Below are 144,179 nucleotides of genomic sequence, written 5' to 3'. Positions count from 1 at the left end.
AAAGTCAGGCCGAAACAAATCGTTCCCAAATGAAAAGTAAAAGTCGTATTGACAAATTCTTTCACCGTGAGCGACAGCAGCTTCTAGTCTACTGAATTCTCAGTTTTCATGCCTGTGGAGTTTATTATATGGACATGGTACAGTGGAAGACACCATGCTCTTCTGATTTTCAAAACAACTTCTGAGCCATTTTAACATTAGAGGCTATGGAAGAGTTGGAGGGAGGAGGCTGTGCATTGGTGACATTTATGAAAGAACCATAACACTAGTACAATAGTAAACACATTGGATGAAAGAGGACAGCGATGGCTACATTTTGAGGGGTAAAATCATACCTGTAGAGCAAACGCTGCGGACACAGCAGCAAGTTTTAAAAAAGATTTTAAGATTAATTTTTTTGCTCCTCGTCACTCGTAGCAGTTGAGCTGCCTCACTCTAGCCCCAACATTTCCGTCCCATACACGATCCATTATAAACTCTGAAACGGGTTGAAAAAACATGATGAAACTTAAACTGGAACTGAAGAAAAATGTAATAATAGATATTGAAAAGATAAATAACAGTTGAATAGTTGAATGTCTTGTCTTCGTTTTAAAGTTTGAATTGGTGGCTCTAGTGTCAATGATATGGTGGAAGTAGATACAGTTTAAAGAGGATGAAGTTGCAATGAGAATTGAAGGGTCTCCCCATTGAAATCATTATAAATTTTTGTTGAAAAAAGTTGAATAAATTAAAAAATATAAATGTTAAAATGAGAAAAATAGAAGCAATGTTGTCCAAAAGAATAGGAATCTAACGGTGTTTGAATGGTTTTCTAAGTTGAACGGTTTTGAAGGAGTTGGCTTTCAAAAAACGTACGGAATAGATAATAATAATAAAATATAACTAGAAAGTGCATTTCTGAAGAAAACTGCAGTGTGAATGCTGAATCTGAATGTATGCACTGAAATGAATTAATTGCTGAATTTTGAGTTTAAAAATATTGAATGAGATTAAAAAACAAGCAAAAACAAACAAATTTAACCCTGAAAACAAAGGTGCTGAACTGCTAAAAGCTGAAGGTTACACAGAAGAAGGAGTTTGGAAAAAAACTGAAAATGGTTTTAAATGTAAATTTGAAAACCCTAAGAATGAGAAAGAACATTTAGAGTTCAGAAAACATTCCTGAATGAATATTAAGGTCACTATTCTTTGAATCACTGAATGACTCAAATGTGATCCCTCCACTTTGATCCACACAGTTTAAAAGTTTAAATGCCTGAGCTTTTGAAAGATACGGTGTTGGAAAGAGAACAATAATGGCGACAATTGAGGGTAAAATGATGGCTGTAACACTGTGGACACAAGCAGCAGTTTGAAAGAGAAGTGCTTAAGATGAATCTTGGCTACAGTGGCAGGCAGAGCTCGTTAAGCAGGCAGGTGTGAGCCTGGTTGCTATCAGTGACCGCACCCAATGGCCTCCATACACACGTACACAGACATGCGCCTCACTTTTGCTGCTTAAAATGAACAGAAAAGTCAGGCCGAAACAAATCGCTCCCAAATGAAAAGTAAAAGTCGTATTGACAAAATTCTTTCACCGTGAGCGACAGCAATGTCTAGTCTACCTAATTCTCATTTTCATGCCTGTGGAGCTTATTATCATGGACGTGGTGACAGTGGAAAGACACCATGCTCTTCTGATTTCAAACGAACCTTCTGAGGCCATTTTAACATTAGAGTCTATGAAGAGTTGGAGGGAGGAGGCTGTGCATTGGTGACATTTATGAAAGAAACCATAACACCTAGGACAATAGTAAACACATTGGATGAAAGAGGACAGCCATGGCTACGTTTTGAGGGTAAAATCATACCTGTAGAGCAAACGCTGCAGACACAGCAGCAGTTTTAAAAAAGATTTTAAGATTAATTTTTTTGCTCCTCTCACTCTAGCAGTTGAGCTGCCTCACTCTAGCCCCAACATTCCGTCCCATACCACCCATTATAAACTCTGAAATGGGTGAAAAAACATCATGAAACTTAAACTGGAACTGAAGAAAAAGTATAATAGATATTGAAAAGATAAATACAAGTTGAATAGTTGAATGTCTTGTCTTCGTTTTAAAGTTTGAATGGTGGCTCTATGTCAATGTATGTGGAAGTAGTAAGAGTTTAAAAATGAGTAAGTTGAATGAGGATTTGAAGGGTCTCCCCATTGAATACATTATAAATTTTTGTTGAATAAAGTTGAATAAAATTAAAAATATAAATGTTAAAAATATGAAAAATAGAAGCAGTGTTTGTCCAAAAGAATAGGAATCTAACGGTGTTTGAATGGTTTTTCTAAGCTTGAACGGTTTTGAAAGTTATAGGATTACAAAAACGTACGGAATAGATAAAATATAATAATAATAATAATAATAAAGATTCGAATAACAATACTGTGAATGCTTTTCAAGCATTCACACTAATAATAAAGATTAGAAGAACAATACTGTGAATGCTTTTCAAGCATTCACACTAACTAGAAAGTGCATTTTCTGAAGAAACTGCAGTGTGAATGCTTGAATCTGAATGTATGCACTGAAATGAATTAATTGCTGAATTTTGAGTTAAAAATATTGAATGAGATTAAAAAAAAAAAAACAAAAAAAAAAACGAATTTAACCTGAAACAAAGGTGCTGAACTGCTAAAAGCTGAAGGTTACACAGAAGAAGGAGTTGGAAAAAAACTGAAAATGTTTTAAATGTAAATTAGAAAACCCTAAGAAATGAGAAAAGAACATTTAGAGTCAGAAAACATCTGAATGAATATTAAAAGGTCATATTCTTTGAATCACTGAATGACTCAAATGTGATCCCTCCACTTTGATCCACACAGTTTAAAAAGTTTAAATGCCTGAGCTTTGAAAGATACGGTGTTGGAAAGAGAACAATAATGGCGACAATTTGAGGGTAAAATGATGGCTGTAACACTGTGGACACAGCAGCAGTTGAAAGAGAAGTGCTTAAGATGAATCTTGGTACAGTGGCAGGCAGAGCTCGTTAAGCAGGCAGGTGTGAGCCTGGTTGCTATAGTGACGCACCCAATGGCTCCATACACACGTACACAGACATGCGCCTCACTTTTTGCTGCTTAAAATGAACAGAAAAGTCAGGCCGAAACAAATCGCCCCAAATGAAAAGTAAAAGTCGTATTGACAAAATTCTTTCACCGTGAGCGGACAGCAATGTCTAGTCTACCTAATTCTCAGTTTTCATGCCTGTGGAGCTTATTATATGGACGTGGTGACAGTGGAAAGACACCATGCTCTTCTGATTTTCAAACGAACCTTCTGAGCCATTTTAACATTAGAGTCTATGGAAGAGTTGGAGGGAGGAGGCTGTGCATTGGTGACATTTATGAAAGAACCATAACACCTAGACAATAGTAAACACATTGGGATGAAAGAGGACAGCCATGGCTACGTTTTGAGGGTAAAATCATACCTGTAGAGCAAACGCTGCGGACACAGCAGGCAGTTTTAAAAAAGATTTTAAGATTAATTTTTTTTGCTCCTCTCACTCTAGCAGTTGAGCTGCCTCACTCTAGCCCCAACATTCCGTCGCCATACACACCCATTACTAAACTCTGAAATGGGTGAAAAAACATCATGAACACTTAAAACTGGAAACTGAAGGAAAAAGTATAATAGATATTGAAAAGATAAATACAAGTTGAATAGTTGAATGTCTTGTCTTCGTTTTAAAGTTTGAATGGTGGCTCTATGTCAATGTATGTGGAAGTAGTAAGAGTTTAAAAATGAGTAAGTTGAATGAGAATTTGAAGGTCTCCCCATTGAAATACATGGGAAATTTTTGTTGAATAAAGTTGAATAAAATTTAAAAATATAAATGTTAAAAATGAGAAAAATAGAAGCAGTCATGTCCAAATAATAGGAATCTAACGATGTTTGAATGGTTTTCTAAGTTGAACGGTTTTGAAGGAGTAGGCTTTCAAAACGTACGGAATAAGAAAATATAAACAATATCGTGGCGCACAGCATGACGTGAAAAAAGGCACATACCTTTGACGTTGCGTGATGAACTCTGTATTCCTCGTCCACACGTAAACGCAAAAAAGGAGTTTTAAAAAAATCTCAGTTTTCGGTGATTCCAAACGCCGTTTCCGTGTGGACGAAACAGCTGTGTTTTCAAAAATACCTGTGTAGGTGTGCACGTAGCATAAAAGAGTTAGTAGTTTATTTTCTTACTACCTGTAATTTATTGCAGATTACTTGTATTTGCTTAATTGTTTACTAAATGTTTGAGGTGTGAAATAAACCGCAATGGAGCAAAATATGGGTGTGTGTGGTTGGAGGATGTGTGCGTGCGTGGGTGCGCAACATTTTTCTTGTAAAACAAAGGGGGGCGCAGCAAAAAAAGTTTGAGAACCACTGGCATAAAGCATGATAGTCTAGTATCACATCATAGTCACAGTGACATGCTAGTGGTGTAGTAGAATGTTATGTAGGAAGTTCTGTATGAAAGCAAGATTCCCAAGGGCTTAGCATGGTTTTCTGTTGCGTTTGAGTGTGCGTGCTTACAGCAACACCTCAGAGGAGAGAACTTTTTAAATTAGTTAACTGACTTGCAACTTAACTTGTATCACTAGTGATCATTTTGGTGTCATATTTTGACTACAGTAAGAGATTATTTAAAAGTTTAGGTTCTTCTTTTCAGTGTATTAGCAACTCTTAAAAAAATGAAAATGCAAAGCCTGTTGATGTGATGTTCCACCCTGATCTTCATCGTAGAAATACTACCTCACCAGGCTTTCACTATGCCAACAGGTTGTCAAGGTTCTGGCTGAAAACACCTCCATGCATTGAGGTTCTGTGCTACAGAGCTGGTTGAGGTGTTTACAGATGTTTTTAATTTGTCCCTCACCCAGTCAGCTGTACCTACATGCTTCAGGTCCACCGCCGTAGTGCACCTCCCAAAGAAAAACAACATAACCGGTTTGAATGACTACTACTCCATCGCGCTCACTCCAACTGTAATTAAGTGTTTTGAGAGCATAGTCATAGTCGTTTTGAGAGGATAGTCATGTCCCATGTCAAAAAAGCCATCCCGGACACATTAGATCCTCGAATGCTGATTATAGACCGTTCAGCATTCAAGAAGCACCTTGAGGCGACCTTTGTTGTGATTTGAGGCTATATAAATAAAACTGAATTGAATTGAAACTTGAAAAGAACTTTTTCCACGATTAGGAAAGCTGCTTGCGCTTTCTTCTGCAGTGCCCAAGCGTGATAATTACAAATACCAACTGTGTAATTTTCCCAGTCTTTCCAGTTTGGGCATGTTTGTCCTGCTTTGTTACACCTACTCATTTTCGCATTTCAGCTGCAGCATTCAAAGTATGTTTCAATGTGTTATCATTCTGAGTCAGTGCTTCTCATTACTTTTAACCTTTTGACGTCATTAAACATACCATTCAACAGATCAAAAATATGTAATTCTTGTAGAAGAAGTAAGCACAGAGGTAAGAGGTAAAAAGGGGTGAATCCATTTAAGGTCTTTCAACAAAGCAGCACAGGAAATAATGTAACTGTAGTTTTAAAAAATGTATAAACCAGTTCTTCTCTGGATGAAACCTGCATGCTCAACAAGCCCTAACACAGTCCTGATCAGTTTTAGATTTGTTTTGTTTTTTACAGTAGTTTTCACTCCCAAAATGTACTTCTGCATGTCAGCCTCTCAAACATTTTTAGATGTGTTCCTTTGATAGTAGAAACTCCCTCATCAAGCTGACTGATTTCGAACCATTAATTTGCATTGCTGCAAGTAGAATATAAAGTCATTATTGAACACAGTGTTCTAGTTTGCCAAATGTAATAACACGAGTGACTATATTACAAATACCCATTTTCTGGTCTTTCCGGTTTTTTGTTTTTTGTTTTGTTGTTCTCTCTCTCTCTCTCTCTCTCTCTCTCTCTCTCTCTCTCTCTTTTCCATGTGCATGTTCTCACAAAGACTGCTGAACCCTGCCCTTAACTACAACCTTTCGGTGTGTGATCTTGAATCAATACGTGTACTTGTTTAAACCGAGGAATTCTGAGATGATGGCTGTCAACACACAGCCAAAAAAGGTGTGCTACTACTTTGTGGGGGATGAAGCACACAGGTGAATCATGCAAGGACATTTGTTTGCAGCTAAACTCCATGCCAGCTACAGAGCTAACTTGGCAGGGCATTTTTAAGGAGATTGTACAGTTGTAAATGTACCCATGGATATTGACCCTATAATATTATCTTCTAGGTTACTTGGGGGATTCTGTTGGTGTCCTGTAGTGTGATGAGAATATTAGGTAATACATTATAACACAGTTGTAACTAAGTGTATTTTCAATGTCATTTATATCAAATTTACATTGTAATTGTATTTAAAAGTATATTCACTAGAAAAAGTGGTTGACAAGTCAGGTTTTTACAGGGAAAAAAGAAATACTACCTCACCAGGCCTTCACTATACCTACAGGTTGTCAAAGTACAACAGTGGTGTAAAAGAGCTGCAAACCAAGTATGATACATTCTTGGTCCTTCAAATATAGCTGAACAGCACAACAGCAACTGTGCTTTATTTGTGGTTAACTTCTGCCACCTACAGTTTTTTATGAGCATTGCATGTGCATTTGGAGCAATGTAAATGTATTTACATCAAAGAACGTAACTCAGAACTGCAGTAATGCAAAAGCCTTTGTGGACTGGACAGAAGAGAGGCAAATGGGATACCTGAGGGGGCGTTGAACCATATAAGAGAGTGAGTATTAGTGATCAACAATACAGTATCGCACCCATTAAGTTTGCTCTTTAGCTAGACTTTAAGTCTAGCTGTAACAGGTCTAAAATTAAGATTTCGACTCACTTTCTATCTTCAGCCTTTGGATGTCAATATCTGTTGATCTGTTGTCACTATGTTTGAAATCTGCCAATATTTTCATTATAGCTTGCACTATTTGAACATGTTGTGTTTAAAACTACTCTTATAGCAACATATTTAATATACTGTGGTAACCAGGAAAAGGAAACAGCCAAGTTATCATTATCGTCACCAGTGAGTTGTAGAATTAGACTGCTGATTGAATAGAAGCACAAACATGACATCTAGTGGTGAACACAGTTAAAGTGCATGACACCATGTACTAAAAGGTCAATCGTCATTAGATTCCTCATGTTGTTTTCCTTACAAACACGCTGATCGTTTTTATTCTCTTGTACATGTATGAAATGCTGCAGCAGTGGTCTCCAAAGTAATTTATTTTGATTTTTTTTTAACAGGAATGTAAATTTTTATGTGAGGGGGGGAAAAAGGGGAGTCTTAAATGTTTTACTGCTCTTTAACATGACAGATAATGAAGTTTTCCCACAAAAGCACATATACAGTACTAAAATATTGTCCAACACAAGGATGGTGTGACAGAGCAACACTAAGCTGTATGAAAAACTCATGTTTTACAAACCACTGTACCCAATGCATCAGCTGATTTAACTGAGATATAGATATCCATATAGATAGATATCTATATATCTTGTTTGTTTGTTTGTTTGGTTTCTGTTTTTTTGTTTTTTCAGTAGAGATGGTCACTGCCCTCTTTTTAAGATTGGAGAACAGTAGGTGGACAGATCAATTTTGACTTCTAACAGCATGCTTTCAAAATACAGAGCCAATCAAATCAAACTGGAGATAGAAAACTAAAACAATGATCAAGATGTGTTCTGAAGTGAAATACTGAGCGGTTAGTATTAATGTAGCGACCATCCAGTTTCCCCTGAAAGAAAGGGCAAATCATAACATACCACTGTGCCACAATTAGGAATGGGTACCGGTATACGTATAGCATTTTGTTAAAAGCCGAGAAATGCACTGTATTTGATAGGTCTGTGCAGGTTCTCAGTCATCCAGGTCATCGTAGTAAAAGGAGCTTGCAAAGAAAAGCGTCTGGTGTTCTTTAAGTTGCTTGAAGACGTTTCACCTCTCATCCGAGAAGCTTCTTCAGTTCTAAGGTCAAATGGTGGAGAGTCCCAGATTTCTGGGACTCCCCACCATGTGACAGACGCTTTTCTTTGCAAGCTCCTTTGACACTGTATTTGATAGCTTGCTGCGAGACCTCACACCGAGCACATCTACTGCGGGTGTGGTGCCTGTTATCGGACCCGGAGTTAGCAACATCCCCCAAGAAACCGAAGACGAGAGTCCTGGCCCCTAGCCCTGCCCATGATTATATGGAAGTATGGTGATTATTTATATGATTATTTATATTGTTTATTATATAATTTTATGATATTCATAAAAAATTATGACTGTCGTAAACCTTTATTACTTCCTTTATTACTTCTTCTGTCATACAGCATTTGACGATGGGTCATAAATCACTGGTTTGATACAAAGTACCTATTATCCCTTCAATTGGATACTTCCAATAAGGTTAAAATCTGGGAATCTCCACCAGTTGCTCTTAGAACTGAAGAAGCTTCTCAGATGAGTGGTGAAACTCTTTTTTTTCTTTTGTCATTTTAAAGATATCTATATAAGTAATTGTATTTTACAATTCTTCAGCCAGTTAGAAATACGGGTTGCAAGGACAAAGAGTTGAGTAAACATAAAATAAAAAAGATAAGTATAAAACAAGGTTTTTTAAACTCATCTAATCTGTAGCTAAACTACGGAGGAATATTTGTGTTGGTTTTTTTTGGTGGAGGTAGCACACACTTGAATATACTGCTCTTACTATACCAGTAAACACAGGTGTCATAAAATAAACTAGGGATGGGCAGTTAAAACAACTTTAACATGGCCACAGTGGGACAAAGGTTTATTGTAATATGTTTTCATTATTTACCTTCCACCAGTTGAAATCTTCCTCCGAGGGTTTATGTTTCTGTGACATAAAAGGTTTAGGAGATTCACTAATGATGTCATTAAACCAAGGATCACTGTCTGTTAGACATTTGTGACAGGCACAAAGTCTTGACTCCTGATGACAGAAGGTATATCCAGATAAATTCCATAAAAGGATGGAGACCAAAACAATTGCTGTGATATTCAGTAGTGGGGAAATGTGCACTCTGAATTTTCCCCTTTTGAAATACATCTTGATGGAGTTCCAATCTGTGAACAAATACAATGTGAGTGAATGTGAAAATTAGCACTAAGCCTTTAAGAAAACAGTAACAGAAATGATAACTCTTTAATTAAAATTATTTATAGTTTGCAACATATTAAGAGCACTGCACTGGAAGGCAGAAAAATCAGATAAACATAGAAGGTTTAATGTCCTCTTGTATTTATGGTATTTGCACAGATAGCATTTACCAGCATAAACCAGCTGCTACTCCTGAGCACATCACGGTGTGTTGCCTAAAGTTGAATCAAATAGCATGACAGCCAACAGAAAGGAAAACACAGAACTTAAAATACTTTCAGAGTCTGTCGGTTTGTGTAATTGCATGAATTACTTGTGCCATTGTAGTATTAACTCTATTGCTGATGAATATATATATATATATATATATATATATATATATATATATATATATATATATATATATATATATATATATATATACATATATATATATATATATACATATATATATATATATATATATATATATATATATATATATATACACACACAAACACACACATATAGTGAGAGAAAAATACATTTGGGAAACTTAATGACTGGAGGTTCAGTACAGATTAGTGTGAGATGAGACAGAGTGTAAATTATAATGTGTCTTACCAGCAAAAAGATGAAACTACAAAAGCAGGAATATGAGTCAAGAAGAACCTGTATGATACATCTATCAAGCTATCTATGTAGCTATCAACAAAAGAGGAACTTTTCAAAAGGAGAGGGAGGGAGGGGTTATGGACTATGTGCAAACAATTATTGGGGTTGTGTCTGACTTGTGAATTGCCACACAACTGTTGCACACAATTTAAATGTTTTATGTAAACCCACAAAACATACACACACAAATATACATACATACGTATAAATATATAATCTATTAGCCTGTTACTCAGCAGTAATTAGCTGAAATTTGTGTCCACGCTTTGCACCATAACATTTTATGAATACTTCTTACTAGAGGATCTTTCTCATTAGCTGAAAAATAATTCCACCCTCATATATCAAATCAAATCAAATCAAATCAAATCACTTTTATTGTCACATCACATGTGCAGGTACATTGGTACAGCACATGTGAGTGAAATTCTTGTGTGCGAGCTTCACAAGCAACAGAGTTGTGCAAAATACAATAATGTAAACAAGCAAAATACAAGAATGGCTGCATCTGAAACTAATAAATATATGTACAATGTATAATAGTATATGCATTTCTGGATGTGTATACTAAATATTTTTCTACGTGTGTGTGTGTGTGTGTGTGTGTGTGTGTGTGTGTGTGTGTGTGTGTGTGTGTGTACACATATTTTACAAATTAAATAGAGTAAACAATAAATAGAATATATAAAATAAATAAAATAAAATATACAGAGTGAGACATGTGCAAAACAGTGGCGTTACTGTACAGTATGGAGTGCATAATGTTAAAGTTCCAGTAGTGAAGCTGAGGTGTCTATGAAGTGTTCAGCAGTCTGATGGCCTGATGGAAAAAGCTGTCTCTCAGTCTGCTGGTACGGGACCGGATGCTGCAGAACCTCCTTCCTGATGGAAGTAGTCTGAACAGTTTATGGCTGGGGTGACTGGAGTCCTTGATGATCCTCCCCGCTTTCCTCAGGCACCGCTTCCTGTAGATGTCTTGGAGGGAGGGAAGCTCACCTCCAATTATCCGTTCAGAGCACCGCACTACTCGCTGGAGAGCTTTGCAGTTGTAGGCGGTGCTGTTGCCATACCAGGTGGTGATGCATCCAGTGAGGATGCTCTCAATGGCACAGTGATAGAAGGTCCTGAGGATGCGGGGGCTCATGCCGAATCTTTTCAGTCTCCTGAGAAAGAAGAGGCGCTGCTGCGCCTTCTTCACTGTTTTGTTTGTGTGTACTGACCACGTAAGATCCTCAGCCAGATGTACACCAAGGAACCGGAAGCTGCTCACTCTCTCCACAGCAGCGCCGTTGATGGTGATGTGGGTGTGTACTTCTCTGCACCTCCGGAAGTCCACTATCAACTCCTTTGTCTTTGCGACGTTGAGGGTGAGATGGTTGTCTTGACACCAGTGGGTCAGGGCGCTGACCTCCTCCCAGTAAGCCGTCTCATCACTGTTGGTGATAAGACCCACCACTGTAGTGTCGTCCGCAAACTTCACAATGATGTTGGAGTTGTTAGTGGCTGTGCAGTCGTAGGTGTAGAGTGAGTACAGGAGAGGGCTCAGTACACACCCCTGTGGAGCACCAGTGTTCAGTGTGACGGGGGATGAGGTGATGCTGCCCAGTCTGACCACTTGGCGTCTGTCAGACAGGAAGCTAAGGATCCAGCTGCAGAGTGTTACAGGCATGGCCCTTTAAGGATGAGCCTGATGGGAAATGTGTGCGGGGCGGAGAGCAAAAAAAAAGAAGGAAAAAGGAAGAGTAACGGTTAACTACAGAAGAGACGAAGAGAAAGTAAATAAAAGGAATGTAATAACTCCCTTGACAGCCAGAGTTGTATCGGCGATGCCCGCTGTGAGCAGTGTTGGGGAGTAACGGAATACATGTACCGCCGTTACTTATTTAGAATACAAAATATGAGTAACTGTATTCCGTTACAGTTACTGTTTAAAAAGGTGGTATTCAGAATATAGTTACTTTGTTGAAATAAATGGATTACACTGCGGTACTTTCCTGTTTCATTTTGTCGCGGGTCAGGACTGTTTGGGTTTTGTTTGACAGCTACGTTCTTTCATTCCAGGCGGCAGCGTTACGGTTGCCATGGTTACAGGGCGACGCTCTCTCTCTCTTTCTGCGACTGTGTGTTTCCTGGGTGAGAGAGCGCCTTTTCGTTGTTGTTGTTGTGCTAAGCTTACAGGCAGAATGCTACAAGCATAGCTCTAAAGAATGTAGCATCATGGGCAGTATAGTCCGTGTTGCAGGGAGAATGCACTGCCATACACGTTATGTGTCTGTGAGCGCGAGGAGGGAGAAAAAGGCGAGTGGAAAGGTACGAGTTGTCGTCGAGGAAAAACGGGAGCTGGAAGCATGTAAATATAATAATAACCACTGCAGCCAAGAAGAGTGCCTGACGAGCCCAGTTGTAAGTAAGCTATTAAGACTCGACTGTACACCGTGTTCGTGTTTTCCTCCGAAAACAATAAGTTCCGTTGGAGCAGTCTTTCAACGCCTCTCTCTGTCTCTCGCAAGAAAAATTGACCCACACAACAAAGTAAAGTTATTTTTCGGCTATGAGCCGACAGGGACCCCGCCGTATTAGTCAGAGGTCCCTTTACTACAGTTCGGAGTCGCGGACCTTCAGTAATAGTAATAAATCACACAGCAATAGTACATTCACGTTGTTGTAAAAAGCACGATAATATATTAAGTAATCCAAAGTATTCAGAATACGTTACTCTCATTGAGTAACGTAACGGAATACGTTACAGAATACATTTTGGGGCATGTATTCTGTATTCTGTAACGGAATACATTTTAAAAGTAACCTTCCCAACACTGGCTGTGAGTAAACTGTTTCAGCCCACTGTACGCGGTGTTCGTACCTTGGAGGAGAAATAAAGGTTCGGTAAAGCAGTTTCCTACGTCTCCCTCGATCTTCTTGCTAGCGGAGTTGACCTGTATAGTAAGCTGTTGCCGGCTGCGAGTCAGTTACGGAACCTTCAAGTAACTGCCAGAGGTTTCCTTACTACGGTTCGGGGCCGCGGATCTGGCGCGGTAACAAGAGGGAGCTGCTCAGTCCTAGATCCTGCAGTTTCCTGTCCAGCTTCGAGGGAACGATGGTATTGAATGCTGAGCTGTAATCTACAAACAGCATTCTCACATACGTGTCTCTCTTCTCCAGGTGTGACAGGGCAGTGTGTAGTGTCAGGGCTATGGCATCATCAGTGGACCTGTTGTGGCGGTATGCGAACTGTAGAGGGTCCAGTGAGTCGGGTAGTGCAGAGCAGATGAAGTCCCTGACCAGCTTCTCGAAGCATTTGCTTACGATGGGGGTCAGGGCTACAGGTCGCCAGTCGTTCAATGAGGAGATGGTGGAGGATTTGGGTACAGGGACGATGGTGGCCATTTTGAAGCAGGCTGGGACTACAGACAGAGAGAGGGAAAGGTTGAAGATGTGCGTGAACACTCCAGCCAGCTGAGCCGCGCATGACCTGAGGACGCGGCCGGGAATCCCGTCCAGACCAGTAGCTTTGCGTGTGTTCACCTTCCTGAAGCACCTCCGCACATCCTCCTCAGACACAGTGTGCGCACTGACGTCATCCGCGGCGCGCACACTGTCCGGTCTCATGGTGTTCGCTGTGTCGAATCTAGCGTAGAATACGTTTAGATCCTCACACAGAGAGGCCGTGGTCTGCGGTGTGCTGGTTTTCCCTCTAAAGTCTGTGATCGTGTTTAGTCCCTGCCACATACTCCGAGAGTTGTCAAACTGTTGCTCCACCCTGTCCCTGTACTCACGTTTGGCTGCTTTGATCGTCTTCCGGAGTTGGTAATGTGCGTGTTTGTAGTCCGATGTGTTCGCGGAGGCAAAAGCGGTGCTCCGTGCCGCCAGTGCCGCGCGAACATCTCCGTTAATCCAGGGTTTTTGATTTGGGAAGGATTTAACTGTTCTGGATGGGACGACATCTTCCACGCATTTCCTGATAAATCCGCAGACTGAGTCTGTGTATTCATCAATGTCCCTAGCAGCCACGTGAAACATTTCCCAGTCTGCGTGATCAAAACAGTCCCGCAGCGCAGACTCCGATTGGTCCGTCCAACAGTGCACCGCCCTCCGGGTTGGAGCTTCCTGTTTCAGCTTCTGCCTGTAGGCGGGCAGGAGCAGGATGGAGCGGTGATCTGATTGGCCGAATGGGGCGTGGGGGAGGGCTTTGTACGCATCCCGGAAAGAGGTGTAGCAGTGGTGGAGTATCCGATCTCCACGGGTGTTAAAATGGATGTGTTGGTGGAGTTTGGGTGAGACTTTCTTCAGGTTTCTCCGGCTGTGATAAATGCTGCCTCTGGGTGTGCGGTTTCCTCGCTGCTGATCGCGCTGTACAGTTCCCTGAGTGCTCGGTCAGTGTCGGCTTGTGGGGGAATGTAAACAGCCGTAATAATCATTGCTGTAAATTCCCTCGGTAGCCAGAGTGGCCGGCACTTAATCATCAGGTACTCCAGGTCCGGTGAGCAGAAGGATTTGACCGGGTGCACGTTCGCATAATCACACCAGCTGTTGTTGATCATGAAACATACACCACCGCCTCTGCTTTTCCCAGTAAGATCCTGTGACCTGTCCGCGCGATGCACGGAGAACCCCGGTAGTTGTATTGCGGAGTCCGGTACCTTGTCCGATAGCCAGGTTTCTGTGAGGCAGATCACGCAGCAGTCCCGCATCTCTCGCTGGAATGAGATCCGTGCCCGAAGCTCGCACAGCTTGTTCTCCAGAGACTGCACATTAGCCAGTAATAAACTGGGTAACGGTGGTCTGTTAGTGCGCCGTCTCAGTCGAACCAGAACGCCAGATCTTCTCCCTCTGCGTCGGCGTTTGCGGCCTCCAGGGCCAGAGAACAAAGGCGTCTCAGGTGAGATGAATGGGGGGTCTGCAAACGGAGCGTCCGTGTTGCAAAACTTGAACTCCGGAAAGTTATAAGAAAGATCGTCTTTTATGTCCAGTAAGGTTTGTCGGTCGTACACAAGGAGACATGTGCTACTCGTGAAAAAATGAAGGAAAAGTAAAATTAAACACAGAAAAAAGCTGTTGCTTGGGGGAGCTCGCGACAAGGCTGCCATACTCGGCGCCATCTTGAAAAAAGAGATATGGTCATATCTCTAAAAAAAAACTCTAACTGAAAAAAAAAACCCTATAGAACATCGTGGGTTAAAAATATGCAAAAAACACTGAAAATTCAATGAGGCTAAAAGAACGCATATGACCAAGTCAAAAAGTAAGAGAAGCTGTATAAATAAAGCTACCACTTTCTGCCAAAACAGCTAAAAGTAAGTAGAGAATGTTATAAACAAACCATAGTCTTTAATCTAGAGCATAACAGATAAATATTCAATTACACTACTCGTAAAAAAGAAAAGAAAGACAAAGTTAGTACAAAAATAGTGATCCTTTGTCACACCTCAGCCACTGTCTTAAGTTGAAGCTTTCGAGATGAAAATATTTGCATAAAGTACACATTATGATATTTGCTGTTGGCTGATGCTGATCACTAGTGTGATAACTGTGTGAGTTATCTCAGGCTTGCAGAATATACATGATATTTAATGTTAATTTTATAGATATCAGAGGAGAATTTTATTGATATTTGTATATATATTTGACCATTTCAGCCCTTTGGTACTCCTTCCATTATAGCAGTTAGAGTAAATCATTTAAAGTGCCATTGAATTGGCCTTGGATGTGTACATTAATTCCATTTTTAATTTTAAACTTGAAAGAGTTTATACGTTTTGCAATAGGGTATTATTTTTGTCAATTCTACTTTGTTTACTTGTTGAGTCACTGGATATAAGCTGCTTAGGTGAGGTCTTTATTTTTACAATCATCATCAATCTAATGGCAGCAGCTGTGCTTTGAGGAAAAGAATGTTGACAGAGAAGGTGTGGACGCAACATGTCAGCACATGAACTGTCAGTGGTACAGATAAAAGGTGTGGTATAGAATAGAATAGAATTCAACTTTATTGTCATTGCACATGTCACAGGTACAGGGCAACGGAACGCAGTGTGCATCCATCCAGAAGTGCTTTAGTCATGATATAGATATATTACAATACATATTGTGTGCCGGGTGGCGGCCAGGAGCGGAGGCCCTGGCGGACTGACCCCCGGCTGCCAAGACTGGGAATAGGGACATGGAATATCACCTCTCTGGTGGGGAAGGAGCCTGAGTTAGTGCGGGAGGTTGAGAGGTACCGGCTAGATATAGTCGGGCTCACCTCTACACATGGCTTGGGCTCTGGAACCAGTCTCCTGGAGAGGGGCTGGACTCTGTCTCAGTCTGGAGTTGCCCCTGGTGAGAGGCGGCGGGCTGGGGTGGGGATCCTAATATCCCCTCGGCTTGCTGCCGGTACGTTGGGGTTTTTCCCGGTGGACGAGAGGGTTTGTTCCCTGCGCCTTAGGGTCGGAGAACGGGTCCTGACTGTCATCTGCGCTTATGCGCCGAGTGGCAGTTCAGAGTACCCAGCCTTCTTAGAGTCCCTGGGGGGGTGCTGGAGGGTGCTCCACCTGGAGACTCTGTTGTCCTGCTGGGAGACTTCAATGCTCACGTGGGTAACGACAGCGAGACCTGGAGGGGCGTGATTGGGAGGAACGGCCTCCCTGATCTGAACCCGAGCGGTGCTCTGTTATTGGACTTCTGTGCTAATCACAGTTTGGCCATAACGAACCCCCTGTTCGAACATAAGAGTGTCCATAAGTGCACGTGGCACCAGGACGCTCTAGGCCGTAGGTCGATGATCGATTTTGTAATCGTATCAGCAGATCTGCGACCATATGTTCTGGACACTCGGGTAAAGAGAGGGGCTGAGCTGTCAACTGATCACCACCTGGTGGTGAGTTGGATCAGGTGGCGGGGGAAGACGCTGGACAGACCTGGTGCACCTAAATGTGTAGTGAGGGTGTACTGGGAATGTCTAGCAGAGGCCCCAGTCCGCGAGATCTTCAACGCACACCTCCGGCAGAGCTTCAACAGCATTCCGAGGGAGACTGGGGACATTGAGTCCGAATGGACCATGTTCAGCGTCTCCATTGCCGAAGCTGCTGCATTGAGCTGCGGCCGCAAGGTGGTTGGTGCCTGCCGTGGTGGTAATCCCCGAACCAAATGGTGGACACCAGAGGTGAAGGGAGCCACTATGCTGAAGAAGGAGTCCTATCCGGCTTGGTTAGCCTGTGGGACTCCGGAGGCAGCCGACAGGTATCGACAGGCCAAGCGGAATGCGGCTCGGGCAGTGGCTGAAGCAAAAACTCGGGTGTGGGAGGAGTTCGGAGAGGCCATGGAAAAAGACTTTCGGACTGCCTCGAAGAGATTCTGGCAAACCGTCAGACGTCTCAGGAGGGGAAAGCGGTGCTCTACCTGCACTGTGTATAGTGCTGGCGGAGCGCTGCTGACGTCGACTGAGAAAATTGTCAGGCGGTGGAAGGAATACTTCGAGGACCTCCTTAATCCCACTGACACGTCTTCCGAGGAGGAAGCAGAGTCTGGGGATGAGGGGAATGACCCGCCAATTTCCGGGGGCGAGGTCACTGAGGCAGTTAAACAACTCCTTGGTGGCAGAGCCCCTGGTGTTGATGAGGTCCGCTCCGAGTTCCTGAAGGCTCTGGACCTTGTAGGGCTGTCCTGGTTGACACGCCTCTGCAATGTTGCGTGGAGATCAGGGGCAGTACCTGTGGACTGGCAGACCGGGGTGGTGGTCCCCATCTTTAAGAAAGGGGACCGGAGGGTGTGTTCCAACTACAGGGGGATCACACTCCTCAGCCTCCCTGGGAAAGTCTATGCCAGGGTGCTGGAAAGGAGAGTTCGTCCGTTAGTCGAACCTCGGATACAGGAGGAACAATGCGGTTTTCGTCCTGGTCGCGGAACACTGGACCAGCTCTTTATCCTCTCCAGGATACTTGAGGGTGCATGGGAGTTTGCCCAACCAGTCTACATGTGTTTTGTGGACTTGGAGAAGGCATTCGACCGTGTCCCTCGGGGTGTCCTGTGGGAGGTGTTGCGGGAGTATGGGGTGTCTGGCCCATTGCTACGGGCCATTCGATCCCTATACAACCGTTGCAAGAGCTTGGTTCGCATTGCCGGCAATAAGTCGGACTCGTTCCCGGTGGGTGATGGGCTCCGCCAGGGCTGCCCTTTGTCTCTGGTTCTGTTCATAATTTTTATGGACAGGATTTCTAGGCGCAGCCAAGTGGCGGAGGGCTTTCGCTTTGGTGGCCTCAGAATCTCATCTCTGATTTTTGCAGATGATGTGGTTCTGTTGGCTTCATCGGGTGAGGGCCTCCAGCTCGCACTGGAACGGTTCGCAGCCGAGTGTGAAGCAGCGGGAATGAGGATCAGCACCTCCAAATCTGAGGCCATGGTTCTCAGCCGGAAAAGGGTGGAGTGCCCACTCCGGGTCGGGGATGAGTTCCTGCCCCAAGTGGAGGAGTTCAAGTATCTCGGGGTCTTGTTCGCGAGTGATGGGAGAAGGGAGCCGGAGATCGACAGACGGATTGGGGCTGCAGCTGCAGTAATGCGGACGCTGCACCGGTCCGTCGTGGTGAAGAGGGAGCTGAGTGTAAAAGCGAAGCTCTCAATTTACCGGTCGATCTACGTCCCTACCCTCACCTATGGCCACGAGCTGTGGGTAGTGACCGAAAGAACGAGATCGCGGATACAAGCGGCAGAAATGAGCTTCCTCCAAAGGGTGGCTGGCCTCTCCCTTAGAGATAGGGTGAGAAGTTCGGCCATCCGGGAGGGGCTCAGAGTAGAGCAGCTGCTGCTCCACATCGAAAGGAGCCAGCTGAGGTGGTTCGGGCATCTGACAAGGATGCCCCCTGGGCGCCTCCTGGGTGAGGTGTTCCAGGCATGTCCCACCGGGAGGAGGCCCCGGGGCAGACCCAGGACACGCTGGAGAGATTATATCTCTCGGCTGGCCTGGGAACGCCTTGGTATTCCCCCGGATAAGCTGGAGGAGGTGGCTGGGGAGAGGGAGGTCTGGGCCTCTTTGCTTAGGCTGCTGCCCCCGCGACCCGGCCCTGGACAAAGCGGATGAAGATGGATGGATGGATGGACAATACATATTAGCAATAATATAGATATGTAAGTATATTACAGAAATGGGTCTATTACGGTATGTAATATGTACACGGTATGAAGTATGTTATGAATATGCTATAACTATAAGTATGTACAGGCTGTAGTAAGTACAAGCTATGCACAGGCAATGAACAGGATATAAATATGAAAAAACTATACAGAATATGAAGGAAATCCATATATGAGATATACAGCTATACAGAAATGGGAACTATGCAAGTTGTAAACAGTTATAGAATTAAAAATTATCGTATGATTATTTACACAGAACTATACAGTAGTGCAGTTAAGAGGCTATATAAAGTGCTAGTGGTTGTGAGTGGTGGTTCAGTCCATGTTATTATTGTGTGTTTGAGGGTACTGTTGTCCACTGTGTGTGTGTGTAGGTGGTTGTGGGTGTGTGTATGTCCAGTCAATGTGTTAACGTGGGTCAGATGTCAGGAGGCAGAGTTCTCAAAGACCGCTGAGGCCGGAAGTGTGAGGCTTGTGAAATGGGATGGTCTAGCCTCCGTCGCGCTGCCCGGGTTGCCTAGGAACCATGATAGCTGGAAACTTGTGGTTGACAGAAATGAAGGAGAACATATTTTGTTTGTTTGTTTGTTTGTTTATTTGTTTCTAAATGAGCTTTGTGTGATTTAATACAGTGGGGCAAAAAAGTATTTAGTCAGCCACCGATTGTGCAAGTTCCCCCACCTAAAATAATGACAGAGGTCAGTAATTTGCACCAGAGGTACACTTCAACTGTGAGAGACAGAATGTGAAAAATAAAAATAAAAATCCATGAATCCACATGGTAGGATTTGTAAAGAATTTATTCGTAAATCAGGGTGGAAAATAAGTATTTGGTCAATAAGAAAAATACAACTCAATACTTTGTAACATAACCTTTGTTGGCAATAACAGAGGTCAAACGTTTACTATAGGTCTTTACTAGGTTTGCACACACAGTAGCTGGTATTTTGGCCCATTCCTGCATGCAGATCTTCTCGAGAGCAGTGATGTTTTGGGGCTGTCGCCGAGCAACACGGACTTTCAACTCCCGCCACAGATTTTCTATGGGGTTGAGGTCTGGAGACTGGCTAGGCCACTCCGGGACTTTCAAATGCTTCTTACGGAGCCACTCCTTTGTTGCCCGGGCGGTGTGTTTTGGGCCAGAGTCGTCTCCATTTTTTGAGGCGACTGAGGTCCTTCAACATCTGCCAGAAAATGCTCAGGATTTTCTATGAGTCTGTTGTGGCCAGTGCAATCCTCTATGCTGTTGCATGCTGGGGGAGCAGGCTGAGGGTCGCAGATGCCAACAGACTTAATAAACTAATCCATAAGGCAAGCAATGTTGTGGGGATGGAGCTGGACTCCCTCAAGGTGGTGTCGGAGAGGCGGATGCTGTCCAAGATAAAGACAATGTTGGATAACACCTCCCACCCACTCCATGACATGCTGGTCAGTCACAGGAGCACGTTCAGTGAGAGACTGAGATTACCGAAAAGCACCACTGAACGACACAGGAAATCTTTCCTGCCTGTGGCCATCTCCCTGTACAACGCATCCACTTAACACACTGTTTGCTACTACAGCTACACATGTTTCTTTTCCAACTATTTATTTATGAGTGACTTATGTATGTATATATATATATATATGTATATATTATACTATTCTTAGTTAGTGTATTGTCCGTCTTGTCTTAATGTTGGTTTAAAATGGAGCACTGTAACAAAAAATAATTTCCCCCAGGGATCAATAAAGTATTCTGATTCTGATTCTGATATAACTCTACAAAAAGTAATTTCCAGAAACTTAAACAACAAAGTGAGACACAACTTAACTCACAAACTGACCTAATTACAAAGACACATGAGGGTAGCTTTTATAATGATTTGGCCAAACCATTTGAACACAATAGGGGGGAAAAAAAACAAAAAGCACACACTAATATTAACTAAGCACAGAATAACCTAACTAAACCTAAAACACCCCTGCTCCTGGTAAGCCCATGGTTGGTCCTCCTGAGCAGCCACGCCTTTTGCCCAGACAGGAAACAGCCACCGCCCAAACCCAGGTAACTCAAAGAAAGAGAAACATAATTAATATAACAAAACATTTTAGAAAAACCACACAATGTTACTATGTGCGCGCCTCATAATACCAGTGTTAGGTTTAACCAAATGATTAATGAATGTCCAAACAACTCACTGAAAAGCCTTCAGCTAATCCAAAATGCTGCAGCAAGAGTCCTGACAGGGACTAGAAAGAGAGAGCATATTTCTCCTGTTTTGGCTTCCCTTCATTGGCTTCCTGTTAAATCCAGAATTGAATTCAAAATCCTGCTCCTCACATACAAGGTCTTAAATAATCAGGCCTCATCTTATCTTAATGACCTTGTAGTACCATATCACCCTATTAGAGCACTTCGCTCTCGCTCTGCAGGCCTACTTGTTGTTCCTAGAGTATTTAAAAGTAGAATGGGAGGGAGAGCCTTCAGTTTTCAGGCCCCTCTTCTGTGGAACCAGCTTCCAGTTTGGATTCGGGAGACAGACACTATCTCTACTTTTAAGATTAGGCTTAAAACTTTCCTTTTTGCTAAAGCATATAGTTAGGGGCTGGACCAGGTGACCCTGAATCCTCCCTTAGTTATGCTGCAATAGACATAGGCTGCCGGGGGATTCCCATGATGCATTGAGTTTTTCCTTTCCAGTCACCTTTCTCACTCACTATGTATTAACATACCTCTCTGCATTGAATCATATCTGTTATTAACCTCTGTCTCTCTTCCACAGCATGTCTTTTATCCTGTCTTCCTTCTCTCACCCCAACCGGTCGCAGCAGATGGCCGCCCCTCCCTGAGCCTGGTTCTGCCGGAGGTTTCTTCCTGTTAAAAGGGAGTTTTTCATTCCCACTGTTGCCAAAGTGCTTGCTCATAGGGGGTCATATGATTGTTGGGTTTTTCTCTGTACCTATGAAGCGCCTTGAGGCGACTTATGTTGTGATTTGGCGCTATATAAATAAAATTGAATTGAATTGAATTGAATTGACTGTAAAACATGATTGTTGGGCTTCATATCTGTACTGAACATTCATATAAGATTAGCTAGTAAATAACAAATAGTTAATGTTGTTCATGAGACTAAAGTCAGTGTAAATATGATATGGCCAATATTATAGTTATTATATTAATCATTATTAGTTATTACAGCAGTGAGTTTGAACTCTCAAATCAAATCACTTCTATTGTCACATCACATGTGCAGGTACACTGGTACAGCACATGTGAGTGAACTCTGTGTCAAATACCGAGCTGCAGTAAAGATTCAAGTTGCAGCTATTTATATGTCCTATCACCTTCACTCAAAGACACTCAAGTATCTTTGACAGTGTAGATGTATTATATATAAGAGACAAATGTTGTTCCTTCAGTATGTTGGCATTACTAAATTTAGCTCAATGCTTACATACATGTGTAAAAAGGAAATGTACGAGCTGTGATAACTGTGTCTGATAGATTGAAGAGTAGACTGATATATTAAATATTCCTTTATTGGGTCAGAAAATCATACCATGTCATAACTGCTTTAAGTCATACAGAATAGATATCAGAGCCTTAAACAGGGTGACTCCTGCTAAATGGGTCAAACTGGACGGAAGGTATCCAAACACATAACATCCTTACAGAATATGATGTGACACTATAGATCAACTTACCGCAGAATGTATAAAGCATATAAACAATTACAGCAATATGATGCAACAAACACAGCAGTGCTACTAATCCAAAATACTCAAAGCTTCATAGAACTGAAACAAACATTTATTTTTACTGATTGTGAAGCACTATGGTCAACACTGTTGTTTTAATATGTGCAATATAAATAAATTTTGATTTGATTTGATTTATTTTTAGCTCCATTCTGCTGCTGATACATACTTTAGGTTTCTGAACATGAAACTTGTTGCTGCCTTTCATAGTGTGTAACTTGAAGGCCCTGAGTACTTTCTCCCACACTGAAAACACTGGGATGACAAAATTATTTGAACATTACCTAACAAGACTGATTCAGGACAGACAATTAGTTATGTTAAACTTTTCTAGCAGTCCTTCACACACAGGGAACAGTTTGTCTATTCTCTCCATCTGTCAGCTGCTGCTGGCTCTTCCTCCTCCTCTTCCTCACACACTGCTGAGTTTGTCCTGGTGGATCACTCTGGAAACTTGCAGTTGTCACACATGGAAATCAAATGTGTGATAAGCTGCAGGATTCAAACACAAGTGTAACTTATAAATACATGTTCATACTTTTATTCCACTATCAGAGAGAAAGAAAGAGAGAGAGAGAGAGAGAGAGAGAGAGAGAGAGAGAGAGAGAGAGTGCAGGACAGACAGACAGGTGACAGTCTCAGGTGTAGACACTGCTACAAAACAGCACAAGAGAAGGAGGATTTAGTGTTTGTGTTATTACGAGTGCTCAACAAGAAGAGTTCCCAGCTGGTACAGTCGACACATGTGCGACTCCTGTGATTAAAGCATCTTTCTTTCAGCTTAACGAGTGAACCGTCAGCTCGTTCAAACACACGTTAAAGTCCGTTTTGCTCGACACCACCGAACAGAGGCAGCAATATAACATAGCTAACATTAACTGTCCAGTGAATCCTGCTTGTGCCGTGATATTCAGGACTGCAAACTGTCACGGGGTGGAAAGGGACAAGTCATCTAAGTTTGTCTACTGTGCATGTTTTGCTGCGTTTTACCTTTTTAATGTTTTGATATTGTACACTGGTTTGTTTTTATGAGTTTTATTGCATGTTTTAATGGTATTTATTTGGTGACTTGTCCTGGAAAGACTCCGCCCCTACCTGATAATAAACTGATCACACCTGCGAGAGATCCGAGAGAGGCCAATAAGAGGGCCTGACAGACCACAGGAAGGAGTTGGACCGAGAGGCTTGAGAGACGGCCAGGAGTAAGTGGTGCCAGGCGGCGGCGGTGGCGCCTGCAAGCCGAAGGGGCTGGTGGAGCTTGGCGTTCAAGAGGAGGACGGACAGCACCAGCGACTAGGGACGCGGAGCGAACAGGCGGACGGCAGTAGTAACGAGAGCCCAGCTTGTGCACTGCGGGAGAGCAGAGGCGGCGAGACAGCTGGTGCCGATTTGCAGTTTTAAAGAAGCGGCGGGCGGAGTTGAGAGCTCTGCCCACCTGGGGTAAGTCTTCGACTTAGCCCCTTTTATTGAATGAAAATTGCCGAAAAGAATAGTGACTGCCGCTCCCTCCCTTTCTTCAGCGTACCAGGACGCGGAATGCGGGGAGGAAGGCAAGGACTCCGCTGGGTTTCCCTTTTACATCACTTCGCTGGACTTTGTTAGTTCTTTGTGACTTTTATATCGTGGCGGATGCCACTGGACTTTTAATGTTGTGTTTTATTGCTTTTTATTGTGTTACCCCTTTTAATTCATTTTACATTTTTAACTATTTAAATATAATAAATTATATTTTTAATCTTACAGTTTAAATTGTGTGCTTCCCTTGGCAGCTCCACTGCTCTGCCCGTTTTGAGGAAGGTTTCCTTCCTTTTAAAAACACAAAACATCTTGGAAATAAAATCAGCCTTTCCGCTCCGTTACAAAACCAAACAGCATTCACTGACTTTCAGCTTGTTGTGTTTGTGGATATATGCCTGACTTTAATTATCCATAAAATCATCACATTCTCTGTAAGATAAAGGTCAACTATTGAACTGCATATATTTTAAAGTATTTTAAAGCCAATTCCATTTTCCAACAATAGCGGCCACTTTTAAGTTTTAATATTACTCTTATTATTCTTTCTGGGTGACAAAAGAAACTTTTAACATATTTTCAGGCAAGAATGTAGTTGTGCAAACTTCAAGTATCTGCTTGGTTTATCAAGACATTGCATATTTGCAAAAGTGCTCCGACGTTTTCGGAGACGTCTGTTATCTACCAGCTCGATAGCTAGCCGGGAGCTTAAGGTCTACCTCACTCCAGTCTACCTGAAGGTCTACCCGACCTTCTGAGGACCCAGCCCACGTAGACCGCAAAGGATGGGTCCTCAGGAGGATGCAGCCTATGAATTTGGACACCCCTACCCTTCAAATTGGGACAGCCTTCATCACGTCACTGGGACGAAACCGGCCTTAAAATGCTTGATCTCGGGGGTCCGCTAGGGGGCGCGTTATGGAGTAGACGCGCAAACCACGAGATCTCATTTATCTGTTAAATTACTTTATGGTTCACCTATTGTGGCCCAATTCAGAGATTTCTTAAGCTCTATTAAGAAAGTCAGCATTGTTTTAGCTGTTGTTCTTTCCGTCTTTTTGCCTTATCTCTAAGTGAAATGCCTCCTAAGCAGTCTGCTAAAGGAGCGCAGGCCAGCTGCTCAGGGACCGCTAGCAAAACTACCGTTGACCCAGCGACACTGCTAGCTTTCCGCGACATTGTCAAAGAAGTGATTCAAGAGGAAAATGACAACCTACGGGACGAAATTAAACGAGCCATTTCGCCCATCCAAACCACTCTTGACGAATGTACTGAGAAGTTGGGCGAACACGAAGAAGGCTTCAATAATCTGGACAAGCGGCTAGAAGTTATGGAGACATGTTTCGCAGATCTGAGTAACCAATACAAGAAGTTGCTGCTGAAAACGGACGACTTGGAGAAGCGGAGAAGACGATGCAACTTGCGTATATTAGGAGTGCCGGAGGGAGCCGAACAAGGGAATCCCACTAAATTTGTTGCTGATCTGTTGCACGTTGTACTGGGTGGTCCCGGCGGTTTGGAGCAGGCTCCGATCCTGGACAGAGCTCACCGGGCGGCGGTTGCGTTGCCGACGGAGGGAGGACGACCGCAGCCGTTCATTGTTCGCATTCATTACTACCAGGAGAAGGAGCGGATACAGCGCTTAGCCAGACAGAAAGGCTGGCTGGAGTTTCAAGGGAAGCAGATCTTCATCTTTCCTGACTACAGCGCCGACCTGGCCAGACGCCGGGCTGCTTTCAGCGAGGTGAAGGGACTACTACGGAAAAAAGACGGAGTTCGCTATGGTCTTCTTTATCCTGCCCGGCTTCGGATCTCGTTTAATGGAGAAACACAGGTATTCGACTCTCCTAAAGCAGTGAAAGATTTCATTGACTCCAAGTTTGAGTCATCTCCCGAATGACATTTCATAAGAACCACCGGGACTTTCGTACCATCGTGACTATATTTTTGTCAATCAATAAACGGACGATCTTTGGTTTAGCTTAGTTTCATGTTCAATGTTCATTTAGAAATCTCAGATGTTGGTGAGTTTGCCCTTGTTTCCTGGGAGGTTAACTATATTCCAGTACTTGTCACTTAAAAGGGACTCCGGGGTCAGCTTTGATGAGAAGTGAAACAGGTCCGTTTTTCGGTTACGGGTAAATGCGACGTGGGAGTTTTTCTCTTTCCTTCTCTTAATTATTTTACTCTATTATGTTGGACTTTGTGACTTTCTAATTTGAATATATTTTGGACTACATGTGTGATTCATAGTTCAGATGCTTCTGCTCATGTGGGGCTGTGGTTATGAATAAGGTGAATAGGACTCTTAATAGAAGCTGGGGAGCTTTGGGAAATTGGTGTGTGTCGTTTGGGGACAACACTGAACACGGGGAGGTGGGTGGGAGGGACTTATCTACTTCTTTTTTTTCTTTTGTTTTTTTTCTTTTTTGTTGTATATTATTTGCTCAGATTATTGTTAACAACAACATTTCAGTGTGCACCCATGATAGGATTGGTATTTGCGTTTGGAACCGCCTTTTTCATCATGTACTTATATGGTGATGACTTCTGTTGATGACACTTCAACTGCTGTGAGTAATGGCTGCCATGTTAACTTTATTAGTGAAGGGATTGAACCGCCCAGTGAAACGAAATAAGGTACTCTCTCATCTTCTTTATCTTCAAGAAACACACCTTAAGCATACAGATCATGCCAGATTAAGACGAAATTGGGTTGGACAAATTTTTCATTCCAAATTCAATGGTAAAGCCAGAGGTGCAGCAATTTTGATTAATAAGAATACTCCGTTTATAGTCTCTCACACAATAGCTGACCCAAATGGTCGCTATATAGTTGTGACAGGGTCCCTGTTTAATACTTCACTTATTTTAGCAAACGTATATGCTCCGAATTGGAATGACTCAACTTTTTTCAATGACTTTCTTAATTCCCTTCCACAGATCAATACACACCAATTGATCCTTGGAGGGGACATGAATACTGTTATGGATCCAGTACTAGATCGCTCCTCAGATAAAAGACTTCCACTCCCTAAATCCTCATTAGTGTTACAGTCATATTTACAAACCTATGGGGCTGTTGATGCGTGGCGATTTCTCTACCCCTCCACTAAACAATATTCCTTTTTTTCTGCAGTGCATCAAACGTATTCTCATATAGACTACTTTTTTGTTGACAAAAAATTGCTTCCCAATATCAAGACTTGTAAATACAATAGCATAGTAATATCTGATCACAGTCCACTTGTTTTGGAACTCGGCTTCCCGGATGAACCCTTTGTGCACTCCTGGAGACTCAATCCTCTTTCTTTGTCAGATAAGGAGTTTGTGGAATATCTTTCCAAACAAATTGATATCTTTATAAGAACAAACATTACGCCTGGCATGGCCTATATTACGGTTTGGGAAAGCTTAAAAGCATTCTTACGGGGCCATATTATATCATACTGTTCATATACTAGAAAACAGAAACGGAAATGTCTTTCTGAATTGATACACCTTATTTCGCAATTGGATGAGCAACACTCTACAACCCCCTCTCCAGATTTGTATAAAAGACTAACGTTACAGACTGAATTTAATTTAATCTCAACCCAGCAGTCAGAGTCTATGATTCTTAAATCTAGAGGAAGATGGTATGAGCACGGAGAAAAAGCATCTAAAATTTTAGCACATCAGCTTCGTAAATCAGAAGCAACTCGTATAATCCCTGAAATTAGGACTGAATCTGGACATGTCACCACTACACCACAAAAAATAAATGAGAGTTTCAAAATATTCTATTCCAGTCTCTATTATTCTGAATCTTTAAACACGCCTGGACTGTTTGAGGCTTTTTTTGATGGAATGACAGTTCCGACTTTAACCCCGGCATTCAGAGACCAATTGGAGGAGCAAAATACAGTGGAAGAAATTAAATTGGCGATTAGCTCAATGCAGAATGGCAAATCCCCGGGTCCGGATGGGTATCCGGTTGAATTTTTCAAGACCTTTAAAGACAGTTTATCACCTTTATTACGAGACATGTTCATTGAGTCATTGGTTTCAAAATGTCTTCCCCTAACGCTTCGACAAGCGACCATCTCACTCCTATTGAAGCCAAATAAGGATCCATTAGAGTGTTCATCATATCGTCCTATATCACTCTTAAATGTAGATTTAAAAATACTGTCAAAAACACTTGCTCTCAGGCTAGAGCAATATCTACCATTGTTAATTTCTCCAGATCAGACAGGTTTGGTGAAGGGTAGGCATGGTTTTTTCAACCTGCGCAGGTTTTTAAACATATTACACACCAAGTCAACTACAACCCCTGAAATTGCCTTATTACTCGATGCTGAGAAGGCATTTGACCGGGTGGAGTGGGATTATCTGTTTTATACTCTACATAAATTTGGATTTGGCCCTAATTTCATTTCATGGATTCAGTTACTTTACTCCTCACCTATGGCACGTGTTAGAACAAATTCGTTATTCTCTTCTTATTTCCCACTTCTCCGTGGTACGAGACAAGGTTGTCCCTTATCCCCTCTTCTTTTTGCATTATCAATTGAACCACTGTCGATTAAACTGCGAGCTGACAGTTGCATTAAGGGCATCTTCAGAGGTGACCAGGAGCACAAAATATCCTTATATGCTGATGACCTCCTGCTGTATATGTCAGAGCCTTTATGCTCTCTTCCCTGTGCTCTTGCCATTTTTGAATGTTTTGGTAATATTTCAGGTTACAAGTTGAACCTGCATAAAGTGAACTTCTCTGTGTCAACTCTATAGCCAGAAAGATTTCATTTTCGGATTTTCAATTGAACGTTAAATCAGGGTATGTGACCTATCTGGGGGTTGAGGTTACCCACTCATACAAAGATCTTTATGAAAGAAACTTTGTCCTGCTGCTTAAAAATACTGAGACAGATCTTCAGAGATGGAACAATTTACCACTGTCATTAATTGGCCGCATCAATTCTATCAAAATGAACATACTACCCAAGTTCCTTTATTTATTTCAATGTATCCCATGCTACTTACCCAATAAGTATTTTATAACACTGAATAAGCATATCTCTGCATTTATTTGGAATGGCAAAAGTCCACGAATTCGTAAAGATTTCATGCAGAGGACTAAGCCAATGGGTGGATTAGCCTTGCCAAACTTTCAGTCTTATTATTGGGCAGCAAATATTCGTAATATGCTGTACTGGATGAGTAATGTTACTACAGAGACTCCAGCTTGGCTCCAAATTGAGTCATCCAATTGTGGCGAAATTTGCCTATCAGCTTTGTTGAGTTCAGCTCTCCCATTAGAACTATACACCTATAAACGTAACCCTTTGTTGTATGACTCGCTCAGAATCTGGGTGCAATGTAGGAAAAGGTTGGGGTTACACTTAATGTCAATTAAAGCACCTATCTGCTCAAATCATATGTTCCCACCCCCCATGATGGACTCGGCCTTTAAAATATGGGAAAGTAATGGCCTTAGAAATATCAAAGACCTTTTTGTAGATGGGATTTTTGCCTCATTCACGCAGCTCCTGAAGCAGTTTAATGTTCCTCGGCAACCTTTTTTCCGCTATTTACAAATTCGTCACTTTGTAAAGAGTCGATTTCCTTCATTTCCGGAACTACCTGAGGAAACTTCTTTGGATAAAATTATTAATATAAACGTTCATAAGAGAGGGGCGATTAAAGAAATCTATGCTATACTATTAAATCTTCAATCTCCTTCTCTCTTTCTCTCACAGTGGGAGAAAGAAATTGGGATGACTATAACAGATGAGCTCCGGCAATCTTTTCTCCAGAGGGTACACTCTTCTTCGATATGTGCCAGGCATGGGCTCCTTCGATTTAAGGTCCTACACCGATTACATATCTCCAAGGAAAAGTTAGCCAAGTTCTATCCAGGAGCTGACCCTCTGTGTAACAGATGTAAAGCAGAAACAGGTTCGCTCCTTCATACCTTTTGGACATGCCCCAATCTTCATAACTATTGGGTGTCTATATTTAACACTCTGTCAGAGATGTATAACGTTAAATATGATCCTTCTGCTCTAACGGCTATCTTTGGGGTGATACCTCAAGACATCACTTTGCCAAAATGCTATTCGAATTTTATTGCCTTTGCTTCACTTATCGCAAGGCGCCTTATACTTTTAAGATGGAAGCAGGAAGCTCCTCCCACACATGAACAGTGGCTTGCGGAGATCATGAGGTTTTTACATTTAGAAAAGATGAGATATACACTGGCAGGTTCAACCGCCAAATTTCTTAAGGCATGGCAGCCATTCCTGATGTACATGGAAACATTTAAAATGACCACCTTATCATGACCGGATGCCATATCTCTATATCACTATCATAGTTAACTGTACACTGAATGTCCCTTATACATTTTATTTTTATATTTGTTTGTTGTTGTTTGTTTGTTTTTTGTTGTTTTGTAGGGGTTTCTTTGGTTTGTTTGTTTGTTTTTTCCTTCTCTATTTCTATTATCTTTTGGGGTATTGTAACTACTGAACAGCAAACTACTGTATGTTCAATGTTTTGTTGTTAACATGCTGCTGTGACTGAAAATAAAATTTATAAAAAAAAAATTAAAAAAAATGCTTGATCTCCATTGCTTGATCCTTTGAGGAATTTCCTCTACTCTACCACATGGTATAGTCAATGTAATGTAACACAAGGACCCGTGCAGACAAAACAAGCAATCCCAGCCATAAACTGCTCATAAAGGAATTGAAAAGGTGAAAAGGAAAATAGCAAAAATGATTGTTTTAGATGCCAGACATCAAGTATAAGGTAATAAATGAAGCTTATGCGTAAGTTCAGTGAGGAAGATCTATGGCTACACATCTGTCCACTCCCAAATGCTGCTGGCTAAATCTAAGCTTTATCACTCTGTCAAGCTGTTTGTGTCATCACTGGTCCAATCACCTTCTCCCACACCTCTCCAGGCCAGCATTCATGGCAATACTTTAAATCTCACTGCACATTTGTCATTCTCCATTGCAGATGCCCTTGTGTAACCCATGTTCCCATCTCCATCTCTCTTCACTCCAGCTCCATGCAATCCACCTACATCTCATCGTACACCAACCCACCCAACCAACATCATCGTCAAGTATGCTGATGACACCACCGTGGTTGGGCTCATCTCTGATGGAGATGAGACAGCGTGCAGGGTGGAGGTAGAGAACTTGTCCCGCTGATGCTCAGAAATAACCTGAAGATGAACGTCCTTAAAAAAAACATAATGGTCCACTGTCTGGGCCGGGTGCATTCTGTCTCCACCTTCAGTTCTGGGCAACCCCCTCTCTGCTAATGTCACCCCAACCCACAACACCAACACCCTGGTAATGAAGGCCTAATAGCAGTTGCACTTCCTCTGTGACCTGATGAAGAATCATTTGTACCGGAAGCTGCTGCTGGCCTTCTACCACTCCTCAGTGGAGAGTGTGCCCTTCACATTCCCGGGTGTTTGGTAAGCATGGGCAACTGAGAACTGGAAGACTCTACAGAGGGTAATTAACACTGCCCAGAAAAACACTGGCTGCCCTCTGCCACTGCCTCCTGCCTCAGAAAAACCAGGTCCATCCCAGGTGACCCCACCCACAACCTGTTTGACCTGTTGCCCTTTGGTTGGCACCTCATGTTAATCAGGTCCCACACCTCCAGACTCACAACAGCATCTTCCTTTGGGCCACTCAGACTGTTAACAAACACTATCCCCTCACACCCCACCCACCTCACCTATCTGAGCCATGGTCTAAATAACCCTCAGGCCACTCACATACGGACTCTATACTCAGACTAAGTCCTTTTACACTGTTTCCAAGCACTTTTCCCTCCATAGTGTGCTTTACTCAGGTTATGTATATCTTCCTCTAGACTGTATATATTATAGTTGGCATGGATCACACATAATTTCATTGTACATGCACAATGAAAATAAAGGGCTATTCTGTTCTATTCTACATGGAATTATTCTATATGATATGTATCTTTACATTTAGAGAATCAAATGTCCACAAATTAGATTTTTATTAACATTTAAATTACTAATTAAACTAGAGGCAACAGGCAAGCTGCTTTCACCTTTAAAGAAAGAAAACAACACAAAACCCTAGGAGTTGGTCACTAAACTGAAAAATAAGTTAAAAGGTTAAATCAACAAACAAACAAAAAAGAGCAAGCAGTCATCACACACACAGCTCACTAGCTGCAAACCAACAAGGCTCTTTGCACTTAGGTATTCCATGTTAATTGCTGAGTAGAGTCAGGTGAACAAAAAGTGTGACAATTGAGGCAGGAAAGATGCTGGGACACACTCTCACAAGGTCAAATTCACAGGAGGCCCTGCTACAGCCATAAACAAATGAAATGAATTTTTTTGCAGTACTCTCTCAGTGCTCTCCCAGTGTTATGTTTGAATGTGTTTTGTTGCTTTGTTTTTGTTGTTCTGACCACCTGTTATCCACATAAAGGATAAACCAAACTAGACAGGACCACTTCTTATGCTGGCTCAATTCAATTCAATTCAATTCAATTCAATTCAATTTCTTTATTGTCCCACAAGGGGAAATTAGTTTAGCAGCAGAAGGATAAAAATAAACAGAACAATACTATAAAATAATAATAACAATATTAATGATAGAAAGTTCAAGGACAATTATTTGCCATTAAGGAGACAAGTCGCAGTAGGGATAAAAGAGACCTGGAGTCTTTTGGTCCTCCTCGGAGGTACTCTAAAACGGCGGCCAGAAGGCAAAAACTCAAACTCACTGTGAAGTGGATGGTTCACACAATTAATAATAGAATGAGCCTTTCTAAGCACATTTCTATTGTAAATGGCCAAAAGTCCATCTTGCCAGCGCCCTGAAATTTTGCTAGCAGTTGTGGACAAGAGATATTTTATTTTGTATTCTTATGGTGACAGTTTATAGTCAGAACTATCATTAATCAATCATTTAGCATTGTCGAATCAGTTGACAGAATAATCTTTGATTTATATCTATGTCAATCTGAGCAATATATTAATGTACACAGATTATCATCACTTTAATCAGTCTATTGTTGTTCTGTATCATTCTTTCTATCTGCTTAAGCTGTTGTACATCATTGTATCCACACCACTCGAGCTGGTGGGTCCAGTAGGGCCTATTCCATTCACTTGCACATATTCAGGCGAATAACAACATGCACATAGTTATGTAAAACAAGCACGTTCACACACACACTTATTAAGGACAGGGAGGTCGTCTCAGGACAGTCTCTCTTTGCACATACTTTCACAAAACTGCACAACATAATACACACTTGTTTGTTTCTAAAGTAGCAGTTGATGGCCATATAAGGAGAACTTCTTGAGTTCTGAGAACTGACTGATACTTATCATGTGACTTGACGTCATCATTGCAATAAAAGCCTTGTGACATGGTTGTTCGGGGGAGATCAGCTCTGAAAGGTTTATGATGCTCATCTTCCCCACATATATATGTGTATAATAAAAACCACTATTTTGACATCTACTGAGGACCATGCAGTCGTTTGTCTCCTCCTCAAAAACTCGAACCATGACACAGTTTTTACCAGAAGTCCCAACCGATTCTTATTCTTCACCGTCAGGTTACCAAACCAGGCAGCAATACAAAAAGACATCACAGATTCGATAAAACTTCTATAAAACAAAGACAACATCTCAGATGAGACTTTAAAAGATCTCATTTTCCTTAAAAAGAACAGTCTTTGTTGAACTTTTTTAGTAGTGGCATCAGCATGAGATTCAAAACACAGTTTATGGTCAAGTACCACACCTAGATATGTATAACTCTCAACGATCCCAATATCGGCAGTTTTAATGATAGTAGGTAATGAGCAATAAGAGGACTTCCTAAAATCAATAATCATGTCTTTAGTTTTTGACACATTAAGTGAAAGGAAGGACTCACCACACCAATTCACAAAATCATCTACAACCTGTCCATGGCTTGACTCATCCCCCACTAGAAGACTGACGATTACTGTGTCGTCAGCAAATTTCAGGATGTGTCTGTTTGTGAAATTGCTGCGACACTCATTCGTGTACAGAATGAACAGAAGAGGAGAGAGGCAACAACCCTGGGGTCATCAGAAAATACATGATTCACCCTCACACATTCTGACCTATTGATCAGAAAGTCTGTCACCCAGCCGACCAGACTAGTGTCAAGCTTGAAATGATTGTAAAGCCTGTCCGCAAGTAAGAGGGGTTGAATTGTATTAAATGCAAACGAAAAGTCAGCAAATAATAATCTTGCATGGGTGTGGGGGGCCTCAAGATGCTTATACAAGAGATGCAGGAGTATGACAACAGCGTCCTCCACACCTCTCCCTGCTCTATAGGCGAACTGGAAGGGGTCAAGATGGTGTTCAACCTGCATTAAAATCTCCTTCTTAATTATCTTCTCAAATGTCTTCATCACTAAAGAAGTCAGAGCCACAGGCCTAAAATCATTCAGTGCCTTAGGAGAACTGCCCTTAGCAACAGGAACAATCATAGCATGTTTCCAAATCTTAGGTACTGTCTGTAGCTCTAAAGAAAGTGAGAAGATATGGTGAAAAATCCCACACAGCTGATCAGCACAAGTTCTCAGTAGCTGTCCACAGATGTTGTCAGGTCCAGGACTCTTGCTTTCAGTGTGTCTAAAAAGATTAGCTACCCCCTCTCATCAATACAAATAGATGGGGGAGTGATAGTCTTTTCCCTCAGTGTGCTGGTCTGCCTAGAACAGTCAAAGTTCTCAAAACAAAGGTAAAAACTGTTAAGACTGTCTGCCAGATGTTTGTCAGAGGTAAACCCCTCTAAGGTAATGCTACTTTTACCTTTCGTGTGTAGCCCTGCCATTATTTTCATACCAAGCCAAGCTCTTTTCAGGTTGTTACTGCTGAGTTCTGCCTCAATCTTATTTCTGTACCTCATCTTAGCGATCTTTATTGCAGCCCTCACCTCCTTCCTCAATATTCTCATAGTGGGAACGTCTCCCTCGTTAAAAGCAATTTTCCTTTTAAGAATCAGATCCTTAATATCTTTAGAGAGCCATGGTTTGTTATTAGGGAAAGTCTTAAATTCTCTGACTGGAACCACAGAGTCTTTGCAAAAAGAGATGTAGCTACACACCACATCGGTGAGTTCATCCAAATCAGAAGTGCTCTCTTGAAACAAGGACCAGTCAGTGCAATCAAAACACCCCTGAAGGGCAACACAACTGTCTTTTGTCCAGACATTAGTCCGCTTCACACAGGCCTTCTCCCTCCTAATCACAGATCTGTAAGCAGGGAGGAGGTGAATAACATTGTGATCCGAAGAACCAGGTCCAGGTCCAGCCACAGACTTATATGCCGCCTTAATTGGTCCATAACACAAATCCAGCGTTTTGTTATTCCTTGTAGGACAAGTGACATATTGAAAGAAATTGTTCAGTGATTTCTTAAGATTACAATTGTTAAAATCACCAAAAATAAAATTAGGAGCATCCGGTGAGAGAGTCTGCAGATTGTGTACCACTTTAAAAATGGCATCGGCAGCAACTTTAACGTCAGCCTTAGGATGAATGTAAACAACAGTGACAAAAATTTGAGGGAACTCCCTCGGTAAGTAAAAAGGCCTGACAGATACTGAAAGGAGCTCGATGTCAGGAAGACACAACCGCTCCCGCACAGTAAAATTATTACACCAGCCCTGGTTGATATACAAACAAACCCCTCCTCGGTGAGATTTGCGTGTTACTCCACAGTTCCGATCCAATCTGACAGGGGTCCCAAAGCCGCTGATTCGCAGTGAAGTGTCACTGTCCAATTCGGTCAGCCATGTCTCGGTAAGTGCCATCAGACAAGCCTCCCTGTAGATGAAGCACATTTCCTTGTAATTCATCCGTTTTGTTCCTAAGAGATTGGACATTGGCCAGAATCATAGAAGGCAGAGGAACACGATTCTTCCTCCGAAGTTTTCTTACATGCTGACGCACGCTGCCTTTCTTTCCGCGTTTTCTCAAGCGGCGGGGCTTTCCAAAATTAGTCTTTGACCGGTAAAATAAATCCTCACCAAGAATCACATCTGTCCGAGCATTAGAAGAGTCGTACATTGACAAACAGGACCACTGTAATCCAAGTAGTTCCTCGCGTGTGTAAGTGATTGTCAGTGAGAGTGAATGACTCCAGGTGAATATCGCCAACAACAATAAAACTAAGGTGACAATGACTAATGTTTGGAGTTTAGTCTGTTACTGTTACTATTTTTACCATTTCTTCTTGGAGCAACTGCAATCCACATTATTTCCTTGGGGATTAATATTAAAGTATTCTGATTCTGATTGTTTCAGGATACATGCCATTATCCAATGACACATCTGCTTACCTGCATCTTTTGCTCGTTTCTCCTCCTCTTCTTTTCTCTTTTTTCTAAACTGAGCACCTGATGGGTTTCAACTTTTCTTGTCCATCTTCCATTGGTTTTAATTTCGCACTTCAGTATGAATATAAGTCCCCCAACTCGACGATCACCACAACATAACCTAACAGACCTACACCTTAGTTCACAGATTCGCTTTGTCTAAGGTGTATTTCTGGGATTCCACACAACCCAGGATTCAAATCATGAATCCATAATGGGCTTGGATTTACAACATTATAAATGAAATGTGCTCTATTTGGAAGCAGCAGCCCCCCCTTTCGACGTGTGTGAGACTTTAAATCATCAAACTGTAAATTGTAAATTTTGTGGGGCGATCGTGGCTCAAGAGTTGGGAGTTTGCCTTGTAATCGGAAGGTTGCCGGTTCGAGCCCCGGCTTGGACAGTTTCGGTCGTTGTGTCCTTGGGCAAGACACTTCACCCGTTGCCTACTGGTGGTGGTCAGAGGGCCCGGTGGCGCCAGTGTCCGGCAGCCTCGCCTCTGTCAGTGCGCCCCAGGGTGGCTGTGGCTACAATGTAGCTTGCCATCACCTGTGTGTGAATGGGTGGATGACTGGATATGTAAAGCGATTTGGGGTCCTTAGGGACTAGTAAAGCGCTATATAAATACAGGCCATTTACCATTCAAATTGTTACTGACCCCTTTACCCCTAGTGCTAAAGTGTATATTTATTTTCTTACTCTTCTTATATTTATTGTTTGTTTTCTTGCACTGCTGTAACTGGAGCCTTATCATCTCGTCTCTCTATATACTGGACTGTATGTAGCGGAGATGACAATAAAGTTTACTTTGACTTCAGCAGCAAGCAGGCGCACCGAGGGCTCTCACGCTCACTTTTCGGGTAAAGAATTTCGAAAAAACATCGGTCCAAATTATAAGTCTGTATTATAATGTTTATGTTTTAATGTTTTATTATTATCTGTAATATTAATGTTTTTTCCGCCGATGCCCGTGATGCCGTGAGGCTGGCATGAGGTTGCAGACAGAGTCAGGTTGAGAGTGGATGCAAGGCAAGCTTTAGACACAAGGAGACGAGGTAAGAATGCAAAAAGCAATAGCTAAATAACAAGGAATTGTGGCCGTGTTGTTACCATAGGTACCTGATGGACTAACGAAGGAGAGATGACCATGCCGAGCTTAAATGCAGCCATGCTGATTGTCACTGAATGAGGAAGAGGTGAGTGTCCAGGATCCCACCCAGGAATGGAAAAACACCAGCCGCTCACTCAGCCCTTGACAGTATTTAATCAAAGGTGTGAAATATGTACTTTTTTGAGGGGACCAAGCTTTAAGGGGTTTGCCGGTTTGATCCCCTGCTCTGTCTGTCTTGGACGTTGTGTCCTTGGGCAAGATACTTCACCTACCACCTACTGGTGTTGGCCATTAGAGGCCGATGGCACGATATGGCAGCTTCTGTCAGTCTGCCCCAGGGCAGCTGTGGCTACAACTGTAGCTTGCCTCCACCAGTGTGTGAATGTGAGAGTGAATGAATAGTGGAATTGTAAAGCACGTCGAGGGTCTCAAAAAGCGCTATATAAATGCAATCCATTATTTTCGACTGATGAATGATCTATTATTTAATAAAATTAACGAAATGGTTATAAAACATAATTTGTGCAATAACATGTGCCATCTGTATATATCTGTAAATATGGGTTTTTGTTAAGCATCTGGTTTAAAGATGGTAACAAATGCCTAACATTTGCTTTCTTTTGTCACATTATTACATTCAACTCAAACTCTGTATTGGCTGGACTATTAATTTTTCATAGGGTCAGGGTTGGATAATTTGTTTTTTGCTTCCTTACCAAATTAAATCATCATACACAAAATTTGCATTTTGCATTTACTTTACTGTCTAATATTGAAATTAGTTTCACAATAATATATAATTAATTAAAACATGCAAAAATATGGCGATCGTGGCTCAAGAGTTGGGAGTTCGCCTTGTAATCGGAAGGTTGCTGGTTCAAGCCCCGGCTTGGACAGTCTCGGTCGTTGTGTCCTTGGGCAAGACACTTCACCCGTTGCCTACTGGTGGTGGTCAGAGGGCCCGGTGGCACCAGTGCCTGGCAGCCTCGCCTCTGTCAGGGTGGCTGTGGCTAGAATGTAGCTTGGCATCACCAGCGTGTGAATGGGTGGATGACTGAATGTGTAAAGTGCTTTGGGGTCCTTAGGGACTAGTAAAACGCTATACAAATACAGGCCATTTACTAATAATTAAATAAAATTTGATATGAATAATTTATTAAATGTCTTCAGAGTGGCCATTTATTTAATTATTCAAATATTATTTAGGTGATTTGCATTTTAATTAATTAATAAAATGTTTAATTATTTCATGGCATGTTTATTTAACTAATTGGTACCACTTTACAATAAGTCTCCCCTTATAGATGCTAATAAATAGTTTATAGCTATATTATTAATTAATCTGTAAATGCTTTATAAACCATTATTAATGGTTTATTATGCATTAGTTAAGGGTGAGAAAAAGAAAAAAAACTGACCGGTTTCTTGCCAAATAGTGAGCCAAATGTGTTCACCTATATATTTCATCTAGAGTTGCTATATTAAACATTTCAGACTAAGTTACTATCCTGTAAGCACAATCAGCATTTGTAAACATATTTTTTATCATATAAAATTGTACTTCATAAATGCATTATAAATATCCACAACTATCAATCGGAGCTTTGTTGTACAGTGTAAAGCATAAAACCATTTATTAATGAATAATAAATATTTATAAATGCCACATGGGAGACTTATTGTAAAGTGTAAAGCATAACACCATTTATTTTAATGAATAATAAATATTTATAAATGCCAAATGGGAGCCTTATTGTAAAGTGTAAAGCATAACACCATTTATTAATCACTAATAAACATTTAATTGCCAAAAGTGAGTCTTAAATGTATAATGTCACCATTTATAACACTTAGTCCTAAATTACAATCAGTGCTTGAAATAACATTTAACTACTGTCAAAAATGTATTGTAAGAGTAACACATGTAACATTAAATGTGTTTTTTAAAACACCAAACAGTCACCCACTCCAAAAAAGTTCATGCCAGACTGGTTCAAACTGGAAATATTTTTTGTATGTCCTTAAATAAGCGTCCCAGTGGTCCATCAGGGTGTCGCGAACCAAGCCAAGATGACCACTCAAGAACCATCAGGTGTTCCTCCAGCAACTTCTCAGTGCGATTTGCTCTTAGTCTACGGACATGTCCTTTGATGGTCATCCAAGCCCTTTCGATATGCTGTGTATGACTGCCAGATTGAGGATCTACAAACCACCTGCTGTGATTTACAGTGTAATGTCTGTACCCTATGTTTGTCAAAACATTCTTGTAGGCTCTCCACTCATCACTGATAATGGCACTACCCAACTTAACATGCTGTCTGATCAGAGGAACAAGGTGGCGCCTTGATCGTTTTTCAACAAGTTTTAACACAAGCCTTCGCCTTTTGTCTTTAATTCCCATCATTCCAAATACCCATTTCTTCCTTTTCCATGCATTTCGAAAGCGTCCACGTGCATACTGAAAACAAAAAGAATAAAATTAAACAGAATATCTACAAAGAAACATTCAAAAAGATGGTTGCTTCTACTAATTTTTTTTACTTATGGTAAAGGTTTCCATGTTTAGAGGACACATTCAGATCTGCATTGATTCTAACAAACCTGTCTGAGAGTTTACCAACCTTTCGCTGATGACGGAGACAGCTTTCATCTATAACCACAAATTCTCTGTCACCACCAAGACGGTGTCCATTGTTTATTCTGTGTCTTTTAATTGCACGTATACAAACATGTCGAATGTGTCTTGCCATGCTACTTAGTGTTCTGGAGCTGCCAGCCACTTCATCATCGATCATATCTATTTGTCTGAGCCTGAGCCCTTGTGAAAATCTGTGATAGAAATCCAGGCAATTATTACTTTCTGAGGCCCTAATTTTATTTCACAAGTCTCGTATTGGTGTTCAATTATGAAAGGTGCATTGCTATTAATGTCTACATCTACATATACCTGTAAATGAACTTCATCCAACTGAAAAGAGATGTTTTTGATTTCTCAAAGAGGGAGCCAGTTCTAATTGTTCTGGAAACTTTCCTATGACTTGCTCTTTTGCAGCACCTGAGAACATACAAATGAGTTAAGTAAAGAAATGGACCCTTAAACAAGAGCATTAATTGAAAAGATAATCACAAAATTAAGTATGAAGAAAATAATAATGAAAAGAGGTTAATGCTCCCTCTTGCATTGATAACCGAAATATTTTGTTATATTTACTACATGCACTACATTATCATGCATTATACATACCACATATATTGGTCTTTCTTCACCACGGAAATCATTTTCATCTTATGGTGACAAACAGGACATCTAAGCTTCTTTTTTAGCAGGTGTTTCTTCTGCAGCCATTTAATGAGCCTTAGTGCCTTATATTTAGTTTGTTTTCCTTCTATTCTGGCGCGCAATCTCATTCCCAGAGACATTCTGGTGGGAAAAAATGAGTAATTTATTTTATTATCACCTCGAAACACCGTAAAATACTCTATGGGAGTCTAGTGCAAATCGGTTCAGAGTTAAAGAACTTCACATGCTATATAAAACAAGCCCTATAATCAAAAATAGTCCCACGCAAAAAAGAGGATTGTCTCACCTGTTATAATGTATCTCCGACTAGAGCTGGGCGATATATCGAGTTTTTAAAACATATCGATATATTTTTATACGAGATATAAGATGTGACAATATCCTTTATATCGATATAGTCTATGTTACGTTATAATTATAGTTGTGGAGCCGCAAGTTTGCCTCTCTTTCGTCTACTTTTGTCTCTACGCAACATTACTCCTCCTCGCCTCTATCCTTCACTGAACACAACTCCCCCTCCTCCCCCATCGCTTCACGTGCAGGCAGCGACAAGATGGACACGGCAAATCTCCGTTAACGAGTTACTGCGCATCGCCCCATGCGTGGGGCTGGACGGCGTCAATGTGTTAACGAGCTAACCATGCTAACGAGCTAACCGCGCTAGTCCCTACGGGCTGCATAGTCTAAAATCCTTTCATTCTCTCAAAAGTTGACAGCGCGCCTTATGTATGAATTCTGGTTGTGCTTGATGGACGCGAACCGATTTTATGTGGTATGCGGCGCTCAGCAATCTGTCAAAAATGTTTGAGTACGATTTTGGTCAGCTACGGAGCTGCACCGCTTGATAGATTGTCGGCGCATTACGGCTACCGAGGAGCCTCGCGGAGTGATACGTACTGTGCTTCAACGTAATATTACCGTATTGTGTGTGTATAAGGACCATAAATAGCACCTGTAAGAGACGTGGTTATGAAGTGGATTTCAAACTCCAGGCTGTCAGTCACGCAGTAAAACTTGGAAATAGAGCTGCTTTGAAATCTGTCTGTCTTTGTTATTACGCTCAGCGTCTTTTAGTTTACATTTTGACTGCCCAATTGTGAGCTCTTTGTTATGCACAAAAACAACATTGTTTTATTTTATTTATGGAGCATTATTATTTAATGAATGCTCATAATTTATTTTTGAGTAATTTTTCATGTACATCTGTGCTGTATGTTAATAAAAGTGCCTGTGTGACATCTGGGACACAGCTTTAACTAAGAACTCTCTTTTTGTTCTTACTTTATGGCTTAAAAAAAATATCGAGATATATATCTTATATCGCCATCCAGCTAAAAAATATCGAGATATGAATTTTGGGTCATATCGCCCAGCCCTATCTCCGACTTTGTTATGTAGATCTAACCCGCTGGATTCATGCTAAAGAAATATGTTCTGCCGCCAAAGGGAGGGAAAACAAATTTAATTTAAACGCAGAGGAGCTTATACAACCATCCAATCACAGTTAACTTTATTAAGGAAAGCCCCTCCTCTCAGAGCGCGACAGGCAGTGGAGCACGAACAGAAACACTGAAGGCGCTCGTTCAAGTTCTTGCGCCATGGATGGAGCAGAAGATAAAAATTTGTGTGCGTCTGCGACTTACACAGTTAGCACACGTTCGAAGAGATACAAAAAGCAGAGACTGGATGATCTAGATTGCACTAAGCCAACGACGTCAGCAGTTAGACATGAAGGTGAGTATAATGCTAGCTAGCTAGCTACCGAGCCATTTGGCTGCTAGCTACAGTGGCTAACTAACATCACATAACATGTGAATAGCTCTATTACTATTGGTTACTCCAAACGATTTATATCACTTAGTTGTACAGTATATTTTTAGTTTTGTTTATGTGCATCATTAAATTTATATTAAACACCCTGGTAAGACAGTACACATAAGAATTATTTGCCTTGTTTTAGAAATGCCTGAACCACCACAGGTGTATATAACATAATTTTTACAAAGTGGCTTTTTATAAATTCAAGTTGTAACCGTTTTTAATCAATATTTTATTTGAGTTTCCCAAGTTTAGATTATAAATTATTTTAGTATTGTAATTTAATAATTGTTTGTTCTTTAGATTCTTCTTCTAATCCTGCCCCTACTGCAACTGCCCTTCTTAACAAGGAGCGAGAGAAACGGACTTTTCTTAAGGAGAAACTGGAATGGCAAAAGAAGAGAATTGAAGAACTGGAAGGAGAGAGAGATTTTCTCCGAAGTCAGCTATCATCCCTTACAAGTATGAAACTAGACTTGTTCCATGAACATTGTTTTTATTTTACAGTCTTCAAATAAACATTAGATAATTTATCAATCCCAGTGAAGTTCCCTTATTGTCATTGTGTTGATTAAAAGATTTTAGTCAGTTAACTTTAAGTGTTGTGCTAGTTCATTCCTAAAGAGATCTGGTTCCAAATTCAGCTCAGCCAAGTCTAACTTGACTGATTCAATTTCATAGTTCATAAGATCATAACTCCAACTTGAACTAGTAATGTAACAGCCTTACAATCAGAATTAATATAGGTTTTATATGTATATACATATATATATATATATATAAACACCCAGCACGCCCCTGCGGGCGGTTTATCCTTCAAGCTCGGGTCCTCTACCAGAGGCCTGGGAGCTTGAGGGTCCTGCGCAGTATCTTAGCTGTTCCCAGGACTGCGCTCTTCTGGACAGAGATCTCCGATGTTGTTCCCGGGATCTGCTGGAGCCACTCGCCTAGCTTGGGAGTCACCGCACCTAGTGCTCCGATTACCACGGGGACCACCGTTACCTTCACCCTCCACATCCTCTCGAGCTCTTCTCTGAGCCCTTGGTATTTCTCCAGCTTCTCGTGTTCCTTCTTCCTGATATTGCTGTCATTCGGAACCGCTACATCGATCACTACGGCCGTCTTCTTCTGTTTATCTACCACCACTATGTCCGGTTGGTTAGCCACCACCATTTTGTCCGTCTGTATCTGGAAGTCCCACAGGATCTTAGCTCGGTCATTCTCCACCACCCTTGGGGGCATCTCCCATTTTGACCTCGGGACTTCCAGGTTATACTCGGCACAGATGTTCCTGTACACTATGCCGGCCACTTGGTTATGGCGTTCCATGTATGCCTTGCCTGCTAGCATCTTGCACCCTGCTGTTATGTGCTGGATTGTCTCTGGGGCATCTTTACACAGCCTGCACCTGGGGTCTTGCCTGGTGTGGTAGACCCCAGCCTCTATGGATCTTGTGCTCAGAGCTTGTAATTGTGCTGCCATGATTAGTGCCTCTGTGCTGTCTTTCAGTCCAGCTTTGTCCAGCCACTGGTAGGATTTCTGGATATCAGCCACCCCCTCTATCTGCCGGTGGTACATACCGTGCAGGGGCCTGTCCTTCCATGATGGTTCCTCGTCTCCCTCCTCTTTCTTGGGTTTCTGCTGCCTGAGGTATTCACTGAGCACTCGGTCAGTTGGGGCCATCTTCCCAATGTATTCTTGGATGTTCGTTGTCTCATCCTGGACTGTGGTGCTGACACTCACCAGTCCCCGGCCCCCTTCCTTCCGCTTAGCGTACAGCCTCAGGGTGCTGGACTTGGGGTGAAACCCTCCATGCATGGTAAGGAGCTTTCTTGTCTTTATGTCAGTGGCTTCTATCTCCTCCTTTGGCCAGCCTATTACCCCAGCAGGGTACCTGATCACGGGCAGGGCATAGGTGTTGATGGCCCGGATCTTGTTCTTACCATTCAGCTGACTCCTCAGGACTTGCCTGACCCTCTGCAGGTACTTGGTGGTTGCAGCTTTTCTAGCGGCCTCTTCATGGTTCCCATTCGCCTGCGGGATCCCCAGGTACTTGTAACTGTCCTCTATGTCTGCAATGTTGCCTATGACTCAATGCCCCACAGCTGGATACTGGAATGCCTAGAATTGTACATATATATATATATATATATATATATATATATATATATATATATATATATATATATATGTGTGTGTGTGTGTGTGTGTGTGTGTGTGTGTGTGTGTGTGTGTATATGTACACCTTATTCACATGATGATTTTCTATAACAAAATCCTCATTCTCTTAAACAGGGGACTTGTTTCTAAAACCAGCCATTTTGTTGTTTACATCCTGCAGAGCAACCTAAAGACGAACCATTCAATGATCCATTTTCCTCGAAGGCTTCTGAAAACTCAGATTCATCTTTCGCATCTTCATCTGTATCGTCTGTGTGGTCATCCTCATCTTCATCCCCAAAGAAGCGAAAGCACAAATACAACAAAAAGCATTCAAAAGCCAAGAAACCCAAGAAGGAGCAGAAGAAGCTCCAGCAGCGTGGTGAGCAAAAGATTTTGGAAGAGAAGATTTTACAGAAGAGGATACTATAAATGTGACATAAAAGATAGTATTATGATTTTAATTTGTTCTAAAAATTACTCTGTGTTCACTACGTCATATATACATATCTACCTATCTGTCTGTGTATATATATATATATATATATATATATATATATATATATATATGTATAGATTAGTATGCTTTGAGCATTTGCTTTTCTAATTATTGTGTGGATGTGGATGTTTCTCTTTATTCTTTATCCTTTATTGTGTGGATGCTTTAATTGTGTGGATGCTTTAAGCATCCACACTATTGAGTTCCTCTTGGGACTTCCGTACACTTTTTGGCACTTAACTACTTCCACAATTTTCAGCCGATTTTCACCGTTCAAATTTTAAAATATTCTGCTATTTCTGCTAATTCCTGCTATGTCTTTTGGTATTTTTCACTATTATACTTTTTAAAATATTAAGCTTAATTTGTCCCATTGAAATGAATGGGAAACTTCTGCAATTCTGCTAAAATTTGCTTGTTTCTGAAACTTAACTACTTCCTCATATTTTCACGTAGAACAACCATTCAAACTTTAAAATGTTCTCAAATTATTGGGCTATTCAGGTATGATTCAGCTTTTTCAAATCTTTTACCGTTTTACTTTTATGCCTCTTAAAGTTTTGAGTTGCAAAATTGTGATTTTTCACAAAATACATGCGTTGTTATGGTTGCTATGCACTTGGCTTCCAGTGTGCCACTGAAGGTTTTGCAGTCTTCTCTTCATGTCTGAACAACTTCTTGCTACTTGCTCAATTTTCACTCAACTTCCACAAATTATACATCAAAACGTAGGTATTTTTGCTGGGTTTCCGAAAATGTCACTATCATTGTTGTGGGATTTATAGAATTTTGGCAAATCTCCTCAGACCAACACAAAGTCGCAAAACTCTCCATAGAAAGTCAATGGAGAGCTTGTTCAAAATCACCGCTTGATTTCTGTAACGAGAGGCATATTCGAATCGTCATATCTCCTTAACGAAGCAAAGTTAAGACATAAGGCTTGTCCCAGTATATCTTCAGACACCCCTGACGCTCACAAATCAAGAATTATTTTCTCACCTATTACCGTTCTGAAATGAGTTAGACTTGTTTGAGGGTAGGAAATTCGTCCTTCGCTCAGATTTCTTCAGATTTCAAACTCTGGAAATGAACCACTTTTTTCTCTCGTCATATCTTTTTAATGGATTTCCACAGAGACCTGAAAATTTCCATGATTGTTCACCAAAGCCTGCTGTCTCTTACGGTGAAAGAATGATATCGATACTCCAAATAGATTTCAAGTCACAAAGCGTTGTTTGAGGGCAAGTCAAGGCAGTTTTTGCTTCGCTCTACTCAGTTATGGTGCATTAGAAGTCAAATATCTTTAATAATTCATATTTTTTGATGATAAATTGTAAACACTGGAAGATTCCCCCATCTCTTCTGAACAAAACGGTGTAAGAATGACCGCTCTAGCCCCTACGGTTTGGAAATTATGGTCATTTGTTTGAGGGGAGTCCTCACTATGAGAAATAGGCTGCAATAATCCTGTGCCTCTCTGTGCTGCGTGTGTAAAAAGATGCACATGTTTTGGCGGGAAAAAGTACACAGGCTCTCTGATTGGTGGATTCAAATTTAGCAGCTCCCAGGCTGACCTAGAAACTTACTTCTCTCTCCCTGTGCATTTTTTTTGCTGATTTTTTCATTTAACAAGTATATTTGAGGGACCCCCAGCATGTTCATCATTTTTTCAGCTGTCCATTTTGCTTTTCCAATTTTTCTGTTTAACTTATTACTATTGTGCTAAATCATACTATTTCTGCTATTTTATAAGATTTGTGCCTAATATAGTATTTCTGCTAAATTACAGTATTTCTGCTTTTTATACTATTTGTGCTAAAACATAGTATTTCTACTAAATGTAGTATTTATGCTTAATCATACTATTTCTGCTTTTTATGGGATTTGTGCCTAATATAGTATTTCTGCTTTTTATAGGATTTTTGCTCAAACATAGTATTTCTACTAAATGTAGTGTTTATGCTTAATCATCCTATTTCTGCTTTTTATAGGATTTGTGCTTAATATAGTATTTCTGCTAAATTATAGTATTTCTGCTTTTTATAGTATTTGTGCTAAAACATAGTATTTCTACTAAATGTAGTATTTATGCTTAATCATAGTATTTCTATATATTTCTGCCAGGTCCCCAGGCAGCCAATCCTCTGTGAGGACTTAGACATTCAAATTTTCAAATCAGGGCCTGCACGGTTTCCCAGCCAATCATATATGTGTCCTGAGGCATTCAAATTTGCATATTGGGGCCTTCATGGCTTCTAAGCCAGCCAATCATATCTGAGGGCTGAGGAATTCAAATCCACAAATCAGGGCCTGCACGGCTTCCCAGGCAGCCAATCATATATGTGGCCTCAGGCATTCAAATTTGCATATTGGGGAATTCGTGGCTTCTAAGTCAACAAGTCATCCATGTCGTATATCTCTAAAAATTCACATTTTAATGATAAATTGTTAACACTGGAAGATTCCCCCATCTCTTCTGAACAAAACGGTTTAAGAATGACCGTTCTAGCCCCTACGGTTAGGAAATTATGGTCATTTGTTTGTGGGGAGTCCTCACTATGAGAAATAGGCTGCAATAATCCTGTGCCTCTCTGTGCTGCGTGTGTAAAAAGATGCACCTGTTTTGGCGGGAAAACGTAAACAGCCACTCTGATTGGTGGATTTAAATTCGGCAGCTCTCTCCCTCTGTGTGTGTGTGTGTGTGTGTGTGTGTGTGTGTGTGTGTGTGTGTGTGTGTGTGTGTTTAGTGGGAGAGAGAGGACCCTGCCCTAATTTGGCAGCATGTCATTGTAGGATTTAAATTGAATATAGTTAGACTGGTTGACTGGTTTAGAGCCTGTGTTTGTGTGTCCCTCTGTGCATTTCTGTTTCAATATGCCTCCATATTTGTAATTTTGTAAGTTATTACTATTCTGCTAAATCATAGTATTTCTGGTACTTTTCGGTACTTGTGCTAAATACAGTATTTCTGCTAAATCATACTATTTCTGCTTTTCATAAGATTTGTGACTAATATAGTATTTCTGCTAAATTATAGTATTTATTCTTTTTATAGGATTTGTGCCTAACATAGTATTTCTGCTAAATTATAGTATTTCTGCTTTTTATACTATTTGTGCCTAATATAGTATTTCTGCTTTTTATAGGATTTGTGCCTAATATAGTATTTCTGCTTTTTATAGGATTTGTGCTTAATATAGTATTTCTGCTTTTTATAGTATTTGTGCTAAAACATAGTATTTCTACTAAATGTAGTATTTATGCTTAATCATAGTATTTCCATATATTTCTGCCAGGTCCCCAGGCAGCCAATCCTCTGTGAGAACTGAGACATTAGAATTTTCAAATCAGGGCCAGCCAATCATACATGTGTCCTGAGGCATTCAAATTTGCATATTGGGGCCTTCATGGCTTCTAAGCCAGCCAATCATATCAGGGCTGAGGAATTCAAATCCACAAATCAGGGCCTGCACGGCTTCCCAGCCAGCCAATCATATATGTGGCCTCAGCCATTCAAATTTGCATATTGGGGAATTCGTGGCTTCTAAGTCAATAAGTCATCCATGTCATATATCTCTAAAAATTCATATGTTAATGATAAATTGTAAACACTGGAAGATTCCCCCATCTCTTCTGAACAAAACGGTGTAAGAATGACCGCTCTAGCCCCTACGGTTAGGAAATTATGGTCATTTGTTTGAGGGGAGTCGTCACTATGAGAAATAGACTGCAATAATCCTGTGCCTCTCTGTGCTGCGTGTGTAAAAAGATGCACCTTTTTTGGCGGGAAAACGTAAACAGCCACTCGGATTGGTGGATTTAAATTCGGCAGCTCTCTCCCTCTGTGTCTGTCTGTGTGTGTTTGTGTGTGCGTGTGTGTGTTTGTGTGTGTGTGTGTGTGTGTGTGTGTGTGTGTGTGTGTGACAGAGAGAGAGAGAGAGAGAGAGAGAGAGAGAGAGAAAGCCTTTTAATGGTATGATCTCATTGTAAGATTCAAATTCAATATATTTAGACTGGTTGACTGAATTGGATCTTGTGTGTGTGTCTCTCTGTGCATGTGTGTTTCCTCATGTGTACATATTTATAATTGTGTGGCTGTCATAAATTTTTTTGCAGATTTTTGTCATTTAACTAGTATATTTGAGGGACCCTCAGCATGTTCAGCATTTTTTCAGCTGTCCATTTTGCTTTTCCAATTTTTCTGTTTAACTTATTACTATTGTGCTAAATCATACTATTTCTGCTATTTTATAAGATTTGTGCTTAATATACTATTTCTGCTTTTATAGGATTTGTGCTTAATATAGTATTTCTGCTTTTTATAGGATTTGTGCTTAATATAGTATTTCTGCTAAATGTAGTATTTATGCTTAATCATACTATTTCTGCTTTTCATAGGATTTGTGCTTAATATAGTATTTCTGCTAAATGTAGTATTTCTGAATAATTATAGTTTTTCTACTAAATCATAGTACAGTATTTCTGCTTTTTATGGGATTTGTGCTTAATATAGTATTTCTGCTAAATTATAGTATTTCTGCCAAATTATAATATTTGTGCTAAAACATAGTCTTAATTTAAAATTACAATATTCATAGTTCATCACAGTGTCTCTGGTAAATCACAATATTTCTGCTCTGTTGTACTATTTTTCTAAATCATAGTGTTTCTGTAATGTTTAAGTATTTTTGGCTAAATATATTCTTTCTGTTATCTTATACTATTTCTCCTAAATTCTTGTATTTTTGAGAAGTTATCATGTTTCTGGTAAGTTACAATATTTCTGCTAAATTCTGCTATGCTATTGTATTTCTGCCAAGTATTATGTTTCCTCTAAGATATTGCAGTTCTGCTAAGTTATTCCATTTTAGCAAACTTCTTTTGCTTCTGCAAAGTTTTTACAATTTCTGCAACTTTTCAGCTTTTTCAGCTAGTTTTTGCATACAGCTTCAGCTTTAAGCATCCACACTGCATTTTCGCAGGAAATGCAAATTTTTCTAGTTATTCTTCAAGTTGCCACTTTCTTTGCCGCTTAACTACTCCCTCAGTTTTCAGCCGTTTTTCACCATTCAAACTCTAAACTGTTCAGCTCTTTCTCCTGATGCCTGCTATGACTTTTGGTAGTCATAACTTTTATACTTTTTCAGATATTAAGCTTTTTATGTCATTTTTTGGCCCATTTTGCTGAATAGGACCACATTATCAGTGTGATCACAAGTTTTGCTTGCTTGGCTGAGCCATGTTTTAGCTCAGTGAGATAAGCAGCCGTTCTCAGAGTAGGAGGCCGGGGTTTAAATCCAGGTTGTGGCAACATTTCTTTCACTTAACAGTTAAACTTTTTTAACTCTTTTCAACACAAATTTCAGCTTTTTCACCGCTTATCAGCACAATTTTCAGTTTTTTCTGCTGTTTTCAGCACAAATCCAAGCTTTTTAAGCTGTTTTCAGCAAAAAACCTCTTTTCAGCAGAAATTCTGCTCATTCAACTCTTTTCAGCAGAAATTCTGCTGATTAAACTCTTTTCAGCAGAAATTCTTCTTATTCACCTCTTATCAGCACAATTCTCAGCCTCTTCTGCTCATTTCAGCACAATTATCAGTCTCTCCACCTCTTCTTTGTCAGAAAGATGTTGGCGCAGTGAGATGAGAACCTGCCTTGAGTACCAGAAGGGCCAGGTTCGAATCCTGCTCAGAGCAACATTCTTTGCTTTTTTTTTTTTTTCAATTTTTTCAGCTTTTTTCAGCAGACATCTTCAGCGTTAAGGCATCCACACAGCATTTTCGCAGGAAATGCAAATTTTTCTAGTTTGCTTTGTTTTCATTTTTAGTTCAAACGCCAAATGACATTGTGCAGCGATACAAATCCCTCCTCAAGACATTTCCAAAGACGAAGACCATGACCAAAGCTTTTCAGAAGCATGGGCTCGACAGGAACACTGTTGTGTCCACTTCATCAGTTGGGGAGCTTGCTATTGCGGTCCCCAATGTCTACCAGGAGCTACTGTCCAACAGGCCTAGTGGAGAGACGGTACTAGCTTTTGCTAAGCGATGTGAGGCTGCAATTCAAGGCAGTGATGAAGTAAAAAACAAAATAGAAAGTATGAAGGCCGCTGGTACTTTGCTTCCAATTCAAAGAGGGAAATCTGTCTGAAACCCTAATTTGTTCTAAGTGGTTTTGTTTTTTGAGCATATTGAACTGAAGAAAAGATCTGCAAAACCAATCATTTTTCAAAGATCTGTTCACATATGTGTGGAGTTTCCACACAACTAAGAGATTTACCTGTTAGTTTATTTTATAGTTTTTTTTTATGTTTTGATTTGTATAAATGTGTGTAGAGTAAATAATACAGCTGTGCAGTTTCAATTAAGGTATAATAATTTATTATATTATAATTATTATAATTTTCCTTTGTTTTATGCCAGTGGTGAATTTAGGGATGGGATTTGTTTCCTTAATATAGTTTTAGCTATCTTTAAAGGGCTTGTATATAAGTTTAGCAATGCTAAATAACTGTTGGTGCTTTATACTTTTTATAGTTATGCCCAGTAATACTTAGAAATGTTTGTTGATCATAAATAAATGTTGACATGTTTTAAACTTTACAACAAAACTCTCTTTTGTCATTTATAAATGTTTATTAGTCATAAATAAATGGTGTCATGCTTTACACTTTACAATAAGGCTCCCATTTGGCATTTATAAATGTTTATTTGTCATTAATAAATGGTGTTATGCTTTACACTTTACAATAAGGCTCCCATTTGGCATTTATAAATGTTTATTTGTCATTAATAAATGGTTTTATGCTTTACACTTTACAATAAGGCTCCCATTTGGCATTTATAAATGTTTATTTGTCATTAATAAATGGTGTTATGCTTTACACTTTACAATAAGGCTCCCATTTGGCATTTTTAAATGTTTATTTGTCATTAATAAATGGTGTTATGCTTTACACTTTACAATAAGGCTCCCATTTGGCATTTATAAATATTTATTATTCATTAATAAATGGTGTTATGCTTTACACTTTACAATAAGTCTCCCATTTGGCATTTATAAATGTTTATTTGTCATTAATAAATGGTGTTATGCTTTACACTTTACAATAAGTCTCCCATATGGCATTTATAAATATTTATTATTCATTAATAAATGGTTTTATGCTTTACACTTTACAACAAAGCTCCGATTGATAGTTGTGGATATTTATAATGCATTTATGAAGTACAATTTTATATGATAAAAAATATGTTTACAAATGCTGATTGTGCTTACAGGATAGTAACTTAGTCTGAAATGTTTAATATAGCAACTCTAGATGAAATATATAGGTGAACACATTTGGCTCACTATTTGGCAAGAAACCGGTCAGTTTTTTTTCTTTTTCTCACCCTTGACTAATGCATAATAAACCATTAATAATGGTTTATAAAGCATTTACAGATTAATTAATAATATAGCTATAAACTATTTATTAGCATCTATAAGGGGAGACTTATTGTAAAGTGGTACCAATTAATTTTATCACTCCTGGACCTCCATACCTAAGTGCTGTAAATTTCAGTAATACTGAAGAGTATGTTCCTTTTTTCCCCCCTGTAGAAAATCCTAGAAAGCCTGTAGTTAATCGGGCAGGAACTAGACTGCATTACTTTGCAAAGTATTAGAATACATATGACATCCACAGCTCCTTTAAAACATCCTGAGATCCACTGACACTACTGCTATTATTAACTAATCCTGTTAGTTAATGGGCAATCCACCCCCAGACCCAGGAGATTGTCCCCTTTCCTCTGGGGTGAAGACAAGTACACCTCCCTGGAGCCAGCTCCCCTGCTGATCCACATTGGCACTACAGAAGCTTACATGCATACCACCCTGAACAAGCCCGCTCCCATCAGAAAAATGAATTCTAATAACAAATATCAATTAATATCAATTTATTTATGGCTATTTGCGTGGCAGCACGGTGGCACGGTGGTTAGCACTGTTGCCGCACAGCAAGAAGGTCCTGAGTTCAATTCCACCATCAGGCCGTGGTCTTTCTGTGTGGAGTTTGCATGTTCTCCCCGTGTTTGCGTGGGTTCTCTCCGGGTACTCCGGCTTCCTCCCACCGTCCAAAGCCATGCAGCTTGTGGGGATAGGTTAATTGGATAATCCAAATTGCCACTAGGTGTGAATGGTTGTCTGTCCCTATGTGTTGGCCCTGCGACAGACTGGCGACCTGTCCAGGGTGTACCCCGCCTTTCGCCCTATGACAGCTGGGATAGGCTCCAGCGCCCCCCGTGACCCTGAAAAGGATAAGCGGAAGCGAATGGATGGATGGATCAATTTATTTACACTAAAAATGTAACTGCAGCTCAGGTTTATCCAGAACAACAAAGTTACAGTAGTGGTATGAAATGCAGTAGTAATATACTCAGTGCATGGCGTCCACTTTGTTGGACATGTAACTAAATTAGCATAGGATAATTTGCACCATCTTTTATGAAAAGAAAGTAGAAAATGCTGTCGCCCAATTCTTTGTGCCGGACCATGCGACCATTGATTAAAACAACAGACAAAGTTGTGCAGATCTATAAATGTTAACTGTAACTGTGTTTTCCATTCCATGCCATAACTTCCTGATATAGTTATAGCTCTTAACAGTTTTCTAAACTCACAGCTGAATTTTGAGCATTACACCGCTGGAACAAAACTATTTATTACTGAGTTGCTGCCTTCCATAAAAACACAGAATGCTTGATAAGCTCAAGATTATGATCTCTATTAACTGATAAAAATGTGATTAACTTTCTTTATAATCAGTGTTCATTAGTAAAGTCCTTTGCTGTATTGCAGTCTTAGGATTAATTTTTACTTCAGTAAAGTTCTGCTCAAATAAGTAATGGATGGAGGGTATTTTACTGCAGTCACAAAAATCCTAAACAGGGAGTAGGGAAGGAGTTATACAGAAGCTAAATATAATAAATACAATTTATGAAATGTTATATGCTATTGGACAGACTTACTTAAGTCAAACTCTAATGAATACATAGTGCTATTCACAACTGACAGTCACAAATTGACACGGTGCCTCTCACTAAACACAGTAGCTTTTAAATGTCCAGAGAAGGCTTTTGGCTCCTGCAGACTTCAGTAAATCTGACCCTTAATGGTCCTTATTGTTTATAATTGCAACCTTTGTATTGAATGTATATGTTTCATAGGCTTTTCTTCGTTAAATGTCCTGCATAAAACAACAGAGCATGGTGTGAAAAGTTAGATGGGTGTTTTGCAGTCCATCTTCTACTCAATGAAAATGTCATTGAGGTCAAGAAAAATAGGTTAGGAATAGGAGATAAGAAGAACTTTTGGCACTCACCCAACTTCCCACCACTGGCCAATAGGAAGCCAAAAACGTTGTGGTGACAATGACTCTGCAAAAGAAAAGAATATGGATAGAAATGTATAATCCTATGTTGCTGTTCATTTCTTCACTGCTAGCTTTGTGTTAGCATTAATAACTGTGTATAAAATAAATAACCTTTTTCCATACGGATTTATGTTTTTGTTCCCTGATTGATAAGACTTGGAACAATTTATTAACAATCAAACTTGCATATTCTGATTACCTGGGGCAGTGAATGTCAGCTGGTGGCCTGCAGGACACACACAGTAGCGCACAGTTGTGGTTTCAATAACATCAACAGAGCCACCTGGGCCAGAGGCATCACCTTCCTCACATTAGCTTGTAAATGGCTAATTATGCTTGGAGACTGTCCAGGCAGCCTGCAGAGATGTACTTGTTATCCTCTCTTGTTCATTTGAAGTTTGGTTAGTACTATGAGTATTGAGATGTCAGAGCAACAGTTTGGGCCTTTTCAGGGTATGCCCCCTAGTTGCTTGCTGCAGTACAGTTAATGTGAGTCTGTTAATGCTGACAAAGGCTAACATGCAATTGGTGCCCAAGATAAAATATAAATTTTATTTTACAAGAGCATCTGACCCTCACAGTATCTGCTGAGAAAATTTTAGCCCATGGACAAATATAGTGGATGACTCCTGACCGAGGGTCTAAGTTGGGGTTAGATATACACACCTATATATTCCATGAAAAAATGCGAAGTTAAAGGATAATTAGAATATATTTACATTATTATTATGCAAATATATTTATAATATATTCGGCTCAAAGGTCACATCACACTGTTCTCCCCTACATGGACATGAATACGCTGCTTTTATAAGTTGAAAGTGTTAGTTGAGTCTGCTCGACTCCAACACTGGTCCTGTCTTTACTTGGTCAGTACTAAGTTAGGCATCACTATACAGTGCTATCAGAGAGTTATGTAAAACTATTTCTGGCTTGACACAAGTGGGTAGCTCTGCATCTTTGATGTGGAAGAGCTTTTTATGTTGGATGCCCTTTCAGACAACCCCAAAAGGCCATGTGTATCTCCAGCTGGAATCAAACCAGCAACCTTTCAATTGCCAATCCAATGTGTTAACAACTACACAATCAGTGGTGCACTATCAAGTAAAAACAATAAATACATTTTCATAAATTACATTTCATAAATACATTTCTTCCTGACATTGCTGGTTAGTCAGTGTGTCTTGGAGTCTGACTACCATGACTGTGAGTCAGATGCATAATGGACAAATACAAAATGTGTAAGATAAACATACCTCATCACACATTAATAAGCTGAGAACCACAGTAAGAAAGCCAGTAAGCAGCCTTCTTTCTCAGCCAGATGTCATGAACATATTTCATGAAAGCTGGATGAAGGATCGTCACCTGTTATGAATCAGACGAATCGTTAAATCCTAGTTTTATTATTAAAACTTCTCTTATCTTTTTGAAGTGAACGCACAATAAAATACTTTAAATCAGCACCACAGTGGCTAAAGGAAGCCACTATCTATTTTTGGTCGCATGGCTTTGTTCACGACCTTCCAAGCGTATAACTGTCAAGTGTGAGCGACTGGGAAAAACCATAACAATACCCGACAACGCCCAAAGTAAAAGTTTAGGTGCAGGTGGCTTGTGAAACGGCTTGCACATTTGTAGCAACGGTGGTTCGGCTAAAGCAGGTTAATAGTAAAACCAACTGTATATGAGATTTGCCAGTTCAATGAGTAAAATCAGCTGACTTTGTGGCCTGCCTGAATTAATGGTAGCTTAAAGTTATTACTGGATTTCTTTGATATCAATATCCCTGATTGTTAAGGTAAAACTAAAATACTCCTTGTTAGCTTTCTTTTTTGAGTTGGGAATACAATAACGTTAATTCAAAGCACAGCGTTATTTGCTGAATGGTAGTGATGGCCCGCTTGTATGGGGTTACAACGATGCAACCTTAAAACTAAACTGAAACAAATATTGAAACTGAAAAATAAAGTCCCACCGATCGTCGCACAAGCTGCTCCATCTGGCGATCAGGCAGCTGGTCCTTCTCTCTCATGCCTGGCTTCTACGTGCTCCTTCCTGGAGTCTGGGCCTCGCGCCATATGGGTGCTGAGCCAGATTTTTTAACAAGTCCTTTCAACAGGTGACTGCTATTACTCATTGTCTAACCAGTCCACAAACTGGGAGGGATTTGTTTGTCATGTCAGTAATGTTGGAAACTTTATTCCACCTTTCACTATCCCAAGCTCTCTTGCAAAGTCCAAACAGTCGGTTTTGTGCCGTCTAGGATTGTCCAGTGTCATGACAGACAGCCAATTGGATCCTCTGCCTCAGTGCTAGTGTAATTGGGGTCTTCCACTTGACTTTTTTGTTCCATAACCCCCGGGATCATTTAAAAAATTCCAAATGACTGTCTTATGGCGTCCCTGTATAAGGGCATGATCCATGGGGACGCTGCAGGGACACGCTGGAGCTGCATCAGTAATTGTGCCTCGCCTGCTTAAGAAGAATTAACTGGGTTCTGAATTGTCGTTGTTGTTGTTATGTCCAGGACGCCGCTGAAAATCTGCGTCCATTGGTGTCTGTGAAGATGACAACCGGGAATACAGGAAAATGTGGTCGGGTCCATCATGCATAGTCGACAGTGGTGCTGAAACTCAGGATTGGGGCATGGCGGAAACACGAGTGAGCCAGCAAGAGGAGGCGCTGGCCCAAACGGTAGCCAAGCTTGCAAACATTTGCTACCACAGTTTAAGCATTGCTTTCAATAAATTGCATTCTCAAAAAAGTGTTTTGTCCCTCTCCCATTTCTTCTTGTTGCATGTTGAAGCTCTACTTGGAACCTTGTTAAGATCCAACCATGCAAAATATGATTTATTTATTTATTTATTTATTTTCACCATTTTTCAAGTAGTCTTACACTTTTGATCTGGACTGTATCAAAGTACTTCAGCTTCCTACCATCGCCACACCATGTTTTCTGCAGATATTTATACATGCAAAGGTTGGACATAGACACCATGACATAATCCATTCATTATTATAAATCTGATTGTGAAGTGTTGTAGAACATCTCCAAACCTTCTGTTCTGATGGAAGCATCCAGTATGAGTGTAGAATATATTCAATAACTTTTTAGCAACAAACATATATACATAGTTTCTTGATAATGAACAAGTTACAGGAGTTTAATGTGAATGGCATGAATTCATGATTGATACTAAATGGCACTGTACCCATTCATGTCTAATCAGGTAATGGAGTGAAAAGTGACAAACTGAAAGCAGCATTGCATTTTGTATTCATTTTATTTTGGAGACAAAATGTAGACATGCTACATAGAAGAAATATTCACCAGCAATTTTTTTCAAGTCCAAGTCAAGTCTCAAGAGTCTAATGGATGAAACTGATATTCTATTGACCAATTAGTCTCTCTAACACTTGTAAAATGTTATGAATTATCTTATATGACCTTTGCTTTATTGATGTACAACAGCATTTAAAATGATAAGTGCATACTCACTCAGGGTTGTTGCAATAAACAGAATTTTGGGTCTAATCCTACCTGCCTCACACAGCAATTCATGACAAGGTCTCAAGACTCGAATCCCAAAACTTTGGTTTGGTTTTTGTTTTGGTCAGGTCTAACTTGCGATTGCAAGTCGCCATCTCTGCTACATAGTGCTTAATAATTGTCATAGATTAACACAGAGGTTCCCAAAGTGTGGGGCCTAGATGTTAGCTCTTTATACAGTAAAGTTACAGTGGGATACAAATAATATCAGTCTGAACCACAATTTGTTCCCCCAGTTCAAATCACGGACAAACAGTATCCCACAGCTGTTTATGTTCTTGAACCCATTTTGCACAGAGAGGCATTTTTTAAAAAATGTATTGATGGCAATGCTGAATATTATTACACAGGGAAAAAAAAACTACACGTGAAATAATTACACCATGACGCCTTTCTAAATGGAGTTACTGTCCCTCCATTTAGAAAGGGTGTGTGTAAGCATATAAAAACTCAACATAGTTAGATTAACAGTAACAGTATTTTGTCTATATCTGCCAATAAAAGTTTGGGAACCACTGGATTATCTCTTGAGGTCTGAGTCTTCATTACTAACAATCCCAAACCGTGCATGTCAGTTTCAGTAATTGTGTTTTTTGCTGTTTGGTTTTGCTGGTCACAGATTTTTTTTTTAGAACTAAATTTATTTATTCTTACGGAGTTATGGTTATCACTGACGATGACTTGAAAATGATGAGGAGACAAATGAAAAAGTAAAGGAAATTACCATCCTTTAAAAAAAACTATTTTCTTCTTCATGTGTAATTTAACAATCATTTTATATTCTTCTTCTCCTGGGTGGCCTCCTGTTTTTAACCGTTTGTTTTTAAGGATTTCAAAGTAATGGCTCCAGTTTCCCTCGCTGTCTGCTCCAAACCCAAAGACATTAACCTAAAGAAACAAAGTTTTTACAGTCATTAAGTCTTTAGTATTGAACTTAAATAAATGTTGCCACAAATTGCACAGGAATTATGAAAACCTCAGTCATGGAAAAAAAACTTTCCAGAGTTTTTTTTTATTCCTCTTTAGGCATAAAAACCCCCCAATGTAATTGAAATTTTCTTTATGAACCATTTTTTTCATGGAGTTACAATTCAAAGAAACATGTAAATATACTGTATATATGTCAAAGCACTGACAAAAATGTTGAACCTAGTTCTGGAACACTAAACTACTATTTTCTACAATTGAAAAAAAACAAAACAAAACAAAGGCATAATGGAGGCATGGGGCACACGACACAGGAGCTCTAGTTTTCCACTACAACTTTATTCACCTCCACACATCAACTCAGGATATCGCACCCAAACACAACAGAACATCTCCTCCAAGCTTGGGTGGAAGTGAAGCCCTCTAGTGGGTCACCACACATGCCCCACCCCCCACCCCTGCCCTCGCAAAAACCCAAAGAAAATGTCCACTAGTCCAGGACCCAGGGCTTAAACAGTCCAGAACGGCTGAGATGGGGAGTCAGAGAACTGGCTGTGGGCTCACCGGGCCGGGAAAGACAGGCTGAACCTTCCATTGGCTGGACGAGCACCGGGGGTGCGGAGCAATCTCCGAGGAAGGGTCAGAGTCCAACTGTCCGTCAGCAACCCTGGGGCCCGGGCCGGCATCAGTGGAGCTTCCTGTAGAACATGAAGTCCCCCGAATTCCAATAAAAAATGCTTGGGACTGTTTCAATAACCCAAAACGGGCCGTCATAAAACGGACGTAAGTGGGGCTGATGGGCATCATGCCAAACAAAAACGAAACTAGAAGAGCCCAGCAACAGCGGAACAAAAATGTCTGGTAGAGAGTGGTGCGCGGGGCCAGGCACAGAAAAGGTGCACGATGCACAGCAACCATGGATGACTGTCCCACACTGGCGTGTCTTCCAGCACGAGGCCCGTCTGCGAGGACCGAAGGGCAAGGACGGCCGGGTCGGTGCACTGCTCCGCAGCCATGGCAGCGTAGTCGTCACCGACTGTCTGTCCCGCCAGCGCGCGGGACAGACAGTCAGCGACCAGGTTGGACTTGCCAGCCACGTGCTGAATGTCCGTAGTAAACTCCGATATGGCCGCCAACTGACACTGCTGGCACGTGCTCCAAGGATCAGAAACCTTGGACATGGTGAAGGTCAGAGGCTTATGGTCAATGTACGTGGTAAAACTGGGACCCTTGCGGAAAAATCGAAAATGTTGTGTTGTGAGATGGAGAGCCAACAACTTTCTGTACGTAACACTGTACTTACGCTCAGCATCTCGGAGCGTGTGACTGAAAAAGGCAAGGGGCTGCCAGACGCCGGAGACCCGCTGTTCCAACACGGCGCCCAACGCTACATCCAACGGGTTGATGGCCAATGCGATCTCCGCTGATCGGGACAGGTGTGCCAGCAGAGCAGCATTGGCCAGTGCTGACTTCCCCACAGAAAACACACAGATGCGGTCTGGAGACCAGTCAACAGGGTCTTTAGACGTTTTACCTTTTAAAACAGCGTAGAGCGGTTGTAACAGGTGAGCGACCCGGGGAACGAAACGATTATAAAAATTGACAATACCCAGGAACTCCTGCAACACCTTAACTGAGGTGGGACGCGGAACAGCTGTGACAGCCTGAACCTTGTCTGACAATGGGACCACACTGTCAGCGGAGATGCGGTGCCCCAGGAAATCCAGGACCGGCAAACCAAACTGGCACTTGGACGGGTTGATGATCAGGCCATGTTCCACCAAATGCTGAAAAACCTGGTGCTGGCCCACCGACCTGCTGGCCACCAATATATCATCCAGGTAGACGAAAACGAAAGGCAGCCCCACAAAACAGAGTCAATCAGGCATGGAAACGTCTGAGCGGCACCTTTCAACCCAAATGGCATGCGCAGGAACTCCAACAAGCCAAAGGGAGTGATGATGGCGGTTTTAGGAACATCCTCAGCGCGTACCAGCACTTGGTATTACTGACCCCTGCACCAAATTGATTTTGGAAAAAATCGAGGTCCCAGCGAGATGGGTGGAAAAATCCTGGATGTGGGGAATCGGGTAACGTTCGTTCTCCGTAACGTTATTTAAACGTCGAAAATCCCGGCACGGTCACTACCGCCTGTCCGACTTGGGCACCATGTGAATGGGAGAGGCCCAGGCACTGTTCGAATGCTGCACAATGCACAGGCACTCCATGGCCGCGAACTCCTCCCGGGCAACAGACAGCTTCGCAGGATCGAGGCAATGCATGTGCAAAAACACCGGAACCAACCATGGGATATGGGAATGCTCAACCCCTTGTTTCGCTGCAGAAATTAGGAGTTAACAGTGACGGAAACACAGCAAACGCTGAAACACGTCCCCAGGGGCTACCAAATTGGCCAAGATGAGGGGGTTAGCGGCCCGGATAAAACAGGGCAGCGAAAAGAATGACAGAGCGTTAATCAAACGTCTGTGAGCAAAATCGACTAACAGCCCGTGAGCAAGAAAATCAGCGCCTAAGATAGGCACTGAGCTGGCATCAACAACAAAGTTCCACTGGAATTCCCGACCGTGGAAACTAGCAGTCACTAACCTTTCCCCATAAGTTGCAATAGGAGAACCATCAGCTGCGGTCCATGTCCTTACTTGCGATTGATTTAAGTTGTTACCATGCCTAGATATTGCTTTACTCATCCAGACAGTTTCTGTTACTTGTCTGGTTTATTCACGATGAAAGCACAATGTCACCCAATTACAACAGACCTTAAGAAGATATGCAAATTGTACTCTGACTGTCCACTGGGTGACCAGGATAAATTTGGGCTCCACATGTTATCTACAACAGTTGTTCCAATGGACTGTGTTACTAGCTAAATCTGTGGCAGCAATGGCATTTGCAATCCTGATGGTGTGGTGGGAACCGCAAGATCATCTCAACGGTGGCTATTTTTGTCACGTGAATACAACAGGATTCTCAGCCAAAAATAAGCACAAAACTTTATATCCCAGTCTGGATTCTAAAATAAGGCCTGTTTCTCATGATAACTAATTGCCTGTTCTTGTACTGTCACATGATGCATTAGATTCTGTAGAACATTACGAGGAACACAGTCACGGTGCATCTGGTTACAATCCAGAGTCATCAGATCTTTATTACGTGCCTGATGACTATTTAGAACCAGAGACTTTTGCACAAGCAGAGCTGTACAATATCGTTCATGATCTAAATCTGTCAAAAGACATAGGAGAACTTCTTGCCTTTGAGGCTTAAGCTGAAGCATTTGCTTGCCAAGGATGTTACTGTAAAGAGGTCAAAGTCATAACTTGACAGCATTCTTCACTGCTGATGACTCACTGTGGCATTGTCATGACGTCAACGGACTCTTCAGCAGTTTGTCACAAGAGCATGTTCCAAGACACAAGAGCTGAATGTCATCTCTGCAATGATTCTTCACAAAAAAGCTTGAAGGCAGTCCTACTCCATAATGGAAATGCCAGACCAAGTGTGCCGATTGCCCATTCGGTTCATCTAAAGGAGTCCTATGACAACATGAAGACACTGCTTGAGTCAGTTGCATATAAAACTCACCAGTAGTGATCTGTAGGTGACTGGTATGTTGATGGGAATGCAAGCTTTTGGGAAGGCAAATCACCAAATACTGCCGTTTCCTGGGCCTGTGGGCAGTCAATCTACTGTGTCAAGCGTAACTGGCAGCCACTAGATGCCTATGTCAAGTTTCTGCCTCTGGTTGAACTGCATAAAATATTTTTGCCACCTCTCTATATCAAGAAGCTTAATGAAGAATCTTGTCAAAGCCACGGGCAAAGTGAACTCACTACATTTTCAGTACTTTGCTGAAAAGTTTCCAAACATAAGTGCTGCGAAATTGAAGCAAGGGATATTTGTAAGTGCGCAGATCAAGTCAGTTTTGCAGAATGAATGCTTCAAAAAAACTCTCAACAGCAGAGTTTGAAGCTTGGGAGGCATTCAAGTGGCTCTGCGAAAACTTTGCGGGCATCCACAAGTCTGCTACATACAAGGAAGGAGTTCAGCATCTGCTTGATTCCTACCAGAAACTGGGCTGTCGCATGTGAATGAAAATACACTTCCTACACTCACACTTCTGAATCCTTTCCAGAAAAAGCGCCTTGAGGCATAGCTGGACTAGCCATTGGGCATACCGGGCATTTGCCCGGTGGGCCGATGGTGATTTTTCGTTTTTATTGGCCGATGATTTTTTTTTTTTTTAACGGTATAAACAATGAATGGTGGTGGATTGGCCAGATGCTGGCCGATGTGTAAAAATAACTCAGTTGTTTGGTGGTGGCTATGGTGGAGTTTCCACAGAGGCCAGCAGGTGGATGAGGGTCCAAGTGTCAAGTTATGACCTGCAGTCTATCTGGGTCAGATATAAACCAAGTTTAGGTGTAGTTTATTTTCGGTTTGCTGACTTTTTAAATTTAGTTACAATAACTGGTACTGCGTACTAGCTAGCATGACGGAGTTTCTATGCTGCTGGGCTGATAGTGAAGTTTATTTTGTTCATAAGTTTAGTTAGTAGAGTTGCCAACCGTCCCGTAAAAAACTGAATGGTCTCGTATTCAGAGAAAACGTTTCGCATTGAGCTGAAAAGGAACGCAGTTTGTCCCGGATTTCAGCTAGAATGGAAAAAGACACAAAGCTGGAGTTACTCTGTCTTTATGCTGTAAGCTGCTCTCATTCTCTCTCCCTCCCTTTCCTGTAGCTACTTTAATCATGAAACTGACCATTGATCAGCTGATCGGCTTTTCTCTCTTGTTTGTTTATCTCCCACTTTGCGCCAGAAAGAAGAAACCAGCGATGTCGCGCTATAAACAACAGCATGATCAGCTGTTGTTAGAATTTATTTAATATTTCTTAGTATCAGCTGATGTTTGCTGGAGTCACAGCCGTAAAAGCAGCTGGTCATGATATCGGTTTGGATATGTGGTGAGAGGGAAACATGAAGATGAAACCAGGAGAGATCCCTGCTGAATTATCAGACCTGAACAGGTGACGGAGAAACAGGTTAATCTTTAAGGTGGCATGAATGAGTTGATGGGAAGTTATGAACTGTTTCTGAGAGACAAATAACACCAGGATCCTTTTCTAAGTAGCTGACAGCTAGTAACTGTGCCGGGGTGGGTCCAGCAAAGTTTTGCCAGGGGGGCAGGTAGGGCATTAAGAGGGAAATGGGGGAGGGGGGCACAAAGAAATACTTTTCTTTTGTATTCTCATTTAAAATGTCAAGTTTTTATTAAATAATTATCTGAATCTTACAACCAAAGTTTTTATCTGATGTAAAATGTATAGAAATCATACATATACCAACAGGACAGTGTATATCACTGTCACAACAGTGTTTGTTTTCATTCTAAGGCTTTATGGCTTTAATACCTGGTGGGCCGGTACAGTACAGTGGTAGCTGACTGACACTGGTCATTATATCTATGACACAGTGTTTGCCTATCTGACTTCGCACTGAAAATTTACTTGATTGGTGCCCGCCGTTTAATAAAAAAATGCATTCAAGTCTATTGCAAATGAATATTACTAATAATTCAAAAAGTTCATGTGACTGAAGTCAGCATGAAAAACTGGTTTAGAAAAGTGTTTTGTGCTTTCTGATGATTACAAAAAAAATTTTGTTGACCTATGTCTTTTGTCTGACATAAAGAAGAGGAAGGTTACAAATGTTCTTTAACCCCTCTGATTTGCTATCATCCTCTCACATCATAACACCCCTTATCTCCACTTCCAATCTATGTTGCATTAACAACAGAGATGTGCAGTATCGCATTCCGGATACTTTTTTCAAGTAATGAGTAACGTAAGGGATTACTATTACAAAAATGTAATTAAATTACTGTTACTTTCCTGTAAGCACGCTGTGTTATTGCGTTACTAAACTGTCATGATTTTGTTTGTGAAAGTGTCTCATGACAATGCCGTAAGCATGTGCGACACCCGTGGCAGCAATAGACATGTGTAGATCAACAATAGATCATAAGGAGTGTGGGAGAGACTATGACCTTGCAGCGTTTAAAGTGTGGACATACTTGCATTACTTTAAGTTTTATTCTGTAAAAAGTGACAAAAACATTAGTGTCCGCTGTACACTCTGTGTGGGAAGAAAACTTCTTTCTTCAGCGAAAGATTAAACCTCGAATCTGAGCAAGCACCTAGCACGCTGCCACAGGAATGTTAAATTCACAGAGAAACCCCCGGATCCTCCCACTGACATGACCGCTGCGGCACCTGGCAAACCTCCACCCGCCACACTCCTGCTAAACAGGTGACAATAAATTTAAGAGCGACAGGACTCAGTGCTGCTGAATCTTTGATTTTATTTATTTTTTGCTGTGTTTTACTTGCATTCCTTGCAGTCAAATTTAAGTTTTATTTTTTCTAGCAAGCCCTAAATTAATCAGGCAAAAGCTAGATGCAACATTTTTGCACTGCTTTGAAAAGTATTAGAATACTGTATGTTAAAATATTATATAAATGATAACTCATTTTTTACTGTTAAATACATATTTCTTAGGTTAACCAGCTGAGTGAACATGTTTGTAACTCCATGAAAAATTACCTGACATCCACAGCTCCTTTAACATCCCGAGATCCACTGACGAAACTGTTAGTATTAAATAATCCCCATCCTCCTTTTTGTTTTATCACTGCCACTGGCATCATCTCTAATCGACTCAGATTGTAAATGCACCAGTATACTGTTGACAGTATTTCTATCACAAGTTGAACTTGAACTTTACAAAATATAGCGATATTAATACATATGACGGCATGCTTTGCTGGCACATCAGAATATATTATTTCGTGAAAGTTACAGCTTCATAGCAGTTACAGCAGTATAGAAACAGTATTTCTATAAGTTGGCAATATGAATACATATTTACAATAGCATTCTTCATTAAAGCTGCATCAACCTTCCACTTAAGGAGCTTCAAGATTACCATTTTTCATGCTTGAAATATATTCAGAAGTGCTTTCTCTTGCAAGTGTACTCCATAAACTACAGCTTCTTAATCAGTTTTTCTTCGAGTATGTCTATAATGTAGAAGTAGATTGTGTAAGGTGAACATACCTCATCACACATTAATAAGCTGAGAACCACAGCAAGGAAGCCAGTGGATGGATAAGCAGCCTTCTTTCTCAGCCAGACATCATGAACATATTTCATGAAAGCTGGATGAAGGATCGACACCTGTTATGAATCAGACAAATCTTTAAATCTGAGTTTTATTAATTGTTCTTTTATGAAGTATATGCACAATATACTAATATACAAAATACTTTAAATAAGCACCACTGTGGCTAAAAGAAGCCACTATTAGTGGCATGGCTTTGTTCAGTGACATGCATGACCTTCCGAGCACATAATTGTCAAGTATGAGCAACTGTGGAAAACAATAACATACCGGATGCAGAACAGAGTAAACAACAAATACTGCAACAAAGTAAAGGCTGAGGGGTGGGGAGAGCCATTGTGAGGGGGGGGGGGGGGGGGGGGGCATTACTGGAAAATGTGATGAAGCATATCTTGCCTTAGGCTTCACCTACTCCAAAGGCATTGGGAGCACCCGCTGGGCTGTCCAAATCGCCGACAAACAGTATCCAACATTCTTGATTTTTAGTGGGAGCATACATAATTCTTATTTTAAAAAATTACATTTATTCCAAATGACGACTTTGATGATTGGTTTGGTTTGGTTTGGTTTGGATTGGTTTGTGAGAGCGTCTAACGCCTCTGTCTTTCTAAATGGGGGACAGTGACTGCGTGTGTCTATGTAAGCATGCATGCCTGAATTAATGGTAGCATAAAGTTATTATTGGACTTCCTGGGCATCAACATTTGCCAGTTTTGTTAAGGTAAACCTAAAATACTCACCAAATCTTTGTTAGTTATCTTGTTAGAGTTTGGAGCACCGTTTTCCCTGTTGAAAAGAAAATATATTTTTGAATTTGTTAAAGAAATTATTGTTTAACAAACAAATGCTAATAATTACCTAAGACTTAAGAATCACAATAAGATGTTCAGTTGTTCATAAAACAATTTATTTAACTTTTTTCCATGTAAAAAAAAAAAGAGTTGCTGCTAGCTATGTGAAAAACCAGAATATATCATAGGAATATATTTTAATATCAAACAGCTCTTGGGGAGTGGGGTGTCTCAAAATTGTGTTTTAATATTTCCTGTTTATTAGCCCACTAAAAAATGTGCAAATTGTTAAAGAAAGTGGATATGCAGCTAAAAGTAATAGTATTACTGCTTCAGCTGTAAGTTAAATTACTCCCAATGGTCCCAACGGCAACTAGATAGCAGATTTAATGGGGAGATGCAGTGCCTGTTTTAGGGAAACATGGTTTGAAGCTAGGCAGCACGGTGGCACGGTGGTTAGCACCGTTGCCGCACAGCAAGAAGGTCCTGAGTTCAATTCCAACACCAGACCGGGATCTTTCTGTGTGGAGTTTGCATGTTCTCCCCGTGTTTGCGTGGGTTCCCTCCGGGTACTCCGGCTTCCTCCCACCGTCCAAAGACATGCAGCTTGTGGGGATAGGTTAATTGGATAATCCAATAGGTGTGAATGTTCGAATGAATGTGAGTGCGAATGGTTGTCTGTCCCTGTGTGTTAGCCCTGCGACAGACTGGCGACCTGTCCAGGGTGTACCCTGCCTCTCGCCCTATGACAGCTGGAATAGGCTCCAGCGCCCCCCGCGACCCTGAAAAGGATAAGCGGAAGCGAATGGATGGATGGATGGATGGTTTGAAGCTAACATTCTGTCAAAGGCTTGACCACACATACAATGGGACAATGCAAGATGTTCAATTCATGACCCTTAGGAAATCAAGGCATTTTTGTATGCAGAAAAATGAAGTAGATTGTGAGAAAATGAATCAAAGATGAGCCTGGTAGAAGAATTGATGAAGAACACGTTTGTGTTTTCACTCTTTTTTTCTTATCTTTTTTTCTTTTCTTGCCTGTCCCGTTTGGCTCTTTTGCCATCAGGATTGTTGTCTAAAGGCGAGGAAAGATGCCCAACGGATTTACTTTATCAAATTGACCATCCCAGCCTTGCCGTAATGGTCTATTTGATTCACCTTTTATTGTTTATGGTAAATGGCCTGTATTTATATAGCGCTTTACTAGTCCCTAAGGACCCCAAAGCGCTTTACATATCCAGTCATCCACCCATTCACACACACATTCACACACTGGTGATGGCAAGCTACATTGTAGCCACAGCCACCCTGGGGCGCACTGACAGAGGCGAGGCTGCCGGACACTGGCGCCACCGGGCCCTCTGACCACCACCAGTAGGCAACGGGTGAAGTGTCTTGCCCAAGGACACAACGACCGAGACTGTCCAAGCCGGGGCTCGAACCGGCAACCTTCCGATTACAAGGCGACCTCCCAACTCTTGAGCCACGATCGCCCAGTTTATTTTATTTATTTTTTTATTTTCACTTGCTAGATACGGGACAGACTTGAATGAGGAAAAGAAAAGGGAGAAAGGAAGAGGGAGAAAAAGCAGCGGAGAAGAGGGACGGGGATAAAGGGCAAAAAAACAAAAACCAACTAAATAAGCAGACAAAAAAATACATATATCAATCACCCGGATCACTTGTTGAGAAAGAAAAAAGAAAACAAGCAGAAGAAAACGAGAGCAATACAATAAACAACATCACGATGATATATGGGAATATAACAGTAAATACTAAATATTAAACATTATTGTGCAGCACATAATATCGACAGCGCACAGTGTGCTTTGAGGTAAGAGCCAAAAAGGGTGTAGTTTGTGTGTGTGAGCACCCGTGTGTACACCTGTGAGCATGGACGCGCTTGTTTTTAAAAGGTTCCTTCATGTAATGATCTGCTAGAGGGTGTGGGTGTTTCCACTCTTTAAAGCAAGTTTCCCCATGAAACAGTTGTGGGAACACCCCAGGAAAGACACAGAACCACATATAGTTTCTTTTTTGGGGGTTCAGTTACCCATACATTAGGCTGGGATATGAGATATAGGCCTGATATTGATATCTCCTAATAGCTGCAGCATTGCTCATAAACTTGAGTCATCTGTGTTGGAGTAAACAAAGGATTTGTGTAGGAGATTATTTCACTGTGTCCAGTGTGTTTACCACCTTCAAATGCCTTCGCCAGTGTACATTTGTTTTCAAGCCTACAAATTACAGTGGCACTATGATCTGGATCCACTGACACCGTAAAATCCCCACCAGGGCAATATTGTTGTTTAAAGCACTTAAAAGTCTGATCATCAGCATTAGGTGGATAGATACTACCCCAAATAATCTTTTTCCCCTTTATGTCAGCTAACAAAACAATGACATTTTTTTAACATTTAGTTAAGTTATTTGAAGCATTTAGGATTTATAACATTCTATACATTTTACAGCTAAATGTATGGTGGCCCTGAGAGCCCAAACGGACTGGAACTTAAGGAAACACAAGCAATAAAAACACTGCAAAAGCATACAGAACACAACGGAAATAGGAAAAACAAAACAGAAATAGGAAAAAAGAAATCACAAATGGGAAAAACAAAAACAGAAATAGGAAAAAACATGATTCATATAATACTTATGATGGATTTTTAGGCTAATAGTTAGGGTAACACACTTGCCTTTCATCTTTTCTTTCCTCACAAAACCGATAGATCCTCCACTTCTTTTAAGTATCTCCCAGTGCAATACTTAGCATATTTTGGTTACTGCAAATTGTCTCCCCAGAAACACTTCCCTGGTGCTTTTGGAAATCTGTTTTTTCCTATTTCTTTTTTTGTTTTTTCTATTTCCGTTGTGTTTTGTTTGCTTTTGCAGCGTTTTTCTCATTGCTGGTGTTTTCTTAAGTTGCAGTCCGTTTGGCCTGTTGGGACCACTGTGTAAATGAGTTTAAGGGCCAGGAAAGAAAATTAAAATATATAATTTCAATGCCAAACAAAATATACACCATTGATCTGAACCCTTTAAGGTTTAACTAAATTTTGAACCTTGTTTAATTTGCTTGTTCAAACAGACGAACCTGGTTTGCACCTTTACTTATAGTTAGCTAAGACTGTGTTGCAAAGATATTAAAATCTGAAATTTCATAATGCCATTCCAGTACAGTAGCAGTACAGTTTCTAGCAACATAAGTTTTAAATGAAATTGAAATATAATTAAAGTGAAGACAGAAGCCATGTTTGGCCTACCCTGGAATTAATGACTTCAGAAGCCACAAAAAGTCAGGTGTTTTGAATGGAAAAAACAAAAGATGAGTTTTGTTGTCCAATCTAGTAGAACTTTCTGGATACATGACACGATGAGTTGTTTTAGTTCCAACATCTCTTTCAAAACCTTTGGTCATCCCACGGTTGACTCTAAATAGTACAGAAGGATATATAAGTTTACATATTTAGCATTTTAGACACATTGTAATTTACATCACATTATATGCATAACAAAACATAACAAAACTTAGATTTTTTTGTGACATGAATCTAGGCTTTTCAGGTTTTGTCAGTGAACAGTGCTGTTGAAATTAGCTTTTGTGTTTTGTTTTTGTGTAATGATGGTTATAATGTGTGGGGATTATATCATTTTATATCATGTTGATTCCTTTCTATCTTTTTATTAAGCTTTGAGCAATGGCATTTGATTAAACATTTATTCCATTTATTAAACATACAGTTTCAATCATGTTATTAACACACATTTCATTTGTGCTCATGATAGAGTTAAGTATACAGTCTAATGAAGGTTAAAAATGTCGTTCAGCGTTATGTCTGAACTGATATATTGATGAAATGACTTGAATGCTGTGAATGAATGCCTAACATGCTTACATACACATAGACATGAAGTATAATTTCTAGGGTAAAAGTGAAAGACATCTTGCTTTGTCTCTGCTTGGCAACTAGTGATCCAAGGTCTACAGGAAGCATCTGGAGGAGCTGGACAACCATATAGGGAAAAATGCTGTTAAATACGGAAACTTAATGATAACCTATACATGTGATGTTTTGTCTAACGCGAGAAGGGGTGTTTACCCTGACATAATAAAACCATGCTGAAGTATGTTTTGACGGGAGATCTGGGTTGACAATATCGAGCTGTGTATCTTTCCACACATGTGTTTAATAAAATCATTGTTTTGACGCACTTGGACCAGTAGTCGTTTGTCTCACACCTCAATCACGAATCGGGACAAATGCCATTAAATTATTATTACCTTATCACAATATCATGGAAATCAATCAGGGGTCCATACTGGGATCCTCTCAAATTTCCAGAATTCCCCACCACTGCACATCTCCTGCAGCGATCAGGGCGAGGTTCTTCAACATCTGCAATGGGTGTTATTGTCTGAAACACACGTTCTAGTGTTTTATTGTAGACAGTGAAGTTTTGTTTTTCCCCCTGTAAGGGCTGAGAAAAAAGAATAAAGTTTTGCAACCTCAGATCACATCTCTTGTTCAAAACACATTTCGTCTTTAACATTATCCCTGCTAATGACAAAATATCTGCATTGTCTTGGAGCAACTGTGCGCAATAGTGTAATTCCCTTAGGGATTAATATTGTTCTGATTCTAAGTATTCCAATCATACAATATACGTACTTTCTGACTTTTGTCACTGTCAAAGGAAAATTGTTTTTATATAATGTGATCAGCTCCATGAAATGTATTCTTTTATTGATCACTAAGCAAATGTCTACATGACTTTTGACATGTACTTTTTCTGTGATAAACAACTAATGCTTCCTCTTTCTGTAAGAACATACAGATTTAGAAAAAGGGGAACCTCAGCTCAGAGTTCTTAGAATAAGAAGCTATTTGTTCACACACACACACAGACATACAGACAAATAACCCTAATTTCCTTCGGGATTAATAAAGTATTCTGATTCTGATTCTGATTCTGAAGTATAAATAAAGAACGCAGACAGTGATGAGACGCAGGTCGCAGGTTTTGCGTTCATGACTGCCCTCGCGAGTAAAGACAACTGCAGTGTTTGTGTTTTCTAACTCAGGTGTCTTAGCTGAAGAACTACGGGGTGATTTTTAGAAATCCCCTGTCAGTCACAGAAACACAATATTCTAAAAATCATGAAATCAATTCAGTTTGATTCAATTTCAGTTATTTTATAGATAGCACCAGCATCTATTTCTAAGTGTCTTCAAGGATCAAACGTATTCACATTTGTGTTATTAATTATTGAGATATGTCTGTGAAGGTTCTCAATCATCCAGGTCATTGTAGTCTAAGGAGCTTGGGGGAAAAGCGTCTTCGATTTCTTTGAGTTGCTTGAAAACATTTCACTTCTTATCCGAGAAGCTTCTTCATTTCTAGGGTTAAATGGTGGAGAGTCCCAGATTTAAGACCCGTGGGAGTGTCCCCCAAGAGGGACATGGACCCCCTACTGATCCTCTACCTAATCACATGAGCCAAGGTGTGAAAACGGGTGTAGGTCACAATCAGCCAAGGTTTCGGGTAGCTCATTGTGAAACCTAACCCCACCCTATCATGTGATTTCCTGGGTGGGCGTTAAGGTGTCTGGGAAGGGATCTCAAAACTGGATTATAGATGGTAGACAGTTGGTGTCGTGAGCCACCGCCTCTGTTCAAAGATGGTCGCTCATAGTAGACATAGTTTTCCTGTGTGGTTTTCCCGAGTCTCCCTGCATCTCCCCTTTAAATGGCCTGTATTTGTATAGCGCTTTACTAGTCCCTAAGGACCCCAAAGCACTTTACACATCCAGTCATCCACCCATTCACACACACATTCACACACTTTAGGTATCACCTTTAGGTCTGTTGTTATTAGTTGTCTCCAGTTTAGGTTATCCTCAGGTTCTGTTTCATACCCACTGTATTTATGTTTATTTCACTTCCCTAATGAAACTCCCTTGCATCTGAAAGCTGTCTGCATCTTGGGTCCTTCATTAAAATCCACATGGCTTGCCCCATGAGCCATGACAGTAGGAACCAGCCACTGTGGACCCCGCTGCATTTAATCCATCCGAGGAGCTCCAGAGGGACGTCACCTACTCCGTGGAGCGGCTAATCAATCTGTCCCCGCAGCATAAGGGGAAAGCTATAGCTAATCGGCTACAGCGATTAGTTCCCGGTCTCCCCTGATTGCTCAGCTCACTTAATCCGCTCGCACAGGATTTTATTCTGAACGAGCTTCACCTTCGCTCCCCGGGCACTACCACTCACCCAGCCATTACCGCTTCGCTGCTCGGCCCGTCGGTCCAGCCTTCAAATGGGAAGTGGTGCTCACGCCGTTGTTGCCCCTCACCACAGTCCGACCCCGGGATTTTAGAGCAGCCGGCTTTGGTGAGTAAAAAGGACAATTTTTCTGTTTCAGACTTTGGACTATTTATTCGGGGGCTGTGTTTTGTGTGACAGGGAACAATAATAACTGTGGATTTCCTGGTTTCCCTGCGGCTGAGATTACTGAGACTGCCTTTTGGGGGCTACATTAAATTCTAATGACTGTTTCCTTTGAGCCTGGAGCTATACTAACTAGCACTGCTAATTAGGGATGGGTATCATTTACGTTTTAGGTTTTATACCAGTACAAAAACGGGACTTTTGAAATGGTGCCGGTGCTTAAACGGTGCTCGAACCGGTGCTTAAAGAATGAAGAACACAAACTTTGTCCAAAAACCTCTCATGTTTTGCTGTTTTTTTGTAAAAAGACAACAATGTTAACCTTTTCTGCAGCTATAGGGGATTTATGGTATCACTCTTGGCTGGAAGCAGTGCTTAATCAATGGGGGGGGAAAAACACCAACTTTGTCTAAAAACCTCTCATGTTTAGCTGTTTTCTACTTTTCTTTGGTCATTTTAGCTTTTTTGGCCAGGGTGAAGGGAGTATCTGCCTTCAAACACCTACGACGGTGTAGTTCACCTTACATGCATTAATTTAATAACATGGTTAGCCTACTCAACGTAAATTACACACGAACAACATTAAGCTACTGACCCAGAGAAGAACGGCTGCTGCTGCCATCATAATCCGTCATCATTTCTGTTACACTGGCAGGGCTACAGGCCAGGACTCACCTCTTCGGGTTTTTTGGGGATGTTGCTAACTCCGGGACTGATAACAGGCACTTCACGCGCAGTAGATGTGCTCGGTGTGAGGTCTCGCAGCAAGCTATCAAATAGGGTGCATTTGTCTGATTTTAAAAAAACGCTATGCGTCGCCAGGTGTTTCATCAGATTCGAGGTGTTACCTCCTTTGCACAGTATCACCTTAAAGCACTTGTTGCTGGCTGCTGAGTTTGCATATTTTGCATCCCTCAGCTCAGTCTCCAGAAATCTGAGGTGATGTTGGCGTTCATGCCAAATTTCCTCAGCCTCCTCAGGAAATAAAGCCGCTGGCGAGCTTTCCTGATAGCAGTGTCTGTGTGAAGAGTCCAGGAGAAGTCCTCGGTGATGTTGACTCCAAGGAATTTGAAGCTGCTGACCCTTTCGACCTTGACACCGTTGATGTGGATGGGCTGGTGTTCCCTGACTGGTCGTTTCCGGTAGTCCACTATCATTTTTCTAGTTTTGCTGATGTTGAGAGTCAGGTTATTTTCCAGACACCACTCGTACAGTGCCATCACCTCCTCTCTATACGCCGTCTGTGATGAGGCCTATGATGGCTGTGTCATCCGCAAACTTGATGATGATGTTGGACTCATGTTTAGCAACACAGTCGTGTGTGAACAGGGAATATAGGAGGGGGCTAAGCACACAACCCTGTGGCGTACCTGTGTTTAGGATGAGCGATGAGGAGGTGTGCTTACCGACTCTCACCACCTGGGGCCTGTTTGTGAGGAAGTTTAGAATCCATCTGCAGATTGGTGTTCCCAGCCCAAGGTCGACGAGCTTCATGGCAGGTTTTGAGGGGATGATGGTGTTAAATGCCACACAAATATGTGGAACCAAATAAGCTCAGCATTTTCTTAGCAAGAGATCACACCTCAGGAAACCTGTCTTTGTCTATAGCTGCCGATAAAAGTCAACAAGAGAACACTGCCGGTGTTTTCTGCGGCACTCATCGTCACACTGCAGCTCAATGAGCTCCCGCTGAAGCTGCGGAGGAGCATCATCAGGTTCCATGGAGAAGGGAGATGAGAAAAGCAGCATGTCTTTTTCGATAGCTGCAAAGTCCTGAAAGCGTTTGTTAAATTCTCCAGAAAGAAATGCGATAGCTGTTGCGTAACTCTTCATTTGGACATTAATGTCCACTGGGAAACTGTCAATAACCTCTTTCAAAACTGGGAAGTGTGCGGTACAGGGCTCTGTTAGGGACAAGTGTCTTTGGAAAAGTTGCAGTTTGGTTCCAAAGACCTTGATGTGAGCATATAGTTGGCTCACCACTACGTCTTTTCCTTGAAGATTAACATTCAGCGCATTCAGATACTTCGTGATGTCAACCAAAAAAGCCAGATTTGCTAGCCATACAGGATCAGACAGTTCTTCCATTGGTTGTCCCTTCTCATCTAAAAACTGTCTGATTTCCTCTCTGAGAGAGAAAAATCGCTGTAGTGCAGACCCCTGACTTAGCCACCTCACATCATTGTAATAAATTACGTCACCATATTCAGCCAGGATGTCATGCAGAAACTGCTGAAACTGTTGGTGGTACAGAGCTTTAGAGCGAATACAGTGTTGTGTGCCAAGCAAACACTCAGAAATTCTTGCTTCTTCTCTGGGCAAATGTTCTCCACCATTTTCATGACACAGTGTTAGTGTCACAGAAATGGTTTATGTATAAAGAAGTTTAATAGATGGTTCCAGCAGTTAAAATGTTCTTGCTTGTACATTTCTGTGGACAATATTGTAAAGGTGCGTTTATCTTGTCACAAAGAACAAGTTTTGTTACACCGCTATTATCGCAAGGTTTTGGGCGTGATAATATAGGCTGTGAGCCCACGTTTAATAATCACGCTAAGGAGTTCAGCGAGCTATCTGCAAAGGCCTGGTTAGTCTACTAACTGTACAAGCTATTTGTCATTTGCTATAACTGTATTGTAATATTGTGAAAATTTGTAATGTATGGTGTTCTAATTATTTTATGTTTTAATTTAGAATGCACAGTAAGGTTATTGTTCTAGGACCTCCGAAGTGGCAGGCGGCCACGAGGTAATTTCTTGTTGTTAAAGCACAAGTGTTACTTTTGATAGACTGAAGCGCTTAAAGCCTTTGTGTTTTATGTTTGTAATTTTTTCACGGCGTTCAATAAATGCAGCGAAGCGCCCGTCTTGAAGAAGCCGTGCCTGTGTTGTCATTTCGGAGTTACACACAGTCTTTGACAAACGTACCTTCAGTGAAAGGTTTGCCATGTTTAGCTATTAACATAGCCACTTCGTAGCTGGCTTTCATGATATTTTCATGTGTCTCACAGACCCGCATGAAAAATCGCTGTTGCGAAGCCAGAGCAGCTTGGAGTTGCTTCACTTTTTCAGCGCGCTCACTCCCTGTTACCTTGTTATATGTTGCAGCATGTTTAGTCTCGTAGTGTCTCCTAATGTTAAAATCCTTAAACAAGGCAACAGTCTCTTTACAAATCAGGCAAACACAATTGCCTCGAATTTCAGTTAAAAAAAACTGCAATTCCCACCACTCCTGAAAGCGGCAGCTCTCACCATCAACCTTTCTCTTTTTTTGTACAGTCGCCATGGCAGAAAAGAGCAGAGGAAGGCGGGCTCGCAGCACAGGTGCAAGTAGCGGGGGGGGCGGTGCTGCCACCATGTGGTGAAAAAAGAATTACACCTTTAAATTCATGATTTATTTATTCAGACTTAGAAAGTTATAATTAGACTGAAGCTGTGGGCCACTTGGAATCTGACGGACTTTGGACATGCCTGGTTTATTAGGTGGTATTGTGGTGATTCTCTGGTTGGGAAATGGGTGTTCATTAGTGGTGTAACGGATCACGGTTGATCCGTAAGATTGGAAAAAGAAGAAAAAAAAGTATGTGTATGGTGCGCGTGGTGGGTCTGTCAAGCATTAGTTATGGCCAGCGCTAGCAGAGGAGCTTGCGGTATTTAAGCAGCCCTTTGCTGCCCAGTCCGACCGGGGTAAAGCTATTACAGAAGCTATTGGGGTGTTTAGCTGCAGACGTTGTGCAAAACAAGGGGTTTAAACTATGATGAATGTGCTTGAGCCACGCAGTGATATCCCGTTGCACGTCCGCTTTAGTGGCAAGATCGTTCCAAGCATGTATGAGCAGGAAAAGATTTAAGTTATGGCTGAACTGTCCCAGGCATCTTTTGTTGCTCTAACTACTACAAATGGGTGGACCTCCAGGGCAACGGAAAGCTACGTGACCGTGACAGCTCATTATATCACAGCGGAGTGAGATATAATGAGCGGTGTGTATTATTGTAGGGTCTACCTTACAATATAAAGCACCTTGAGGCGACTATTGTTGTGATTTGGTGCTTTATAAATAAAATTGAATTGAATTGAGTGGTAGATACAAAGCCCTATACTGCCCTATACTGTATTATAATGTTTTTTTTAATAATTGCGTGGAATGAGTCTTGAATTGAATGTTTTTAACAGGCAAAAAATACTTCTGACATAAACGGTAGTAACCAGACCGAAAAGCAGTGCACATTTCAGGGCTTTATTTCGGTGCTTTTTTTTTTTTTACTGAGATGTCATACACTTTGGATTCTAGCCAATCATTTTACCTTAGCAAGCATAGTAGGTGGGGCCAGGTACGTACATTCTTTTAGAGCAGAGCTACAGATTAAAAATGCCCAAGTCAAAAGTCTGGCTGTACTTCACAGCAAAAGATTCAAACTCAGCAGCCTGCAACAAGTGCTTTAAGGTACTGTGCAAAGGAGGTAACTCCTCGAATCTGATGAAACACTTGGCGATGCATAGCGTTTTTTTAAAAGCCGAGAAATGCGCCGTATTTGATAGCTTGACCTGCGACACCTCACACCGTGCACATCTACTGCGGGTGTGGTGCCTGTTATCGGACCTGGAGTTTGCAACATCCCTCAAGAACCCGAAGAGGTGAGTCCTGGCCCCTAGCCCTGCCAGTGTAGCAGAAATGATGACAGATGATGATGGCAGCAACAGCGTTCTTCTCTGCATCAGTAGCTTAATGTTGTTCGTGTGTAATTTACGTTGAGTAGGCTAACCACGTTATTAAATTAATGCATGTAAGGTGAACTAGCAAACACTGTCATAGTTACATGCGGCTGTCTTCTTGTTTGATGGCAGATACTCCCTTCACCCTGGCCAAAAAGGCTAAAATGGCCAAAGAAAAAGTGGAAAACAGCTAAACATGAGAGGTTTTTGGACAAAGTTTGTGTTCTTCATTCTTTAAGCACCAGTTTAAGCACCGGCACCGTTTCAAAAGTACAACAACCAGGACATCAAGGGCCAGATAAGAGCCATCACTGTTCATTATTTTCAATCTTAAACTCAGTTGTGTGTCAATTAAATCCAGGTAATGCAAGCCATTTCCAGGAATGGACTCTTCAGTTATGGCTGAAACATGGAGCATCTCCAATTGAAAACTGGGTGAGGGGGCTGTGAAGAGATCCTTTTAACACGTTTTTACACACACACACACACACACACACACACACACACACGCACGGGTCCCCAAAAACAGTTGTCTAAAAAGGATGAAATTTTTTTGTCAAAAAAGTAAACCTTTTGGCTTTAACATGGGTGGGTGGCTGTAGCTCAGGTGGCAGAGCAGGTCAACTGCTAATCAGAAGGTCGGTGGTTCGATCCCAGGCTGCCTCCTGGTTGCATGCCAAATATCCTTGGGCAAGATACTAACCCCATGTTTGCCTACTGGTGGTGGTCAGAGGGCCCGGTGGCGCCGGTGTCCGGCAGCCTTACCTCTGTCAGTGCGCCCCAGGGCAGCTGTGGCTACAATGTAGCTTGCTGTCACCAGTGTGTGTGTGAATGGGTGAATGACTGAATGTAGTGTGAAGCGCTTTGGGGTCCTTAGGGACTAGAAAAGCACTATACAAATGCAGGCCATTTATCATTTATCATCCTATTACATCACCATACTTCCATGATGATATATTTTGGGTCATATGATTATTTATATTGTTTATTATATAACTTTATGATATTCATAAAAATTATGACTTTCGTAAACCTTTATTACTTCCTTTATTACTTCTTCTGTCATACATCATTTGACGGCGGGTCATAAATCACTGGTTTGATACAAAGTACCTATTATCCCTCCAATTGGATACTTCCAATAAGGTTCAGATCTGGGACTCTCCACCAGTTGCTCTTAGAACTGAAGAAGCTTCTCAGATGAGTGGTGAAACTTCTTTTTTTTTCTTTTGTCATTTTAAAGCAGTGGTTCTTAACCTGGGTTCGATCGAACCCTAGGGGTTCGGTGAGTCGGTCTCAGGGATTCGGCAGAGCCTCCACCACGGCTCATTTTGTGCACCAGTAAAAAACATATCTATGTCTTGAATTTGAAAAAAATCATATTTTATTTTTCACTAAAGAGGGGTTCAGTGAATGCGCATATGCAACTGGCGGGGTTCGGTACCTCCAACAAGGTTAAGAACCACTGTTTTAAAGATGTCTATATAAGTAATTGTATTTTACAATTCTTCAGCCAGTTAGAAATACGGGTTGCAAGGATAAAGAGTTGAGTAAACATAAAAGAAAGAAAGATAAGTATCAAACAAGGTTTTTTAAACTTATCTAATCCGTAGCTAAATTACGGAGGAATATTTGTGTTGGTTTTTTGGGTGGAGGTAGCACACACTTGAATATACTGCTCTTGCTATACCAGTAAACACAGGTGTCATAAAATAAACAAGGGATGGGCAGTTAAAACAACTTTAACATGGCCACAGTGGGACAAAGGTTTATTGTAATATGTTTTCATTATTTACCTTCCACCAGTTGAAATCTTCCTCCAAGGGTTTATGTTTCTGTGACATAAAAGGTTTAGGAGATTCACTAATGATGTCATTAAACCAAGGATCACTGTCTGTTAGACATTTGTGACAGGCACAAAGTCTTGACTCCTGATGACAGAAGGTATATCCAGATAAATTCCATAAAAGGATGGAGACCAAAACAATTGCTGTGATACTCAGTAGTGGGGAAATGTGCACTCTGAATTTTCCCCTTTTGAAATACATCTTGATGGAGTTCCAATCTATGAACAAATACAATGTGAGTGAATGTGAAAATTAGCACTAAGCCTTTAAGAAAACAGTAACAGAAATGATAACTCTTTAATTAAAATTATTTATAGTTGGCAACATATTAAGAGCACTGCACTGGAAGGCAGAAAAATCAGATAAACATAGAAGGTTTAATGTCCTCTTGTATTTATGGTATTTGCACAGATAGCATTTACCAGCATAAACCAGCTGCTACTCCTGAGCACATCACGGTGTGTTGCCTAAAGTTGAATCAAATAGCATGACAGCCAACAGAAAGGAAAACACAGAACATAAAATACTTTCAGAGTCTGTCGGTTGGTGTAATTGCATGAATTACTTGTGCCATTGTAGTATTAACTCTATTGCTGATGAATAACCTAAAATATCATCTCTAATACATATATATATATATATATATATATATGTGTGTGTTTGTGTGTTTGTGTGTGTCTATATATATATATATATATATATATATATACATATATATATATATACATACATATATATATATATATATATATATAGACACACACAAACACACACATATAGTGAGAGAAAAATACATTTGGGAAACTTAATGACTGGAGGTTCAGTACAGATTAGTGTGAGATGAGACAGAGTGTAAATTTAAGGTGTCTTACCAGCAAAAAGATGAAATTACAAAAGCAGGAATATGAGTCAAGAAGAACCTGTATGATACATCTACCAAGCTATCTATGTAGCTATCAACAAAAGAGGAACTTTTCAAAAGGAGAGGGAGGGAGGGGTTATGGACTATGTGCAAACAGTTATTGGGGTTGTGTCTGACTTGTGAATTGCCACACAACTGTTGCACACAATTTAAATGTTTTATGTAAACCCACAAAACATACACACACAAATATACATACATACATACGTATAAATATATAATCTATTAGCCTGTTACTCAGCAGTAATTAGCTGAAATTTGTGTCCATGCTTTGCACCATAACATTTTATGAATACTTCTTACTAGAGGATCTTTCTCATTAGCTGAAAATAATTCCACCCTCATATATGGTCATATCTCTAAAAAAAACTCTAACTAAAAAAAACCATATAGAACATTGTGGGTTAAAAATATGCAAAAAACACTGAAAATTCAATGAGGCTAAAAGAACGCATATGACCAAGTCAAAAAGTAAGAGAAGCTGTATAAATAAAGCTACCACTTTCTGCCAAAACAGCTAAAGGTAAGTAGAGAATGTTATAAACAAACCATAGTCTTTAATCTAGAGCATAACAGATAAATATTCAATTACACTACTCGTAAAAAAGAAAAGAAAGACAAAGTTAGTACAAAAATAGTGATCCTTTGTCGCACCTCAGCCGCTGTCTTAAGTTGAAGCTTTCGAGATGAAAATATTTGCATAAAGTACACATTATGATATTTGCTGTTGGCTGATGCTGATCACTAGTGTGATAACTGTGTGAGTTATCTCAGGCTTGCGGAACATACATGATATTTAATGTTAATTTTATAGATATCAGAGGAGCATTTTATTGATATTTGTATATATATTTGACCATTTCAGCCCTTTGGTACTCCTTCCATTATAACAGTTAGAGTAAATCATTTAAAGTGCCATTGAATTGGCCTTGGATGTGTACATTAATTCCCTCTAAAGAAATTTCAGATCTTTAATTTTAAACTTGAAAGCGTTTATACATTTTGGGTATTATTTTTGTCAATTCTACTTTGTTTACTTGTTGAGTCACTGGATATAAGCTGCTTAGGTGAGGTCTTTATTTTTACAATCATCATCAATCTAATGGCAGCAGCTGTGCTTTGAGTAAAAGAATGTTGACAGAGAAGGTGTGGACGCAACATGTCAGCACATGAACTGTCAGTGGTACAGATAAAAGGTGTGGTATAGAATAGAATAGAATAGAATAGAATAGAATAGAATAGAATAGAATAGAATTCAACTTTATTGTCATTGAATCACAGGTACAGGGCAACAGAACGCAGTGTGCATCCATCCAGAAGTGCTTTAGCCATGATATAGATATATTACAATATATATTAGCAATAATATAGATATGTAAGTATATTACAGAAATGGGTCTATTACGGTATGTAATATGCACACAGTATGAAGTATGTTATGAATATGCTATAACTATAAGTATGTACAGGCTGTAGTGAGTACAAGCTATGTACAAGCAATGAACAGAATATAAATGTGAAAAAAACTATACAGAATATGAAGGAAATTCATATATGAGATATACAGCTATACAGAAATGGGAACTATGCAAGTTGTAAACAGTTATAGAATTAAAAATTATCGTATGATTATTTACACAGAACTATACAGTAGTGCAGTTAAGAGGCTATATAAAGTGCTAGTGGTTGTGAGTGGTGGTTCAGTCCATGTTATTATTGTGTGTTTGAGGGTACTGTTGTCCATTGTGTGTGTGTGTGTGTGTGTGTGTGTAGGTGGTTGTGGCTGTGTGTATGTCCAGTCCATGTGTTAACGTGGGTCAGATGTCAGGAGGCAGAGTTCAGGAGCCTGACAGCTGTGGGGAAGAAGCTGGCTGTATCCCAATTCAGGGTCTGCAGCCTTAAAGTACGCAGCCTTTAATAACCCTTTAATATTTTTTGGGAACGCAGGCATCTGTTTAAAGCAAATGGATTTAATTTTAACAAGTCAGGGGTGAAACTGTTCACCTCCAACTTGTTTTATTCCATACGTCATCCATCTGTGCTTGGTGCCAAGGCTGAGATAAACGAGGAGTTATCTCATAAAGAGGAACAAACAGTACTCCAAGAACAGACAAAGCCCAGCAGAAACCTTGAGGAGGAGCTCCATCTGCCCCCACCCGGGAAGAGCCTCAGAAAGGAGAGGCATCTGAGGCAAGAAGAGGGGTCCCTATTTGCCTCCAACTCTTTCAACAACACAGACGACCAGGACCAGGACCAGGACCAGGGACCACGATCTTCCCCAGTTCCCCAAACCCCTGACAGGCCATCACCCCCATCACCCTCCTCCTCCTCCCTTTCTCCCTCCTGCCCACACCTGAAATTCACTGAGGAATTGATGGAGCGGGTCAATGCTGGGCTCAGATCTACCCCCCGGCCCAATCCCTTTTTGTCCCCCATAAACCCCCCACCAGAGCAGCTAAAGGTTCGCCATCGAGCCCCACCCTCAACAGAGCAATCGAAGTCACATTGCCCAGCCTCGCCCCCCTTAGTTCCTCTTTACCACCTTCATGCTCTGTCTCCACAGTCTGATGTGTGATGTGTGGAGGGTCTGGGCTGCGAGGATTATGGCAGTGGAAGAAGCTGGGACCCTGTTTACTAGAAGGTTTTAAAATTTCTGTACTTTTAGGTGACAGGAGACATGTGGCCTGGTCAAAACACAGAGAGCTGCACTCTAAAAGATCTTTAAATATAGTAAACATACCTTGTGTGCCACAGACTGCTCCCAAAACCGAGGGGACAAGTAATGCCTCTAAAACACTTAAGTTGGCTTTATTAAATGTTAGATCTTTAGCTGGGAAAACATTTTTAATTACCGTATTTCCCGGACTACAAAGCGCACCTGAATATTAGCCGCACAAGCTAAAATCAGGGGAAAATCCTGTTTTGTACATACATTAGCCGCACCTGACCAAAAGCCGCAGGTGTTTCGATGTTGACTTATCATATGTCAGAGAATATGCACAAAGGGAATTGTCAGAAAAGAGATGGCTGTTTGGAGACACACCCCTTTTATTAATATTTTGAAAAACAAGTTATGGGTACATATTTGCACATGTAGTACATAACAGTAACCTACAGCACACCAGAAAAATAGATTCGGCCTACCTTTTAGGCTCAGGTGCAGTGACACAGCTTTAACAAGAAGAAAAGTCAGTCATTCACCACCATCTTTCTCTTCTTCCTGCGCACTAAAACCACCAAAGTCCTCTTCTCCAGTGTCGGATACAAACAGGCTCAGGATGGCTTCGTCATCCACTCTCCGCTTCTCTCCTTCGTTGTCACTTTCAAAACCAAAGAAATCCTCATTGTCAGTGTCGGTGTCCTCCTCTCCATCATGCAGCAGTCCAGCCCTTCAAAATCTGGTGGTGATCGCGGATGTTTTCACACTTTTCCACGCTGTCAGAATCCACCGGTGGAGTTGGGCATAACTTGCTTTTCACAAGTTTATCGCCGCTCATCATCCACGCCTCCCGCTGAACGCGTAGCGCTACTTTGAAGTTTGTTTTTCACGCTACTTCGTACGGCACTACGTTGCCTGGCGGACGGACATGTGACTAACATACCACTCTTGAACCCCGATCCTTCCGCCAGGCAACGTAGCAGAGGTGGGACCAAGTCATTGTTTTGCAAGTCTCAAGTAAGTCTCAAGTCTTTATCCTCAAGTCTCAAGTCAAGTCTCAAGTAATGTCAGGCAAGTCAGAGTCGAGTCTCAAGTCACTGGTGTAAAAGTCCAAGTAAAGTCACAAGTCTGAAATTTTGAATTTCAAGTCCTTTCGAGTCTTTAAAAAAAAAAAACGAAAAAAAGCATGTTGCAGTTTTATGCTAAATGTAAATATTAGACCATGTAATTTTTAAATCTGTGTTTTTCTCAACACATGACAAAATAGTGAACTTAGAAAATATACACAAATTGTGAAATTGCACCTCTTTAAAATGCAGCTCAATTAAACCTAGCTCCAAGAATAATTTTCACCGACAGTTCTGAGATAAGCTGCATGTTGTTCTTGGATGCGGTTGTAGGACTGGCTTTAAAATCGCATGACAAAAATATCATACATAAATAAATGATATTTTTTAAAAAATATCATTTAAAAAAAAAACTGCATCACCAACGTAGCCTGGAAAACATTTGCTAGTTAGATGAAGTCAGCTATCTCATCGTAGCATATTTATATGCATATTTATAATTATACGCTTCTTGGAGTGAGTGCATACACTCATGAAGTTTAGTAACTTCCGGTCACTGCAACAAGCCCAGGTACAGTTTACCGACGGATGGGTGCAGGACCTTGAAATGCACCGTGTAGAAAGTAAAGACCATCGTACGTATCATAAGTTTACCAGTCTCACAAATCGTCGTCATAAATACACATTCGTTAACCGTTTATTAATAGGACCTTTGAGCTCAATGGTAATTAATTAGCAGTGGAAATAATTTCTGGTAGCATCACAGAAATGTAGCAGTGACAATAATATTGTATGCTGTAATCGTACTGGGCAATTAGTGATACAAAACAACTGTTTTATCCTGTGGATAAAAGTATATGTTTTTGTCAATGTACCATAATAACAGAAGCGAAACGCAATATTGTGTCAGGACAATTCACTATTTATGCACAATAAACAAAGGAGCATAGCGCGACAATTTCTGTTCAGCGCCAGACTTGCTTGTAACCTATATCACCAATTATGTTAAGAAAAATGACGTATTAACTACAACAGCAGACTGACCTTTGTGGAAATGCTTGGAGCAGACTAACCTGTGAGCTGGAGTGTTCTGGGACGTTATATTTGGTCTTTGAATGGCTGCAATCCAGTCGCCTCCTTGTTTCTTCGGAAACATGGCTCGAACAATTTCTCTTCAGCGACGTAATCCGATAACAACCGATCTCTTTACCCGTCGGCTTCCCGTGGCTGTCATGCGACCGGCTATTGCAGTTAATAATACAACAGCTTCTTGACATTTTTGTGTTTCTTTTTATCGCTGTATAACTGATTTTAATTGAAAGCCTGCGTGCGCTAGTACCGCTTGCCACGAGTTCCCAGAATCCTTTGCGGTTCTACCCGTGAATGACGTCACATTTTCAATCTCTATATAATATGCATGTTAAATTTTATATTTGGGGTAAAATATCAAGTCTTTTCAAGTAAACCGGTTCAAGTCCAATTCAAGTCCTAAGTCATTGGTGTAAAAGTCCAAGTCAAGTCACAAGTCTTAGAACATTTTTTCAAGTCAAGTCTAAAGTCATAAAATTAATGACTCGAGTCTGACTCGAGTCCAAGTCATGTGACTCGAGTCCACACCTCTGCAACGTGTACGTGCCGTACAACAGCAGAACAAACAAAACAAATTGTCTTATGATATGACAAAAATCATGGACAATCCATAGAAAAGCCGCACCTGACTAAAAGCCGCAGGGTTCAAAGCTTGTGCAAAAAGTAGCGGCTTATAGCCGCTACTTTTTACAATTACGGTAATGATTTAATCACTGAGCACAGCCTTGATTTTATGTTTTTAACTGAAACTTGGTTGGACCAAAGTAACAGTGGAGCTGTTCTCATCGAGACGACCCCTCCTAACTACAGTTTTATCAGTGAGGCCAGGGTGAGCAGGAGAGGAGGAGGGGTTGCTGTCTTATTTAATGAATCATTTCAATGTAAGCAGCTATCTCCTGGAAGTTTTCAGTCTTTTGAATATGTGGCTTTACAGCTGAAGGCCCCATCCAAAGTTGTGTTTCTTAATGTTTACAGGCCTCCCAAATACTGCACAGACTTTTTTAATGACCTCAGTGAACTGCTGTCTGTGATCTGTGTTAATTTCAACTGTGTAATTATTGTTGGGGATTTTAACATCCATGTGGACAACCCTCAGGACAAAGGGACTAAAGACCTGAGTAACACTCTGGGCAACTTTGGGCTGACTCAGCATGTAACAGAGGCCACACATAATAGAGGACACACTCTTGACCTACTGATCTCCAAGGGCCTGAGCATTTCAAACATTACTGTGTCTGATGTGGGCCTGTCTGATCATCACTGTGTTTTCTTTGAAAGTAAAATTTCAGGCCACACAAATATATCAACAGCAGTGATCACAAAACGGTGTATAACTGAATACAGTAGTGTGATCTTTAACCAGGTCTTCCCATTAACACCTGACCTGTCCAGAGGTTCAGTCAATGAGCTCGTCAATAGCTTCAATGCAAAAATGTTAAATGTAATGGATACAATTGCTCCCATTAAGGTGAAGGTTATCTCTGGAAGGAAAAAGTCTCCATGGAGAAACTCCACACTAGTGAAAAATGAAAAAAGAGAGTGTAGGAAAGCTGAGCGCAGATGGAGAAAAAACCTCCAGGTTCACTATGACATCTATAAAGAAAAACTTTACAATTATAATTTACAACTGGGGAGTGCAAGAAGGTCCTACTTCTCTGACATCATCACCAAAAACAGCCATAATGCTCGGGACTTATTTTCTACAGTTGACAGGCTAACAAACCCTCCTGTGCCAGTGGCAGCTGAACTTCATTCAACCATGGCCTGCAATGACTTTGCCAAATTCTTCAAAGAAAAAATCCAAAAGATTAGACAATCAATTGGTACATCAACAGCAGATCCAGAATATGTACTGTGCCCACCGAAAAACTGTTTAAACACCATAAAACAGTTTCACCCTATTAACAGCAAAGACCTGGAGGACATCTTAGGTCAACTGAACTCCTCTTGCTGTTTAGATGTCCTGCCAACAAGTTATTTCAAAAAGGTCTCAAAGACTTTAGAGTCAGACCTGTTACAGATTGTCAACTTTTCTTTAATGTCAGGTATGTTTCCGGAACCACTAAAAACTGCTGTAATAAAACCTATACTGAAAAAGGACAATCTTGACAAGACACAAATGAACAACTACAGGCCGATCTCAAATCTCCCATTTTTAAGTAAGATCATTGAAAAAGCAGTTTCTCAACAGCTCAATTACTTCTGAAAACAGAATAACTGCGATGATGCCTTCCAGTCAGGTTTTAGACAGAACCACAGCACTGAAACTGCTCTGACCAAAGTGTTCAATGACATATGTCTGAATCCGGTTGTTCAGTCTGACGTCACTAGCCGTGTCTGGACCTAAACTTCGCTGCAGGGCCATATATCAAACGATCACTATGGCATTACTGAGAGTTGAAAAACTGTCTAAAGTCTTTCATCTTTAATAAAATGATCAGCGTTCTGCTCTACCAGGTGTAACAATTGAGTTTAACATCCAGGCATCCATGAAAACGGAATTTATGACATTTAACGGAGTTAGAAGTTAGCAGGGAGTTACCTTGCTAGCTTCTATCTAAATACAATATAGCATCTCCTGACTGTGGGGTTTTGGAAACAAATTAAAACGTACAGCTCTGTTATCACTTCCAACATAAATGAAGACAGAAAATTAAACAGCAGTGACATTTGTAGGGTTACTGAAGTTGGGCTAGCTGGTATATAATGATGTGTTACGTGACCGCTAGCAACACAGCTATGTTAGCATGATATAAACAAGCTAACTTTTTTTCCACTCGATAAAAGTTAACGTGAGCGTTCTCAGTGGTCAGGAACAAATGTAATCGCATGGCAGGATGCTGTAAAAGGACCAAGCTTCAGCCAGGAGAACAACTGAGATAATCCATCCATAATATGAGGTTAGATCCCTATTGCCAGTCTTGGCAGCCGGGGGTCAGTCCGCCAGGACCTGTGCTCCTGGCCGCCACCCGGATACGGCCCTGATCTGAACCCGAGCAGTGCTTTGTTATTGGACTTCTGTGCTAATCACATTTTGGCCATAACGAACACCCTGTTCGAACATAAGAGTGTCCATAAGTGCACGTGGCACCAGGACGCTCTAGGCCGTAGGTCGATGATCGATTTTGTAATCGTATCACCAGACCTGCGACCATATGTTCTGGACACTCGGGTAAAGAGAGGGACTGAGCTGTCAACTGATCACCACCTGGTGGTGAGTTGGATCAGGTGGCGGGGGAGGACGCTGGACAGACCTGGTGCACCTAAACGCGTAGTGAGGGTGTGCTGGGAATGTCTAGCAAAGGCCCCAGTCCGCGAGATCTTCAACGCACACCTCCGGCAGAGCTTCAACAGCATTCCGAGGGAGACTGGGGACATTGAGTCCGAATGGACCATGTTCAGCGTCTCCATTGCCGAAGCTGCTGCATTGAGCTGCGGCCGCAAGGTGGTTGGTGCCTGCCGTAGTGGTAATCCCCGAACCAAATGGTGGACACCAGAGGTGAAGGGAGCCACCAGGCTGAAGAAGGAGTCCTATCGGGCTTGGTTAGCCTGTGGGACTCCGGAGGCAGCCGACAGGTATCGACAGGCCAAGCGGAATGCGGCTCGGGCAGTGGCTGAAGCAAAAACTCGGGTGTGGGAGGAGTTCGGAGAGGCCATGGAAAAAGACTTTCGGACTGCCTCGAAGAGATTCTGGCAAACCGTCAGGCATCTCAGGAGGGGAAAGCGGTGCTCTACCTGCACTGTGTATAGTGCTGGCGGAGCGCTGCTGACGTCGACTGAGAAAATTGTCAGGCGGTGGAAGGAATACTTCGAGGACCTCCTTAATCCCACTGACACGTCTTCCGAGGAGGAAGCAGAGTCTGGGGATGAGGGGAATGACCCGCCAATTTCCGGGGGCGAGGTCACTGAGGCAGTTAAACAACTCCTTGGTGGCAGAGCCCCTGGTGTTGATGAGGTCCGCCCCGAGTTCCTGAAGGCTCTGGACGTTGTAGGGCTGTCCTGGTTGACACGCCTCTGCAATGTTGCGTGGAGATCAGGGGCAGTACCTGTGGACTGGCAGACCGGGGTGGTGTTCCCCATCTTTAAGAAGGGGGACCGGAGGGTGTGTTCCAACTACAGGGGGATCACACTCCTCAGCCTCCCTGGGAAAGTCTATGCCAGGGTGCTGGAAAGGAGAGTTTGTCCGCTAGTCGAATCTCGGATACAAGAGGAACAATGCGGTTTTCGTCCTGGTCGCGGAACACTGGACCAGCTCTTTATCCTCTCGAGGATAATTGAGGGTGCATGGGAGTTTGCCCAACCAGGACTTGGAGAAGGCATTCGACCGTGTCCCTCGGGGTGTCCTGTGGGAGGTGTTGCGGGAGTATGGGGTGTCTGGCCCATTGCTACGGGCCATTCGATCCCTATACAACCGTTGTAAGAGCTTGGTTCGCATTGCCGGCAAAATGTCGGACTCGTTCCCGGTGGGTGATGGGCTCCGCCAGGGCTGCCCTTTGTCTCCGGTTCTGTTCATAATTTTTAATGGACAGGATTTCTAGGCGCAGCCAAGTGGCGGAGGGCTTTCGCTTTGGTGGCCTCAGAATCTCATCTCTGATTTTTGCGGATGATGTGGTTCTGTTGGCTTCAACGGGTGAGGGCCTCCAGCTTGCACTGGAACGGTTCGCAGCCGAGTGTGAAGCAGCGGGAATGAGGATCAGCACCTCCAAATCTGAGGCCATGGTTCTCAGCCAGAAAAGGGTGGAGTGCCTACTCCGGGTCTGGGATGAGTTCCTGCCCCAAGTGGAGGAGTTCAAGTATCTCGGGGTCTTGTTCGCGAGTGATGGGAGAAGGGAGCCGGAGATCGACAGACGGATTGGGGCTGCAGCTGCAGTAATGCAGACGCTGCACCGGTCCATCGTGGTGAAGAGGGAGCTGAGTGTAAAAGCGAAGCTCTCAATTTACCGGTCGATCTACGTTCCTACCCTCACCTATGGCCACGAGCTGTGGGTAGTGACCGACAGAACGAGATCGCGGATACAAGCGGCAGAAATGAGCTTCCTCCGAAGGGTGGCTGGCCTCTCCCTTAGAGTTGGGTGAGAAGTTCGGCCATCCGGGAGGGGCTCAGAGTAGAGCAGCTGCTGCTCCACATCGAAAGGAGCCACCTGAGGTGGTTCGGGCATCTGACAAGGATGCCCCCTGGGCGCCTCCTGGGTGAGGTGTTCCAGTAATATCCCACCGGGAGGAGGCCCCGGGGCAGACCCAGGACACGCTGGAGAGATTATATCTCTCGGCTGGCCTGAGAACGCCTTGGTGTTTCCCCGGATAAGCTGGAGGAGGTGGCTGGGGAGAGGGAGGTCTGGGCCTCCTTGCTTAGGCTGCTGCCCCTGCGACCCGGCCTCGGATAAAGCGGATAAAGATGGATGGATGGATGGAATATGAGGTTAGTCATTCATATACTGCTGCATGGGCTGGGCTGTAGTTACATCCTAAGGTTTTAAAAACTGAGCTTAAATAAATGATTAGCGGTAATAAAAGCCGAGGGAGGTCAACAGTGATCACTGACTGTTTTAGGAGCTTTTTGAGATCAAATAGAAGAAAATACTTAACATTAAACATGTTAACAACACAAAAGCCATATTAAACGCAGACTACTTTAGGCCCGGAAGTAGGATTCGTCGCGTCATCACTGAACAACCGGATACAGACAGTGGAAAAATGTCAGTCTTAGTTTTACTGGATCTCAGTGCAGCATTTGATACAGTTGACCACAACATATTACTCAAACGACTGGAGAACTGGGCAGGTCTTTCAGGAACTGTACTAAACTGGTTCAAAACATACTTAGAAAACAGGAAATACTTTATATCAATAGGTAACTTCACATCTGAGCAGACAAGTATCACATGTGGAGTTCCCCAAGGTTCCATCTTGGGACCCCCTCTGTTTAACATTTACATGCTCCCACTGGCACAGATTATAAAGAACAACAAAATAAACTACCACAGCTATGCAGATGACACACAAGTATATATCACAATGTCACCAGGAGACCAAGGCCCTGTACAGGCTCTTGGTAAATGCATTGAGGAAATTAATGACTGGTTGTGCGACAATTTTCTCCAGCTAAACAAAAACAAAACTGAGGTAATAGTCTTTGGCGCCAAAGAAAAACGATTACAGGTCACCAGAGAACTTCAATCTATACACCTAAAAACCACAAACCAGGCGAGAAATTTGGGTGTAGTGATGGATGCAGACCTAAACTTAGAAAAACACATTAAGACAATAACAAAATCAGCTTACTATCACCTCAAGAATATATCAAGGATAAAAGATCTGATGTCTCAACAGGACCTGGAAAAACTAGTCCATGCATTCATCTTTAGTAGGCTTGATTGCTGTAACAGCATCTTTACAGGTCTACCTAAAAAATCAGTCAGACAACTACAGCTCATTCAGAACTCTGCTGCTCGAGTCCTCACTAAGACCAAAAAAGTGGACCACATCAGTCCAGCTCTGAGGTCTTTACACTGGCTGCCTGTCCGTCAAAGGATAGACTTTAAAGTTCTGATGCTGGTCTATAAAGCTCTGAATGGTTTAGGACCAAAATACATCAGTGACCTCCTGACCCAGTATGAACCTTCCAGATCCCTCAGGTCATCTGGATCCAGTCTTTTAACCCTTTAAGACCTACCAAAGAACCAAGTCCGCCAGAGCTTATGTTGTAGTGCCATTTTTGGGAGCATTTCAAGTTGCTATACATCAATACAACCATTATAGCCCAGATGTTAATAATATGTCTGCATTAAGTGCATAGTAATTACATAAATTGCAAAAAAGTGCAATAAACTACCAAAAAATTGAAAATCGCTTTTGTTTTTTTAACATATATTTCTAGTTAGAGAAATTTAAGAGGCTTATCCCTCAAAACTGTAAATACAAAAAAGTTGCACAGAATAGTTTCCCACCACAGGAAATTTATTTTGAGTGTCTTCATAGTTTTATTTTTGAAATACACCAATTTTTATATACTGCAGGAAAAACGAAAATAAATATTATACTGCAAATTTGCAAAAAAGCAGCATATGCATCAAAATAAACTATTTCCAGCAGTGCAATATGAGTCCTAAGCATCCCAGAAACGACACAGAAAGGCATAAAGTCAAAGAAAACTTTTAAAAACACCAGAATAGGCTCATGAGGCCCTGATGGTAAAAAAAAAACTACATTTCAAATTCTAATTCAAAATTCTAATTCAAATTTTATTTGTCACACACACACAACCATACACAGTATGACATGGGGGTGAAATGCTTGTAGCTGTACAATGCCCGACCATTAAATGACAGAAGAAAAGTTTTACAATATTTACAATTTACAGTTTACTACAAAAAATTTACAAAATTTACAAATTTCCGCAAAATGACGTCACTTCCGGTTTCGGGCAGGTCATGGCGGACATGCAAAAGTTCGCGCTGACGTCTATTCCAACGTAGGAAGTGTTATGAACAGTTGATCGGATCGGCAAAGCGTGTTTCTGGAATATTGTGTTTTTGTTGCTGCAAGCGCTTTTTATGCAGTTTTTGCAAAGCTATATGTGGAAGGAAACTGTAACCTAGGACAAGCTGATGGCATAAGATGTAAGTACAACTCCTCCAGTTTCATATGCAAAAAAAATTATTGCGCTAGCTTACGTGGTTGCAGAGCTACCGGGATTTAAAAATAGTTACGCAAAACAGAGCGTGCCCGCTCTGACTGGCTTTAAAGGGTTAACAGTTCCCAGAGTCAGAACCAGACACGGAGAAGCTGCATTCAGCTTTTATGCTCCTTATATCTGGAACAAACTCCCAGAAAGCCTCAGATCAGCTGAAACACTCAGTTTGTTTAAATCCAGGTTGAAGACTCACCTGTTCTCAGCTGCATTTGAATAAAGCACCAAATCCACACTTTTAAGCTTAAATTTCAAAACTAACATTTTAACTACTGATTTTATCTATTGTTCTGATTTTATCTGTTTTGATTTTATATACTGTTTTGTTTGTTTGTTTGTTTTTGTTTGCTTGTTTTAATCAATTTTAAATCATGCTTTTTATTTGTTTTTGTTTCTAATGTCTCTGTAAAGCACTTTGAATCACCTTGTTGTTGAATTGTGCTATACAAATAAACTTGCCTTGCCTTGCCTTGAACAGTCATATAAGATTAGCTAGTAAATAACAAATAGTTAATGTTGTTCATGAGACTAAAGTCAGTGTAAATATGATATGGCCAATATTATAGTTATTATATTAATCATTATTAGTTATTACAGCAGTGAGTTTGAACTCTCAAATCAAATCACTTCTATTGTCACATCACATGTGCTATGGTCAACACTGTTGTTTTAATATGTGCAATATAAATAAATTTTGATTTGATTTGATTTATTTTTAGCTCCATTCTGCTGCTGATACATACTTTAGGTTTCTGAACATTAAACTTGTTGCTAGGGATGGGTATCATTTAGGTTTTATCCGATACCGGTGCCAAATCGGTACTTTTGAAACGGTGCCGGTGCTTAAACCGCTGCTTAAAGAATGGAGAACACAAAATTTGTCGAAAAACCTCTCATGTTCAGCTGTTTTTTGTAAAAAGATAACAATGTTAGCCTTTTCTGCAGCTATGGGGCATATATGGTATCACTCTTGGCTGGAAGCAGTGCTTAAACAATGGAAAAAACACAAACTTTGTCCTAAACCTCTCATGTTTAACTGTTTTCCACTTTTTCTTTGGTCTTTTTAGCCTTTTTGGCCAGGGTGAAGGGAGTATCTGCCATCAAACAAGAGGACAGCCGCATGTAGCTATGATGATGTTTGCTAGTTCAGCCTACATGCATTAATGTAATAACGTGGTTAGCCTACTCAACGTAAATTACACACGAACAACATTAAGCTACTCACGCAGAGACGAACGGCTGCTGCCATCATCATCTGTCATCATTTCTGCTACACTGGCAGGGCTAGGGGCCAGGACTCTCCTCTTCGTGTTTTTGGGGGATGTTGCATAACAGGCAACCCACCCGCAGTATATGTGCTCGGTGTGAGGTCTCGCAGCAAGCTATCAAATACGGCGCATTTTTCGGCTTTAAAAAAAAAAAACGCTATGCGTCGCCAGGTGTTTCATCGGATTCGAGGTGTTACCTCCTTTGACAGTATCACAATATCAGCTTAAAGCACTTGTTGCAGGCTGCTGAGTTTGCATATTTTGCTGTGAAGTACAGCCAGACTTTTGACCGCTTCGCCTTGGACATTTTTAATCTGTAGCTCTGCTCTAAAAGAACGTACGTACCTGGGCCCGCCTAATATCTTCGGAAACGTAAAATGATTGGCTAGAAGTGTATCACAGCTCAGGAAAAAAAAGCACCGAAATGTGCGCTGCTTTTCGGTCTGGTTACTACCGTTTATGTCAGAACCAGTGCCATGATGGCACCAGACACCGGTACCCATCCCTACTTGTTGCTGCCTTTCATAGTGTGTAACTTGAAGGCCCTGAGTACTTTCTCCCACACTGAAAACACTGGGATGATAAAATTATTTGAACATTACCTAATAAGACTGATTCAGGACAGACAATTAGTTATGTTAAACTTTTCTAGCAGTCCTTCACAAACAGGGAACAGTCTGTCTATTCTCTCCATCTGTCAGCTGCTGCTGGCTCTTCCTCCTCCTCTTCCTCACACACTGCTGAGTTTGTCCTGGTGGATCATCAGGGGTGCAAAGCCTCACAGATGATGTGCAGCAGTGGGTCCCTCAGTCTGTCCTCACTCTGGACACTTGCAGTTGTCACACATGGAAATCAAATGTGTGATAAGCTGCAGGATTCAAACACAAGTGTAACTTATAAATACATGTTCATACTTTTATTACACAATAAGAGAGAGTGCAGGACAGACAGACAGGTGACAGTCTCAGGTGTATACACTGCTACAAGACAGCACAAGAGAAGGAGGATTTAGTGTTTGTGTTATTACGAGTGCTCAACAAGAAGAGTTCCCAGCTGGTACAGTGGACACATGTGTGACTCCTGTGATTGTCAGCTCGTTCAAACACATGTTGAAGTCCGTTTGGCTCGACACCACCGAACAGAGGCAGCAATATAACATAGCTAACATTAACAGTGCAGTGACTCCTGCTTGTGCCGTGATATTCAGGACTGCAAACCGAGCAGCATCACTGACTTTCAGCTTGTTGTGTTTGTGGATATATGCCTGACTTTAATTATCCACAAAATCATCTCATTCTCTGTAAGATTAAAGTCAACTATTGTATTATTATATTTTAAAGGCTTTAAAAGTAAGTAAAACCTGAACGTACAAACATCGCTAATGGCAAATAAGTTTGTCGACATGTGGCCAACAGCAATGTTTTAATGCTCCTCATTATTAAACATTTGCACAGAAATAAGTGACATACCATTCAGTACTTACTTTTAACAGTTTACTCTTCGGCCGCTCCGCTTCTGCCGTCTGCGGCGAAATGATCCACACCAACTGCCGCGCTATGAGTTGTGGGATATGTTGGGCCACGAAGTCTACACCGCCACAGCCTTAAAATTCAGGGAAATGAAGGACGCATTTGAGGGCCGCATTTCGAGCACCCTTTGAATTGGGACAGCCTACGGCGCGCCACTGTGACGTAATCGGCCTTAAAATGCAGCCTTTAAGGCTGCAGACCCTGAATTGGGATACAGCCGCTGTTTCGGTACCTGGTGGTCTTAGTCCGGAGGCTCCTGTAGCGCCTCCCAGAGGGCAGGAGGGTGACGAGTCCATGTGATGGGTGATTTTCCCAGCCCTTTTCAGACACCGCTTCCTGTTGATGTCCTTTATGGCAGGAAGTGGTGCTCCGGCGATGCGCTGGGAAGTTTTCACGACCCTCTGCCACGCCTTCCGGTCCGAGGCAGAGCAGTTCCCGTACCAGACTGTTATGCAGTTGGTCAGGATGCTCTCGATGGTGCAGCGATAGAAGTTCACCAGAATGTCTGAGGACAGGTGGTTCTTCCTCAGAGTCCTCAAGAAGAAGAGGCGCTGGTGAGCCTTCTTGACCAGCTTGGAGAAGTTGGTCGTCCAGATGAGATCCTCGGAGATGTGGACACCCAGGAACTTGAAGCTGCTCACATGCTCCACAGCCGTCCCCTTAATGTGGATGGGTGGATGTGGGTCAGCATTCCTCCTGTAGTCCACGATGAGCTCCTTGGTCTTCTCGGTGTTAAGCAGCAGGTTGTTTGTGTTGCACCACTCAGCCAGACGATCCACCTCCTCCCTGTAGGCGGCCTCATCGTTGTCACTGATGAGGCCAATCACTGCGGTGTCGTCTGCAAACTTAATGATGGTGTTAGAACCATCGGCAGGTCTGCAGTCGTGGGTGAAGAGGGAGTAGAGGAAAGGGCTCATCACACAGCCTTGTTCATCGTGATGGTAGATGAGCAGTGGTTATCCAGCCTGACATGTTGGGGGCGGTTGGTCAGGAAGTCCAGTAACCATTTGCACATGAGGGAACTGATGCCCAGGTCTGTCAGTTTCCTGATGAGTTGTGAGGGGAGGATTGGATTGAATGCTGAACTGAAGTCTATAAACAGCATTCTGGCATAGGTGTTGTTGTTGTCCAGGTGTGAGAGGACAGAGTGCAGTGCGATGGAGTCTGCATCCTCTGTGCTCCTGTTCTGGCGGTATGCAAATTGGTGGGGGTCCAGGGTGGGGGGGGAGACAGGATTTGTGTGCTAGGACCAGCTGCTCTAAGCACTTAGTGATGATGGGGGTGAGTGCTACTGGGCGGTAGTCATTGAGGCTAGATGGGTTGGAGTTTTTGGGTATCGGGACAATTGGGCCGGAACCACAGCAGGCCGGTACCACAGCATGGGCCAAAGACAGATTGAATATGTCTGTGAGCACTCCTGCAAGCTCCCCAGACCACGCTCTGAGAACACGCCCAGGGATGCCATCAGGGCCTGCAGCCTTGTGGACATTGATCCTGCTCAGCACCGCTCCTACATCGGTGGGGGAGAGAGTCAGAGGTTGGTGGTCTGGCATCACGTCTGCTTTGGTTGTGGTTGTGGGGTTCCCTCGCTCAAAACAAGCATAAAAGTTGTTGAGCTCGTTGAGGAAGGAGACATCAGAGGATGCGGAGGAGGGTTTGGTGGTCCTGTAGTCTGTAATGGTCTGGAGTCCTTGCCACATGCGTCGGGGGTTGGAGTTGGAGAAGTGTTCTTCTACCTTCTTTTTGTAGTGGTGTTTGGCTTTTTTGATACCCTTCTTTAGATTAGCCCTGGCTGTACTGTAGGCGTGTGCATCTCCTGACCTAAAGGCGGTGTTGCGGGCCTTCAGGAGGAGACGAACATCCCGGTTCATCCAAGGCTTCTGGTTGGGGTACATAGTGATCCGTTTCTGGGTGGTGACACTGTCTGTGGTTTTGGAGATGTAAATGGCCTGCATTTGTATAGCGCTTTTCTAGTCCATAGGACCCCAAAGCGCTTTACACTACATTCAGTCATTCACCCATTCACACACACATTCACACACTGGCGATGGCAAGCTACATTGTAGCCACAGCTGCCCTGGGGCGCACTGACAGAGGCGAGGCTGCCGGACACAGGCGCCACCGGGCCCTCTGACCACCACCAGTAGGCAAACATGGGGTTAGTATCTTGCCCAAGGATATTTGGCATGCAGCCAGGATGCAGCCTGGGATCGAACCACCGACCTTCTGATTAGTGGCTGACCTGCTCTGCCACCTGAGCTACAGCCACCAGAGTGAATGTGTCAGGTTTCAGTTAACGGACTCAGGCGCAGACCGGGACTCCTTACAGGATTTACAGATTTTATTTACACAACGACACCAGGTGATGCTATTTACAAAGTGCTGGAGGGAGGGGAGGGGGGTCCAGGGTTCCGGGGTATGTGAGGGAAAAGACGGGAATCTGACGTCCTCCAAAGGCTCTCTCTCTTCACTCCCCACACTGGGGAAACACCATCCACTCACTCGTCCACGGGATGACAGGCAGGCAGGGAAAGGTCCGGGATAGATCTGTACACAGAGATTATAGTTAGAGGCGAACAGACGGAACGAACTCACAGATCCTTATTTACAATCTACTGAGCGACTGACGCTGATAACTCAACGATCCAGCGACGAGTGACACAGTGCTGCTGTCTTAAATCGGCCTTGTGATTATCCCGATCGGCAGCAGGTGCGTGGGCCAGGGGCGGGAGCCCATAATGAGCATCGCCCCGGCAGGAGAGAGAGAGAGAGAGAGAGAGAGAGAGAGAGAGAGAGAGAGAGAGAGAGAGAACATGTTGCCTAATACAGAATCAGCTGGTGAGGCACAGGGACCATGACAGAATGTAATCCAGTACAGATGAGGCGTACTGGTCCAGGTCTGTGTGGGTGAACATATTCCAGTCTGTGTTTTTAAATCTGTTCTGGAGAACTGCGTCTGTCCCCTCTGGCCACACTTTAATTGTCCTAAGTTTCACACGTTGTATGAGTGGTGAATACAGAGGTGTGAGGAACAGGGAGAGATGATTGTCCAATGTGGGGGAGGGGTGTTTCTTTGTAAGCTCCAGCCAAGTTGGAATAAACATGGTCTAAAGTAGTGATGTGCGATACCACTGATTTCCTTTCCGATCCAATACCAAGTAATATTCATGGTGGTATCGACGATACTGATCCGATACCGATACTTTATACAAAAATGTATTTTATTTATTGTATCTCAAATTATAGCGTCATAATGATTACAGGACATCAGATTACTTGTTCTTATCACTTAATAATGTTCATCAAACCCAGTTTGCAGCACAAACTGGGTTTGATTTGCAAAAAACAGTGCTGATGATTCAATGAGGTTACTAAAACCAGCGTAAGTTGTCTCCACAAAGCCACCAGATCCTGCCAAAAGAACTACAATAGCATATCCTCATTAATACTTCTCTGCCACTGATGTCACTGTGATCTTTTATTTTTTCAACTCACAGTGATTAGGCCTTCAGTGAAACTTGTGGTATTTATTCTAACCATGTGTGTCTTGTGTGTTTTTTTTATTGGGGCGACCGTGGCTCAGGGGGTTGGGAAGCGTATCTGTAACCGGAAGGTCGCCGGTTTGATCCCCGGGCTCTCTGTCCTGGTCGTTGTGTTCTTGGGCAAGACACTTTACACTACCGCCTACTGGTGATGGCCAGAGGGGCCGATGGCGCGATATGGCAGCCTCGCTTCTGTCAGTCTGCCCCAGGGCAGCTGTGGCTACATCTGTAGCTGCCTTCACCAGTGTATGAATGTGAGAGTGAATGAGTGTATGAATGTGAGAGTGAATGAATAGTGGAATTGTAAAGCGCTTTGGGTGCCTTGAAAAGCGCTATATAAATCCATTATTATTATTATTATTATTATTTTGTTCTCATCCAGCAGTCCTCATCCCTCATCACTTGTCTTTATGGATGTCTCTGTGCCTGGAGTCTGTGACATTGTGTTATTTTTTTCCCTTACATGCTTTATAAATGGAATGTATTATTTAAACATTTGGGCCACCTCCTCTAGCTTGAGGGTAGGGTAACTGGTAAATTCAAAGCTTTGCTTTTACACTCAGCTCTCTCTTTACCATGACGGACCAGTACAGCGTCTGCATCACTGCAGCCGCAGCACCAATTTGTCGGTCGATCTACCTTCACTTGTGAACAAGACCCAAAAATAAAATAGTATTATATTTTTTATATTTTTCTTATTTGTTTTTTGCAAGTGAAAGAACCATTGTTATAATTACTAAATAGAATGAAACAGTCTTGATAGCTGGGAATCGGTCCGCCAGGACCATTGCTCCTGGCCGCCGCCCGACTCACATTGCACCTGACCCCTTTGGTGCCTCCTGTGGGTGGTGGGCCTATGTCCCTTTTTCGGGCTGTGCCTGGCCGGGCCCCATGGACTAACGCCCGGCCACCAGACGCTTGCCCTCGGGCACCCTATCCCGGGCAGGCTGAACTGTTCCCTCGATGGTCTCTTCATAGGGGACTTCTCACCCTTAGAGATAGGGTGAGAAGTTTTTAAGTAAGATCATTGAAAAAGTAGTTTCTCAACAGCTCAGTTACTTCTTAAAACAGAATAATTGCTACGATGCCTTCCAGTCAGGTTTTAGACAGAACCACAGCACTGAAACCGCTCTGACCAAAGTGTTTAATGACATATGTCTGAATACAGACAGTGGAAAAATGTCAGTCCTAGTTTTACTGGATCTCAGTGCAGCATTTGATACAGTTGACCACAACATATTACTCAAACGACTGGAGAACTGGACAGGTCTTTCAGGAACTGTACTAAACTGGTTCAAAACATACGTAGAAAACAGGAAATACTTTGTATCAATAGGTAACTTCACATCTGAGCAGACAAGTATCACATGTGGAGTTCCCCAAGGTTCCATCTTGGGACCCCTTCTGTTTAACATCTACATGCTCCCACTGGCACAGATTATAAACAACAACAAAATAAACTATCACAGCTATGCAGATGACACACAAATATATATCACAATGTCACCAGGAGACCGAGGCCCTGTACAGGCTCTTGGTAAATGCATTGAGGAAATCAATGACTGGTTGTGCCACAATTTTCTCCAGCTAAACAAAAACAAAACTGAGGTAATAGTCTTTGGCGCCAAAGAAAAACGATTACAGGTCACCAGAGAACTTCAATCTATACATCTAAAAACCACAAACCAGGCGAGAAATTTGGGTGTAGTGATGGATGCAGACCTAAACTTAGAAAAACACATTAAGACAATAACAAAGTCAGCTTACTATCACCTCAAGAATATATCAAGGATAAAAGATCTGATGTCTCAACAGGACCTGGAAAAACTAGTCCATGCATTCATCTTTAGTAGGCTTGATTACTGTAACAGCATCTTTACAGGTCTACCTAAAAAATCAGTCAGACAACTACAGCTCATTCAGAACTCTGCTGCTCGAGTCCTCACTAAGACCAAAAAAGTGGACCACATCAGTCCAGCTCTCAGGTTCTTACACTGGCTGCCTGTCTGTCAGAGGATAGACTTTAAAGTTCTGATGCTGGCCTATAAAGCTCTGAATGGTTTAGGACCAAAATACATCAATGACCTCCTGACCCAGTATGAACCATCCAGATCCCTCAGGTCATCTGGATCCGGTCTTTTATCAGTTCTCAGAGTCAGAACCAGACACGGAGAAGCTGCATTCAGCTTTTATGCTCCTTATATCTGGAACAAACTCCCAGAAAGCCTCAGATCAGCTGAAACACTCAGTTTATTTAAATCCAGGTTGAAGACTCACCTGTTCTCAGCTGCATTTGAATAAAGCACCAAATCCACACTTTAAGCTTAAATTTCAAAACTTACATTTAACTACTGATTTTATCTACTGTTCTGATTTTATCTGTTTTGATTTTATATACTGTTGTTTGTTTGTTTGTTTGTTAATTAGTTAGTTAGTTTATTTGCTTGTTTTAATCAATTTTAAATCATGCTTTTTATTTGTTCTTGTTTCTAATGTCTCTGTAAAGCACTTTGAATCACCTTGTTGTTGAATTGTGCTATACAAATAAACTTGCCTTGCCTTGCCTTGCCTCTTTCCATGATGGCAATGAAAGTTGATTCTTGAATAGGCCTAATTGGCATGTTAGTTCTCTCTTGTAAAATTCATATTTTTACGTTTCAAGGAATTTTAGGGTATTATTTGTGCTATTTCCACTATGTTACTTGTTAAGCCATTAGATATAAATCGCTTAGATAAGTCAATGTTTTTCAAATCACCAGCTGTTGAGGCATCAGCTTAGTTGAAAGGAATATTGACAGAGAAGGTGTGGATGCATTTTAAAGTTGCCAACACATTAACTGTCCAAGCTACAGAGGAAAGGACTCGTAATAATGTGTTAAATTAGTTCTAGATTTGTACTTTATTTTGTGACCAGCAGAGATGGGCAGTAACGCGTTACTGTAATCTGATTACTTTTTCAAGTAACGAGTAAAGTAAGGGATTACTATTGCAAAAACGGTAATTAGATTACCGTTACTTTCCCGTAGGAACACTGCGTTACTGCGTTACTAAAACCGTGATTTTTTGCGAGAATGTCTCACGACAGTGACGTAAGCGAGTGCGCCGTTCGTGACAACAGCTGTGTGCAGATCAACAATGGATCACATATCGAGTGCGGGAGAGAGTATGAGCGTGCAGCGTGGAAGTACTGACCTTACTTTGAGTTTGATTCCATAAAAAGTGACAAAAACATTAGCGTCCATCGTGCGTGGGAAGAAAACTTCTTTTTACAGCGAAAAAAACCCCTAAACTTCCAAGCAAGCACCGAGTGCACAACGACGTAATGGGAAATTCACAGAGAAACCCGCGGATTCTTCAACTGACCGCGGCACACCTGCACCAGGGTAAACCTCCGCCTGCCCTAGTCCTGCTTTACAGGTGAAAATAGAGCAACAGGACCGCTGAGTCTTTGACTTTATTTATTTTCTGCTGTGTTTTACTTGCATCTATTTGAAAGAGTGAGTGTAAACACAATTTTTTTTTTTTTTATGTGCTGGAATGTGCAGAAAATAGGTTTAAATGTTAAACTAACTTATTCAAGTCAGAGAATGTTGCATATAATTAACTTTTTGCCGGATGCATAAAGTTAAAAGATTAAAACTGATAAAACAAGTTAGAAAAGAGACTTTTCCATTTGATTACATTTTGTATGATGGATTATGTAAAAAAAGTAGAATTGGGCTGAAAGATCTATCACTTTATCACCTCTTCAGGTTGTAAATCGTGTTTTTAAAAAGTAACTAAGTAACTAAGTAATTAATTACTTTTGAAAATAAGTAATCAGTAAAGTAACGGGATTACTGATTTTCAAGTAACTTGACCAACACTTGTGACCAGTATGACTCATGGCTAATGTTAGGTTGAAATTATTAAATGTTGCCATTATTGTACTTAAATTTGTAAGCCTTGCTTTAAACTGTATGCTCAGAGACATTCTTTTATTTCTATTGTCCTCCCTAGCTTGTTGAATGGTAAGGGGGGCTATAGTGTAACTGCAGGCACATTCTATGTAAGAAGTGTGACTTCCTGGCCTTTATGTGTATGGTGAGACGGTTAAAAAGGCAGGGGTGAGGGGAAATGACCCTTTGTGATCAGCAGGAAGTCACACAAATGCACCCCCATCCACACACACTCACTCACTCACATACACACACACACACACACATACATACACACACATATAAAGTGCCTGACACACCACAGGGGGTTTTACAATGGGTGTTTGTGTAAACTGTGTGTCACACAATAAAAGGCTGCAGGGGGTGCTGGTTCTTTGGACTTGTTTGGCATGGAGGGCAGAAATGCTGTCGAGCGGTCCATGCTAGCATGTGAAAACTGATCGCTGTTCTGTCTTGTGTGAGTACAAGAAAACAATTATTAGAATACAATGTGCTAAACTTGCTTAGATGAGAGGGTCCAGCAGTATATCAGAGGAATAGGGAAGGATTTCTGTGTGTTTTAGTTTGGCTTAGCTGTAGGCTTGAGAGTGTGTGGAATTGTGTAGAGAGAAAGAAATTTATTGACACTGGGGGTTTGCCTGTCATAAAAGGAGACAGGAAGCTACAGTGGGGGATGTGGATGCTGATGCTTTAACCTGAATCTAATAAACGGTCATAATTGTTATAAACTTAGAAGTAGGTTTGCAGGAGACTCTCCACCCTATCTGTAAATGTAAGACAACAAGAGGCCAGTGGCCCAGTGGATGCAGAGTGGGGGTCTCAGTGTCTGTAATATGTTAACTGTGTTTTGTATGTTGTCTAAAGGATTTGGTGTAGATTGAGTGAGGAGATTACTTTTATGACCGGCAGGAAGTCACATACACAGAGACACATACAGTGGGGCAAAAAAGTATTTAGTCAGCCACCAATTGTGCAACTTCCCTCACCTAAAATGATGACAGAGGTCAGTAATTTGCACCAGAGGTACACTTCAACTGTGAGAGACAGAATGTGAAAAAAAAAATCCATGAATCCACATGGTAGGATTTGTAAAGAATTTATTCGTAAATCAGGGTGGAAAATAAGTATTTGGTCAATAACAAAAATACAACTCAATACTTTGTAACATAACCTTTGTTGGCAATAACAGAGGTCAAACGTTTACTATAGGTCTTTACCAGGTTTGCACACACAGTAGCTGGTATTTTGGCCCATTCCTCCATGCAGATCTTCTCGAGAGCAGTGATGTTTTGGGGCTGTCGCCGAGCAACATGGACTTTCAACTCCCGCCACAGATTTTCTATGGGGTTGAGGTCTGGAGACTGGCTAGGCCACTCCAGGACTTCCAAATGCTTCTTACGGAGCCACTCCTTTGTTGCCCGGGCGGAAGACCCAGCCTCGTTTCATCTTCAAAGTTCTCACTGATGGAAGGAGGTTTTGGCTCAAAATCTCACGATACATGGCCCCATTCATTCTGTCCTTAACACGGATCAGTCGTCCTGTCCCCTTGGCAGAAAAACAGCCCCATAGCATGATGTTTCCACCCCCATGCTTCACAGTAGGTATGGTGTTCTTGGGATGCAACTCAGTATTCTTCTTCCTCCAAACACGACGAGTTGAGTTTATACCAAAAAGTTCTACTTTGGTTTCATCTGACCACATGACATTCTCCCAATCCTCTGCTGTATCATCCATGTGCTCTCTGGCAAACTTCAGACGGGCCTGGACATGCACTGGCTTCAGCAGCGGAACACGTCTGGCACTGCGGGATTTGATTCCCTGCCGTTGAAGTGTGTTACTGATGGTGACCTTTGTTACTTTGGTCCCAGCTCTCTGCAGGTCATTCACCAGGTCCCCCCGTGTGGTTCTGGGATCTTTGCTCACCGTTCTCATGATCATTTTGACCCCACGGGATGAGATCTTGCGTGGAGCCCCAGATCGAGGGAGATTATCAGTGGTCTTGTATGTCTTCCATTTTCTGATGATTGCTCCCACAGTTGATTTTTTCACACCAAGCTGCTTGCCTATTGTAGATTCACTCTTCCCAGTCTGGTGCAGGTCTACAATACTTTTCCTGGTGTCCTTCGAAAGCTCTTTGGTCTTGGCCATGGCGGAGTTTGGAGTCTGACTGTTTGAGGCTGTGGACAGGTGTCTTTTATACAGATGATGGGTTCAAACAGGTGCCATTCATACAGGTAACGGGTGGGGGACAGAAAAGCTTCTTACAGAAGACGTTACAGGTCTGTGAGAGCCAGAGATTTTCCTTGTTTGAGGTGACCAAATGCTTATTTTCCACCCTAATTTACGAATAAATTCTTTACAAATCCTACCATGTGAATTCATGGATTTTTTTTTCACATTCTGTCTCTCACAGTTGAAGTGTACCTCTGGTGCAAATTACTGACCTCTGTCATCATTTTAGGTGGGGGAACTTGCACAATCGGTGGCTGACTAAATACTTTTTTGCCCCACTGTACACCATGTTTTGACTGTTACGACACACCCACATGCACACTCACTCATGTGCACTCACACATACACACAGGTACGCGCATACAGTCACTCACGTTCTCGCGCATACACACACAGACACACAGAGTTTGCAGCACACCATGGGGGTTTTATGATGGGGTCGCTTCTATAAAGCTGACTATAACAAACAAAAGAGTGGAAGATTTGCAGAGGGACACCGGCCTTGCATGTCTCTACTTCTAGAAGATGCATGCTTAAATGAAGATGAATAAAGATGAATAAAGGTTTTGTTAAAATGACTACTGAGTTCTGGTGCCATCTCTGGATGCCCGAGGAATAAAAAGAACCGGGGTAAAACTGATTTCGTAACATTTGCTTTCTTCACAGGAATAACATCTGAACTAGAGGGCCTGCTGAGGTGCAGACCCAACAGCTAGTTACAAAGTTTTTCAGTTTAAGACTATTTTTCATGCATAATAATAGCTATTAACTACTGACTAAAGCGTACAATATGCATATTTCAGTGTGTGAGTGATTCAGCGGTTTAGTAGACAGTCAACAGTGACTCCAGAAACATAAGTCTCATAAATATAAAGAGGACTCTAAATAAGTGACCGTACCCTATTATTAAAATTAAAAGTTGTAATTATTTGTTTCGTGGGGTCCTCTCCTAAACTTCTCCTGAAAAAATGCAGGCATCGTCAGGAAACGTTCAGTGTGTGTACTTTATTTTGCTGGCCTCCCAGATGTATTATTTACAAAGAAAATAAACAACTAACTTATTCATCACTAAACAAAAATCTATGTACAGAACGCAAGAGGCTGAGCCAGCTTACATGTTAACCTCACTGTAACATCTCACGGACTGCCTTGGTAGGCCCTAGTGGCCTGCCTTTATATCCCATTGCCCCTCCCACTGGGCATAACAGTCATCCCTCCATCATTTCTTTCACAAAACAATCTTTTTTCCTCGGCTTATTTCCAGCTGTATTTCTACAATAATTCACAAATACATTTATAGCCACTTTCAGGCAGCCTACAGCATTTCATAATAAAAGAAAACCCAAACAAAAAATAATGCAGTTCATGTAACTCTACAAGTGTGCGCGAACCCACGATTTAAACCCCAGAACAGACCCCCAGACGTACCATCGTCTTGCCCAACTACTCGTGTAACTGACGATCACGGGGAGTCTACACAACCGGCTTTTTATTAAAGGTAAGTGGCAAAATATGTTGGCCGCAGCCACATTAACCCAGTGCGACGAGTGTAGAATCTAATGGTTGTTGTGTGTGTGTATGCACCCAGGTCAGCTGTCTGGGGCCCAGGGCGATGTAACTCCGTCACAATTTGTATGCAATTTATAACACGTAAATGTTCAAATCCATCAAAATATTGGGGAAAGAGAAAATGTATCCTGGCATATATCAGTACTTTAGGTACAGATATTTAATAGACACAGAGAAAGTTAAACTGTCCTCTGAAGACTTAAGGTTATTCACAATCTTATTTACATACAAATCCACCAGTGGATAGTGGAATTAAGATCTGGTGAATTTGGTAGTCAGCTTGGAAAACAGTCAGCCCATGTACAATGATGATGTGCAAACAAGATAAGATGACAGCATGACATTCCGTTCATTCCGAAACAGTCCTGCTAACCTATAAACATAAACATGTGCTTACAATACACCAAAACCAACAGTTTATGATTAGGCATGCTAAGGGGTGTTAACTCAATATTGGTCTCTGGTGACAGAAGATGGTATAGCATTGTGTGTAGAAAACACTCACTTGGCCACTCTAAGCATGTGCAAGTGTGACACCTACAAGTCTATGGTCACAGTTGTAATTGGTTTTAAATATTTAGTGATGTAAAAGGCGTTGTGGTATTGCACTTTTCAGTTAAAGTTATAAGGATGCAATTGGATGGCATCGCCACAAGGAGGAAGTAGCTCTGTACCTCAGATGAGGCAGAGCCTGCAGACCAAACACAACTCATGTTTCCTGTCTCTACTTTTATGTATAAGAACAGGTTAGTAGTTTGAGTTGGCTAACTGTGATGCACAAGGCAAGAAACTTTTTTCTGTCTTAGTTTAAAGGCCACAAATGTCATGAGAAAGTTTGTTTTCATTGAAAGAAACCGAACTCTCCTGCCATTCGCGATGGAAGCCGCAATTCCACTTGTAGTCTAAAGAGGTAGCCGGTCTTATTACACATTTTATTTTGTGGCAAATGTAGCTCCTAGATACACCTCTTCTATCCTGACATTACTGGTATGTTGACAGCTGATAAAGGTGGTTTCAACATAATCTAGTTTTTATTCTTTATGTTGTTATATGTATATAATCTGATGTAACTGTTTTTTGGGCAATTGTGGAATGTTTGTTTATTGTTTACAAATGTAATATATTGTTGAATCTGTTAAGATATAAAGAACTTACAACAGTAATAATGAGCAGGTTAATCGCAGTGTTGAGATTACTGCACAGAGATATTGTTGATGCTGGACAGCAGTAGAATTTAGTTACAGATTTTTTGTAAATAAGGACACTGATATACAACAATTATATTGTAGATTTATACTTGTGAGGAAAACAAGGTGATCAAATGGGTTTAACATGTAAACCAGATTCAAAGTTATGTTTTTTGCTAGAAGAGGAATGTTTATACGAACGGAGAAGAATGGTGTGAAATTCTGTTAATAAAAAGACGAAGAAGAGCCTGCAGACCAAACGCTACTCATGTCTCCTGCCTCTACTTTTCTGTATAAAAACAGACCCCATTGAAGGCCTGTAACACAAACACTAAGTTAAGGGTAACTTGATAACCTACAATACTTAGTCTTGAGTCCCCCCCGACTGCTTTAAATGTTGCGAAGAAACTGGGAAACGGGTGCATCGAATTATTGAAACATGTCCAAACTTAAATAGTGGTGAAGCAGTAACACAGTTGTTTATTGTTCCACTTTCACAAATAAAGAATCACTTTTTTGTGCAAAAATACTATATAATGTATCTCAAACAATATTTTTATGAAATATTCATTTTTGTGAAATAAAATTTAAGAAATTGGAACAAATGATACTGTTTCATGATTGGCTGCTAATAACAAACAGCATAAAATAAAAATTTAAAGGGCACATAAAATGCTACACATTTAGAGCCTAAATTACACCATTGAGCCCAGCTCTCAAAAACTGACATAGATTTAACACTGTCTGTGAAGCTGGATTTAAGAAATAAGTGCTTAAAGTCAAAGTTTTACAAACATATTTAGGTGACATTCTGTCAGCTCAGAAAGGCATCATCATGTGGTTGGAGGGGGGTAATAGTACATTAATTTATGCTAGTTAACTAAAGAAAACTAAAACTAAAGTCAATTTAAGGAGATAAAATTTGGGCTGTCCCTAGCTGCAACAATTAGTTTTATGTTAAGAAACAAAGGTTATACTGTTCACGTTCACTCCCGTTCACTCTGGTCTCGTAAGTTGCTATTCAATGGCTGCACTCAAACTGAAAAATCCAGCTGTTAGCTGTGATATACTAGCTTTTCTTCCAAACACAACTAAACAGTTTACAACATCACAAGTTATTAAATGCGTATCAGGTGCGGATCTAGAGAAATTTTGGCATGGAAATCAAAAGAGGTGGCAAAATCAAAGCCTTTTTTTTTTTTACATATAAGCAGGTGTTACATCCTGTAATGTGCATTACATATGGTTAAAATACATCAAATCCAGTAAGTATACAAGCTTCATATAAGTATAGTCTATAACTTTATTTTCTTTAGCCCAGATAATTAAACATTTCACTAACATAAAACGTGAATTTTTATGTACTATATAGCCTTATAATAATTATAATAAATAAGTATGTAGCCCAATATGTATAAAATCAAGAAATCTACACATCATGAGGTGGTTCATTTACAAATACAAGTCTAACTACAATTTCACACTCTTTTTTAATTTGAAATAAGGCTTCTTCTCAGGGTTAGGTTTCTTCTGCAGCTTTGTGGAAGTGATGTGCGATACCACTGATTTCCTTTCCGATTTACTGATCCAGTGCTGATACTTTGTACAAAATCTTAATGTGTTATTGTATTTCAAATTATATCTTCATAATGATTACAGGACATCAGACTACTTGAAATGTGCAATTCACTTGTATTTTTATTTTTTATTCCTATTTATTCTATTTATCCCCTTCGTATATTTTATTTATATTGTCTCTGTATTTATATATATGTGTGTGTAATATTCTGTAACTCTGTAACTTCTGTCGGTGCTGTGCTTTTTTGGAAATTGAATTTCCCAGAGGAACCCACCCGAGGGATTAATAAAGTTCTATCTATCTATCTATCTATCTATCTATCTATCTATCTATCTATCTATCTATCTATCTATCTATCTACTTGTTCTTATTGTTTAATTATGAAGAATTGTCATATAGAAATAAAAAACCTGAAGTTGTCAGTTAGCTATTAGAACACATATATCGTGTCATTTAATATGTATATGCTTGCCTGGACATTTCATCAAAAACATTCAACATTCACACTTTCCCTCATTCATAGTAGTGCTGTGCTACACTACAAATTTTGGTGTCGATCCAATACCAAGAAAATACAGGGCCAGTATTGCAGATGTCCATCTATCCATCTTTTTCTGCTTATCCGGGGTCTTGTCCGGGGGAACACCAAGGCATTCCCAGATTAATGCCCGAACCACCTCAACTGGCTCCTTACGATGTGGAGGAGCAGCAGCGCTTCTCTGAGCCCTTCCCAGATGGCTAAACTTCTCACCCCATCTCTTAGGGAGAGGCCAGCCACCCTTCGAAGGCAGCCCATTTCGCTTGTATGCGCAATCTTTTTCTTTTGATCACTACCCACAGCTCGTGACCGTAGGGGGTAGGGACGTAGATCAATTTTTAGAACATAACTCCCACGATGAATGAGGGAACACTGTATGTGATACTAATTATGAAATATCATTCTTGACTATTTTTGATTTTACCTTGATATTTCACGTTTAGAAATGTTTTTTGTCTTGTCTTGTTTGGTATTCTTATTTTCAGAATACAGTCTCACATATGTCGATTTACAGTTATTTTTTCACTGACTACTGTATTAATACAACTGATCTGAAATCACTCAAAAAACCTAAAAACCGAATAGGGAAAAAGTGATATATTTTTATGTAAAAACCATAGACATGGTTACTGAATTATTTTCACAACTTGAAATGCAAATATAAAGAAATAAAAACCTATGCACAAATTTTGTAAACAATAAAGTTATACACAACAATTTCCCTAAAAATGCAGCCACTGCATCTGGCAATCACAAACAAAGGCAGCCAGTATATCACAGATGCAGAACGAAAACAGCAGAGCAGTGGGTGCCAACGACCAACTCCCAGACAACAGCCGGTGTCAGCATAGCCCCTCCCAAGAACCCTCAATGTCTATATGTATTTAAAATTTAAAGGTGGGCACAGACAAACAGCCACAGCTCCTATACCCTATACAAAATGTATTTCCGGGAAGAGTTAGTGAAACAAAATAATCAGCTGTCTTATTGTGTCTTGTGATACAACTTACATACTCTTTATTGCACAAGGTAGTAACAATCGATATTGTTGCATCTGTCCATCATCAGCTGTTTATTTTTGTTTTTTTCTTCTGACCAGCTTTCTGCACCACCTTTTCAACATCCTAATAATGATTACCACACAGCTTGTATGTGCAAAAATGAAATACATTCTTTGTAATTAAAAGCGGATTAAGTCTGATTTAAAGAATAATTAGTGGATCAACACTAGGCTGCTTAAAAAGTGTGGAAGGGCAATAGAGAATTTAAGAATATTTTCTTATTACAACTAGTAGTTTTCAGTTTACTTTTAGCTAACTATCATAATCTTGATGCCTACTCAAAAGAAACACTTATCCATCTATCCATCGTCTTCAGCTCTTATGTAGTTGGGTGTAGAGGAGAGGAAGCTCAATGCTATTTCCACTGTCACTGGAAGAAGGTACACCCTAGTCTTAGGACAGACAACTTTTCACACTCACATTAACATCTATGATTTAGAAGCACTAGTAAACCTGAAGACCTTGTCTTTGAATATATAAAAACACACCATGAGAATCAATTTTATAAAAAGAAATCTGATGACTCCTCTAAAGATAAAAACACTGAAGCACAAAATAAATTATGTTAACAATGAATTAAGCTGTACTGTAAACATTGGATTTAAAAAAGAGGAAGGGGAAACAAAGGAAAAAAATTAATGTCCTTTATACAATGTGATTTTCTGTATTTTGTGTAGCTGCTGAATAAGATTATATTCATATGTTCCTGGATGATATCCAGTTCCAAAATTTTGCTCTTTGATTTTTTCAAAGTAATGGCCCCAGTTTCCATTGCTGTCTGCTCCAAACCCAAAGACGCTGACCTGGACAAAAAAAAAAAGTAAATACATAAGAAATAAATAATGAAAGTTAAATTTCAATATGTCATATAATTTCAGCTTTGTCACAAGAGCTAACTGAACTAACTACAAAGAACAGAGGCCCCCAACCCCCGACGGCAGCCTCAGACTCGCAGAGCTCAATACCTTTTTGCTCAGTTGGAATCTCACCAACAAACTGGATCACCTGCAGTTTGGTGGTGAGAATGTCTGACATCCTCACAAACCAGCCTCAGTCAGTCCGACTTGACCATTCCCCCCAGGGCTGCATTTTCAGCCCCTGCTGTACAGTTATGATTGTACACCAACCCATCCAAACAACGTCATCATCAAGCATGCCAATGACACCACTTTGGTTGGGCTCATGTGTGTTGGAGATGAGACCGCATACAGGGAGGAGATAGAGAACTTGTCCCACTGGTGTTCAGCAAATCATCTGAAGATGAACGTCCTTAATCCTTTAAGACCTACCATAGAACCAAGTCCACCAGAGCTTATCTTTATAGTTTTACATTCTGTAGTGCCATTTCAAGTTCCTATACATCAGTACAACCGTTATAGCCCAAATATTAATAATATGTATGCATTAAGTCCATAGTAACTACATAAATTGCCAAAAAATGAAATAAACTACAAAAAAATTGAAAATCTTTTTCCTGCGATAGTTCGCGCTGAGGTCTATTCCAACGTAGGAAGTGTTTTGAACAGCTAATCGGATCGGCAAAGTGTGTTTCTGGAATATTACGTTTTTGTTGCTGCAAATGCTTTTTATGCAATTTTTGCAAAGCTATATGTGGAAGGAAACCGTGACCTAGGGCAAGCTGATGGCATAAGATGTAAGTACAACTCCTCCGGTTTCATATGCAAAAAAAGTTATTGCGCTAGCTTACGTGGTTCCAGTTCTACAGCGATTTAGAAATAGTTATGCAAAATGGAGCGCGCCCACTCCAACGGGTTTTAAAGGGTTAAAGGAAAAGAACTCACAAGGCACAGAGAGGTCCTCACCCCTCTGATTAAAAACACAGAACGGCTGGAATCTGTCCCCAACCTCAGGTTTCTGGGCACCCACATCTCTGCTGATCTCACCTGGACCCAATACACCAATACCCTGGTAAAGAAGGCCTAACAGTAGGAGAGCATGCTCTCCATTGAGGGCTACAATTGAGAACAGGAAGGTTGCACAGAGTGATTAACACTGTCAAAAAAGAATCATTGGCTGTCTTCTGGCACACCAGGATGCCAATAACAACAACCTTTATTTGTCACATACAGAGTACAGAGTACAACATGTAGTGAAATGTTTGTGTCCGAGGTGCGGACAAGCTGCATACGTAGCTGCGCCATTTTACAGCTTGGTTTTTGTTTTGTTTTTTTAGCATGTGGGGTCTAGCCAGGACCATTACTGGGAATAAAACTAGCGACTCCCGTTCCAAAGGCAATAACCCCCTACCCACACCTCACCAATCTGAGCCACATTCTTGATTTTTAGTTCACAAAGACTTCTCATAACCACTCCTGAAACTTTGAAGGTTTTAGCTTTTTATACAGTGAAGTTACAGGAGGATAAAAAAAAAAAATCAGGTAAAATGTCCTTCGCTTGTTAAAATAATCCCGTCCGATACCACGTGAGAATAATAAATATAACATTTTCTGTTGTAACCCTCAAACTGAATGGTAATGCTGTGGAGGTATGTAATAACAACAGGGGAGGTCTCAGTGTCTCACTCCAACTTTATTAACTGACTCTCAGAACTTCACATATAGTAAGCGCCAAAATCTCCACCTCAGCACTTCCCTTCAACTTGGGTGTGAGTGGAGCCACCTGGTGGTCCGCTACACATACCCCGCCCTGAACACACAGTCAGGTCTCTATTCAGTCCAGGACCCTGGGCCTAAGCAAACCCGAACGACTGAATCTGGGAGGGAGAGAACAGGTAGAGGAAGGTCCATCCCATGAACGAGGCTGGTGAAGGCGAGCAGGAAAGGCAGGAGGAGGCTCAAACGCCGGTGGTCCGGGGTAGTTCTGGGGGGAAAATCAGAGTCTGTCAACCCCATCGAAGGAGGGCAGCCACGGCGAGGGGCCATGGCTGGCACTACATTACTGTCCGGAAGAACATGTGCAGGTTTAAGTCTGTCAACACACACAGTCTCCCTTCGACCCCCAAAATCCAAAACAAAATGTTTCTGGCCCGGTTCGATAACCCTGAATGGGCCGTCATACAGCGGCCGCAGCAGTGTCCTGTGGGCATCGTGCCTGACAAAAACAAACTTAGCAGTCTCTAAAGTCTTTGGAACAAAAGTGTCAGGCACGCAATGGTGCACCGGACCAGGAACCCGAAGCGAGTACAAAAGCGGGTTGAGAGATAGCACTGATGGATCGAAGCAGGGAGGAGGATTTTCAGGCAAGAATTCTCCAGGCACGCGGAGGGGCTGACCAAACACTAGCTCAGCTGGGGAAGCACCGAGATCCTCCTTAACCGCATTTTGCACAGAGAGACAAGGTACTTCCTATTGGAATGTGTGGTGTAGAATAAACCGCAGTGGGCGTGTGTGTGGTTGGAGGGTGTATTTGCAGTGTTGCCAACAAGTAAGGAAAATCGCTTTTGGCTGTCCTAAAAGTCGCTAGAAGTTGCTAAATGACATCGTCACAAGACTCCAGTGACACCAGAAAAAGTTGCCAGATTTGTCGCTAGTCGCTTTTTTAGGGGGAAAAAGTCACTAAGGGGATTTGAAAAGTAGCTAAATTTAGCGACCAAGTCACTAAGTTGTAGTGATGGGATTTCCGTCTCTTTTTAGAGAACCGGCTCTTTCGGCTTGACTCACTAAAAAGAGCTGGCTCTTTCGGCTCGCAACCGGATCTTCAGGTTGTTTTGTTGCTTTAATTAATTATTAACAGCAATATAAAATTATGCACAAAAGGAATTACTAATGTAAAAACAAAACTGTGGTTTTATTTATATATGCTTGTATATAAATTTATATGGTGGCTCCTAGAGACAAATCACATACAAACTCCAAAAAGCACGTACAAACTCCAAAACACGTACAAACTCCAAAAAGCACGTACAAACTCCAAGACACGTACAAACTCCAAAACACATTTCTAGCGTTAACTGAACTTCCAAAACAGAGCTACCTAGATCACTTAAATTACCCACTTGAAAGCATATGTGTATTGTTTGTGTATTTATACACAAGCACTCATATATATTCAAATAATTTTAATAATACCACACACCAAATCCAGTCATTGGTACTTCCTGACTTGCCACTAGATAACAAAAGCTCAACACTGCCCCTAGCATCCTGGAGCACTTCTATTGTGCTTTGTACGTGTTTTGGAGTTTGTACGTGTTTTGGAGTTTGTACGTATTTTGGAGTTTGTATGTGCTTTGTCTCTACGAGCCACCGTAAATATACTTTTATTTATTAAATCCACATGAAATGTAATAAATAAATCATATAATACAAAAAAAACTACATTTCAACTTTTAACCATTTAAATTTTCAGCTTTTCCTTTTAAACAAATTTAAAGTGGAACAAGACAAAACACTGAAAAAAACCACAACACAATTAAATATAAATATGAAAAAATATGAAAACAAAAAGAAAATGCACATTCTCCGTCATATGGACCTACATGAATAAACTTTCTGAATCCTTTATCGTCCACAACTGAAAATAGTTGTGGATAATCACTATACCTTTCTAATGTGACGTTGTTGTCCCTGGCTCTCTTTCTCTCTCTCCCCCTCCCGCTCTGTTCCTGTGCTACTGCGAGTGTAACTACCGCCCCCCTCTTCCCAGCGCAAAGCACAAGGCTTGCGTGTGGAGTGAAGCGGAAAAAAAGTGCGAGAGAGAGGGTGAGAGAAAGAAAAGAAAAAACCACGGCTCCCAATGAGGAGCCAGCTTGCGTCGTTCACTTCAAATATTCTCTAAGAGCCGTTTCGTTCGCCACCGACACATCACTACTAAGTTGGCAACACTGTGATGATCTTCTAAAACAAAGGGGGGCCTAGCAAAAAATTTCGGGAACCACTGCTATAAGGATTTACTATACATGTGTTGGGAAAGTCAGCATCACAGTATACTTTGTTTAATTTCAAACAGGAGAAAGAGGTAAACAGCACATTATCATTCTTACTCTTTGGTCTTTGTAAATTTTGATTAAACAACAATAGCACACATCCCGTACATGCTATTGCTATTTATAGTGGTTTAACCTGTCAAGGACAAAAACAAAAGAATTCTGCATCAAAGCTTGAAATCATAGCTTTCCTGGATTTCCTGGATTGGTGGCATGATAGTTAGTGCTGTTGCTTCACAGTAAGAAGGTCCTGGGTTCAAATCCACAATCTGGCTAGTTTGCAGTTGTTTCTCTTTGGGTATTCTGGTTTCCTCCCACAGTTAGAAGTCATGCAGTTATTAGAGTTAGGTTAATTGGTGATTCTAAATTACCCGTGAATGTAAATGCAAATGGTTGTTTGTCTCTATGTGATAGATAGATGAGCAGTCCAGGGTGTACCCTGTCTTGTAACCTATCACTTCAGGGTTATTTCCCAGCCCCCCTGCAACCAGGATAAAGATAGGAGGATCGTAGTTGTTGTAGAGCCATTCACTTTTTATGGTAACCAGACTCTAGACATTATGTAATATGAAGACAACATGTAGTATTTAAGTGACCAAGTTGTATTGGGGTAAAAGGTTTTGAATAGTGTTGAAATAAAATGACAAAATTGTGAAGGATTCAAATATTCTAAGAACTCAACTTACTTCATCTAAACATGTTTCAATCGCATTTTATGAACACAAAATGCACAGGTTTATTGAATATGAAAAAGTTGTGTTGATTTAACTCAGTTGTTTAAGTTTCTGCGAAAGCAAAACAATTGTGTGCAACCAATGTCCACTATTGAATTAAGTAAATCCAACATGGCCTTTTTTGTTAGTGTAGATCCAAAATAATGCAATCAAAGATGTAATGGACAAAAATAAAATTACAATTCTCTGGGGGTTTTTTTAGCATAGTTGGCAGTTATGGCATATGTACTTATTGCACAGCAGTCCTTATTGCTTCACTGGTATTTCTTTGACTTTTGGAATGTTATCCTACCTCATCACAAATCATCAAGCTCAAAGCCAAAGCCATGAAGCCAGTAGATGGATAAGCACCCTTCTTTAGTAACCAAACTTGATGAACGTGTTTCATGAAAGCCGGATTGAGGATCATCACCTGGTAATTAAACATGGTCATTTATTCTGCGAATAATGCACAATATAATCTTTTAACTAAATTATATTTGATATATGAATATACAGTTTGTCATTTTTGTTAAAATATAGAATAATGTACTCACCAAATTCTTGTTGGCTAGGCTCTGTTTGTTTAAATCACCATTTTCTCTGTTGGAAATATGCTTTTACGTTAATGGCATATATGCTAGAAAAGGAATTAATTAGCAATTATGTGATTAGAATCATTTAACGCTAGATTCCGATTGAAATGATAAATGCACACAATAATGAATTTGTTAAGCTTTTCACAACCCTAAATATTCAAGTGTACTAAATATATATTCTAAATACAAAAACATAAAAAGGTAACAGCAATGTTTGAACTACCCAACGTTCTCAAGGAGCCACAAAAAATCCTCCATCTTGAATGGAAAAAACACAAGGTGAGTGGTGTGGTCCAATAAGCTAGCAGTCTCTGGATACATGACACGATGAGTTGTTTTGGTACCAACATCCACTTCAAAGCCTCTGGTCGGCCCATAGTTCATTCTAAATTATACATATTTAACATCATGCAGTTAAATCATATTTTGTGAATAGAGTCAATACAACAACATTAGGGGTGCAACGATACTCGTATCGATATTGAACCGTTCGATACAGTTCTTTCGGTTTGGTACGCATATGTATCGAACAATACAAAATTTTTAATTTATTTTATCAACTTTTATTCTGACGATGCAGTCTGTGTTGAGAGCTCAGGGGATGAGATGAAATGAGATAGCCTTTATTTGTCAGTTGCAGGCCTTTTGCCTACAACCAAGATGACAGACCTTGCCGACCGTACATACAATACAAACATCACATTGGGGAGACAGGTCAGGCCAGGTAGCGAGGAAAAAAACATCGAAATGTGTAACACAAAAGGATAATACAGGAATGCACAGGTATCAACACACCATAACACAATAAACACAGACAAGCAACATGGTAAAGTGTTCCAGTGTGTACATCTGATCTGGGACCGCTGCAATCTTCGACTGCGCCTCCAGCTGACCCGATGTCCACATCATGGGGGAGGTAAGGGTTGGAGGTGGCGTTGGATAGGGAGAGTAATGCGTCAGTGAGTGCTTACCAGTATCAGTATATGTATGTGTGTGTGTGTCCATAGTTCAGCTGAGACAGTGTCCTTCGCCCCGCCAGGCTAAGTAAACAGTCTTCCAGCCAACCCAGGTGGCCTTGTAGGGAATGGGAAGAAAAAGACTCAACGCAGTCGTTATCAGGGAGTTTTTGTTCAGCTCCAGCCTTGAGCCCACAGCTGGCGCCGAAGGGGTAGCCGCATTATGATGGTGATTTTTCTTTTGCAAACAACTCATGAGAATTTCAAGCTGTTTTTAACACTCCGACACTGGTCTCTCAATCTCCCGTTAACTCATTCACTGCCAGCCATTGGCAGTGAATGAGTTAAACCCATTGACTCATTCACTGCAATTGACGGCTATAGACGTCAATGGCAGTGAATGAGTTAATAGCTGCGAGTTTCTCCATGATGTTATTAGCCATCGATTCTGTTCGCTCTTTTGCTCACATAGCAGATTCTGAGACCTCACGACCGCAGCCAACTGATCCGAGATGTAATCCAGCTTCCGCCCAGAGATGTTGTTCTGAGTTGATTCTTTCCTGATGTAATCCAACATACATACGCTCAGAGGTGTTATTCTGAGCATTCACTGCAGTCGTAAGCGCCTCCAAGCTCTTAACCATGCTGCCTTCAGTGAGTCCTTTCTGAGAAGTTGCACCTGTCGTTCCAATCCCAGCGGGCAGCCTTGTGGGGGTTTGAACAGCCGGTTCCGCTCTCTTAATTCTCCGATAAGCCAGGGCCAAGCCAGCTCCGATCAGCAAGAACCCTGTTATCATGGTTCCGAACAGGTAGATATCTTCAGCGTCCTCGATCGACAGTCCCGCCAGGCACACAATCCTCTGCCACCCGTCCATCGTGTATCCGGCAGGGAAAGTCCCTCCCGGGAACTCAGGTTCTCCCGAGCCCAGACTTCTCGTTAAAGGGTGTCAATAGCATTCAGACACCAGTTGATCAAATCCATAATTATCTTTTAGGTTTTAGACACAGACTGTGAGAGAGTGTTCCAGGGAAAGTAATGCAAAAAAGACACGAGACTAGACAAGGACATAAGAACTAGCAGGGAAGATAGGGGAGAGGAGAAAAAGTGCGTCCGCCTCCTCCGAGAGCCAAAGAAGTGGATCTGCGTTTGACTACTCCGCCTAGGCTGCACTGTCGAGCGCAGATCCACTTAGCGCAGCGCAAGCTAGCAAGACAGAAGCTAAGCTCATTGCAACATGGCAAATTAAACCTCCCCCACCCTCATTCAGATCTGGCCTTTGGAACTATTTTGGTCTTCATGTGAAGTATGACCCTGAAGGTAAGCGCGTCATGGACAAAAGTAAAACGGTATGTCGGATGTGCCACGCAATGCTCAATTACATGGGTGGGAACCATGCTCGTTAACGTGTTGACGCCGCCCAGCCCCACGCACGGGGCGATCCGCGGTAGCTCGTTAACGGAGATTTGCCTTGTTGTGGCGTTAACGTGATTTCAGATTAACGCTGACAGCACTAGTGGGAACACAATGAATATGACTGCACATTTACGCCAACATCATCCTAGTGCAAAGACAAGTGGAATCAGACAAAAACAACAAGCACGCATGCTACAAACTTTACCCGAGTCATTTAGACAGCCGTTAGCACATGATTCTCCTTATGAGCACCTGATATGTTTAATATGCTGCTGAGAGTATACCCCAGAAGAAGCGTATAGTATAGCTTTTATTTTGGAAAGAGCCATTTCTCTGTAATAAACTCTCTTTTCCAAAGATGAGTGATTTCTCGATCAGATAGATTTATTTTTTTATTACTTTGTTGTTTCAGCAACATTAAATTTAAAAACTGTACTTTTGAGTTAAAATACATATTTATAATTTTAATAAATGACAAATTAAAAAAGCATGAACATTTTTTTGTATCGAAAAAATATCGAACCGTGTCACCAAAGTATCGAACCGAACCGTGAATTTTGTGTATCGTTGCACCCCTAAACAACATAATAGTCAACTCTAAGTAAAAGTGAATGTTTGATTGTATTCTATTTTACCTTATTACGAAATCATGCAAATCAATCAGAGGTCCATAACGTGATCCATTCAAATTACCAGAATTCCCCACTACAGCACAAATCCTGCAGCGATCAGGCCTGGGTTCTACATCTTCTGAAATGATCGGTAGCATCTCAAACACCTTGTCTACTGTTGCATTGAAGAAAGCGAAGTCGTATTTTTCCTGCTTTATTTTCTGACAGACATAAGAGAGGAAAGTTAATAAAGTTAATGGAACTGGTAACCAGCAAGTTTTACACTTTTTTTGTCAACATTGAATATATATATATATATATATATATATATATATATATATATATATATATATATATATATATATATATACATATATATATATATATATATATATATATATACACATATATATATATATACACATATATATATACACATATATATATATATATATATATATATATATATATATATATATATATATACATATATATATATACACACATATATATATATATATATATATATATATACATACACATATATATATATATATATATATATATATATATATATATATATATATATATATAGATGGATATCTCACACGTTCCAAGTATATGTTTCAGTGGCTCCAACAGTTGGAAAAATATAATGAAATGCAAAGTTAATCAACATTTGTTTTGTTTAGTGATCATTTAATTTACCTTCCACCAGAGGAAATCATTCTCTGAGATGCTGTGTTTTCTTGGCAAAAAGGGTTCAGGAGATGCATCAATCTGTTCCCTAAACCAAGGATCACCATCTCTTATACATTTGAGACAGGAACAAAAGCTTGACTTCCAGGGCCCAAAGGAGTAAACAGATAAATTCCATGAAGGACTGAAAAACATAGGCATCACTGCGATGCACAGGAGTAGGGAAATAAGAACCCCGGATTTCTTCTGTCTGTAATTCATCTTTAATGAAGAACAATCTGTGGATTTAGTGAGTGGAGAAACATTCAGGTGAGTAAATCTAAGAATGTAGACAATGTTACAAAGAAGCCTACAACAAAACACTATCCACCGTTTCAAAAGCAACCTTGGTGACATAATCTGGGGACGGCATTGCATAATCAGTGCTATATGTGAGGGGTTTATATGTGTTAACTCATTTAAAAGACATTGCCTTTCTACTTAAATAGCATAACATGACACCCAGTAGAAAGGAAAACATCTTGGACAATGTTTATTTAATATAACATAGAAAGACGCTTTTGTCACGGCTGGGGCGGCAGTCGTGTGGAGGGTGAGAAAGGAGGATCCAATAGCAGACAATGGCGGAGGTGCAAGTGGGTTTTATTTACAGTGCACAAAACCAAGGTGTGGGCAGAACCGAACATAAACCTAAACTGGGAAAACTAATACAAAATGGAGGACATGAAGCGAGGAGCAGAGAGACACGAAGAAACATGGAATAATGCAGACTACGCGGGAAGTTCACAGAGAAACACAGATGACGCGACGAGAAGCACAGTCAGACACCAACTATAAATACACACACCAGGTAATCGGGAAATGGTACACAGGAGGGGACACAGCTGGAACTAATGGGCATAACGAGACAGACCTATAAAGTAAAACAGGAAACACCCAGACTGTTTTACAACACAAAACTCGGGGACCCGTACAGAGCACAGAGGGAGACACAGGTAGGGAAAATAAACACGACAACCAAACCCCAACAACCAATACAAATCAGAATAACTAGAAAATAATAATCACAAACTCAAGGCGCTGGGTCACCGACCCAGGACCATGACAGCTTTGAAAATATTTGATAATTAGATTGGTTCTTATAGTGTTCTCTTCTGATCTATCAAACCACCAACATTCCACTTAGCAGATGACCTGCTCTACCTCCTAAAAACTAAATGATCCTATTAACCTGCTAAACAATCAATCAGAAAGACACAATTCAGCCACACTATAATGCTAACATGTTTTTTAAATGTATATATTTAACAACATCTGAATAAGGTTTTTTTTAAGAGGTTTTATAAAGCTTGTCATGAGTAATTAATAGTGTTAAATGTAATTATATTTTCTCTTACCTTCAAAAGTAAAGGAAGTAGCAAGTAGGCAGAGAGTCTGTGAACGATAGAGCAAGTTGAATTGGTGAGCTACTATTCAAATGCCCTGATGGTGTTAGTGAGGTTTATTTTTGGTTCTAGGAAAGCTGAATTGTTTGGCTTGTTGTCAGAATTGAGAAAAGAGGAAAAACCTGTCTGTTAACTGTGCAACAGCCAGTGTAGTATTACCTGGGAGGGTTTTTTTATGATCTGTTTAACCCATGAAAACCATACATGGAAGGAAATCATGTATGCATGTCAGATTATTTTTGATATGAGCTTATGAATGTAGTACCATAAATAATGATAAGAAGAAGAAGAAGAATATCACATGATTTTATTTGTATTCATTATTATTATTATATTTCTTAATATTATATATAATTTAATGCTAGATGGGAAAATGAGTTTCATTCAGTTTCATTTTTGAAAATGATGAATGACTGTTATTATAATTATATTTATTATTTTATTATTGTTTGCAGTAGTTCACCTGTGCTGAAGCTGATGTGATCTACTCCTTTACCAATTCTAATTGGAGTCATTCATACCAGTCATCTCTTGTATAAAAATTGATGCTTTTTGAAATGTTTTAGAATGCCATTCAACCTCTATACACAAACCAGAGGGGAGGATTTGTTTGTTTTTTAATTTTTCATGGTACAAGATGATACTATATTATTAAGAAGGTACCAAAGATGGTATGCTACATTAATGGAGAGAAAACCTCCAGATTCAGACAGCCTCATATGAGCAAGCACTTGGTAACAGTGGGAAGGAAAAAATCTTATAAGAAACCCTCTGCATTGAACTAGACACATTACAAACTGAGGAAGATTAGGAATAATAATTTTTAAATGCAACGTGGTGCAGAAACACCACAGAAATCTTGATAACCTCAAAATTCTTGTGACCATGCAAAGTTTTTCACTCAAAAACTACTCTACCTACTGTATTCTACCTGTATGTGTGGATGTGGAGCAAAGCTTAGAGACGAGCAGGAACACCTTTCTTGTTTAGGGTCAAATTGGTTTGATGTTTGGAGGCGGGCAGTGACGAAATTATAACTTGACCCAAATGCATGAAAGAAAAATGATTTTTTTAAGGATTTTGCTTGGCTAAAAGTTCCATACGGTGTGATTCCTTTGTCATGTCCTTAATAGCACGTAATATCCTTTTTTGCATTTTCCTGTGGAAAAACAACAATCTCATGCTTACGAATCTCATGAAAATAACACAGAATAGACATTATGAATAAATACAGTCACAATGGTCAAATGTGACTACCTGCTCCTTCACACACACACAGGTGTACAAACAGGTACTCACAGACACACACTATCTTGGTTGGCTGCTGCCTTTAAGCATCTCATGTGTTGTTGGCTTTGTGTGCCACTCAATAAGATTCAATATTTATTATTTACTGCTACCTATGCTTATGTTGGTTGTTGCTGTAGTTTCCCTTCTGTGCTGTTTTCCTGTTTTGCAAAGCAAATAGAGAAGCAGATTTTCAGTGTCTTTTCTCTCTATCCCTCTTTTCCTCGATTTTTCTTTCCCTCTCCTTCTGTTAACTCTCTTCCCAACTTCTCTTTAGTCATATTGTTTCTCTTTTCTGTCCTCGAGTTCTGTCCTTTCTGATTGTAATAACTTCAAATAAAAATAAATTATAAAGAGCAAATAAACTATGACAATCAAGTGGACCAATATAGCAAAAGGTCCACTTGAAATAATATAAAACTAAAGTAAAACAAAATAAATGAAGACAAAATAAACAGCTGTAGAAAAAAGCAAATAAAACATTAATGCCTTGACAAACTGCTAAAATACACCACATGCAAATACAAACCAGTTCTACACAAGTCTGCACCAGTTCCAGTAAAGACAAGCTTATGCTTGCCACAGTAAAGTAACAGTGCAAATCCTATTCAAAGCAAAACAAGCAAGCAGAGCATGGCTATTAAAGGTTTCACTGTGAAGCAAGATTCATAAAAAAAGTTCTGTGTCACAGAGGTGGCTGCCTTTTTTACAAGGGAGAAGCATTAGGGTAGCCACAACAAGCTTTTATACGGTCTGTAGTTGATCATGGTACTGCATGTAAGTTAAAAGACTTCATCCGTGATGAAGTCATGAACCAATAATTTTTGATTACTCAGTAGATACTTATTAACGATGCATTTAATTCTCACAGCTGCCTGTGTGGCAGGCAGGAGTCTGACCCAAATGCAGGACTCATAAACAAAGGTTAAACTATAAAACAAAATTACTGCAGAATTTAAGGAAGGTATAAAAACAAAGAAACAAAATCAACAAACCTTCAAAGAGGGAAAATGTGAAGGAGGACATGACAAAAGGCAGAGGGAAACTGAAAACTTAAATATAAATAATGGATAATGAGAGGATATAAAACTTGAACCAAAGTACAAGAGAAAAAAACCCAGAAAAAGTCAGATAGGAAAAGAAACTCAAACTTGACCCTGTAGACTGTGACAGTAATAATGTTTTGCTTTTTTATTTTTTTGAATTTCAGAAAGTTGAAGATGTCCATTGTTAAATCCTCCCAATTGATTGAATCTTTGGACTGAAGGAAGGACAATACTCGGTGTATAAATGCTCAATCAACAGTCTTTTATTCCATACAATTCAACACTTATGAGCATAAACCATCCGGATGAGGAGACATGCATGAAGAGGGTCACAGCAAAATCTCAAAATGGTGGAGGGTTACTCAAACTCTTATAGCCTCTGATGGCCCCCACCTAGTCGTAAAAACCTAAACATACATACTTTCTATCTCCCAGTGAGCCTGAGTTATGACCTTGGCTCCCTGTTTTTCTGCTTCCAACAAAGGTGGGGGTGAAGCTCCTGTGGAATGTGCTCTGTGCTCTCTGCACACAATATTCTCTCCTTAACTCGGCAGTATGAAATGTTTGTTCAGAGTTCGTCATGCAAAGTTAAAGGCATGTGCCTATTTCCACATGACGCTGTGCACCACGTTTACAGGAGATGAATTGCAGAATGGCAGATAGTCAGATTAACGGTATTTTGTCTCTATCTTCAGGTTTTACATGCTTACATTTACACACGCAGTTACTGTCCCTCTATTTAGAAAGGCAGAGGCGTCACGGTGTGATTATTTTACATGTTGTTGTTTTCTGTCCTGTGTAATAACATTCAACATTGCTATCAATACATTTTTCAAATAATGCCTCTCTGTGCAAAATGGGTTTAAAAACATGAACAGCTGTGGGATACTGTTTGTCTGTGATTTGAACCAAGGGAACAAATCCTGGCAGGATCAGCCTGATATTATTCATATCCCACTGTAACTTTACTGTATAAAGAGCTAACATCTCCAAAATGTCAGGAGTAGTTAGTCATAGAACTAAAAATCAAGAATGTAGGATACTGTTTGTCCGTGATTTGAAGAGCCCAGCGCCTGCTCTCGACGCAGGGAAAACCAATTCTGCAGGGAGACCTACCTTTGCACTTGTGCAATTGAAGCCAAAGGGAAGATATGCTTCAGAAGTGCGGGCCCCACACTTTGGGAAGGTCTGCTCTATAACAAGAAGTATGGTGTGGCTTACAGCAGTATCATGATTCACTCATTCACATTATAGGCATAGGATAACATATGATAGCATAATAATCTCACACCATGAAGAGTCCAGAAAGCTGCATAAGGCTGTCAGTATATTTCATATCTCCAGGGCTTTCTGGAAATGTTCCCACATGTCACTGGTGTGTAATGATGCAAAATAGTAACCACAATTAAAGTTAATCACATCTACAACAGAACTGCTGCAGATAGATATTAGCAATAATGGCATGGTATAAAGGTTTCCAACAAAAAGAAATTTAAAAACGTACAATTTTGTCAATATTTGTACCTTTTTGTATATTAACAACAAAGGTAATTATAACATTTCACTATAAACACAACATGAGTAACAAACAATAACTAAATCAACATTGCAAGGCAGGACATGTGATCACTGCACGTTCCTGTGTTTTTGTTATTCATGTTGTGGGTTCAAGGTGATTCTTTTTAATCATGTTTTTGTGTGCTATATCCACACCTGTAATCACACCTCTCGACATGGCTCTACTTTTTTTCCCTTAAACCTCCACCCAAGTTCTTAGAACTCTCATCGTACTACGGCCTTCTTAGTAGGAGGAACGTTTTTAGAAAGTCCCAGAACAGTATGTCAAGTCTTATTATGTGTGTGTGAACATGTTGTTGCAATGAGCATGATTTGTAAATAAATCCAGGCTAAGAGTGCCAGTTTAGTTCATGGTGTGAATAGGCAATAAGGCAGAAATGCAGTGTCCCTGGTCCTAGTCCCACTCTGCACCTTGTCCCTAATCCAAGGTAATGCAATTCCTTTTGAGTTATAGCATTGACAAGATTCTCAGAAAAACAATAACTGTGATCTTGACCTTGAGGTGAAGCTGAATATTTTTGCTTTGAGATCAACGTCAGCGTAATTTGAACTTGTCTGCCAGAACCACGACAAAGACTCCGGTAAGGTGGGGGGGTTGTGCTTAATCTGGACCAAAAGCTGGCCTTTTACTGCTCCTCAAATTGATTACACAGAACATCCTATGAATTGTGTCTAAACTGATCATATCTCTGCTTTGTTTGATATGTAAGAAAGATTTTGTCAATGAAATGTCTCACGGTGACATCAGCATGACGCATGAGGAAATGACAAAAGTTTCCAGTTCAAGACGTTTCTGCACCACACCTGACAACATGTCTTTGTGTCATTATGTTCTTAACTTTCCTCCTGTTCCAGTAAAGCAGAAATGCTGACTTGAGACTTGCAAATGCGGAGGTGTCAGATGTGGTATTGTAAAGTGATTCATTTAGACTTTAGATAGCTCACGGAAAGACACATGACACAGACAGAGCAGACATGGAATAAAACGTAAAGAGAGGAACGACACAGGAGACAGTGATGAGACAGAGACAAGAAAACACCAACTAGAAATAAACTTAAAGGCAAAAAGAACTAAACTCAAGACTAAACAGTAGAACCTGAACTTCCCATATGGAAAAGATATATATAAATCTTATAAAGTTTGTATCTGTCTTGTGTGAAACTTGTATGAAAAGCATATAAGAGTGAAAACAGATATAAGATCCCTTGAAAAATGATATAATGAAACTTGTATGTTTTGGATACTTACTAAAACAATATATGAAAGTAATGAGAAAGTGGCCACTTTCATGAGTAAATCATGTAAGCCTTATATGATTTACTCATGAAAGTGGGTAAATCATATACCCACTTTCATGAGTAATCACATATAAGTTTTTATTATTTATTTTCCATATGGGTTAAACATCATAGAAAATGCAGCAAAGGAATCATATTAGTAGTAGTAGTAGAAGTAGTAGGGTCTACCTCACAATATGAAGCACTTTGAAGTGACTGTTTATGTGACTTGGCACTGTATAGATAAAATTAAACTGAATGTAAAACTGAACTGACTGCAAAATAAACATGGCCCTAAAGGCTCTGCCTCCCATTCTACGTTTAACCTCCTCAGACCTGAACTCTTCCACAGCATGCATTTTTAATTTCTCTTTGATATTTGGGCATATTGGGGCCCGATGAATGTGAAAACCAAAGAATTACCTTTTTTTTTTTTTTTACCCAATGTTTGTTTCTAAGAAAAATGAGAGATTGGATTAGATTCGATGAAACTTTATTAATCCCTCGGGTGGGTTCCTCCGGGAAACTCAGTTTCCAGTAGCACAGCACCAACAGAAGTTGCATCTTACAGATACAATAAGGGGAATGAGAGTAAGAATATAAGCATAAATATACCATATAGACACATGTACACATATATAAATACAGAATATATAATATGGATAAATAGGATTGCACATTTGAGTGAGTATATTGAATAGTGATTATTGTACATTCGAATATAAGAAAAAATATTGCGAATATTGCACAGTGAAAAAAAGCTCTACAGCTGAGTTGTTCCCGCTCTCCCTAGTCCCCCTGTTTGCCCTCCCTCTCCCCTCCAGTGAGGAGTTAAACAGTCTGATGGTGTGTGGGACAAAGGACTTTTTAAGTCTGTTGGTTTTTGACTTTGGGAGAAGCAACCTGTAGGCTCCTCTGATCCGTGTGCAGAGGATGCCCAGCATTGTCCATAATTGTCCAGCAGTTTCTTTAATGTCCTTTTCTCTGCCACTGTCACCAGAGTGTCCAACTTCATGCCGACCACAGCAAAATTGAGCATTTGGGTCTAAATAACCAAAAATGTCATGTCCACATATGTGGACGCCAGGTCCTAGGAGGTTAAATACTCTAGGAACCATCAGTAAGCCTGCAGTCTGAGAGCAAAGACACCTATACTACCACATCACCAGTATTGGGGTCAATTACACTCAAAAAAATAACTCTTTAAATGAACATAAAAAAAATCATGGAAAGAATTTCCACGTGATTAAATTGCTTTATTTTAGCATTATGCAATTCTGTTACTCCAACTTAATGCACTCAAGTTGGAGCAACTTAATTAAAGATTGATGAATCAACGTATTTACTGCATTTTGATCCAATATATTTTAATAGTGTTGATCCAACTTAAAGAGTTTTGTTCCAACTCAATTCAGTTGGTTTTCTCCAACTAATTTACTAAATTTGGTCCCAGCTTAAGTTAATTGAGTTGAACCAACTCATACAAATTAAGTTATTCCAACACAAGTCTTTAATGCTAATAGAAAGCAATTTAATCACGTGGCAATTCTTTCCATGATTATTTTAAGTTAATTTAAAGAGTAATTTTTTGGAGCATTTAACAAAGTCTAGAGTCTGGTTAACATACATTTCACTATTACATCTAAAAGGTAAATAAAAATTTGTCATACACATCTTTTTGTTTTCTCCAATTTATTGAATTTATAGCAAATTTCACATAATGTATAAAGAATACATGAAATGCAAGTACAAGTTACATAACAGAAAAAAAGTAGTGGACAAAGTGGAAAGTTAACCTGTTAAAACAATTTTTTAACAACAATGAATGGCTGAAGCAGGTGATTTTCCGATGACCAATACAACTACTTTGAAGGTCAACAGATGCACTTTCAAAAAAGAAAATATCTGCAATTATTTTAGGTTCATGGTCCAGATACATGGTGTAGCTGTTGTAATGGGAACATTTCTCAACGAGAAAATAGTGTTTTGAGAACCTGTACTTTGTGTGCTGTTGGATAGTTTGTGTGCATCTAATTCCATAAGAATCTTCTGCAGGACCTCAAAGGTGTACCTGAGTTCCAGAGGGTAGCTCAGGTTCAGTGAATAGACCAGACCAAGCAACATTGTCACTGCAAAAACTACACTGCCCAACTCACCCATCACTTCCACCCCCTCTAGAACAATCAAAACATCCTGAGGGTCATCGCCAGGCTCCGCACCCTCTGACCGAATGACACAGATTCCAAAGACTGTCTCTGCTATGGCAGTGGCGATGCTTTTTATCAACTTCCTGTGACAATAAAACAAACAAAAAAAAGATAATGATTTCTCACTAATGTCCATTGCAAACAGTTTTAAAAGTAAATATCTGTTTTACATTAATGTAAAATACCTAAAAGCTTTATTCATTCAAGCCTTATAATAATGTAAATGTAATCAAAATTGACTGCCCGATATTTTTCCTGACTCATGAGAAGTTCATTCAATACCTCAACAATGTCCTGTCTTTCAAAATCTTGTGATAGGGGTGACTGTGGCACAGGAGGTAGAGCAAGTTGTCTACTGGTTTAATCCCTGGCTTCTCTAATCTGATACTAAAACTATCAATGGGTAACATACTGAACCCCAAGTTGCTCCTGATACATCCATTGAAGTGTAAATGTTACATAAAAATATTGTATGAATGTGTGTATGAATGAGGTTATTATAATGATATTATAATAATGATAGTATAAAACACTCAAAAATGGTGTGTGTAGTATCCAGTGAGAAACTTAAAGCTCTTACTTTTCCTATTTTAAAAGGTATTTTTTACAGCCACCGGTAATTTATAGGAAAACCCCATCCCCTGAAACTTTTTGTATGTAGTTCAAGCTTATCTTTGATCATCTCCTTAGTTAAGGATACAGGCAAGTTAACATACCAGGTAATTCTTCACCAGCTTCTCAGGATTCTCTTCTGATTTCAACAGCATCAGTCTTTATACACAGAGGGGGAAAAAAAACAAATATATACGGAAATCCATCTCAACGACCTAGCAGTGGGATTAAAGAACTTTTAGTTGAATTACCAGGAATTTATGAGAAATACAGAGGCTATTGTTTTACGGTCTTAATCTTTTCAAATAGTATTTATGCATTTTAGACAAGTCTGTCATTTTAATATTGTTTTGTAATTTGTGTATTAATTTAATCATGCCATACCCCCAATTCAAGAAAGTTTAGATGATGTGTACATAAAATCAGAATGCAATGGTTTCTTGGTCTCAAAACTATGTCACTTACAAATGAATATATTACATTTTTAACATGGGAATGTGATAATTTTTAAGAAAAATATTAGCTCACCATGAATTTGATGAACTGGCCTGCCAGCTCTCCAGACCTTTCACCACCTGATAAGATTAAACATTTATTATCTTTATAGGAGGGAACTGCAAGTCTCCAAGTTTATTAAGTAGAAAAATATTTAATTTCAAAAAAATTAAAAAACAGCAAAACATATCTGTTCATGTTTTGTCTTTCCTCCTCAGTGTACTAAAAACACATAAATTGTTAAATAAACCACTGTCCATCAGCAACTTACAAACTTACAAATTTCAACAACCCACACGTAAAATGTAAATTTATCACAACAGTCTCTGTGGTAGAGCCAAACTAGCTTATGTGCAGAGGTTAAGTTATAAACAATATCTATATTTGGAGTAGCTAAGTCTTTCATATTAGGCTATCATGCTAGCATGACATTGTGCTATATTCTTGCACTAACGTGTTAGCTAGCTAGAATGGCATAAACAAACAGATTTTTTTTTTTAAACAAAAAAACAAATGTGAATAAATAGAACTGAAAAGAATCGACAAACTAATGATGCCTTTGTGCAAAAAGTATTTTCATCAAGATGGATGAAGATAGATTCACTCTTACCTTTCCAAGATGACCGTGAAGCAAACCATGTGCTTTCCTGCCTCTTGTTGTTTAGAATCTCACGTGATCTTGTGATATCGCGAGTCTTTAAGGCAGCTAACCACTCTTGTTAGATTTTATCATGTCATATCAACAAGAATAAATTTAAGAGGCGCTAAGTTGGTAAATTTCTTGTAGATCTTATATGATTTTATTACGTTCACCTTAGAAACATAAATTCATTGTGTTCAAATTACATGTTAGAGTCTTGTAAATGCAATAACCACCAAATTTCACTTTTTTGAGTGTAGATAAGATGGGGCCTGATTATTCAAGACCTTGTATGTAAGGAGATGAAATTTCAATTTGAATGTGGATTTAACAGGGAGCCAATGAAGGGAAGACAGTTTTGGAGAAATATGCTCTCTCTTTCTAGTCCCTGTCAGTACTTTCACTGCAGCATTTTACTTGTTTAATATGCAGATTGAACGACAGTGTTGCGATCCAGAGTAAGCATCTGTTTAGGCAGCAGATTTGTAAGATTTTTAAGGCTGAGTACAATAACCTCGGTTTTATCTGAATTTAGGATTCAGGCATGAGTTTAGCTCTTTAAGACATTCCTGATACACACTAATTGGGGTATGTGGGTAGGGCACTTGAGAAAACTACATAGTTGGACATTGTTTTGGCAAAGTTACACATCGATTCACTATTCTTTTTAGTGAGCTCCGATTCCCGTACACAAGTGTCATTACTGAGATCCTACTGAATAAAGTCTGCATTTGGTCTGGTCCTATAAAGAATGATTGTGAGGACGTTCACCTTTCATAAGAACATGCGTGAGCAGGAGAAGAAAGCCATCATCACAGACGCTTCATCACCAGAATTCATGGAAACAGCTGAAACTGTTGCTTTTCATTGGGGTGTTTCTCTTGTTTTTTGTTTACTGTTTATATCTGCTAAAATAATAACTGGCAGAAGAAATGTAAATGGATATGACTGGATATGACATGCAAGTAGATTTTTCCCTTGGTGCATTGCACGAGAGGTTTTACATCTGATTGCCTCAAGGCCTTATGATATCCTCCACAGATTTATGATCACCTCTTTCATTGAAACTTAAGTGTTTTAATCAACCTTTTTACACCTGTGGTGTTCCCAGTCAAATGTGACCACCATAATGACACCCATGGGTATCCAGACTATATTCATCCATCAGACAGAAAACATCCCCATACACCTCCCCAACTCACTCACTCACTCACTCACTCACTCACTCACACATTTCAGACTGAACAATGTCTTTTGCGAGTACACATCTTTTTTCCCACGCTTATGTGCTGATCCTCCTACTTCTATTGTTCATGAGTACTAGGGTTTTGGTTTCTGATTTCTTGTTCTTCTGGGTTGTGATTTGTAGCTCTTAGGTTTAATTCTGCCCTCGTGTTATTCTCTTATTCCCTAGTCAGTCATGTCTCGAGACCCTCCGGTCCCTGTACTGTGTTAGTATTGTCTCTGAGTTCAGTCTGTGGATTTCCTGTTTTACTTTGAAGGTCTTGTCTCATGTTAGTGTATTCTGCTTTACGTCCTTGTCTTGTCTAGCCCAATGAGTCCCAGGTGTGTGCCCACCTGTTCCTCATTTCCTCATGTGCCCCCCAGTGTATTTTAGTCCCTGGCTGTGTCCCAATTAAGAGACCGCACGCTTGAAGTACACATTTTAAGTGTGATTACGTCACCGCCACGCGACGACGGCTGTCTGCATACTCCTAATGCGCCGTCGATTTCCCCAAATATCAAGCGTGGTCCGGTGTACGCTTCGTGTTCCCATATATCCCACAATTCATAGCGCGGCGGTGGGTGTGGATAATTTTGCTGCAAAATACGGCAGAAGGGAGCAGCCGAAGAGTTTTGGTTTTTTTTCCAAACTTTATTGAAATTATAAAGCGAACAGTCAGTCATTCCAGTTCAGTTTGTACAGTAGACATACAAGGCAAATAAGAGTAACAATATACAGTACAAAGAAATAAGAAGGATAAATAAATAACGCGGAAAAAAGAAAAAAAAGGGGGGGATGTGACAAACTTCATAACAACTTTGTATTTGAAAGTTGTGACAGCTCATTCGTTAAACATTTCTGAATGAATTTCAATCAATGATAAACCTTTTTTATTGGAAGTTAATTTAAGAGAGTTTAAGTAATATTCAATTTCAATCAAAAACAAATTAAATGATGGGATTGAGTTTTGAAATTTACATTTATGTATGTGGAATTTCCCTAATAAGATGGAGCGGCCGAAGAGTGAACTGTCAAAAGTACTGAATATAACGTAACTTATTTATGTGCAAATGTTTAATAATTAAAGTCAGTCATATATCCACAAACACAACAAGCTGAAAGTCAGTGAATGCTGCCAAATATCACGGCACAAGCAGGATCCACTGCACTGTTAATGTTAGCTATGTTATATTGCTGCCTCTGTTCGGTGGTGTCGAGCCAAACGGGATTTAACGTGTGTTTGAACGAGCTGACGGTTCACTCATTAAGCTGAAAGAAAGATGCTTTAATCACAGGAATCACACATGTGTCGACTGTACCATCTGGGAACTGTTCTTGTTTAGCACTCGTAATAACACAAACACTAAATCCTCCTTCTCTTGTGCTGTTTTGTAGCAGTGTCTACACCTGAGACACCTGTCTGTCTGTCCTGCACTCTCTCTCTCTTTCTTTCTCTCTGATTGTGTAATAAAAGTATAACATGTATTTATAAGTTACACTTGTGTTTGAATCCTGCAGCTTATCACACATTTGATTTCCATGTGTGACAACTGCAAGTGTCCAGAGTGAGGACAGACTGAGGGACCCACTGCTGCACATCACCTGTGAGGCTTTGCACCCCTGATGATCCACCAGGAAAAACTCAGCAGTGTGTGAGGAAGAGGAGGAGGAAGAGCCAGCAGCAGCTGACAGATGGAGAGAATAGACAGACTGTTCCCTGTTTGTGAAGGACTGCTAGAAAAGTTTAACATAACTGTCTGTCCTGAATCAGTCTTATTAGGTAATGTTCAAATAATGTTATCATCCCAGTGTTTTCAGTGTGGGAGAAAGTACTCAGGGCCTTCAAGTTACACACTATGAAAGGGAGAAACAAGTTTAATATTCAGAAACCTAAAGTATGTATCAGCAGCAGAATGGACCTAAAAATAAATGTTTGTTTGAGTTCTGTGAAGCTTTGAGTATTTTGGATTAGTAGTACTGCTGTGTTTGTTGCATCATATTGCTGTAATTGTTTATATGCTTTATATATTCTGAGCTAAGTTGATCTATAGTGTTACATCATATTCTATAAGGATGTTATGTGTTTGTAGACTTTCAACCCAGTTTGACCCATTTAGCAGAAGCCAGCCTGTTTAAGGCTCTTAAAGCAGTTATGACATGGTCTGATTTTCTCACCTAATAAAGGAATATTTAATATATCAGTCTACTCTTCATTCTATCAGAAACAGTTTTCACAACTCGTACATTTTGTTTTTACACATATATGTAAACATTGACCCAAATTTAGTAATGCCAACATATTAAACGAACAATATTTGTCTCATATATATAATACATCTATCTATAAACAGTCAAAGATATTTGTCTTTGAGTGAAGATTTAAGGTGATAGGCAATTTAAATAAATGCAACTTGAATCTTTGACCCAGAGTTCAAGCTCACTGCTGTAATACAGTATATCCTGTAATATACAGTGGGGCAAAAAAGTATTTAGTCAGCCACCGATTGTGCAAGTTCCCCCACCTAAAATGATGACAGAGGTCAGTAATTTGCACCAGAGGTACACTTCAACTGTGAGAGACAGAATGTGAAAAAAAAAAATCCATGAATTCACATGGTAGGATTTGTAAAGAATTTATTCGTAAATCAGGGTGGAAAATAAGTATTTGGTCAATAACAAAAATACAACTCAATACTTTGTAACATAACCTTTGTTGGCAATAACAGAGGTCAAACGTTTACTATAGGTCTTTACCAGGTTTGCACACACAGTAGCTGGTATTTTGGCCCATTCCTCCATGCAGATCTTCTCGAGACCAGTGATGTTTTGGGGCTGTCGCCGAGCAACATGGACTTTCAACTCCCGCCACAGATTTTCTATGGGGTTGAGGTCTGGAGACTGGCTAGGCCACTCCAGGACTTTCAAATGCTTCTTACGGAGCCACTCCTTTGTTGCCCGGGCGGTGTGTTTTGGATCATTGTCATGTTGGAAGACCCAGCCTCGTTTCATCTTCAAAGTTCTCACTGATGGAAGGAGGTTTTGGCTCAAAATCTCACGATACATGGCCCCATTCATTCTGTCCTTAACACGGATCAGTCGTCCTGTCCCCTTGGCAGAAAAACAGCCCCATAGCATGATGTTTCCACCCCCATGCTTCACAGTAGGTATGGTGTTCTTGGGATGCAACTCAGTATTCTTCTTCCTCCAAACACGACGAGTTGAGTTTATACCAAAAAGTTCTACTTTGGTTTCATCTGACCACATGACATTCTCCCAATCCTCTGCTGTATCATCCATGTGCTCTCTGGCAAACTTCAGACGGGCCTGGACATGCACTGGCTTCAGCAGCAGAACACGTCTGGCACTGCGGGAGTTGATTCCCTGCCGTTGTAGTGTGTTACTGATGGTGACCTTTGTTACTTTGGTCCCAGCTCTCTGCAGGTCATTCACCAGGTCCCCCCGTGTGGTTCTGGGATCTTTGCTCACCGTTCTCATGATCATTTTGACCCCACGTGATGAGATCTTGCGTGGAGCCCCAGATCGAGGGAGATTATCAGTGGTCTTGTATGTCTTCCATTTTCTGATGATTGCTCCCACAGTTGATTTTTTCACACCAAGCTGCTTGCCTATTGTAGATTCACTCTTCCCAGTCTGGTGCAGGTCTACAATACTTTTCCTGGTGTCCTTCGAAAGCTCTTTGGTCTTGGCCATGGCGGAGTTTGGAGTCTGACTGTTTGAGGCTGTGGACAGGTGTCTTTTATACAGATGATGAGTTCAAACAGGTGCCATTCATACAGGTAACGAGTGGGGGACAGAAAAGCTTCTTACAGAAGACGTTACAGGTCTGTGAGAGCCAGAGATTTTCCTTGTTTGAGGTGACCAAATACTTATTTTCCACCCTGATTTACAAATAAATTCTTTACAAATCCTACCATGTGGATTCATGGATTTTTTTTTTTCACATTCTGTCTCTCACAGTTGAAGTGTACCTCTGGTGCAAATTACTGACCTCTGTCATCATTTTAGGTAGGGGAACTTGCACAATCGGTGGCTGACTAAATACTTTTTTGCCCCACTGTATATATATAGCCCAACAATCATGTTTTACAGTCCCGTGGTCTCAGTCTCAGATACTCAACTAATCAAAGTGATGTCATGACAAAAATGAATGACCAACAAAACATTTTTCTCCTTTATTTCTGTCACACAATGCTGTATGAAACATTTCTTGCGGTTAGTATCATGGTTGCTAGGCAACCTGGACAGCGCGACGAAGCGTATACCATCCCATTTCACAAGCCTCTCACTTTCGCACTTCTCGTACTTATAGTATGCACCGTACGTAGTACGCGTAGTGCGCGTACTTCAAGCGTGCAGACCCTGAATTGGCACACAGCCCCTGTCAGTTAGTTCTTCTTGTTACGTTGTTTCTTGTGCATTTGGGTTCTAGCTTTCCAATCTAGGTTTCTGTTTGGCTTGCTTCAAGTTCATGTTTTGCCTCTATGAGTCCTGTGTTTGGGTCCAATCCTGCCTGCCTGTACATGACATCAAGTTCCTGATGAAACAATGTATCATATCTTCACACAGACTAGACAGGTGTCTGTTATGTGAACCCATCTCTTTCCCACGCTTTTATGCCTATCCCCCCACGTGAATCACACCATCCAGAGTAATCAATGTATCATCTTCACACAGACCATATATATAGCTTGGTGTTTGCCTTGCACTCCTTTTACTCTGAGCACAATGAGTAGGCGACTGACTGTCGAAGAGGTTCTGGTCCGGGTTTTGGACAAGAGGGTACTGAAATTGAAACAGAGATAGAGCAGAATGGAAGAAAACACAGATTTTGATCCAGACTTTGAGGACTCTGACCAATCAACAGATGGAGAGGGAGAGGCACCTGAAGAACAGGCACCTGAGGAGACATTCCAGTCCAAGAGTCGACACTTGCTCTGGTCTTCATCCTCCCAGGACAAAGGAAGTAGAGCGGGAGTGGAAAACATCATAAAGATGACGCCAGGACCAACACAGCATGCGATATCTCGTGTGGATGACTTCAAGTCTAGCTCCCAACTCTTTTTTACGGAGATGCATGACCCGTCCTCTGGTGAAATGACAAACAGGTACTATTTTGGTAAAACCTTAAACAATTTTCATCTAATTAGACAGTGTCTAATTAGACACCTAATTAGACTTTGTGTCTCTAATTAGACACAGTTTTCCCTTCAGTCATAAACATTTAGGACAGGTGGGTGGCGCGCCCACCACTTATGTACAATCCAGGCCCTGAGGTGACAGTTGATGATTGCCTGGTTCCTTTCAGCGGTCGCTGTTCCTTCAAGGTGTACTTTCCAAGAGAACCAGGGAAATGTGGTATAAAGATCTGGTGAGCGTGTGACGCCAGAAGCAGCTATGCCTGGAATATGCAGGTCTACACAGGGAAACCCAGTACTGGAAGGGCAGAAGGAAACCAGGGCATGTGTGTTGTGCTGGACGTGACAACCGGTCTCCAGGGGCGTAATATCACATGTGACAACTTCTTCACATCATATGCTCTTGGTCAGAAGCTGCTAAAAAGAAAGCTCACCATGGTAGGGACAGTGAGAAAGAACAAGCCTGAACTTCCCCCTGCACTGGTATCAGCCAGAGAACGAGAGGCACTCTCATCAAAATTTGGTTTCACTGACACACAAACTCTTGTGTCAAATGTTCCAAAGAAGAATAGAAATGTCATCCTGCTGAGCAAGCTATACAAAGTTGTCCCTATCAGGACCACAGAGGACAGGAAGCCCCTTATGATCCAGGACTACAGCAAGAACAAAGGAGGCATTGACTGCCTTGATAAGGTAATGCAAAGTTGCATCCATTTTATTTTATTTTTATTTATGTGAATCATAGCACTTCATGCTGAGTTTGGTCTTTGGTTTTCCATTTATTTTCAGTGCATATTCGTGTTTTTTCATTGCCGTTATTTCATTTCTAATTCTATAAATTTATGTTAAACACTACTTTGAGACATTGTTCACAGTTAAAGAATGCTGAATATTAAATAATATAAAAATTTGGTCGTGAAAAATGGTTTTTGTGCTAATTTAAGACGACCAGTCAATTTTGACAGGGAACAATAAAGTAAGGGACGGGAAGTAAACTTTTTTTTCAAACCTTTGAACACATTCTCACTCACTAAAAAAACTTCGAACCATTGTTGCATAACTGGGGCGGATTTTAAACCTAACTTTAGCACAGGTGCTGCTTTTCCTTGCAGACAATGAAGACCATCCTGTGAACTGTTGCAAAGAATGATTGTGTCAAAAATAACATCAGTATGACGCATCGGGACACCAAAAGATTTCTAGTCTCATAATACATTTGATGACAGGGTATGTGTTTACTGGAAGAATATTTCTTTCTGTGCTATTCACCACACATCTTGACATGCCTCTGCATTGTGTCTGCAATGCTTTCACTCCTTTGTAAAAAAACAAAAACAAAATCATTGCACATGTATAGAGGGAGGAGTAGAACTAAGATCAAGAAAAAAAAGCAGGTGCATGTGGAGAGGTGAGGTTTTCATATGTCATGTCATTCTGTCAGGTAGAGGTCAGGTTTTTCCACACTAAACTGCCTCATCAATGTTTTTATAGACCTTGTTTTGTGCATTAGTGCACTGCCATGTTGGAACAGGAAGGGGCCATTCCCAAATTGTTTCCACAAAAAGCATGAAATGGTCCAAAATCTCTTGGTATGCCAAAGCATTAAGAGTTAATTCACTGGAACTAAGGGGTCGAGTGAAAGACAATGTGGGTAACTCTGGCCACACCATAAAAAAGGGCATTTAGAGCAGCTGAAATGAAAAGATTTCTCATACTTTGTTGTAGGAGAACTAAGCACAAAGGTAAAAAAAAAAAAAAAAAAAAAAAACGTGGTTCAAGTTAAATTGCGCGCCACCAATAAAGCTATGGTCACACAAGACCAGATTCCAGATTAAGAATTGCAAGAAAGTCTGGCTCCTTGCATGCAAAATATGAAAAATGTGACACCAATAGATACACATATATTTGTACTATAATTTGACTTTTAGACTTTAAAAATCCCCATCACTAAAGATATTGTTTTATACCTACACTGTTCTAGCTTGATAGCATAAAGCATGATAGTGTAGTATCACATCACAGTCACAGTGACATGCTAGTGGTGTAGTAGAATGTTATGTAGGAAGTTCTGTATGAAAGCAAGATGCCCAAGGGCTTAGCATGGTTTTCTGTTGCGTTTGAGTGTGCGTGCTTACAGCAACACCTCAGAGGAGAGAACTTTTTAAATTAGTTAACTGACTTGCAACTTAACTTGTATCACTAGTGATCATTTTGGTGTCATATTTTGACTGCAGTAAGAGATCATTTAAAAGTTTAGGTTCTTCTTTTCAGTGTATTAGCAACTCTTAAAAAATTTAAAATGCAAAGCCTGTTGCTGTGATGTTCCAGCCTGATCTTCATCTGCTGACAGTGCTAGTGTTGGTCTCAGAAACACAGCTAGAACACAGTGTTCTAGTTTGTCAAATGTAATAAGATGAGTAACTATAGTACAAATGCCCATCCGTGCATTTTTCTGGTCTTTGCTGTTTGTGTTTTTTTTGTTGTTGTTCTCTCTCTGGTGAGGTAGAAATACTACCTCACCAGGCTTTCACTATGCCTACAGGTTGTCAAGGTACTGAGGAGGACTAACCCCTGAAAAGCAGGTGGCGCTGAAAACACCTCCATGCTTTGAGGTTATGTGCTACAGAGCTGGTTGAGGTGTTTACAGACATTTTTAATTTGTCCCTCACCCAGTCAGCTGTACCAACATGCTTCAGGTCCACCGCCATAGTGCACCTCCCAAAGAAAAACAACATAACCGGTTTGAATGACTATTACCCCATCACACTCACTCCAACTGTAATGAAGTGTTTTGAGAGCATAGTCATGTCCATGTCCAAATGTGATAATTGCAAATACCTACTGTGTAATTTTCCCAGTCTTTCCAGTTTGGACATGTTTTCTTTTGTTTTTGTCTTGCTTTGTTACACCTACTCATTTCCGCATTTCAGCTGCAGCATGAAATGCTGTTTCATTCAATGTGTTATTATTCTGAGTCAGTGCTTCTCATTACTTTTAACCTTTTGACGTCATTAAACATACCATTCAACAGATCAAAAATATGTCATTCTTGTAGAAGAAGTAAGCACAGAAGTAAGAGGTAAAAAGGTGTGAATCCATTTAAGGTCTTTCAACAAAGCAACACAGGAAATAATGTAAGTGTAGTTTTAAAAAAATATATAAACCAGTTCTTCTCTGGATGAAACCTGCATGCTCAACAAGCCCTAACACAGTCCTGATCAGTTTTAGGGTTTTTTTGTTTTTTACAGTAGTTTTCACTCCCAAAATGTACTGCTGCATGTCTGCCTCTCAGACATTTTTAGATGTGTTCCTTTGATAGTAGAAACTCCCTCATCAAGCTGACTGATTTCAAACCATTAATGTCTATTCCTGCGAGTAGAATATAAAGTCATTATTGAACACAGTGTTCTAGTTTGCCAAATGTAATAACACGAGTGACTATAGTACAAATACCCATCCGTGCATTTTCTGGTCTTTCCTGTTTTGTTTATTTGTTGTTGTTCTCTCTCTCTTTCTTTTCCATGTGCATGTTCTCACAAAGACTGCTGAACCCTGCGCTTAACTACAACCTTAAAAATCCTCTTTCGGTGTGTGATCTTGAATCAATACGTGTACTTGTTTAAACCGAGGAATTCGGAGATGATGGCTGTCAACACACAGCCAAAAAAGGTGTGCTACTACTTTGTGGGGGATGGAGCACGCAGGTGAATCATGCAAGGACATTTGTTTGCAGCTAAACTCCATGCCAGCTACAGAGCTAACTTGGCAATGCATTTTTAAGGAGATTGTACAGTTGTAAATGTACCCATGGATATTGACCCTATTATATTATCTTCTAGGTTACTTGGGGGATTCTGTTGGTGTCCTGTAGTGTGATGAGAATATTAGGTAATACATTATAACACAGCTGTAACTAAGTGTATTTTCAATGTCATTTATATCGAATTTACATTGTGATTGTATTTAAAAGTATATTCACTAGAAAAAGTGGTTGACAAGTCAGGTTTTTACAGGGAAAAAAGAAATACTACCTCACCAGGCCTTCACTATACCTACAGGTTGTCAAAGTACAACAGTGGTGTAAAAGAGCTGCAATCCAAGTATGATACATTCTTGGCCCATCAAATATAGCTGAACAGCACAACAGCAACTGTGCTTTACTTATGGTTAACTTCTGCCACCTACAGTTTTTTATGAGCATTGCATGTGCATTTGGAGCAATGTAAATGTATTTACGTCAAAGAACGTAACTTAGAACTGCAGTAATGCAAAAGCCTTTGTGGACTGGACAGAAGAGAGGCAAATGGGATACCTGGGGGGGGGTGAACCATATAAGAGAGTGAGTATGAGTGATCAACAATACAGTATCACACCCATTAAGTTTGCTCTTTAGCTAGACTTTAAGTCTAGCTGTAACAGGTCTAAAATTAAGATTTCGACTCACTTTCTATCCTCAGCCTTTGGATGTCAATATCTGTTGTCACTATGTTTGAAATCTGCCAATATTTTCATTATAGCTTGCACTATTTCAACATGTGTTTAATAAAACTACTCATATAGTAACATATTTAATATACTGTGGTAACCAGGAAAAGGAAACAGCCAAGTTATCATTATCGTCACCAGTGAGTTGTAGAATTAGACTGCTGATTGAATAGAAGCACAAACATGACATCTAGTGGTGAACACAGTTACAGTGCATGACGCCATGTACTAAAAGGTCAATCGTCATTAGATTCCTCATGTTGTTTTTCTTACAAACGCGCTGATCGTTTTTATTCTCTTGTACAAGTATGAAATGCTGCAGCAGTGGTCTCCAAAGTAATTCTTCATTTTGATTTTTTTTTTTTAAAGCAATGTAAACTTTCATGTGAGGGGAAAAAGGGGAGTCTTAAATATCTTGATGCATGCTAAAGTCTTAAATGTTTTACTGCTCTTTAACATGACAGATAATGAAGTTTTGCCAGAAAAGCACATATACAGTACTAAAATATTGTCCAACACAAGGATGGTGTGACAGAGCAACACTAAGC

General features: G+C 40.7%; 2 protein-coding genes, 3 long non-coding RNA genes and 1 pseudogene across 7 annotated transcripts in view; 2 read left to right on the top strand and 4 right to left on the bottom strand.

Annotated features, from left to right (window-relative positions):
- Nucleotides 1-40,225: 40,225 nt before the first annotated feature.
- Nucleotides 40,226-41,330, bottom strand: LOC113015010 (uncharacterized). Of its 2 annotated transcripts, XR_003271049.1 has the most exons (4): nucleotides 41,314-41,330; nucleotides 40,971-41,147; nucleotides 40,674-40,781; nucleotides 40,226-40,555 (listed from the first exon to the last, which is right to left on the bottom strand). It is a non-coding gene; the product is annotated as an uncharacterized LOC113015010 (long non-coding RNA). The 2 variants fall into 2 exon arrangements; XR_003271048.1 differs by having other exon boundaries at nucleotides 40,971-41,322.
- A 1,295-nt stretch (nucleotides 41,331-42,625) lies between these two features.
- Nucleotides 42,626-51,742, top strand: LOC113015091 (coiled-coil domain-containing protein 106-like; annotated as a pseudogene).
- A 7,452-nt stretch (nucleotides 51,743-59,194) lies between these two features.
- LOC113014574 (CMP-N-acetylneuraminate-beta-galactosamide-alpha-2,3-sialyltransferase 1-like) lies at nucleotides 59,195-81,327 on the bottom strand. The gene is made up of 7 exons (XM_026156205.1): nucleotides 81,282-81,327; nucleotides 80,359-80,627; nucleotides 71,683-71,879; nucleotides 70,664-70,831; nucleotides 67,341-67,386; nucleotides 66,537-66,656; nucleotides 59,195-59,362 (listed from the first exon to the last, which is right to left on the bottom strand). The coding sequence occupies exons 2-7, from the start codon at nucleotides 80,608-80,610 to the stop codon at nucleotides 59,195-59,197; spliced, it is 951 nt and encodes a 316-aa protein (XP_026011990.1). The 5' UTR covers nucleotides 80,611-80,627; nucleotides 81,282-81,327.
- A 17,591-nt stretch (nucleotides 81,328-98,918) lies between these two features.
- LOC113014573 (CMP-N-acetylneuraminate-beta-galactosamide-alpha-2,3-sialyltransferase 1-like) lies at nucleotides 98,919-123,729 on the bottom strand. 2 transcript variants are annotated; one of them, XM_026156203.1, is made up of 7 exons: nucleotides 123,575-123,729; nucleotides 122,187-122,455; nucleotides 121,503-121,699; nucleotides 118,721-118,882; nucleotides 118,456-118,501; nucleotides 118,212-118,331; nucleotides 98,919-99,180 (listed from the first exon to the last, which is right to left on the bottom strand). In XM_026156203.1, the coding sequence occupies exons 2-7, from the start codon at nucleotides 122,436-122,438 to the stop codon at nucleotides 98,923-98,925; spliced, it is 1,035 nt and encodes a 344-aa protein (XP_026011988.1). In that variant the 5' UTR covers nucleotides 122,439-122,455; nucleotides 123,575-123,729; the 3' UTR covers nucleotides 98,919-98,922. The 2 variants fall into 2 exon arrangements, with proteins under 2 accessions (XP_026011988.1, XP_026011989.1); XM_026156204.1 differs by lacking the exon at nucleotides 98,919-99,180 and adding an exon at nucleotides 112,795-113,082 and having other exon boundaries at nucleotides 123,575-123,697.
- Nucleotides 123,730-131,263: 7,534 nt separating this feature from the next.
- LOC113014575 (uncharacterized) lies at nucleotides 131,264-133,089 on the bottom strand. The gene is made up of 3 exons (XR_003270979.1): nucleotides 132,736-133,089; nucleotides 132,159-132,205; nucleotides 131,264-131,789 (listed from the first exon to the last, which is right to left on the bottom strand). It is a non-coding gene; the product is annotated as an uncharacterized LOC113014575 (long non-coding RNA).
- A 10,183-nt stretch (nucleotides 133,090-143,272) lies between these two features.
- Nucleotides 143,273-144,179, top strand: part of LOC113014722 (uncharacterized) — an 18,215-nt gene continuing 17,308 nt past the window's right edge. Inside the window, exon 1 of the long non-coding RNA XR_003270990.1 lies at nucleotides 143,273-144,179. This exon is cut by the window's right edge and continues 2,833 nt beyond it. This is a non-coding gene — a long non-coding RNA (uncharacterized LOC113014722).

Source organism: Astatotilapia calliptera, chromosome 22, assembly GCF_900246225.1.
Source record: "Astatotilapia calliptera chromosome 22, fAstCal1.2, whole genome shotgun sequence".
Lineage (NCBI taxonomy): Eukaryota > Metazoa > Chordata > Actinopteri > Cichliformes > Cichlidae > Astatotilapia > Astatotilapia calliptera.
The sequence above is the reverse complement of the archived record's forward strand: the minus strand, read 5'-3'. Positions and strand labels throughout refer to the sequence as shown.

Bases quoted from the DNA above. Each gene is read 5' to 3' on its own strand.
- LOC113014574 (XM_026156205.1), bottom strand. From the start codon at position 80,610: ATGTATTTCAAAAGGGGAAAATTCAGAGTGCACATTTCCCCACTACTG. The intron at 66,657-67,340 runs GTGAGTATTTTA...GATTCATAACAG, and splicing joins AGATAACTAACAAAGATTTG to GTGTCGATCCTTCATCCAGC. The intron at 59,363-66,536 runs GTATGTTCACCT...TTGTTTCTTTAG, and splicing joins GCTTATTAATGTGTGATGAG to GTTAATGTCTTTGGGTTTGG.
- LOC113014573 (XM_026156203.1), bottom strand. From the start codon at position 122,438: ATGAATTACAGACAGAAGAAATCCGGGGTTCTTATTTCCCTACTCCTG. The intron at 118,883-121,502 runs GTAAAATAGAAT...TGTATAATTTAG, and splicing joins TTGCATGATTTCGTAATAAG to AATGAACTATGGGCCGACCA. The intron at 118,332-118,455 runs GTGAGTACATTA...TTTAATTACCAG, and splicing joins GCCTAGCCAACAAGAATTTG to GTGATGATCCTCAATCCGGC.